Source organism: Phyllostomus discolor, chromosome 2 (assembly GCF_004126475.2).
Source record: "Phyllostomus discolor isolate MPI-MPIP mPhyDis1 chromosome 2, mPhyDis1.pri.v3, whole genome shotgun sequence".
Classification (NCBI taxonomy): Eukaryota; Metazoa; Chordata; class Mammalia; order Chiroptera; family Phyllostomidae; genus Phyllostomus; species Phyllostomus discolor.
Genome location: NC_040904.2, coordinates 5,260,660 through 5,403,170, shown reverse-complemented (window position 1 = coordinate 5,403,170; position 142,511 = coordinate 5,260,660). Strand labels below are relative to the sequence as shown.

The 142,511-nt window shown below is 52.2% G+C and overlaps 1 protein-coding gene and 1 long non-coding RNA gene across 4 annotated transcripts; one reads left to right on the top strand and one right to left on the bottom strand.

Annotated features, from left to right (window-relative positions):
* Positions 1-28,787: 28,787 nt before the first annotated feature.
* Positions 28,788-30,775, top strand: LOC118498765. The gene is made up of 2 exons (XR_004901221.1): positions 28,788-30,264; positions 30,297-30,775. It is a non-coding gene; the product is annotated as an uncharacterized LOC118498765 (long non-coding RNA).
* Positions 30,776-31,890: 1,115 nt separating this feature from the next.
* KCNJ15 (potassium inwardly rectifying channel subfamily J member 15) lies at positions 31,891-76,025 on the bottom strand. 3 transcript variants are annotated; one of them, XM_036017434.1, is made up of 3 exons: positions 75,798-76,025; positions 37,547-37,639; positions 31,891-34,861 (listed from the first exon to the last, which is right to left on the bottom strand). In XM_036017434.1, the coding sequence occupies exons 2-3, from the start codon at positions 37,617-37,619 to the stop codon at positions 33,714-33,716; spliced, it is 1,221 nt and encodes a 406-aa protein (XP_035873327.1). In that variant the 5' UTR covers positions 37,620-37,639; positions 75,798-76,025; the 3' UTR covers positions 31,891-33,713. The 3 variants fall into 3 exon arrangements, with proteins under 3 accessions (XP_035873327.1, XP_035873326.1, XP_035873328.1); XM_036017433.1 differs by having other exon boundaries at positions 37,547-37,635; XM_036017435.1 differs by lacking the exon at positions 75,798-76,025 and adding an exon at positions 45,413-45,530 and having other exon boundaries at positions 37,547-37,635.
* Positions 76,026-142,511: the final 66,486 nt, after the last annotated feature.

Sequence of the window (142,511 nt, the reverse complement as noted above, 5' to 3'; positions counted from 1 at the left end):
AGTCACGGGGCTGGGCCGAGGCAGAGACCCAGTGGGAAGGAGAGAGGGGGAGGTGGCGGCCCCCTTGCTGGGAGTCCCCACACTGTGGGGTGGGGCAGTGTTAGGGTTCCCAAGTCTGCAGCACCAAAGGCAGCCCCAGACGGCATGTGAATTTCTGGGCGTGGGCCCTGGGCTCTTGAGCCACCTCTTGACAAAGCCCCCAGGTCATTCTGAGGTACACCCACGCCTGAGAACCACCATCCCCAGGGGCACCTCCGGCTCTGAGTTCCTCTTCCCCAAACTGGTCCAGCCGTCCCCTGCAGTGGCCGTGTCCAGGACCTTTGATTCCGCCAGCCTGTCCCCTCACTCTCGAGGCCAGAGGGATCAAATCTGGGCCACACAGCTGCCAGCGTAGGACCAGGCCGAAGCCCAGAAGCTTGGTTCAACGCGCCTTCCTCAGAGCCCCTCTGCTCTCCGCCCCCCGACGAGCCCCCACGCTAGCACCCACGACTGCTCTCTCGGACTCCTGCGCCCGTCTGCTTCTCGGTCCCTTACCCCTGCCTGTCCGACCCGCCGCCTCGGTCCAGGCCCCATCCCAACCCCGGACTGAACTCTCTTCCAGGCCCCTTGTGTCTTCTGCCCCAACCACACGTTCTCTGTCTCCAGCTGCCATATATATATATATATATATATTAAAACCCAAACTCCCATCTCCCGAAGATTCTCCATGTCCTGCTTTTGACACGAATCACCCACCACTCCATTCTGCGTCTGGCAGACAACTGTCGTTGCAGCCACTCGGGTGTCCAGAATTCTTTTGTCCCCGGTTCACTCGTACTGGGACAGGCATCCACCCAGAGCTCCTCGGCCCTTCATTTCTTCCTGCCAAAGTCTCCCCCATCCTCCCAGGCCCCACATCTATTCCCTCCCTCTCCAGGGACCTTCGTCCGTGGGAACCATCCGCCCCCTCCTCCGGCTTCCCGTGGTGTTACAGATGCTGCTGCGTGGCCAGAGGGCTCTTTGTTCTCAGGGCTGGGGTCTGGCTCATCCCGGTGTGCCCGCGCCTGACCCAGCACCAGGCGTCCTGCAGCTACGGAGTAAAGGGCTGGGGAAGGCGGGAAGTGTGCAGGGCGTGACCGCGTATAGATGACCCGTCCTCGCTGTTGGAGCCTCATAACCTCCGCTGATTCATGAAAGTAGTTTGGCAGATTTTTGAGTCTAACCCAAAATCTAAAAGCAAACGTAACATGATCTCCCAAGACGATAGAGAGCGACAGACACATGACGCCACAGAGGGTTAACACAAAGATACATCAGAGAGAAAAAGATGAATTCTGATGGTCACACAGCTACGACGGTCTGCCTTTTAGCATCGTTCCTATTATTTATTTGGTCGATTCAGAGCTACGGAAACCAATTATGCTTTTATACCATGGACTTTAACCGCCTGAAACCCTCTTCAAGGTCAAGTGGAACCATTTAGACTTTGGTTGACACGTCCTTAAAAAAAGAGCACGAACATAAGTGCTTTGAGGTTCACTCTGGGTAGACGTCAGAGATGGGAATGGCGCTCTTCTCGGGGCGGGGGGGGAGTGTGGGTGACAGATCAGATAAAGTGGGCTCTCTGGTTTCACTGGGAAGTCCAGCCAGGCTCCGGAAACCAGAGCCTTCCCACCTGCCCCTGAAGCACCTATGTACCCGCCCGGGCGGTGGAGCTGCCCTGCTAACTGACATGGAGTGATGTTTACCAAGCCTTCTCCATGGCCGTGCACCCCGCCCGCGTCCCCAGGTACTCTGCAAACACTGCTGCACGTTGCCGCCCGTAACCGCAGCCAGAGACACGCGGGGCAGTGAAAAGACTCATTATTTCCATAGCTGTCCACGAGCAATTTTCTTGCTTAAACCACATCTCTCTGACCCTCCTCTCAGAAAACAACCCGAACGGAGACTATGTTTTCTTAACAAACCTCAGTCAAATATCTTGGCCGGTTTGCCATTTCCTTTTAGCAGATTCCAGGAAACAGGGACGTCGGGGTGCCTGACAGAGGAGCCCCAGCCCGGGAGGTTCCAGACATGTGAGACCCCTCCCATCTGCAGAGAGGGTAGCGCGGGGTCAGGTGCATGGCTGGTTTCTCTCTTTCCTCCCTCTCCCAGGACACCGAAAGTGTAAATTTAGTTTTTTTTTTTCTTTTCTTTTTAAAATACTTAAAAAAAAACTGCTCATGAATTTTTCCTCCCACTTATGTTCAGATAGTGACAATCCTGTGAAACGTAGCAACTTCTTCTCTTCCCTTTCTTTCTTTTTGAGATATGAGCCCGGTTTTTATTTATTTTTTTAGAGGATTGACACCCAACATGAAAGCACCCTTCATGCTGTTACCCTGTTAGAGCAGTCATCCAACACCGGCATTTTTACCCCAAGGGGAGCATACTGAAGCAATAGAAAGGACGTCCAGTTCTGGGACCCAGCGAGTGCTGTACGCAGGGAGGAAGCGGTTGGGTGCACGGACGCCCGGAAGGTCCAGACCAGTGTACTAGACGCCATTCACGCGCTGCCCCTCCGTCGGTCTGAGGCCTGTGTGGAGGGAGATCGGGAGGGCGACACATTCCAGGTCCATGGTGTGTGCTGCTGCCGGAACTGCCTGGGGTTTCACTCGGGGCAGCCCCCGGCAGGCGTGGGAGGCTTGGGACAAATTGACACGCACAGCAGCCTGTGCTTCACACACGCTGTTTACAAGCGCACACGCAGCTACAGCTGCTTGTTTCAAATGCGAACAGTGACAGCATCTTGGGGCGTCTCGGCAAGGACACGGTGCTCTTCCTTGAGGGTTGCTGGCAGCTGGGACAGCCCAGGCGGGGGAGCCCTGTCTGCAGGGGTCTTCCTCCCCCCCCCCCCCACAAAGGTCCTGTCCTCAGACCTTGTGCCTCCCAAGGTTTCATAAGCAGAGTTGGTTTCCCCTCCCAGGGTCCGGGGTCTCTAGGAATCCCTCTTCCCTTCAGGCCATCAGACCACGGTGTCAGGGTCTCAGCTGCCCCATTTCCTGTCCTACCCTCAAGTCCCTAGTGTTTCGGGGCGATAAAACGTGTGACCTGGCCGCCTGTCTCATCACCCCTTGAACGGCCACTGCACATGGGTCCCCCCACCTCTGAGACTGGTGGCAAAACCCCACAGAGCGGCTCCTTCCCCAGGAAAACTCAGGGGTCACGGACAGGCTGACCCTTCCCCCGGGAACCAGCGGTGAGGAAGGAGCGGGCCTCACAGCGGAGGGAATCGCTTCATTCATTAATCCCGTGAAAAAAAACGCCCGTTCACTGTCTGAGACTCCCTCCACGTCAACGCCTTTTCCTCTGCCCTGACCTCCTGCTCCCACCGCGCAGACTCCGTAGGCGGGGCTTCCTCTGAAGGAAGCCAGCGGAAAACACCGCGGTGGCAGCACATGGACAAAACATCTGTGGGACGCTGAGCATCCCTCTCGGGGCTGGTCACTCGGCACATCCTCAGGGCACATGGCCACTATTCGTGCCAGAGAGGCCACGGCATCAGGAGCGCAAAGCCAGGGGGAAATGGGAGTGGGGGCCCGATGATCCCAGGGATCTGAGTGCGAAGACAGATTATGCCCTGGCTGGCGTAGCTCAGTGGATTGAGCGCAGGTTGCGAACCAAAGCATCGTAGGTTCAATTCCCAGTCAGGGCACGTGCCTGGGTTGCAGGCCACGGCCCCCAGCAACCGCACATTGATGTTTCTCTCTCTCTCTCTTTCTCCTTCCCTTCCCTCTCTAAAAATAAGTAAATAAAATCTTTAAAAAGAGAGAGAGAGATTATGGGCTCTGATGGCCTCTAGACGGTAATTTCTACCATCACTTGGTGACTGCCTGTCCAGCTCTGGGCTTGTCTAGATCTCTCAGATATGATATCATTGCATCCTCTCAGTAACCACACTTTACAGGCAGAAAAACTGACATTTGGAAAGATGAATTGTGCAAGGATGGAATCTCACAACTCATAACGGACAGGGCTTGGCATCTGTTATGCAGTGAAACGTGTCAGCCCCTTCCAAATCCCCATGGGAAGTCCTGCGAATGTCCAGGTGAGGACCCGTAGAGAAGACAGCTGACTGCAAGCCAGAAAGAGAGTCCTTCCCGGAAACCAACCACAAGGCACCTTGATGTGAACTTCCAGCCTCCGTAACCATGTCAAAAGAAATTTCTGTTTTCGCAGCCTGAGAAAACTAATACAGACTGTCTCAGAATCTAACTCTTACCTACTACCCCCATCACACACTCCTGCATTTTCACTGCAGGGTAGACACTTTCGTGCTTGGTGGGTGGTTTGTTGCTGATTTCCAGCTGAGGAGGGGTGAGGGACTCACTTGCTTCCAGAAAGGACTTTCAGGGAGGTAGTGTCCCCTTCCCCTGTGTGCACACTAGCTAGATTATGGTAAATCAGTGAGTATGACAGATGGGTCAGAACCAAGCAGTGAGAGCATGTCTTTCTCCAAGGATCCAATACTACCAAATGTGCCACTAAGGCAGCTCAGTGCTCTGCAGGTCCGAGTGGACTCATGCTGTCCCCTGCCTCCTGTCTCAGCCCCCAAACACCACAACCCTGGCTCTCTTCTCGTGCCCCACATTTCCGTGAGTGGCACCCCTGACTTCCACCCCAGCACTGTCCATGAGACCATCTCCCCAACATCCCCACAACCAACCTGTACCTGAATTCTGTCTTATCGTTGGACCTCTTACATATCTTCAAAATGCATCCACTTCTCAGCCCCATGGCTAGCAACCAATTAAAATGACTGAAATCGCCATCCATCTGGTCTACCCATTGTCTCATTTTGTGTAGTTAAATGTGGAGTTTCACAGCCAGATAACTTGGTTGGAGTCCTAGTTACTTGTTCTCTCTGTGCTTTAATTTCTTCATAGTTAAAATGAGGGCCCTAATGGTTCCTGTTTCATTAGGTGCCTGCTTCATTTAAACACTGATAAGTGTGCCAGACACATGGTAAATCCACCAGTGCTGGTTGTCACTAACATAACCCACTCTGTCCTCCCTCCCACCTGTCCTTCCTTGTGTAACCAGGATGGTCACCTGATGCCTTACATGAAGCCAGCCTGTGGCTTCCCACTGCACTCAGGGTAACAATAACCATCTTTCACTCACCTGCCAGGAACTGCCCCATCTGGTCCTCACCCACCTCTCCAGCTAGGTCCCACAACCCACTCCCGGCTCCTCCAGCTTCCCCTCCCAGGCTCCTTGCTCACTGCTCCCCTCCACACAGGGAGAGGAAGTCCTCTGTGCACTCGCATTTTCTTAGCTTTAGGGATCACCCTCCCGCCCTCCTTTGTCGACATAACTCCTACCCGTCATTTATCTCTTGGTTCAAGAGCCACTTCCTCAGGGATGCCATCTGCGGCTCCTCTCACATAGCTCATTTCCTGTGGGAAGTTTTTATCTGTTTGTGGGTTTCTGTAGTTCATGTCCATGACCCCCACTGAGCTCCATGAGGGACTGGCATAGTCCCTGGCCTGTAGCAAGTACTCGGTGTGACCTCCGGCATGAGAGTTTAATGAGACCTCGTGTTCCCCTCTCCTGTTCATCTCAGCCCCTACTGTTCCCCGCCCTCTCCCTACCATCCTGGAAGGGCAGGGTGAAAACTCTTCCTTTCAGGCTATGGCCTTCAAGCTGCTGCTAGCTTTCTGAGCTCAGGTTGGAGGGGAGAGAAATGGTCACTAGCAGATGGAGTTTTATGGTTTCCCCTGCATATTCATGTCCATATTCACATCGTAATAGACCCTGACAACTCCCAGGTAAGAGCATTCCTCTCCCCATTCGCTAGTGGGTAAACAGAGGCTCTGAGAGGCCGATCAGCCCAAGGTCCCACTGCAGTGAGTGACAGCAAGGATGGAATCCCAACTCCTGTGTCCTTTCCACTGCGCTCCAGGGTCTGGCCACAGCAGAAACCCAGGCAAGGAACAGCGATGCCAGCTCAAAAGAAGGCAGGTGTGTCCCTTGCCCTTCTCATTTTCTGTCTTGGAGAATTCCACCTATTATATTTCCTCATTGTTACAGGTTCAGAGCAGGTTCAGAGGTGGGGTTTAGAGTATAGGGTGTTTACGAAGAGGCCAAAACTGGCGGAAGGAGGAGAAGGAAAGCATGAGTGGGAAGAGGGAGAAGGTCAATGTGATGCAGGCATGATGGCCTCAGCCGACACTCTGTGCAGCTTGGGAGCAAAAATGGCCAAAGGCTGGGCTTTTATGCTCCCTGCTGCTCTGGCGTTGCTTGGGGGCCACCCTGGCTGAGCACCTGCTGCACAGAGCTCACCTGAGAAGGGGCTGACAGCTCTGCCTGCCCCTGGGGCTGTGTGTCCTTCATCAGGTGGGGTCTGGGCTGGGCCTCGTCATGTCCACTATGCAAGTTCCAGCGTCCCACTCCCTCTGCCTGACTTACGGTTCCCCCTTGCCTTTTACAGCTGCCCTGTTGAGTCGGTCACTGGTCAGTCCAGGAAGGATTTTCCTGAGCAGGTCTCCAAGAACATGTATCCCGACGATGCAGGGATGGCTGTGTGTCCCAGCATATGGGGTTCTCAACCTGTGAAACCGACACTGGGTGATCGGGGGGCCTCTGTAATGAAAAACAGAGAATAAAGGAAAAGCAACTTTCCTGTCCTTTTCCACTTGACTTTACTTCCCCACCCCCCACCCCCCTCCGCCACTCCAGTTCCTGTTCCTCTAAGGATCTATGTCCTTAGAGGAACTCTGAATGATGACCATGTGTTTTCTTGCAAAAGACACAGCAGCAGCGTCCCACAAAGGTTGCTTCTGGGGGGCACTCTGTCTTTCTCAGAGGGTGTGAGCGTGGCCTTGGTGTCTCCCCTCAAGGTGGGCACAGCAGACAGCAGCCCCTTCCTGGACCCAAGGGGACACGAGAAGGTCAGGACCATGCTCAAGGTCATGGTGACGACTCACGGCATAGCCAGGAGGAAAACATGGGTTTCTCAACACTCAGAGCTTCTCACTCCCTTAGGTTTCAGGGAGAAGATCCATCAGAGAAAGACGGTCCTTTTGTGTGATGGTTGAACTTTTGTGTAAATGTCGACATTCCTATTATTGTCCCAGTGGATTATTCAGGCTATAAACCTGAAATAGTTTGCTTTCTTCTTGGTGTCAGAGGGGCGTGAATCTAGCATTTGCCACGAGGCTCCAGCAAACCATAAGGGAGACAGAACAGGTTGATACCTGCCTGAGTGAGCAAACAGCTCAGTGGAGGTGTCTTTAATGCCCTAGCATTATACTAGCAATACTTGTAATAGCAGTTACTATTGTTATTATTATTATTACTAATTTTGCCTCTCTGGGAAGATGGGCTCTGGTCTCTGTAGAGCTGGCTCTTCCTCTACCCCTTCACTGTCCGCTCTCCTGCACTCGCAATCTGACGAAAGCGTCCACACATCCAGGCTGCAGCCCATGGGTGCCAGACGGTCTGAAGATTATTTCGACTGGACTAGGGGCTGATTTGAATTTTCCACAAGCAGACAAGGCTCCTGTCAGCTCAGCAACCTGGCAACATCTGTGACTTGAGGCTGCTCTTGCTACATTATTTTCCCTTTTTGTTCCTTTCCTTTCCTGTCGGCAGCTCCTCATCTGCGTTGGCAACGGGACTCTGGCTGTGGGACCCACACCAGTTGGATGCCACTCAACCCGAGTGACCCTGAGCCGGGCTCCACATAAACACAGGCCCCGAGGGCCAGGCTTCTGGGCGGAGGGAGCAAACGCCGGGCGGAAAACCCAGAACCGGGTATTGTTCAAGGGCCATCACCTGCTCCTCGCTTCTCGCTGTCGCAGGGCCCAGAACCGCACCAAGGCCAACATTTTATCAACACTCAGCTGCCAAGTAAACACTCGATTCACTGACTTTCTGCTAGCTTCGCTCTATTTGATAACAGAGGAAGTGTTCTGGGCAGAGGGTGCTGGCAGCGTCAGCAGAAACGATGGCTTGGTCTCGGTTGTGGCAACTCTCCTGCTCCCTGGAGTTGGCACTCCCTGTGGGCCATTGTCGTGGAGGGAACAGCGTATTTCTCACCCAAGTCAACGGGGCCTTTTCCACCGTCTGAGGCTGTTGCCTTTGACCTGACTGAGGTCGAGGACGCGGTGGTTGATGGTTATGAAGTGGGGGAGTCTGCTGGGACTGTTTCACAGTCAGATGGAGGGCCTGACTCTTCAATGTTCACACGCTCCCGGCCGCGCTGGAAGGCCAGACCCTAGCCTGTAATGTCTGGGGGGGTGTTTACGAAGTCAGCATTTCTCAGGCGAGAGCGAAGCTGATAAGCTATGGTTGTGAATAGGATTACAAACGCACCGGTGACAACGTACTGTAGTGCACAGCCTGGGGGCCCCACAGAGACCTTTGAACCCTGAACTGTGCTTCTATTGGGTGGTCGTTTGGAGAAAATGGGGAGTTTGAAGTGGGGAAACTTAAAAAGGAATTTGAGAAGGTGGCTGTGGATGGGATGCTGACTCCCTGCCAGCCCGGTCCTACTTGGAGATGCACCAGGGGCTTCAGATGATAACAGAAGAGATGCAGCCCCTGCCGGAGAAGCAGGGAGGACCGAGGTGTCAGGGACTGGCATCTCTGTCGTAAGGAGCTGAAGTGTTCTTGAGGGCGAAAGGCCTGAAACACCTGCTCTTGGAGGCCTTCTGAGGCTGGCCTATCAGAAGGGGAGGAGGGAGTCGGGGTGGGGGATGGGTCTGAGGATGAATACCACTTTAGCCTCCCATGGTGTTAGTGTGGACACAGGCTCACCTAGCAGAGTGGACTGTCTCCAGTCCTTCTGGTCGACCCGACAGTGCTAAAAGGGTGTCTTCTGATGTCTGCTAGAAACGCCAGAGAACATGAGTGCGTGGGAGCAGAGGCAGTCCGGGTGAGTCTGTGAGGGTAATCTTCGTGTCTCGTTGGGGTGGCGATGAAGCCCTGCAAAGAAACCTTTGCAAACTCTGAAAAGTTAGAGCAAAAGGGGTAACAATTCATGGTTTCCTGTGTTTGCTGGAATGAAGAGCTCTATGAATGTCCTGTCAAATCAGAGGGATCATTCATTTTATCAGCACTTGTTTGGTACTTATTAGGGGCCAGAGCTAGGCATTGTAGATAAAATATGGAATGAATAAGGGGTATCCCCACCTCACAGAGCTAAATAAAGTGTGGTTGGATGACTAGCGAATCAGACATGGCTGCCACAGACCATAGCACGCATTTTCCTGGGACCCGACCAGGCATCAGACCTTGGAGTGGAAAACACGTGAGAGATCTGAGTATGAGACTCTGTAAGCTCCGCTGCCTGCATAACCTCAAGGGCCAAGGTACCAGGGTAAAGGCTCAACTCTGGAAAATGTCCATTTAAGCCTCCCAGCGTCTCCAATCTGCAACTCCTGACTCTGCTGTAATAAGGGAAGGGGAACCTCAGGCACTGCCAGGGGCCCACCTGGCTCTCCCAGGGGTGTGTTTGCAGCAGCTGCGGCTACTGACGACATCACATCTCTGCCCTCCCACGGGGCTCGCTGCCTTCGGCCCTCGGAGGCCCCGCCCACACGTGTCCTCTGGCTGGAGTTCTGATGAGCACGTGAGGCCCTTTTCCTCCGAGGCAAAAACAAGGTTGTTAGGTTAGCTAGCAGTGGGGGCTATTGGCCTGCGGCAAGGATGCTGGCTGTGATTCAGACTCGCCAGGAGTGCACAGAGGAAACCCTCCTTTAGGGGAACAGATCAGGGTCCTTGAGGAGAAAGAACAGTAACTGGTGGTGGGGAATCTGCAACTCCGGGCAAAAATAGACCTGGGAGGGAAGCACACGCAGAACTACCGGGAACCAGGCCTGCTGGGAACTGCTGGGAAAGGGCCACCGGGGACTCCTGCTCCGGAAGCCGGGACCCTGCGGCGTCTGTGCTCCCAGGAGCTGGCGGCCAGACGGTGCGCGCGAAGTCGTGAGCACTCGGTGTGCTCGCTCCCTCCCCCAGCGGGGACGAGGTATCAGCCAGATTGATGCGCCCTTCTAAGGAGAGCAGACCAGCATATTGCAAGTTAGAAACCACTTAGAAAATCCAGAATGTGTGGCTGTGATGGGGGAGTGAGGCGAGGCTTCTGCCCCCTCCCACACAGAGGGATGTTACGGGCTTTGGTCTCCTATTCGCCTTACTCTTTTCTCCTGTTTATTAATTTCTTGGGAACTTGGGTAGGTGTGAGTGGTGTCCTTTCTCCCCATTGGTATCTACACTTTGCATGGTTCACACACACCTTAAAAGGAGGAGGAAAACTCTGTCTACTGCTGTGTGTATTTGTAAGTCAACGACTAAATGTCTTCATCACGAGATGGAAAAAGTCGATGGCTTGGTCGTCGGTAAGACAATAGAGTATTCTGTAAGACGAAACAAGATGATGATTTGTGGCTGTTAGAACGAGTGTTATTTGACTCTGTAACATAGGTTTTAAGTGTTTTATTGACTAAAAGTCTAAAGGGGGTCTCATAAACATTGTATCTTCACACTTCACACAGTGCATCTGGAAGAATGCGATGGTCCCGCAAAGCACCGTGTGCGCGTTAGTAATGGCCGTGACCTGCCCTGCCTGGGCGGTCCCGCGTGCAGACCGTCACAAGGCACATCACCCAAAGGCACTGTTGCTGACACCAGGCTCCGCTGTCCTCAGAAACATCTACCAGATGGGGAAGTCAGGGCTTCCCGTGGCTCACTGGGCCTGCCAAATCAGAGAAGTGGCATTTTTGTGTAATGCCACAAGTGTGATTCAGGTGTGAGGGCCATGAGACACAGGAATGTCTGAAGTGGGGAAGGGACACTAGTGTCCACAATGGCGCAAGGACCCTGATGAAAGCAGGCTCACTCTGAGATCGGCTTCAGGAAGGGGTCCCGTCTTGGTGTGGGCCCTTCGAAAACAGACTCAGAGAGCTGTGCTGTCAGCCTCCCCAGTGTGTGGGGTCTGGCTTTGGGGGCCCGAGCAGACACACACAGAGCCCCCTCCCCAGTGGGCGCTCCCTGGAGCACGCTAACACGCCACACAAACATCCTCACCCGTGTACCCTCCATCAGTCTGCACTCCTCACCTCCTGATCATCTTAATTTTCCTCCTTGACCAGCAGCGAGGCCACTCCTCACTGCCCAGGGCTCTGTGTGAGTGCTAGCCACTTCTTCTGCATCAACAGGATGGCCAGCTACACCACCAGAGCCCAAGGGCTCTCCATCCACCCCGTGTCTCAGGGTTGTCCCCGTGCGGGGGTGCTGCCTCGCCCAGGGGCCAGGCAGCTTCTGTGACAGAGGAAGGTGGAGTGGACAGGCAAGCCCCAGCCACAGATGACAGCCGACTTTCACCTCCATGGAGCCTCAAACGCCCCGGGCCCCGCTAGAGCTTCCTAATCTCCAGACATTAATGTGAACTTGTTCGCTTTGTAAATGTTGGCTCGAGGCCTTTTAAGGAAACACGTGACCGCCACAGTCAGAGTAGGAAAAGGATCTCCCCAGGGTCCCGGTACTCTTAGGGACTCACACACGGCCATGGGTTTCTAGAAATCTCCAAAGGACACAGGGACCTGAGGAAGTGTGTGTTTCCAGGTGCCAGTGGTCTCCACAGGCTACAGCAGTGTCGGACAACCCCCAAACATTGGGGGTCACTGCCTAATAGCGAGGCGCTGGGGCTTTGTTCTCCCCCCACCCCAGAAGGCCTCTGGGACCTACATGCAAATATCTCCTGGAACTTTTGCCCTTTAGTTGGCTTCGCTTGTGTGTATGTTGCTTCAGTTCAAACCTCTGACTGCCTGTGGTTTTCCTAAGTGCAAGCCAGAGAAGGTTCTGGAAAAGTCAGTGAGGTTAATGGCTGATGTCTGTACTCTCGAACTGGGGCATTTTTACCCCCAGGACACAGCCTGCCCCCACAGGAAGCCAAGGGGGCATTGTGGGCACACATTCCTGGGGCATCCACTTTTCAAGCGTTTGGACAGTTGTTAATTTTATCTTTACTAGAAAATAGACATGAGCATGTTAGGGAGCAGACTGTAAAATTCTCATGAATTCTGGACATACATCCAGGGCTCCACAGACACTCCACGCTGGTCACGGGGCTGCTCCGGGTTCTGCCTCCTGCTCCTGGTGCCTGCCCATCCTCCTTTGCAGCCGAAGGTCCTAGTAGAAAACCCTGGAATATGCTGCCATCTATACACCAAGAGTCCTAAAACTTTGTCTATTCTCGGTGGCCCATGGTGTACCCAAGTCACAAGAAGCTGGCCTTAGGACAAGAAAGGTATTTGGGGCTCTGTGGGGAACTATGTCAAAGTGGGGGTACGGAGGCTCATGGATTGCAGGATTCCCGAAGCCACCTGGGGCTCCTGGGAGGGACCTTGGTCTCCAGACCTGCCTGTGTCATATGGAAGACACCCCAAGTGGAGCCTTGCCCCTGTAGGCGCTCCCCTGAGGCTGAGATGGGGCCTGGGCTGGCCTCCCTGTCTGCCCGGCCTCCGTTCAGGGGCGTCCGGCACAGGACGGGCACAGGTGTTAGGCCCTCACCTTTGGCAGGTGTGGTAATAGTATTGGAGTCCTGAGCTAGAAAGCACGTTCTGTGCTAAACAAATCATCTAGAAGAAATTCCCAATCACATCCAGAAAATACAGCCATGAACATATGGCCTAAGATTCACATACGCAGGTATCTCCAGGTGTGGCCCCTGGATGACTGAGCGCGGTCCGCCCAGCGTGTTTAAAGCCCCGGGGCTGTGCAAGGCCGGCGTCGCCTCCAGGGTCTTGCAGACCAAACCCACAGCCTGGTGGAGGGAGACGGAGCTCGGAGACTTCAGCAAGCCTCTGCCTTTGAACTGGGAATCGCCCCTTTCACACCACAGCTGTCACCAGGGGAAAGGAGGAGGCAGCGGAGAACCAGGTGTGGGCTGGTTTTTCCGTTACCTCTTTCTGGAAGCGAAGAGAGGCCGGCTCCTGGCTCCACTGCTTCCGCCCGTGCAGCCTGAGGCAATGTTGCCATGAGCCACGCTCAGACCTCGTTCCTGCTTCTGCGCAGCAGGGACCGTACAGATACCAGTAGCACCAAGAGCTATCATGGGACTCAATGAAACGGGTGGATGTAAATCCTTACTAGGGTGCCCAGCCCATTGGAAGTGAGCAGTAATCTGAGATTTTCTAAAAACTTGATCGCATCCCAGTGGCTGGCTACCTTGACAGAAGGTTGATGAAGGCAAGGATGAGTGAGTAAGGACAAACGCAGCAGGCAGGTGGATCCCGAGAGACCATGGCGTCCCCTCTGGGTCACATGTGTGCCCAGTGAAGCTGTGAGACCAGGCTCCAGCCAGGGGGACGGCTGAGTGGGGGGAGGATTCAAAGATGCACAGCAGCTCCTGCCTGCAAGGAGCGCAGTTCCTGGGAGGAAATGACGGGTTTAAAGGGAGCGGCAGCAGCATGCGGCACTTCTACACCAGAGGCCTGTAGCAGCGCCCACAGGGGCTGGGAGAGGAAGCGGACATCGTGGGAGGAACAAGGTGAACTTGAGTGCGTGCAGAGCAAACATGCAGGTTGGGGGAGCGGGACTGGGGGTGGGGGTGGGGGGAGCAGCTGGGGGGAGGGTAAAAGGGAAGGGAGCAGAGCCCTGGTTAAGCACCAGGCTTTTCCATGGGCCAGAGGGGTTGGAATGGGGTGTTGGCCCAGGCAGGCGACCTGCATCAGGGCAGGCTTTAAGCAGTGGCAGGGCTGGGGCACAGTGCTAGAACAAAAGGACTGATTGATTCCAGTCCCAAGGACTGGCGTCACTGAGATCAGAGTCCCCAGTCCCCAGACTGAGGACCGGTACTGGTCCGTGGCCTGTTAGGAAGCAAGCCGCACAGCGGGAGGTGGGCTGTGGGCATCGCCGCCTGAGCTCCCCCTCCCCTCATCCCCGCACTCCCTCCCAGCCACCCACTCTCGCAAGTCTGTGGAAAAACTTTCTTTCGTGAAACCCATCCCAGGTGCCAAAAAGGTTGGGGATTGCTGACTTAGATCATTCTGAGACCAAGGTCCTGCTGGGAGGCCCCAGGACACCCTGGGAACCTGAGGGTGCCTGAACCCCTGCACCTGACTTTCAGTGTAATCTCTGTAAAACCCCACGTTGCCTCTAAACACCTGTCTTACTGTAATTCAGGCGGTAATGATCAAATAGATAACACTCAAAGAACTCTGAGGGCCTATTTTGAATCCGGGTCAAATACCTAAAGGGCCATAAAACTTCGGGGAAACAAACTCATTTCATGTTTGGACCCTTATCATTTAAATTGAGGGTGTTAGCAAAGCAGGTTTCAGAGGATTTTATGCATTTTTTCTTAGGCCCGATCACCCTGGGGAACCCACCCTTTCCAGCATAGGACCACACCCACCTCCAGCATTGTTTTAGGCTTCGGTCAAGCAGGGGAAGTAAAGCAGCCAAGAGATTAGGAGACTTCTTGCAGAGCGTAGACTCAGGCTATGTCAAAGCCAAGGGGTGAGGGTCCATCACCCCCTTTCTCCATAGCCCCCCAAGTCCCTCCCTGAGGGCCCCCTTGTGACCATGCCTGTCTTAGGTCATCCCTCCCTTGAGGAATCTTACCCGTCATTGGCTAACTGGCCATGCACTTGGGGCCTGGCAGGGTGAAGTAAAGTGGGCAGAGGTGGTGCTCCTGCCAGGGGGATAAGCTTTGTCTCCTTAGTGGCTTAGGGTCTCAAGGTCTCTCACTCAGCCTTAGCCAGGGGGAGGGGCGGTTATAGCTTCTGAAACCAGGCAGGGCGGTTCCCAACAACCTGCTGCCTTGGGAAAGGTTGTGTAGGACTCCGAAAGGCAAACACAGAACAGAGAAAGAGATGGTGTTGGTTAACACTGAGGCTCCTGATTATGGGGGGAAGGGGAGGTTATATTCAAGAATCCCTTTTCATTCTTTCTCTTCTCTTCTGGTCCATCTCTAGGACAGACTGTCTCCTGTGCCTTGGAAGCAATGGCTTATGGGGTTGAGCTCTGGGATGAACAAACCCAGATCTGAAGGCCAGCTCAGCTACTGACCAGCGGGCCAACTCTGGACAATTTGCTAGCCTTTTAAATCTCGGGTCCACCCTCTGTAAAACAGTGCCATATTTCCTGGGACTTTCCGATGATGAAGCAACCCGATATGTGTGTGGGGTGAGGCCTGAAATGAGGGTTCAATATCATGTGCATCCTGACATCTGTTCAAATCAGGAGGGGCTCAAGTGGCCTAACCTGTAGTTCCCGTCCCACTCTGCTCCTGCAGACGGGGTCCTCTGACCCAGAACGCCCCCCTCGGCCCCGAACCCAGTGTGGTTCCAGCTTCTCCCGGAGCAGCGGGCATCATTCAGTTTCCTGCCAGAATTACTCAAGCAAGCCCAGCACAGCTTGGTGCCTGCAGGAACCAGGGGTCACCTTACTCCCCCCCTTTTTTTTTTACTGTAAACCTGCACCCGGTAGTCCCAGCTTTTACCCTCTGATCCCGAGAGCAACCCCTGTGTGGCCCTGCGTGGTGTGCACGTCCTCCCCCGCCGGGCTGTGAGGACACGTGACAGGTATACTGCCGTTCTCATCTGTCAAGAGTCAGATGCTGTGTGTTTGGTCATAACCCTCGGGTGGGAATCCCTCCCTCACCATCTGCGTGAGTGAGAGGCACTCAAAGCAGAGTGGGACAGGCTGTGCACCGTGGGACACAGCTGTTGGCCCTTGCTGCCACTGTCCTCGGTGTGGAGGAAGGTGACAGTCCGGTTTTCTTTCCATGAAGTTCGGTCGGTGTGTGTAGCCTGCAGCGTTAGTCTAGGCTCTTCCAGGGGACTTTTCTGGAACTTTCTTTCCTCCTTAGCTAGGACACATATTATTTATGCTTGTATTTCATTGGCCAGAACGACTCCCATGTTCCCAGCCTAGCTACAGAGGTGACTGGGAAACGCAAGGGAGTCCAGGGAATATTGACAATGGCTGTTGTCACTGCCGGGTGACCCTATGTGGTCTTCTCATTTCAAATCCAGAATAAAGGTGGTTTTAAAGAGATGTGTCATCTGTTTGCTCTTCGAACACCAGCCTGGAGATGAAAATGGAGGGGGGTAACTAACCATAATGACCCTTAGTCTCTGGATTCTTTCCATAGCTTTAGTTGCTCCCTGTATTCAGTCCCCACCACACACTGTTTTCCCAGGAGTCCTCAGGGGATGTCTCCGGGACACCTGAGACAAACCTCATCAGACGCCCAGGCAGCCCTCCTGGTCGTCCTGCCGGGCCTGGCCCACTCTGAGCAGAAGTGGGCCCATTAGCGTCCCTCACGGTCTGTGACCTGCGGTCTGGCCTGTGTCCCTGGGACAAAGACGGTGCCTGCTGTCCCCGGCCCCACTCCCGCCCACCTCCTGTGACACATTTCTTCCACCATCTCTGTTCATCCACCCACTCCTACGTGTTCCATAAGCAACTCCTTCATCACACGTCTTGTAAGAAGAAGGGTGACCAGAGAAGGTGGGGGCAATGTTGGGGGTAACATTAGGATGGTAGAGTCCGCTCCGCTCCAAGACACAAGCTCGGGGTGCCCTGCCTGACGATCAGAGGGGAAACCCAGCACCCCGTGAGCCTGTGCTGCCCCTCCCACGCTTCCCCAAGCCCGTCTCCTTTGCACGGACCCCTCTCTCCCCTTGCTTTCCGAGAGATTTCCAAACACACTCCTTCCCCGTGTTACGCCTGCACTGCTCCCTGAATCTGAGGGTGATTCTGGGCCCAACACCTGCCTGACAGTGTGAACTTTCACCCAGACAGACATCGTCTGGCTTACACCTTTTCCAACCTTCCCCTTGTTTTTTTTTTCCTTAAATAAAACTAGTTTCACAACAAAGTTATAAAATATATTGCTCAGCCCTCCAGAAAACGTCACGGAACATTTTGATGAGTGAGGTGTAAAGGAGTTGACATACGCAGGTCCAAGTCCCCTGGAAACGCGGGAAGCCTCCTACCGGCGAGGGGAGACGTGCTTTGCAAAACCATAGTTTCATGTTTTCTGAACCAAAAGCACTCGAAAAGAGCTGTTGGAGACATTCAGCAACTCTGCACTGGCTGGGCTCCCCGGCCCTAATTTCAGGGGAAATGAAATCCATGTGTTTCCCACTCATTGACACTCGGCTCACCGAACCACCGCTCAGTAAGAGCGCTGGGGCGACCAGGAGGCTGTCCAGGCCGTGCTTTATTTTTATTTAGTTTTGTTTTGCAGTTGTAGCTGACATTCCATACTGCATTAGCATCCGGGCTGTTTTTAAGCCGCGCTGTCCTCCGCTGGGAAGTGGGCTTGGCCCAGGGCCCCGCGGGTCAGCTTCTCCGGTGGCTGATTTTCCACGTGGAACCCACAAAGTCCTAACAGACCCGGAACTCCTGAGGTCGACGCAGACACGCGAGGGCTCTGGGAGGTCGACCAGCCCAGCGCTCCCCCACCCCAGCTCGGGGCAGACCGGCCCTCGGGGCTCCTGTTACACCAGCGTAGTTCTGTCTCCACTGCTAATCTTTTCCTGCCATCGGTGACCTTTCCCTCCAGGAAATCCGTCCTGCTAGTGGCCCTGGGAGGCTCGCCCAAGCAGTGGACACTGCTCCTGCGTCACTCGGATGTCCTTGGGCGCTCCTGGCCAGCCCTCTGTTCCCAGCTTCCCACTTGGACAAGCTTCGCTGCTAGGGCTCGCCCTGGGGCCCTGGAGCGAGCTCCTCCGCAGCCCGGAGAGGAAGCCTGTGTTAGAAGGAACAACTGTGTCACTCTGAATGTTGTTGTTGTTGTTGTTGGATGGGCAGTCTGGCGTGGACAAGGAATCACACCACAGAGGGGCCTATGGGAGTGAAAGAGACTTTTTACACTCCCTGGCTCTGGATGGGAGCACGCCGTGCCACGGACAGGGCCGTATGGGAGGAGCCGAGAGAGAGCGAGGACCCGTGGGCAGGTGTCTTTACTGGGGTCAGGTGAATACATGAGCCAAAGGCATGACGGGATTTCATCGTTGCATGTGAATGCAATTAGATCACAGTCAGGGGAGGGCAGGAGGGCCACCTGCTGGCAGGGCCAGCCTCGTCACTCGGGTATACCTGGTCACCTAGAGGGGTACACGCAGATTGTGGTTGTTGAAGCGACAGGAAACTAGGAAGTTTAGACATTGTATGCTACCACTCAGGGGTCTTCTTGGAGGATGGGTGCTGAGCCCAGGGTGCCCGCCCTCTCCCCGGAGACTGGCTGGGTGGGAACCTTTCACGGGTCTGTGGGAGGGGCCCCCGCAGTCACACCTGCCTTACGTCTCACTCACGGCCCTCGGGCCTTCGGCCCAAATGGGTTCCCCCCAGTTGCGGGATGTCTGAAAAACACTCCATTCCCGTGATATTCAGAGATCGAAACGGCCGCTCCAGTCCTCAGAAGATCCTAGCATGGCTCTCTTACCATGGGGCTGTCGCACCATGGGGTTCTCTTGCCGTGGGGCTCTCTCGCCGTGGGGCTCTCTGGTAGGGGGAGACACCGGGGACGAGCGTGGGGCTGGCTGTGCTCAAACACACTGTCGGTACTGGGAGGAGGGAGGTAAGGAACGCTAGGGGGCGCTCCTGGCAAACAGCTCAAAAGCAGGCGCTGCTCAGGACTCCGGGCCAGGGCACGGTGGTACCAGAGCGACCCTCTCGTGGATAAAGCCTGACACATGACAAGCGCTTAAAAAATATTTGACATTAAGCAACAAAGCCCTGCATTAAAAAAAAAAAAATGGCAATGTGGGAGGATTCTGGGATGTGGTCAGGAACTCTGACCTTTGGACCAGAGCCCGCCCCACCAGGGGGACGAGAACTCCTCTGAGGAGGTGAGCCATGCAGTTAGGTGTGAAATCTCAGGGTTCAACCTGCCTCTTCTGGGTGTCAGCTGGGTGGCCTTGGGCAAGTCCCTTCAATGTTCTGTGCTTTGGTTTTGACATTTGCCATTACGGGATAATAATAGCACTTGCTTTGCACTGAGGATTTAACGAGTAAACTCACGTGCAGCTGTGAGCGCAGCAGCCAACACGTAGTGCGTGCCTGATGAAGGCCGGGTGTGATTGTTACCGGCAGTCTCGCAGGCTGACAGCACTGTACGGGAGGAAGCTGTGGGACAGGACACAGCCCTGTAAGGATGAGAGAGGTGATGCCAACCACGCATGAGGTGGGGATTTATAAAATGCTTGTGAGTTACGTCTTGTCGAGCTCGGGGAGTCTTAGCCTCAGTCTCCTTTAAGAGGGAGATTTCAGTGCGGACTAGCAGCGTGGACGTCACCTGGGAGTTTGCCACACACGCAGGATCTCAGGACCCGTCCCAGACCTAACGAATCAGAATCTCCACTTTAACGAGCTCCCTAGTGATTGACACGCACATTAATTCTTTAATCTCATTTATTAGAGTAATATTCAGAGAGTAAAACGGCATTCACTTAAACTGTCCTGGTGTGCGTGCAAGTGTGTTAAGTTGATTGGGGTGTAATTGACATGATAAGTTGTATGTCTATATCTTGTTGAGTTTAGACGTTTGTATACACCCATGATACCATTACCACAAAGTGCTAAACTTATCCATCGCTTCCAAAAATGTGCTTATGTTTTATTTCATTTTTCTGTAAGACCACTTAACATGAGATCTATCATCTTATACTGTAAAGTGCACACAACGGCAATGTTAACTCTAAGTACTAAGTACTATGTCGTATAACCCACCTCTAGAACTTAGTTTTGAGCGACGTACAGACCTATTGCGTCACCACAAGTAAAATTCAGAACCTTTCTGTCACCCCCAAGAGCTTCCTCACACCCTTTTGTAGTCTTTCCACCCCGGACCCCAGGCGATCTCTGTTCAGCATCACTATAGATTGTTTGGAATATTCTAGAATTTTGTACAGGTGGAATCGTACAGTGAATCCTCTTTTGGCCTGGCTTGTTCGCCTGTGCTGTTGTCTTCGTCGGTAGATCATTAACTTTTATTCTGTTCCCTTGTGTGGGTAGATGGCATTTTATCCGTTCTCCTGTTGGTGAACATTCCGGCTGTGTTCAGACTTTTCTGACTATTAAACATAAAGCGCCACGAACACACACGTCTTTGAGTGGATACACGTTTCCATTTCACGTGGGTGTGTCTAAGAATCGGGCGACGGGGTCTCTGGTCGCCGGGACACTGGATGTCCAGCACGATCTCATGGGCTTTGTTCATTTTTTTTCCTCTTTTTCTCTCTTCTTTAGTTTGGAAAACCCTGTGGAGTTGTCTTCAATTTACCCACCCTTCGCTCCTTCACTTCCGTGCTGCTATTCAACCCACCTGGTACATTTTTTATTCCAGGTGCACATTTTCTCAGTTCCAAAATTTTTAACTTGGCTCTTATTTATATATTCTATGCCTCTGTTGAGGTTGAAACATCTTTTCATCCCTTGCCATTATCCTTTCCCTACCTTACTGAGCATAGTTTTGAAAACTATCCTCTGAGGGTTGACCCCTGTTGATTGTCTCTTCTCTTGAGACCAGGTCACATACTCCCGGTTCTTCATGTGTCCTTTAATTTCGACTGGAACCCTGAACATTGTTACCGACGCGCTGTGGAGACCCTGGGTTCTGTTCTCACAAAGCGTGCTGATGTTTCTCTTTCAGCAGGCGGCCTGCTGGGTCAGAGCTGCACTTCAGACTTGACCTGGTCATGCCGTAGCCTGTTCTCAATTTGGACTTTGCAGTCGCGCCCACGTGTGTACAGTTCAGTGGTCAGCCACAGGCCGGTCTAGAGCTCATGCGCAGAACTAGGCATTCCCGTCCCAGGCTCTCTCCTGTCTTGGCTGTCCCCAACCCTTCAGCGGCCCTGGTGGTGCCCGGGACACCGTCCCTGTGTTCCTGCACCAGACAAGTGGTGACTTGACATTGGAGTGTCCGCTGACCTGCAGCACGTCACAGCCGCCACTGTCCTTAGGGCAGGGCTGACAAGACGGGCCTTCCCCACGCCTGCGAGTGTCAACACACTCAGAAGTCTGCTCGCCTTTCTTCTTGCTACAGGGCCCTTGGGTGGTTGATTTTATGTATTTTTTTCCAGCACAGACTGCTCTCCTTGGTAAAGAAAGTTTTCTACCACAGCAGAACGATTGCGTGTGTATTTTTTCTATTTCATTGATTTTTGTCTTGTTTTCGTATTCCCTTCCTTCCATTTATTTTGGTTTAAATCTACTTTTATTTTTCTAACCTTCTGAAGCTGGAGTTTAAATCGCTGATTGTAGATCTTTCTTCTTCTCTAACATAAACACCTGAAACCATCATTTTTCTTTGGAACACTCTGGTTGATCCTCTATTTAAAGTTTTGCTAGTTTGTCTATGATGGATTTTTTGGGCATTAATTTTGATTTTAAAATATTGTTTCAACATATGGTCTCTATTCCTTATTTTTAGCACCCCTTCCACATGGCACCTGAGGCACAAGGGTCTCATCCCCTCGCCTTCTCTGACTCGGGCACCTGGCTCCGTGAGCCTGGGCCCCAAACAGCCCTGTGGTGAGGCCTGGCCCTGAAGCTGCAGCTGGGGGGCATTATCCAGAGGCTTGGTGAGCTCAGTAACACCATCGGGAGAGCCTTCCGGGAGGGCGGCACTGTGCACACCGGGAGTCTAGAAAGCAACCAGGAGTTTCTCGGGGAGGCTACAGGCGTCGTTGAGAAAGCCCTTCATCCCAGGTAGCCAGCAGACCCTGCAGGAGCTGGCCGGGGACTTCTCAGACAGAGGGAGAAGCAGAACCAAGGCCCAGAGGCTGGAGAGAGGAGGCGGCCTTCAGGGTCGAGAGAATAGGGCAGGACGGTTGCAGACAGACCACAAAGGCCAGGGGTGACAGGGGAGGAGGTTTTCAGGAGCCAGATCGAGAGGAGCCATGCAGCCCATGCTCGGGCAAAATGCGAAGAATCAATCGGCTTTTGGGAAACGGAGCAGTATGATCTGATTTCCGTGTGACCCGTTTTAGAATGGCCCCTCTGTGTACCGTGGGGCAGGCGGGTGCAAAGGGAGAAAGGCCAGAGGCGGTGTCGCCTGTGTTAAACTCAGAACAGCCAGATGGGAGACGGTGGTGGCCTGTGCCAGGAGCGCAGCCGCTGGGAGGGAAGAGAAGGAACGGACGTGAGAGCCATTGCGGGGGTGCTGTGCACAGGGGGCTAGGGCGGGTGCTGTGGTGAGGGAGCGGGCGAGACGAGGGGGGTTCTCGGGTTTGCAGCAGTGGGGGGGGGCAGTTTGGGGAAGAAGGCAATGTATGGGAGCGTTGTTCTTGGAATGACACGGTGCTACCTGGTTCGACAAAGTGGAGTCAGTGTGAGGACCCGCCAGGTGACATCAGCTGGTGGCCTGGTGACGGCTGCGCAGACACATCAGTGTGCCTGCCTTCGCTGAAGAGAGGGTTCCTTCCAGCCCTTGCAGTGGGAGACACGCATGCCAAGAAGTGACAGACACAGAACTATGACGTGCATCTAAACGTCAGGTGCTTTCGAGTCTTGGGAAGTCCACAAGCTCTGGCTCTCGGTGGTAGAAGCCGGGAGCTGAAGCCCCGCTCCCGACTCCCTTGCGGAGGCTCACACTGGCGCCCCGCCACTGGAGAACCGGGGTTCGACAGTCCCCCTGTGTACAAAACAGTGGGGACAATCTCTGAGGGAGAAAACTCCTTAGTCCCTGCCCTGAGAACCCGGCACCCTCTCAGGAGAGTGTCAAAGTGTGTCCACAGCATAGCTTCTGGGCAGCTGTGGTCAGACCAGGCGGGGACACCTGCTAGAGGGTGGCTTTGTGCGTGTGTCCTGCAGGACTGGGGAATCTGTGACAATGACCCTAACTGGGGCAGGAGGAGCCCTTACCTCTTCCAAGAAGAAGACTAGGCAGAGGGTTGAGCATTAACCATCTGTGATGACATGGAGAGAGAAGGAAAGTATCGTCCCTTGAACTGTGTCCCCTCAAGCAGGGGTGTGGAACTCCCAACCGCCAGCACCCCTGAATGTGGCCTGGCTTGGAAATAAGGTCTTGACGAAAGTAAACAAATGCAAGTGAACCCATGAAGGGGCTCCTAACGCAGTGTGACTGGTGACCTTATAAACGTGGGGGATCTGGACAGGGAGACGGACACGGAGGGAAGGCTGGTGAAGAGACGGAGAGACAGCCACCACGGGGAGACAGAGGCAGAGATCAGAGATGGCGCCACACGCCAAGGAACATCGGGGGCCACCAGATCCTGGAAGAGGCAGGAAGGACCCTCCCCCATGGGTTTCAGGAGGCCCACGGCCCTGCGACACTTGACGTGAGACGTCACGCCTCCAGAACTGTGGGACAACGCATTTCTGTCCTCCTACACCACCACTTGCAGTCACTTGTCACGGTGGTGCTGGAAAAAGACACAACTCTCTCGGCTCCTTCGGGAATCTGCGTTTATCTTCTCAGTACAGGGAAGGTTGCCAAGTCAATGTTAATGTGGAAACCACAGCGCTCTAAGGACCCGGTGCGGTGGTCAGGTGATCGTGCAGGAGTCTGTTTCGGCTGAGTAAACAGTACGTGATGCAAGGAGCCACTTCGCCCGACAAAGAACCACACGCCTCAGCCGTCCGGGCGTGCGTGCCTCCCAGCTTCTCCCCTTCGCCTTCGGGGGTGCAGGCTGACCCCCACGTGCAGTGGCTTCTGCTCCAGCTCCTGCTCAGGGGACGTGAGGATGCCGCTCCCTCACCGAGTTCCCCTTGCTCTTGTCCTGCTCTGGTCAAACCTCTCTTTCCAGTGAGGAAGCCCAGTCTCTCACCCAGCTCCACTCCTGTCTTGGCCGGTGTCCTTACGCTCCTGTTCCAGCCTTAGGTTGCGTCCCTGAAATAAGGCCTGCCCGGCTTTCCCTCTCCACGGCCCCCTCCCAGGGAGTGGTCCTGCCTTGAGGCGGAGCCCTGGGGCTGGGTCCCCTCTGGGTCTGGTCCTTGGTGTGCCTCCTCACTGGGCTTCCTCCCAGGTTCCCCTCCCTCCACCCACCTGCCCCTGCCCCTGCCCCGGAGAGATTTGTAGACTGGGCTTTCCCAGCATGAGACCCATCGTTGGAACCTCCCTCCGCAGTCAGCTTCCGAGGCCTCCCTCGGCCCCTGCCTGGTGCTGTTTCAAGCTTTGCCTGGTGTCTGGGACCTGTCCATTCCCACCCTGACCCTGGCCATCCTCACATCGGGGACTGAGAGTGTGAGGGCCACTCCCATGTCCCTGCGGGCCCCTGATGCTCAGTGTAGGATCCCGGCCAGCTCTGCTGACTCCGGAGTGTTTGCTTATCTCTATAAAGCTCCCTTGGTCTCTGGGCTCCATCAGCCAAGACCTTAAACTGATTACCTAACTTAGAGTTGCACTGAAGAGCCCAGTAGCAATCGTTACAAACCAGGGATCCAGAGCTCAGCCAGACATTCGCATGGGAAGGCCCCACTCCGTCCTCCGTAGCAAAGCCCCACCGCACGCGTCGCCGGTCTGCAGTGTTAAGTCCGCATCCGTGAGTCACGTCTGTGGCCGCATGGCGACTCCACCGAGGTTTGGTTTTCGGTTGATAAAAACACTGGAGGGCTAAGCAAATGCTTATTTACTCCAAGAACATCAACTACTATCCCCCCCAGGCTCCTGTGGGGGCCTCGTGGGATGCCCACCGGGAGGCCAGGGGGAGCTTGCAGGAAAAGATGGGCTTTTACTTCATTCAGTCCCGGGTTTTATGCCCGACTCGGTCACGCGCTAGCTCTGTCACTTAACTTCTCTGGACCTCAGTCTTCTTGTCTGTAAAATAGGGGTCCTGACAGTTTCTACACGTGTGGAGAAGATATGATCCGTTGTGGATGGGAAGAGGTCTGATGGAAGGTCGTCTCACAGAGGGATCCGATGGGAAATCCCTGACCGGGCAGGTGATGGTGGGTAGTCCGCCCCAGGTTTACCTTGGCCTTGAGCAAGTCCTGTCCATTGTTTCTGGGCATCTAGGTGAACACACCTTTGACATGAGCTACAAGCACCCTTGAGAGAACACATACAGTGAACTGTCCTGTAATCCCACCCCCCTCGCTCCTCCCCACACTCCTGTCGTCTTTCTCATGTTCCCTCCGCAGTTTCAAATGCATATACAAGAGGCTGAAAACTGTTATCCTTTGGAACATTTGAGCACTTGCCCCCTAGCATGTTGTTGGTTTGGCTCCAATAAACTCTCAGAAAAGATTCTCCACATGTCTGGACATTTCTTACGTCGACACAATCATAGTGAACATAAAGAATTTCGGGGCCAAACTAGGTGCATTTGCTTGGTCTCCCCGACCTTTTTCTGAGATTTTTTTAATCCTGCCCACTGCCGTGTCTGTCCTTTGGCCAACTGTTGCCCCCCACAAGCCTGTGAAAGGCTTTGGGCCCTTGTTTCCATCTCGGCGAGCAGCATCCACGCCCCTCGGCCCTTTTCTTCCAGGCTGGTTGTTCCCTGCCGTTTCTGCCTTCCGGCTGCTGGTTCCTTGCGCTCCGTTCCTGGATGACGGACCTCTGGCAGCTAAGCCTTCATTAATTCTTCCAGCCTCCCAGCTTTTCCTGGGCCATCTGTTCTGCACCACTTTCGCCCTGGCCTCGGGCCATCACACACAGAGATCAGCTCCACAGTGACAGTCCCGTGTTGGGAATTCAGGGGTCACGACATTCAGCCAGGAGGGAAAGACCCGGCTCACTTGCATTGACTCGCGGGGTCACACTGGGTGACACGCGGGACCTCAGTGAGCTTCCAGGTCTTCTGTGAGGTGTGTATTCGAGTTACAGCTCACGAAGGGAGAGGAAGGCAGAGCTGCGTGTCCTGCCTTCTTCACCGGGTCTGCAACGGACTGCTACATGTTGGAAGTTGTTTGAAGCCTTCAGAGCCCTGGAGAGGTGTGAGTGTCCTTGGCTCTCTGCAAATCCAAGATGTGATCAGAAGTCATGATGTGTGTGTGTGTGTGTGTGTGTGTGTGGCTTGTGTGATCAGAGAGGCAACAGGCTTCATAGGCGGCGGGTCAGCTGGTGGGGGCGGGGCAAGGAAAGCACACATTGTTCTGTGTGGACGGAGACAGCGAGCCTTGTTTGTGGCGGACTGGCAGACCTTGACCTCCCACGTACACAGAGTGCACGGAGGGTGGACTGCGGAGAGCCACGGTGTCTGCCTGATTCGATGGAGGCGAACCAGGAAGATGGAGAAGGTGGCCCGCGGGACAGGAGAAACCACGTCTGAGGCTCTCGAATGCACTGCACGCTGAGCATTATTATGGCTGTCTTACATTCCAATAAGGGGGTAGGAAACCTGGGGGAACTCAGAGTTTTGAGGAAGAAGATGGACTTCTGCATAAACAATTTAATCATTGAAATGGTTGGTTTGATGTTTTTGAAGACAGGTGCGCGAAGTCCAGCATGCCTGAGGAGTGGACTGTGGTCTGCCAGGATGCTGTGTCCCCAGCCCAGACCCAAATGCTGCCGCGACGAATTCCCATGTGTTCCTGGCCCCAAGGCCACGGTGTGGTGAACGCAAAGCTGTCTCATGTCTTGGATGTGGCTAGCTCAGTTCTCAGCCAAGGTCACCCCTTAAAGGTAAGCAAATGCTTGAGATAATAGAATAGACAATAATACATCTCAGAGGAATTTCGTGCAAATTACAATTAATAAAGTACGTCTTACTGATGAGCCTCATCACTGTGCACTTTCTGGAAAACATTTTGGAAAACCCTTTTTTTCCCCCAAACAACATCCTCAAATGTGACTTCCAACTAGATGACCAGGCTTTTTTTATTTCCAACTGTCACATTCTCTCTCACACAGTCTTGCCACCAAGATGTTGCAATCCATGAGCCAAGGTTCCAAAGAGCAGGTTCCCAAAGGGATGCTGGAAGAAAGTTTGGAGCTATGGCAGCCACATGTGCACATGTGGCTTCCCTAGAAAAGTGTGTCAAGGACAACGGCTGTCCCGGGTGCATATCTGCTGTGCGGATTTCAGGTGGCTGTGTTGTGTTAGTCACACTCACACGGGCGTCTTTAAGACTTATATAATGATGGGTTTTCTTTCTTTCAGTCCATCCAAGTAAAAGAGGAACAGTGTGTCAGGGACTTTGGTAGGACATGAGGTGCTGAAAGATTGCTGTTAAATAATTACTGGGTCTCTAATCATTGACTAAAATGAAATGACCAGTACAGCGCAAGATGAGGCAGGGATTTTATTTCTTTTCTTTGATTAGAAGGGAAGCAAAGTGCAGTCCTGCGGGCATTGACAGAAACGAACCTCCTAAGCCCTGGGGCCCGGCCGTCCCCAGGGAGGGCGGCTGGCCTGGCTGCAAACCGCCCTCCGGAATGAGTTTATCTCTGAGCTCTCTGAGGAAGTGCCGGCTTCCTCTCCGCAGGCTCCCGCACAGCACCTTGCCCGCCCCAGTGAAGGAAACACAGACCCGTGACTGTGGCATTGGCTTTATTGTGTTTGCATTTCTATTGTTTCACAGATTAGAGTGATCCCACATGTAAAATCAGAAAGGTGATGCAGTTGCACATGCAAAACGACATGGTGTAACACACAGAGGCAGGAATTTGTAAAACACGAAAGGACACCATTAAAGCTGGTCCGGAGTCAGCTGGGCTCACCGGCCACAGAGCATACACGCCAGTTAGTGTGAGATTTCCAACAGGCACCAAACAGTAGCTCAGCCTTGAGAAACACAAGTCACTGTTCCGCCAGGGCACAGTCAGGCACAGGGCGCGCATCAGTGTCACAGTACAGCCATCAGACGCAGAGGGACACGGGGCAGGAGCCCGAGGCACCACCCAGGCGCTGGCAAGGGCGCGCCGCCGGGATTTACAAGGAGTGGGACTGTTTGCTTGTAAAATCTGCATGTGATTTGGGATTTTAGACTTCTTAACCTTCCCTTGCATTTCATTAAGTGGTGTTTTGGAGTGGGTCCCTTTGGATTCGAGAAGTCTGTTTACCAAAGCAGCCGCTTTGCAACTTACAATTCCATGACACGGCACAGAAATAATTCTTCAAAAATGGATCCAAGTTGGCTGGTGTCCTGCCTTCCCCTCCCGACTGCTGTTTAGTACCCGTCAGCACACACACCAGCTTCCTCTTGCGATCTGGAAGTTTGTTTTTGTAAAAAGCCCCCGACATAGTCATACTTCCTGCGATGATTTGTTTTAATACAACATCCTCACTCTTAAGGTTTGATTGCCGATGGAAAAAATAATGTAGTTAAATCACGGAGATGAAAAAGAAAACACTGCCTTTCTTTGAACTCCCCTCTATTCGCCTTCTTGGAAACCCTTTTTAAATAATATTAAGGACATCTGCACCAGTAACAATAGTAGTGATAATAAGCTGAGAGGTCACATTTCTTAGCTCAGAGTCAACAACTTCTGACTTTTTCTCTTTCTTTTTCTTTCTTTTCTTTTCTCTCTCTCTTTTCTTTACTTTTTCTTTTTCTTTTCTTTCCTTTTTCTTTCTTTTCTTTCAGGAAATAGCTACACTATAATCAATCAGAGTGGCTAACTTAGAGTCTAATTTCGAGCACGTTCTGCCACTGACTTGAATGCTTTTGGCTCTCTTAAGAGGGTGGGAAGGTTTGGATACTAGATGGGATTTGGCCTCAAATAAAGACCACGGCTAAGTGCTACGTTATGAAGGGGGAGCAGCTACTCGAGAAGTTTGCTGACGGGCTTTTTAGACTGACCCCTTCCTCATTGGCTTTGCCCGTCCAGTGTCATCCAGGAACACAGGACCCTCGGCCTGATTCTCCGGCGAGGTCCGGGGCCGAGAACGAGAGCCCCCACGCGTGTGCACCAATGCTCTGAGCCCAGCGCTCGGGGCCTCTCCTGGAGGGACGGGCTCCCACGGATGGTGTCCTGCTCCACGCTGCACAGAGTGTGTCAAAGGGCCGCCTGTGTTTGCCTGCAATGTACTGGTACTAATGGAGCAAGTCAAGAAAATATCCTCTTGGATGACCCCCTTCCTCCACTACCAGGAACATGAAAACCGTCACTTCCAAAGGAAGGGATATTTACGTTCGGCTCTCCTGTGAGTAATTTTCTATAAGGCTGGCAGAGCTAGCAAATGAACATTCAAGACCAGTGAAATTGGAAAGATGTGTTTTTCTAACTGCCTATGCCATTTTGTTATTTATTGACAAGAATGACATTTAGAGCATCATCATGAAATCCGTACAGAATGCAGGACACAAGTCACTGAGCACAGGACAGGTGCTACATGCCCGGCATGGCTGGCGTTCCTCATTTTGGGGTCATGTTCAGGGTCATGGGGTCTCTACACACGCCTATGGCGACTTTGGCTTTTGTACACATGCAGCAATGATGTTCTTAACCTACACAGTCAACTCCCGTAGTTTTATTAGGAATTAACTATCAACTCGAATCAAGAGCCTTTTCTCCGTCTTCTATTTTTACACACCAGCAGCGTACTAATGGAAAAATAGAAACTCTTGCCCCAGTTTCGGATTGTCTATCTGAACGTGTACACATTGCTAATTTGAACTGAGGATTTTCAGCCCACAGAGTTGCCGGACCTGCTGCAGAGGGTAGCCGGGGTGAAAACCAGCCAGCCACGTGCGTCCCAAGCTGAGAGGGAGCCAAGTCCCCCAGGAGAGCCGAGAGAGGGTGAGAATGGAGGGGGAGGGCTGAAGCTTCAGTTCTGCCTCATGTTTCTTCCTCATGGAGCATTTCACAGAAGTAATTCTGAGGGGGGAAATGGGGCTGAAATCATCAGTGTTTCTTGGAGACTGGGAAAATGGGCTCTCCTGGGGCACCAGGGGGCTAGAATGACATCATCTGTCGTCATGTAAGACCGAGTGGCCAGTCTTTCCCTGCAAAGAAGTGAATTGATGTACAAGCTAGTCGACTGAACATTTTTACCTCCCTTATTCTGAAGACAAAGATTTTGTTTTAAGTTCTTAAAAAAAATTAAACCCACATAACAATACAAACAGTTTACTGACAAACACTAATCCCCGAGAAGATAACTCTTTCATTCTTTCAAGTCCCAGTTTAGCTCTAATCGCATCATTTCAGCGCACATTCTGACTCTGGAAACTCTCAACGCTGCTCTCAGACACTGGAGTCTGACAGCGGACACCTCGCCCTCACTGGGGTCCCGGGACCCCAGGTTTGGTGGGTTGGCAGGTCGCTGTGATTAAAGATAAACTGACATTCACAAAGGGCAAAATGTACATAGTTAATCCATTGGACATGAAATGTTGAGCTTTGGACCTTCAAGTGTAGATCTTCTTCTGGGGGTGGGGGTGGGGGCGGGGGCGGGGGGGGGGAGGGGGAGACTCAGAGCACCGTGGACCCATCCAGGGCCAAAAGCTGGATTTCAAGTGCAGGGTTGGAAGGCAATGTTTGAAATGCTAATACCTTTCGTTACAAAAACTCCCATCCCACCAAGCCGTGATAAGATAACTTGAATTCAAAACAAGGCATTGCAAATGTTTAAGAGGCAAAGGAAAGTCGAGCGAGAATAAAGCCAAAACTGAGGGACTGGAAGTCTCCCTGACACCACAGGTCAGGTGCCTGGCCCGCAGGCCACAGGGACAGCACACAGAACCAAGCCTGAGGGCAAGGGTGACCCTTCACTGAGCCACCGGTGCAAAGGCCCTGTGCCTTCTTCACGCCATTTCTCTCTTTTCTTCTTTCCCCAGACGACATGTCAGTGCTAAGGATCTAAGCCAGGGAGAAAGAACAGTGTTGTAGTAGAAGTGTTTCCACAGGTTTATGTACCTTAATTTACATTTCAATGGTATCGAATTCACAGTCAATGAAAATTGAAAATTAAATCCAAAGACTTGTTTAAATTCATTTAAATCTGCAGTCCACTCATTCCTGGCATTGTCCCCTCTTAACCAGTTAATTTTAGTTTCTGGAGCCGCTTCTCTGTGCTGCAATAGCCCCATGAATGGGAAAGGGGGCCGATGTGTGTTCCCCCCGAAAAGGTGGCTCTGCGCAAGGATCAGTGAGTGAACCTTTGCTACTACGTGTAGTTAGTGAAATGCTTCCGGGGCATTGGCTACTATGGACCATGTAAGTACAATACATTTATTACTGAAACAAGAAAGATACGGCTTTGTGGTTTCTCAAATGGAACACAGCATTTTTGAAGGATCTCTCTGAGAAGGCCTGGTGCTTCAAAATGCACAAGCTTTTTGGGGGCCAAAAGTGCTCCATAAGAATGACTTCTTCTCCATTGAGGGTAGAGCAGGAATCCATCTGTTTTCGTGAGAAGACCGTGTCCAGATAGAACCACTTTGCCTCCTGAGTCCTTCGTTAGCATGTAGACGTGTGAGTATTTTGTACAAAGTAACACTAAATGAGCGTGCCTGGGAAAGGCCAAGTTTCCAACCAGCCACAACTTGAGAGTCGTGTATTAAAAATTACGCTATATGATTTATTGACTTACACAGGTACTGGCTTTGAAGACACGGCATATTTATTTTGTGTGTTCTTTTGTTTGTGTTATTTTGTGTTTATTTTGTGTGTCGTGCAAAAGATCAGGTGCTCAAGCCTTCCAAATTGGGCTGAAATAGATATGCTAAGTGAACATAAAAAAGATTTCTCCATTTCGTGCCACACCATGGTACTATCTGCAACAGAAGCAGGTAAAATTCCTAATCTTGCTCACATTCGAATGAACACTGATGGCAGAACCGTGAGAAGAACTGGACAGTGTGACAGGAAATCAGTAAGCACACCCATGATGCTCTTCTTCTGTTGATTATACCATAGTATACAACCGAAAATCATGGAGAACTACAAGGAGCAATGTCTAATTCCACGTAATTTTTGAAGATCTAAAACAACCTTCCAGGAAATTGTCAGCAGAAAAAGAAAAGAACTTCCTGAATAATTAAAGGCAAAAACCTCTGGTGCACTGAGAACGCTCTCCAAGCCCCTCCAGCTGCAGACCCCTCTGTGCGATGGGCAGTCCCTCTCAGAGGCGTTGGCCACATTTTCTGTTTGTCGGTTTGATGAAGGACCTTTGAAAATGAGGCGGCACCAAGAGACGGCCAGACTGGCCAGTGGTTTACATTATCAATCACCGACAGTCTGAATCCAGACTGCCCCCCTGCGTCCTCCGAGTCCCGGTGTCCCCAAGCCTAGAGGAGTCCCACAATTTCCACAATTGTGCTTCAAGAGCCTGTGTGTGAGTCCCTGTGTGTATGTGCATGCCCGTGTGTACACATGTGGGCTCACATGCATGTCCATGTAGCACCTACACACAGTCCCATGCTTCTTGAGTGAACATACAAATCCATCCCATTTTGAATGAAATGAGAATTCACCTTTTGTACATTTAGCCAATCTTAGCCCATCTATCCTCTGCACCAAAGAAAGGCAGGGTGCCTGGTCCCTAAGTTCTGCCAAAGGCAAAGTGTTACTCCATAACACTGAGTTGCTCAAGATTTGTTTAGACACTGAGGACATCCTTGATGTGTTATCCGATGGTCAGGTTTTGTCTGTGCTTCCCGGACCCATCTGTGTATGAATTATCCCCGCCACTCCTGTTCTTGCGGGACCATTCAACTTTCTAGATTTCAGCCTCTGAGCAGATTTCTGGCCCTTACCCAGCTTAATTTTCCTTTCGTTCTCACTGCTCTCCACAACCCTGTACAATACTTAGCATGGATGAGACAGCCGTTACTTGCAAGAGTTTTATTTTGCTCCCAGAATGTCAGTGGCACTTCCTGTGGGGACAAGGCATTTTAACAGATAAGGAAAGAAGTGGCTGAAAGGAAGTGTGGTCCCTAAGAATGAACCGAAGGAAGGGCAGGTCTGGGGGCCGCGTGGACCTGGGACCCACACAGTCCCACGGATTCAGAAGGTTCCTTGAACCCACTGCCCACAGAGGAGCTTCCCAAACTCATTGGTGCACAAGTCACTTGGGGGTCTTATTAAGATACAAACTCTGATTCTCTAAGTTGGGTGGGGCCTGGGCATCTATGTTACTAATAAGCCCCCAGATGGGGCTTGACGCTGCTGGTCTGTGGTCCGCATTTTGGACAGAAGGGGCATGTTCCAACAGAAAACGAGTGAGCCAATAGCCTCAGGTCCATTTGCATCTGCCTCCATGCCCCTCAACTCCTGGTTGATGGATTTTACGCAACACAATTGAACCCACTGGAAAAAAGGTAACAATGGCATTGTTATATTTTGTGGTACAGAATCCCCCTGCTCCATTTTCTCTATTACCAGACAGCCTCCAGTCTATATAACATTTTCTCTGCCTGAGGGAAAACAAAGAGTGTTTTAAAGCAATGATATAAGTGAGTAGTGAACCCCATTTCAAGTCTCGGCCATAATGTCTTCGACAGTTGGGTTGAATAAATACCTTATATCACAGCTGCTATCCTCATGCAGAAAAGCATTGCCATTCACGATCAGCACTGCTGAATGTCTCTGGCCACCCAGCAGGACCCTTTTGCAATTGCCATACACCAAGGTCCTCGAAATGTAGCCCCATTTTAGAAAAGTGGGATTTTGGGAGTTCGTTTCAGACAAAAAGCATTTAAACAAGGAACCCTCTTAAAGGCGGAGACTCTTGCTTAGCCACCGGATCAAAGGAAAAGATAGATTTTGCACGTCTGCACGGTTGGGTGTTTTTTTAGAGTGCACCCACGCGTTTTTGTCGGAAGGGAGCTCGGGTGCGGAGCCCGCGGCAGGGCGAAACCCAGGCCGGGGCGCCCCACCCTTAGACATTGCTCTGTTGCAGCAAAAGCGTTCTCAGTTCTCTTTCCCGCTGATCCTCCTGCCTGTACTTCTCCTCCAGCTTCTGCTTCTCCGAGTCTGCGCAGTAGAACGTGCAATCGGCGCTCCTCCGGATCTGCTCGAACTGACTGAAGTCGGCCACGTACTTCCCGTTTTTGGACAGAGAGACCACGGGCACGAACTCGAAGCCCCAGAAGATCTCCTCGGGGACGTAGGACGTGCGGCTCTGGCAGACGGCGCTGGTGGACTCCACGGTGGCATTGAGGAGCACCACGAGCTCGAAGTCCTTTTCCTTCAGGTTCTGGGGGGTGAGGTCCCTCAGGGGGCTGGTCTCATCCAGCACGTGGTAGAACGTCAAGGGCAGAATGAGGAAGGGGCTCTCTGAGGAGGAGTCCACGTGGAACTTGACGGTGGCCTGGTTGAGGAGGATCCGCTCCCCCTCCTTGGTGACGTGGGTCTGCAGGAGCTTGCCCGAGAGCTGGCACTGAATGAGGAGGCTCTTCCGCATGTTGGCCACCTGGATCACCAAGCACAGCTTCCCATTCTGCTTGGTGATGACAGCGCAGTGGCTGAACTTGATGGTCTCGGCCCGCTTCTTGGGTCTGGCGATTTTGGCCAGGAAGGTGCCTGTGATGAAGATCTCTATCAGGGTCGTGATGACCAGCTGCGCCACCAGCAGGAAAATGGCATGAGGGCACTCCTCCGTGATGGAGCGGACGCCGTAGCCTATGGTCGTCTGTGACTCCAGGGAGAAGAGAAATGCCCCCGTGAGCGAGTCCACCTTCATGATGCAGGGGGTGCGGTTTGCGACGGGCTCCCTCGCCTCTAAGTCCCCATGAATGAACGCGATGGCGTAGTACACCACTCCAAAAAGGAACCAGGTCATCACAAACGTGGCAGCGAACAGGGTGAGCTTGTACCTCCACTTCATGTCGATCACGGTCGTCCACAGGTCCTGAAGGTAGAGCAAGTAGATGCCGTCCACTTTGTCGATGCGCACATTGCTGTGTCCGCTCTTGGACATGACCCGAGGTCTGTGGGACTTGAGTCCAGGTCCAGCCGTGTGCTTTACCAGGGCAGCACTGGACATGCTGAGGTGCATCGGGTCCATCGGCAGGCTCTTGGGACCACCTGAGGAAATGACAAAGAAGGACATATTATTACCACCTGTCACAGGTGGTAGAACACCCAGAAAACACGAGGCTATCCATGTGACGTAAGTATGAATGCATGTGGACACACACAGGAAAGGAGACTTCTAAAGGCAAGACCGATCGACTTGAACTTGAGGAACTGAGGAGCATAGACCCTGGAGACAAGCGAAACTGGCTTCCATGCTGACTGTGCGATGTGTTTGCTGTGTGAACCAGGAGAAGCTATTCAACCTCTCTGGTCTCTAATCTGTAACATGAGAAGGAAGCCTCTGTCTCAGGGGTTTTGCAGTAGTTAAAGGAGACGAGGGCCATAAAGTGCCAAACCAGAGCCTTGCAGTTAAACAGTGGTGCTCATCTTCCCTTGACGACATCACACTTGCACGCATCCACCCCACAGAGGATCGTGAATAGTTACGTACATTCAGGTACCACAGATTCCCAGTTTTAGAACATTTAAAAATAAGTTGATTGAGCATACAGTCAGTATGGATACAACTAAAATGTACCATCCATAAGATAGTTGTTTGTTTTTTAAGAAAGAGTGAGAAAGGGAGGGAGAAAGAGGGAGAGAAACACTGACGTGAGAAAGGAACATCGATCAGCTGCCACTCATACACACGACGACTGGGGACCGAACCCACAGCCTGGGCATGTGCCCTGACTGGGAGTCACACTGGTGACCTGTCACTTTCTGAGATGACGCCCCTCCCGACTGAGCCACACACCAGCAGCTGTAGCCATAAGGTACTTGCTGACCAGTGATGGAGACTGCTCACACACATTTTGTAGACTTGGACAGTATTAATAAAATTTTTCAACACTTACCCTTCTGCATGACCTCTCGCATAACAGCACTTTATTTTGCCCCGAATCCAATGCCTGACTTAGAATCCATGATCTCTCCTAGTCTTGATTGCATTGGAAAAGACTAAGTTATCAAAAACCTCCAACAAACACATAGTGAATGATTAAGCTTGATCAATGGCTTAATGGATACGCTGGTTATTCTTAGAGGTACCGTCCCCACACGCTGTTAGGCATGACATGTAGGCATCGCGTTTAGGCACGGCACGCACACCCCCTGCCTTCCTTCTGCAGAACTGCGTGGGGCCAGCAGAGGAATGCGTTTGAAAGAGTTAACGCACAAGCAAACACGGACGGGCTTCGGGGAGGGCAGACCTACCAGGAACCAGGGCCAGGCTCCCACGCTGCTTCCCAGACGGGGGCGAGCTGGGAGCGAGGCCACCCAGCAGCGTCTTATAGCACCTGCCCGGTGACCGAGATAAACGGCCCCTACATTCCTCGGAAAGATAATGGGAGTGATTAGGGGGAACTCTACCTGGTTGGCATGGGGTTTTTTTTGTTGTTGTTGTTCCACATCCCTGGCATTTAAAAATTTTTTTAAATTTCCCCTATAAAAAGGAACCGGTGTGCAGTGGTCTATGATTCATGCAATAAGCTCTGCTGCCCGAGTGGTGCTACCTCGATTAGGAGCTTGGAAAACAATCTCCTGGGCAAACCCCTTCAAGGAAAGTGAGACCGTGCCCTTCACAGGCCAGCACTTGAGGACACAGGACATCTGTTGGGCTCCTTAGTTTTCCTGTTACAGTATCAGGAGGGTGCCACTTACCGCATGTCCCCTGGAATTATCTTTTTTTTTTTCTTGGAAAGGCAAGTCACTTTTTAATTTTCATTACAAAGAAAGGCCAGAAGGTCCTCAGAATTTATTTTTCTCGTTGGAGCCTATTCCACTGAGTCTGGGATCATTTACAAGAAAAGCCCAGGGCCCTGGCTGGTTGGCTCCGTTGGTTGGAGCGCCGGCCTGTGCACCAAAAGGTGAGTCTGATTCCCAGTCAGAGGATACACCCAGGTTGCAGGTTCGATCCCTGGTCAGGGAGCATATGGGAGGCAACCGATCCATCTTTCTCTCTCACATTGATGTCTCTCTCTCTCTCTCTCTCTCACAAAAACAAATAAATAAACATATCCTTGGGTAAGGATTAAAAGATAAAAGAGAAGTACAGGGTATAATCGATAAGCATGAGTCTTATCAGACACTCAGCAGCACTTGTCAGTGGCCAAGAGGAGGGGGGCCAGGGTGACAGTTTGGAGGCCACGCCACGCTGGCACGCCCCGTGCAGAGTCAAGCTCAGGCCTCCAGCTGCCAAAGACAAGTAACTGCACGCACTTAAAAAAAAAAAACCTGCCAGGGAAAGGGCATGCCGTGCAATCCACCGAAGCAACAACAGAGGCTTAAGCGTTCGAGTGGGAGTGATGCACAGATGTCCTGCGGGTGCAAGCACCGCCCCAGGCTCCCCGGGCCACCCGCCTCTGCACAGTCGGCCCTGTTCACACGAAGCCAGTGCCGTGAGGCTCCTGTTCTAACCTCCCTGGGAGGGGCAGCGGGCCCGCTGGGGGTGCGCTGCCGTCCGGCCTCCCCCTGTGTTTCTGCACGGCTGGGGTTGGAGCTGACCACACCGCTAGTGTCTCCCCCAGGAGCCTGGTGAGCAGAGCGTGGGAAGAAGCCCCAGAGCTTCTGGGTGGGTCTTGGGCTTAGCATCTCTCCGTGGAAGAGAGCAGCTGGTGGACAGCGCTCCACGGGTGACACCTTCTCCCTCCCTGTCGACACCCTGTGCCCGCAGTTCGCCGCCTGGTCACTTACTCAGCAGGTCAGAAGCCGTCTTCTTCAAGGCAGGCAGACGGTCCCGGCTCCCCTTCAGCCACCTGGCTACCATGGGACTCTGCTGTCGCCTGCAAGAGAGAGGGACACGTGGGGGTCACAGGGGTTTACAAAGCAACTGGTCCAGTGGAACTGACCCTGAACAATTCCCCCCAGGCCCGGGGCCTTAGCATTTATTTCCAGGCCCTGGTGATCTGGCATGGTGCCAGATTAAAGGCTCAAAGAGTGTTTTAAGGACTAAACCGAAGCCCTCGCTGAGGAATCCCCACCCTCTGGAGGGAGTGAAGTCTCAAACCACGCTGGCAGGAGGGTGAACTCACCCCCATTGAGGCCCACGGTCCACCGGCCGGCAAACAGGAGGCAGGAAGGGGAAGTGCAGCGGAAGTAAACAGTGAGAATTGGAGGGGAAGAGTCTCGAATATTTTTACCGCCTGTGGAAGTGCATTATTATTCTTGAGTCACAGAGCGTTAGAGTTGAAAGGATTGTCAGAGCCGAGGCATCTGACAAGACGTTTTTCAGACTCGGTGACTGAGACCTGGGAGGTCGGAACGACCTCTGTTCGTCACAGGGACGGTGTGTGGCAGAAAGAAGGAGGCCCCGAGTCTGAGGAAGCCAGGCCAGGGCGCCCCCACCCCGGCCTCCCACGTCCAGCGTCCTCTGTGCACAGCCGGCAGGGTCTTGGGCCGCCTGCTCCCCTGAACGGCTTCTTCCCGAGCGACACACACACGCACCCCGACACACATTGTTGTCTGTCTGGCCCAAAGGGGCATGTGTCCACTTTGCTCTTCTGTTCCAATCCAGCGACAGTTGTACATCATTACGATAATTACGTTTATCAGTTCAGGAGTCCCAGTTATCACCCTACAGAGCCTCTCCTACACTCAACTCTCCCAGGGTGATCGTACGTTTGGCCAACGGCCTCTGTCTTCGCCATCGCTCCATTGGGAGACAGCATCGACCTTATTCGGTGCCTGCTTTCTCATGCACGCTTTGTCCCCTCTTACATAACAGTGCTCCGTTCCTCAGCAGACTTCTTGGATGACATGTGTTTCATTGTTGATAGACACCCTTATGCCACATAATCTTATGTTCCTGCCTTTCTCCCCCCGCGGCGAGCCTGCACTCGACCTTGGCTCCGGTTCCAACGTGTTAGGGGAACATCGGAGTCTCCCGAAGCTGAGGGTGGGGGAGTGATGCAAGGCATCCTCTGCTGTTTTCCCCTCTCCTGATCCCACGCATAAGCAAAATCCCATGCACACCCTTCGTAGTTCTCCTTAGGCCTTGTATTACTTTCTCCCGCTCGCATTCTATTGTTCCAACATGTGGGCTAGGATTGCAGTTCTTAGAATTGCAATATCATTGCTGAAGTCCTTGAAATTATTAAATGGAAAGATCAATATTACTCCCTGTTACTGCGAGCCAACAAAATGTACGTGGTGCAAATCATTTAAGGCTTATGTGGTGTAGCATTTGTTCTCTGGAGATAAAGGAAAGAAGGACGTGTTTTGGAAACAGAACTAAAGAGTAAGCATGCTGAAAAAGGTAATTAGCTGTAAGGAGAACTATACTCTTGGTGCTGGGGACAAAATGATGGGCATTGAAAAAAAAAAAAACAGAAAGCAAGTTACCATCACCGACCTCAGGAAGGAACAAAATTCTACCCAAGAAAGGGGCCCTTTTAAGAATGGCTGATCAAAGAAATCAGCTCCAGTGAGCTGGAAAACGCTGTCCTGGCAGGGAGAAACCAACCTGCACATGGCCCGAAAGCCACTGAGCAACTAGAAGAAATACAGGTGCAAGTAATAAGCATGAGCATCACCCAAAAGGGGCCAGAAGTGGTCCCAAGTGGGAATGGTCCAAAGTAGGATAGATGACGATGAATAACGACAACGGCACTGACAAAAGGATAGAATAAAGACTCAGATAAGTAATCCTAAAGCTCCAGATCAAAATAACCATCATCATCCTACAGAATGACACTGCGGGCCACGTGCCAGCTACTGTTGTAAGTGCTTTCCGTGTGTGAACTTAACCTTCACACCAACCTGGTGAGGCAAGCACCATCGTTATGCCCAGGAGGGGGGAACTAAGGCACGGACAGGTTCAGTAACTCACCCAAATTCTCAACAGCTGGCAGGTAACAGCAGAGCCCCCAGCGTGCTCCTGAGCCCCCGCTCGCCCTCACCCTGCCTCAGGCACTCACACGTGAGCGGCCTCAGAACCACCTGGAAGGCTCCGAGTTTCTCATTGAGTAAGCCTGGGGTGGAGCTCAAGAACTTGCATGTAACACAAGTTCCCAGGGGGTGCTGCAGCTCCAGGAACACACGGTGAGAATTGCCAGGCTGTGGCAGACACGTGGTCAGATGGGGTCCACAGAGTCTCCCCACCCCCCCGTTCCCCTTAGCATTCTGAAATGACACGGCCGCACACGGGCGTGGGAAACATCCACCTATGGGTTTTCAGGATGTCCCACCTGTATAGATGCACGCCAACCACCCGGGGGACCGACGCTCAGTATGAACTTTGTAAATAGTAAAGATTTCTTTTTTCCCAGGTAGTACACCACCGATACTTTCTAAAAATTAAAAGCTCTGTTGAGTCAAATTTTGGAAGTTTTCAGTTTTCCCGTTCTGGGAAAAACTTCATTCTGTGTGCTGTGGTGGGCTAACAAAGTATTTGTGATGGAAACTTGGGGAGGCAGGAGGTTCCCAAACCTGGAGCTTCTCAGGCCTCAAGCAAAGTCTTTCTCTGCACCTTCAGAGCGGGAGGTGAGGGGACGGAGGAATGAGATCGGGACCAAACCGTAACTTGGGATTTCTGGGCCAACATTACAATGTGTGAGGGCCTGGCTTTAAAGCTCTAGTGAGTCAGCTTCCTGTTTGTGAGAAAAGTTGCTTGAGGCCCTGGCTGGCGTAGCTCAGTGGATTGAGCTTGGGCTGCGAACCAAAGTGTTGCAGGTTCGATTCCCAGTCAGGGCACATGCCTGGGTTGCAGGCCATGACCCCCAGCAACTGCACATTGATGTTTCTCTCTCTCTGTCTTTTCTCCCTCTCTAAAAATAAAATAAAAAATAAAATCTTTAAAAAAAAAGTTGCTTGAAAAGCTTTCTTGGATGCCACGTATTCCTAACAAAACAATTTTTGGGGTGATTAAAAAAAATGTGTTATGAATCTAAAATACGTGGATTAAACTTCCCTTTAAGGATACACAGGTTTAAATACTAAGTCGAAACAGAAATGGTTGACAAGAGGCACTTGAGGTTCACTGAACTCAGAAGGCCTGAGAGTAACTGGAAAGAAACTCGGTGAGGCTTAGCTGGCCTCCCCGCGGACCCTGTGACTATGGCCGCACGAGCAGCAGGGACGCTAGCCGGTGGCCCGCTGCCCCTCCCCCCGCTCCTCGGACTAGTCCAGGACGCGCTTCAGTGGCTGCTCTGTCAGCTGAGGACACGGACGGTTTGCCCAGGTGGCCTCCGGAACGAGCACGCTCGCCGAAGCAGAACGAGGTGGCCGAAGCTGAGCGTCAGCAGATTCCAAAGGTGGCCCTTTGCTTCTTACCTGCCGGGGCAATGACTCTTTCCTTGGGCAGGAGTAATTCGTCCCTCGGGCCGTGGAGGGCTGGGGGTGGCTGGAAGGGGACAGCTTCTGGAGCCAGGGAATCAGTCATCGCTCCCCCAGGGAGAGAGGAAGCACCGTCTGAGAGGGTGGCACATTCCCGACCCGGTTCCTTCTGTCCCGATGACCCATGCTTTGCAGACATGAACTGGGGCCTGTGGGCACAGCTGTCATCATTGTGGGGTCGCGGCTGACGGCTTGTTGCTGCCAGTTACCGGCTGCCAGGCTCTGCGGGGTCCGTCCACAGACTCCCTCCCTGGGCTTGCTCCTGTGGGAGAGGGTGTCCTCACCCTTTTGAGTCCCATGTGGTCATGTGACCGCTCGGCCAACAGAGCGTGAGCCGCGGTGACTCACACCGCACCTGAACAGAGGCATCGGGGCGCTGTCTTGGGTGAGCTTCGGCTGGGCTGTTCCTTCTTCTGGGGGTTGGGGGAGGGGCCGCTTGGAGCTGAGCTACAGCCGAACCAAAGTGGACATGCACGTGGGTGAGAAAAAACTTTTGTTGCTGGTGTAAGCCATTGAATTCTTGGAATTGTTTGTCCCTGAGACAAAGCCTCGTAAAAGCCTGTCCGCAGACACACCCTTTCTGCATTTTTGTGTCTTAGGGTGATGATGACCTGACCTACCAGCTACTGGACTTAAAGGAAACACATAAAGCCTTCACATGCCCTTAACGTAAACTCTGAATGTTGGTCTATGACTAAATGTGGAATAGGAAAAGAAACCCAAATGAGCAAGATTCCAACAGGAAAGGAGAACATAGAAAAGACGTGGCGAGTTGAATAATGTTTCTCATTCAGTCCTTCTGAATCAATCTTTAACTTCATCTGGAGAAGACAGCTTTTCAGGGCAAGGTACAGACAGCACGACTCAACTGTGCTGGGGAGCGAGCAGCCCTCGGCTAAGGACGCGGTGGCCTCACGATCTACGATGCCAGACACACAGGGCAGTGCCGACGGTCATTCTCACGGGGTCCTCACGTCGTCGCCAGCTTTCAGTTGAGAAGGGGGTGCTTGGAAGGTGGCACCAGACACTCCCCAAGGCAGTGACAGACAGTGTTCCCTTGAACCCTTCCCTTTCCCTTTCCCTTGTGAAGAAAGTCTTTCTCCGATGTCCCCGACGCAAACACCACGCTTGGAGCGATTGGGGGATTCACACACGTTCACAAAGGTAATGGGTCACGGGAGACCACACCAGTGAATCATATCTGTCTGTGTCCCCACCAAGCACTGTCCTCACACGCACTCACGGGGGGTACCACTGCACGCGTGCTCTGCGACACAGCACGCGGCGTTCCTGCTCATTCCGTGTTGGCGTCCGCTGGGGAGATGTCGCTGCGGTGGAGGCCTGGCTGGTCCTGCGCCGGGCCTTCCAGAGGGGCCGTGTCGTAACTGAGTTCTTGCGTGGACCTACTGCTGTCGTACTCCAGGTTTGGAAACCGTGACGTAGCCCAGGGTCCAGGGTCCTCGCTTTTCACCTCGGAACCCACTCGTTCTCCCAAGTTCAGGGGGCATGTGCATTGCCTGGGGGCCGTGAAATGGGCACAGCTGGGAGCCACTGGGAGTTTCTGGTTCAGTAGGTCTAGAGGGGAGCCTGGGAATATGCATTTCTACTCAGCCCCCACGGGATGCTGATGCTGCCAGTCTGGAGACGGCCCTTCCAGAGTATGAGCCACACTCCTCACCTCCTCATGAGGTAGAGAGACTGCGTGGGAAGTGGACAAGCACACACACTGGGTTGCCTAACAGTTCAGGCTTGTTACCTGGCAACAGAGGAGGAGGAACAGAAGCCCACGGGGTTAAATACGGCGGCCGGTGGGCAGAGTTTCCAGGTAGCCAGGAGTCATGTCCCAGAGGACAGAAGGTCAGGCACACTGGCTTGGGGGAATAAATGCGGATTTCTGAGGAAAGGGAAGCAGTCGGCGGAAGACAGCTCCAAAGTTTCTACTGCGACGGTGGGCGCCACCATCCGAGAAAACACAGGAGGCCCAAGTGGGGAGCCTGGGTTCCGTGATGGGGAGAGCTAAAGCCGGGAGGACCTCAGCCGTCCTCTGGCTCGGCCTCCCCCGGGTGTGCGGCATCCACAGGTGCCCCCCAGGTAAAGAGACGTGTGGTCTGATGACTGTGCAGAGCTTTACCTACCAGACCTCTAAACACCCCGCCGTCTGCACCCACTGGAGGGTCACCCCCACGTTTGCACGCCACAGGCTCTGAGAAGCCCCACAGCACAGACACCTGCGTCGCCGTACCTGGCACTCATCGGACCTTTGAAGAGTACCTATCTGGTCTAAACGGAACTTTATATTTGGGGGAAGAGAGGATCCAAGAGAGCGATTTGGTCAAGGTCACTGAGCCCATGGCAAGGCTAACCCGTGTCACAGGCAGATACTGCTCTCGGTGGTCACGGCACACCCTGAGATGAGCCACCCCTCTCACCGGACACACAAGACAGGGCAGCGCAGGCGAGGGGGACCCCACCCCCCCGAAGTGCAGTATCAGCATCCCTGGGACTTCATGACAAATGCCAGTTCTCCCTGGCTGGCGTAGTTCAGTGGATTGAGCGCGGGCTATGAACCAAAGTGTCACAGGTTCAATTCCCACTCAGGGCACATGCCTGGGTTGCAGGCCATGACCCCCAGCAACCGCACATTGATGCTTCTCTCTCTTTCTCCCTCCCTTCCCTCTCTAAAAATAAATAAATAAAATCTTAAAACAAAAAAGAAATGCCGGTTCTCAGGCTCCACCCTCGAGCTGCTGAATAAAACCTCTTAGCGCCGCCCAAGAACCTGTGTCTTACAAAGACCCCAACTTCCCAGCGGCTGCCGTGGCTAGTCGGCCTGTGGCGGCCTGGGGGATCAGTGAGGTCTTTCTTCTGCCCCATGAGCCACTGGAAAAGCAGCAAGTCCTCCTCTTAAAACAAACTCCACATTTTTGCATCGCCTGGGAGCGTCTAATGATCCCATTTGCCTCTGCGGTCAAATATTTAGCCTTTTTGCCTATGTTTCCATTCTGTTATTATTGTTTTGAATTCCATAAGTACTAAAAAAAAAACCCCTTTCCGTGGCTAAATGCGGTCTGCATAGTTATACCCTTGACTCCTTAGTGCAGTCTTTTTTATTTTATTTTTTTTTTCATTCCATAGAACATCAACCTTTCTCCACTCGGCGAAGACAAGTTTAAACAGATCCTGGGTTCCACGGGAGACGCATTTTCCGTTTTCCATGGCAAAGAATCTGAGCCCAGGAATAAGTCAGAGGTATCATTTGCTGAATATTTTTGTAAGGACAGTTTAATTTCAGGCCCTTTATTTGCGAGTGAGTTGGCTAACCCAAATAAAACATTATACATCTGTCTGTTGTTACGAGTGACCAGCTTCAGCTGAACATTATTACTTAATAACAGCTAACTTTCCTATAGAGCAAGAATGTGTAGCAGCTGACGAGCACATGGAAATTTCCTTTGGTTTACCACCCTTGGCCTCTCCATGCTCCGACATGTGAAGGCCTGGGTAATAAGCATGTTCCCCCTCTAATCACAGCGTGGCTTGGACATGCATTGTTGTGAGATGACTGGCAAAACAGGAAAATTTATGTCTGAGGGGGGAGGAAAAACACAAGACGAACCGGATTGCGTTAGCCTCCCGAGTGCCCTTCCCCCAGCGCTCCCTCCAGCCAGGAGAGAGCTCTCTAACCAGCTCCTGAGATCTCGTCTGGATCAGTTCCCTGGCCTCCCGGAGACAATCGCTGGCCCCGGCTGGCCCGTCTAGATAAGGAGGAGGAAGCGCAGAGCGGTGGGGCTTTGGGGGTGCCACCTGGGAGAAGTCAGAAGGGGAGGCAGGCATCTGTGGTTGCAGACCGGCCTCCTAGACACACAAGGGTTTTACTTAGTGGATCCGACTTCACGAAACTCCAAACTGGCCTCAGCTGGCGCGTTCAGAAAGGACGGCAGAAACGGGAAGTCAGCAAGTGTGTTGTTTTTCTCCCCCCACCCCCACCCCCCGTCATCGCTGCCCTGACAAGTCGCTTGAGACAGACCTCTGACATTGCACCAGGCATTGTTCTATGATTTGCAGCGTCTCATACTGATTTTCCCCCCGAAACAAACCTCTCCCTCACAGAGACCGCAGAGGCACCACCTCTCACCACTCGCATTTTCTCTGTCTCGCACTTACACTGTCATTTATGAGAAGGAAGACACAGACATATAGACAGCAGCGCACGGTGGACATACATACCGACTTCAGGCTGGCTGGCTTTCCTGGCTTCGTTCTGCCTATTTTTCTTCGGTTTAAAATGCATTTGGAACTGTTGGCTCCTACTGGCCGATGATTAATGGGCTTTGGTGTGATTCACCTGGATGTGAGGGTGGAATTCTCCTTAGTGTTTCCTATGCTCTTTATTATCGTAATTGGACTCTCGTCCCAGGAAAAAAAAAGGAACTTGGGACTTTCGCTGGATTTGGAACCAAGTTATTGCACGACGGGACGAGTGTCAACAAGTTTTGAAACTCGGCTTGACTGTCAGTCTCGACTTGGACCACGTGGCTCTGATACAGAAACTGGATATCACGGGGTCCCAGGCGAGCGCAGTGAATACCAGAATTCTTGGACTGCGGTCAATTTGCTCTTAGGACTGGCGGGATTTCGGAGTCGCCTGCTTGTCCCGACGCTGAAAACGTAGACGCTTGTGATTGTGGGGTGATAATAAGAAATGTTCGAACTTCAAAATGCTTCCCTTCACGTCCAACCAAAGCCCGAGAGAGCTTTGGGAGCACTAACGTTCATCGGTAAACAGTGTAAGAAAACATGTTCTAACCATCTGCAGTTAATTAGCGAGAGGACTATTTCCCAATTTTGGTGTTTTTCGGGTTGCTAGGTAAACTACGAGATGCCCAGGGAAGGCTAGCTTTCGGATGGACAACAACTAATACTTAATACCAGTATGTCCCTCGCAGTAGTTGATATAAACTAACACTAGAAATTAAACTCATCTATAGATATAAAGAAGTACTATATTTTTTATTTACAAAATCTGCCATCCCTAGAGAAGAGCAAATTTATGCTCAAGAGTAGCTCAGAAGGTCAAAAAAACTGAGTGACCAAGTTGGACGTGCAGACAATATTCTTAGACCAGCAACCCGGATTTTCTCGGTGCTAGGAACCCCGACAGCAAATGCAGCCATTGCGGGGTGAGAGGGCAGCCTTCTCACGCACCCCGGTGTCGGGAAGCCTAGTAAGCTGGTCTTGTTTTAGTATTTGAGCTCGGGGCGTCTTAACCATTCTTGTGCCGTGGTTCCTTGTGGCAGACTGCTAAGGTGTCTGCCTGCCTGCCTTTTCAGACACTGTTTAAATAGGTAAAAATAAAACAACTGTGATTACAAAAGACACCAGTCATTTGAAAACGCACTCTTGAAAACATTCCTGAAAACCAGAATTGTGTTTTCCCCCGAGCATTCGTTGGTTAAGACCTAGCGGTCTGACGGCACGGTGAGCAGACACGGTCAAGGTCTCCGAAGCAGCTGGCATGTGGAAGCCCTGTGACCTCTACAAGGACGGAGTCACAGCGGGGGCCGCTGCGATGGCACTGCGTCGCACACTGTAGGGACCCACGCAGAAAGTTTACGCAGAGGTGGTTGGAGGAAACTCTGTTGTTTGCCGTGCAAGGTCACAGATCCTCCTGAAAAGCCAGCCCGACCTCTCCAGGCCCCGCGGATCTGGGTGTGAACCCTGCTGTGAAGGGAGCCTCCACACGCCATCCCCCGATGATGTCACAGAGGTCAGCTAAGCTGGGGAACCCTCATGCTGGACTCCCCACAGACACCCTCCTGACATTTGTAACGATCAGCCTTCCAGCTACCGTTTCCTGTGTGGCAGCAGCAGGCACGCGTCCCAGTGGGGAGCACAGTTAACTCCCCGTCTGTCCCCCGGGACATCGCCACGTGCACTGGAGCGCGCAGGGGCCATCACGCGGGGGCTTGCGGAGCTGCCCTGGGGAGATGTCACAATGGCCTGCTCGGAAATCATGGTGCAGTGTCTCCTGATGTGGAAGCAAAGGAGGAAACGACAGCTCAGACAGACACACGGAACCCCCTGTCTTTACAGCCTTACGTGCACATGTCTCAGAACCGGGAAGCCAGAATTTCACTGCCACCTTACTGCTCGGTCACGTGCAACTTTCAGTCGCCAAGGCTTCGTCACAGCCGTGACCAGGACACAGAACACTCGCCCATCTAGAGAGTGTCGGCGGACAACGCTCCCCTCCACCCACCATCCGGTGGCTCCCTCGGCAGGCAGGGTAGATCCCGAACACCTTTGCGAGGCAAGAGGCTCTCTCGAGCCCTGGCTCCTGCTCCCCTCCTGCCTGTTCACTTCGGGACTCAGCCTGCGTGGGGACTGGCCTTTTTCCGAACTGCCCCCTGCTTCCCCCAAGCGTCCCCTCTCCCCTTCTCCATTAACCTCAGCTGTCCTGCAGAAGTCAGGGGGAACGGGACCTCCTCTGTCCACCAAGAATCAACACCTCTTCAGAGGCAGCGTAGAGTCAAGGTTGAGAGTCCTGCTTCCATTCATAGCCATGAGGCTTCAAACAACTTAACCCCTCAGACTCGGTTTCCCCATTCGCAGAATAGCGATGATAATAATTCCTGTGCATGGCAGGTTCGTGCGAGGTTAAAATATATAAAGCGCCATAAAACTCTGCCTGCTCACACTCATTCTTATACGAGTTAGCTATCATCATTGTTTACAATAAACAACAACACACAACACAGAACTTACAAGAGGAAATTACATTCCCCACAGATGAGAGCAGAGGGGTCGCAAGGTGATTTAGAAACGTCCTTGTTCCCCCAAATGGCAATGTTTATAAATATACAATTCAAGAAAATGCATACATTGAAAAACAACTTGAAGACATTTTAACAACACTTATCCATACCTTTGTACATCAAGAGTTTGCTGAGCACCTGCTATGTGCTCAGACCGTGCAGGGCGCTGGAGCCCCGTGGCAAACAAGGCTGATGGGGCCCTCGCTTTTAGGTAGCTCGCAGTAGGGCAGGGGAGGGTGCGGTGAGGTAAACCATTAGATGAGTGACTTAAAGATGGTTGTGGAGAGAATTAGGGAGGGTGTCAAGGACGGACAAGAGGACCGAGTGTGGGGAGCATGCCAGGCCCTCGTCTGCAGGTCAAGGTGGCTTCCCCAGCAGGTGGCATTAGGGTGCACATGTACAGACTGACGTGGCTGGTTAGGAGGCCAGCGAGGAGAGAGAAAGATGCGTGTTCCGGGGAGAGGGACCCCTAGCATTTGCAAAGGTGTGGAGCTTAGGGGGTACTGGATATTGAGGAGGGGGGAGTGGTGGGGGTCAGGCAGGAGCACAGGGCACAGGCCCGCCCCGCAGAGCTCTGTGGGCTCCATGAGGACAGTGTCCCCGCATCCTAGGAAAACAGGCACCTCGGGCTTTGATCCCAGGAGAGACGGAGTCAGACTTGCTTGTCAAGGTCATTGTCTTTGGCCCAGCGGGAGAAGGGGTCAGAAAGCAGCAAGCCCAGACGCTGGAAGCCTGGCTGGCCACTGCTCCAGGCATCCAAGCCTGCAGGGCTGCAGCAGGACAAGGGGCGTACGGGCGGACTGCACTGCGTTCCCCATCCCAGCCGGAGTCGCGGGGCACCTCTGGCAGGTGGGTGCAGCAGCGAGGGTGGACAGGCAAAGTCTCAACGATGACCCCTGACATCCCTGCCTGGAAATGAGGTGCCTGGGGTGGGCCGTTGTTTACTGGTTTAGAGGACGCTGGCTCTTCCTCTGTAGTGTCAACATCACCCCTGTGTTATCAGACAGCCCCCTGCTTGGGTGTCTGGATAGTCTGTCGGTTTGGACCTCACTCAATACTTGATGTCAATGCAGAAGAGCCCAGCCTGGGGGGTCAGGTGTGAGGGGTGGCCCGGGACACCTGAGCAAAGACGGGCCCTGGGTCTGACGTGTCTGACATTTGGGACGGGGCTGGCCAGGAGGACTGCCTGTCCTGTTGGCCCGCAGATGGGATCTGAGGCATGTAAGCAGACACCGGGTAGGGGCAGCCCCTGGAGGGCTTGCAAAGGAGACCAAGAAGGAGCCGCAGGCCCAAGAAACAGCACTTGTCACCAGCCAGAGGTTCTGACAACCACGCCGGCGTTCCGTGCGCACAGGCACGCAGAGGACAACAGCTTCCCGCATGGTGTCTGACGGAGTCCCTTGGCGTAGCTCTTTCCGGTGGTAACTTGGCCAGCTCTGCCCAAAGTTCAAAACGATTTATACTCTTTGACCCAGTAAGTGTAGGTCTGAGAATGAATAAGAAACGTGTGTCAGGACTGTGTGTAAGCCTGTTCTCTGCATTAGTTATAACATTAAAACATTCAGAGTAACCCCATCACCAAAAACATAGCAAGGATTTTAAGTTCACAAAACATCTATAATCCGAAATATTATATGGTCTTTAAAAATCATGGTGAAGCTAAACATGTGAAGTTAAATAGAAAGTTATCCGATAAGGCTGAATATTCAGTCCCATACTCTGACTTTTCTCTCTAGGCAGGGATGAAATGAAATAAATGCCTCTAAAATGTGAGCAGCAGTTATCTCGTCGAAGAAAAACAAAATCAGGAAGGTTTTCCAATCAGATTTTCCATTTTTATGCAGTTAATCTGAAAATTCAACTTCCCTAGCCCGGACCAGCCCCACACATCCCAGATTTCACTGGAAACGAGAAGCACTCACTCTGCCCCACCAGCAACTTCCCACGTGCCGCCCCGGCTGGCCAGACCGTAGGGAAGAAGTCACCCTCCGGGACGTTTCAGCGGCTGCACATCCGAGCGCCGAGGGGTCCGAGCGTGTGCAGGGTGGTTCTTCTGGGTCAGCACGGGCTCCGTCTCATCGCCTGAGTCGGATGAGCTTGCGCTGCACCCAGGAGGAGCGCTGGGAAAGCAGGTTTCCTGCCCGGCGCTGCGCTCAGACACGCCCCTGCACCCCTGCACCCCGCAGCCCTTCTTGCCGCCCGGTGCCCCCCATGCTCCCACTCACCCCCCGAAGGCCCCATTTTGGTGTCGCCTCCTCCAGCTTCCAGGAAGACTGCCTCTCACCGCCCCCCCTTTCCGCCCGTGGCGCATCGTCCACACCTCCCAGGGACACTCCAGGTGTAGCCGTGATGAGGGTCTGTTTCGAAACTTCCCTTTCTCTCGAAACAAGGCTCTGTGGTCGGGCGCCCATTTCCTCTTTCCACACCGATGCCAGCACGGGCCCGAGACACGGTAGAGACCTGATGTTTGAGGGAGAAACGGGGTGCGTGGAGATGCCGTTCCAGCCAACACAGGGCCGCCCCGGTTTAATAGCTGGTGAAGCTCGTTGGACGATCATGGGCTGTGATGTTCCGGGTCTGAGAGGACGCCAGTTCAAAACTAGGCATGCAGGGGGGGGGGGGGGGGGACGGGGGGGATGGGGAGGGGTCCATATACGTCACTGACGTGAATGACTGACTGAGAAATAAAGATTTAGACTTCCTGTTTGGATTCACAGCATGACGAATATCCTCCAAAATTCTACCTCGAAGAGGAAATGGGCTTTACATTTCTCAAACTGACCAAACTGATCCAGCGCTCAGGGTATCATATACTCCACGTAGCCCAGCAAGCTGCTTTCTAAGTGTGTTTCGTGTTCCATGAGGCCTTCGGCTCCCTGTTTGCTTCCCCAGGCCGGGCACCTCTGCCGTGCTGGACCACAGTAACCCTAGAGGGCACAGCAAGAAAGTAATAGCAATAGAACCGTTCAAGTGCAGCTTCAACTGCAGCCTTTTCAATGTTTACATATTGTGCATATTTAAAAATGTACATGGGCCCTGGCTGGCGTAGCTCAGTGGATTGAGCGCGGGCTGGGAACCAAAGTGTCCCAGGTTCGATACCCAGCCAGGGTACATGCCTGGGTTGCAGGCCATAACCCCCAGCAACCGCACATTGATGTTTCTATCTCCCTCCCTTCCCTCTCTAAAAATAAATAAATAAATAAATCTTTTAAAAAAATGTACATAAGTGCAGCTCAAAAAATGTTTGTTGTACGTGTCTATCTCAACATGTGTGTGTGCAGGTGGGTGTTTGCCTAAGGGGGCTGTAGAAGTTTGAATCCGTTCCTTTAGGCCCACGCTTAGTCACGGCATCCATGGGGATCCTATTGAAATGCAAATTCTGATTCAGAGGGTCTGGGCTGAGTTCTGAGAACCTGGACCTCGAACAGGCTCCCAGGCGATGTGGAGCTGAGGCGGGGGAGCGGGCCACACTGCGAGTCATGATCAGCCTTCTGCAACCCTGGGTCCCCGTCTGGACTGCAGCACAGAACACGGACAGTCTCCGGGGTGGGTCTCATCTCTCCCACCATAGAACAGCCGTAGCCAGCTCCACTCAAGACTCCGGGAAAGGAGGGGACCCATTCCCAGGAAAAGAAGCCATGGTGGTCAGGAAGGCTGCTTTCTCCCCCAGAACTCGGTGGGGAAAAGGCCTCTGAGAAGATGGTGGGGCATATGGCTTTAACGATGGGAGGAAGGTCAAGGTCCCTAGCGGACTTCATTACTGTTTTTTAAAGCGCTGTGCATAAGCCACCTCCCCGGGTTACAGGCAGCCCTGCAGTCGGCAGTTCTTCTCCAGTGTTGAGCTTATATTCGGAAACTTCCTTTACGAGGAGCATAGCTGGCAACCGAGGTCTTTGCTACTCCTGATTGCCAAAGAGCCTGTGGTGCTGACATTCAGTGGAAGGGGGCAAGGCGGGAGTGTCTCACTAATACGAGCTGCCTCCATACTCCCTCACCCTGCTGGGACACAGGTGCTGGCAGTCAGTGGGTCACCAATGCTCCTTGGCCAAAGGAAGAGGAGAAAACGGAATACGCACACACAGTACTCAATGAGTATTTGTGAGAGCGTGCGCACACACATGTACATTATTGATGGATTCTTGATGAATAAAACGATTCTCCTAATTCGCAAGCTCACCCAGCAAGTCATGTTTGTACATCCTGGGACAACTTTCCAAAGATGACTTGGGTCGAATTTGAACCATATGCTTTGGCCTAATGTCTGAGTCAGTTTGTGCTACACACTAGTGGCTGCGAATACATCTTCAAATATCTACCTCTTCCAGGTTAGGTAACTGGCGTCAATGAATAGGGATATATGATTGAACCAGAAAGATTCTTCCCCTGAATCTAGGTCCACAGTCTACACACACATCATGCAGCCCCGCAGGACTCCACCTCTAGCCAAGTTGACATCTAAGCGAGATCACAAGTTCACGTTGAACAAACAACGGAGAGGGTGGAAGAGGAAATTCCAAGGGGCCCTGAATTGGCCACTTGAGGTGAGTTGGCCCCTGAATGAAACCTAGTTGGCCTATTCTTTATTTTTTAAAAATTTTTAAAGATTTTATTTATTTATTTTTAGAGAGGGAAGGGAAGGAGAAAGAGAGAGAGAGAGAAACATCAATGTGCAGTTGCTGGGGGCCGTGGCCTGCAACCCAGGCATGTGCCCTGGCTGGGAATTGAACCTGCGATGCTTTGGTTCGTAGCCCGCACTCAATCCACTGAGCTACGCCAGCCAGGGTTTTGGCCTATTCTTAATGTTCTATCTTGGATTTATCTTCATATCTATTTTTAGCCAAGAGCCCTGATTTTGTGGGGGGGGGGTGACATTGGGAAGGACACCCTGGTCCAGAGACCTCGGTAGTGTCCTCTTGTTTGTTCTATGTGTCACTTCCTGTCTCCTCTTGATCTTTAGTAAAGAAACTCATGAAATGACAAAGCCAAAACACCTGTTTGGGTTGTGGGAAGAGACAAGGAGTTCAGCTAAGAAGAGAATGCCTTGCACCACAAGCCAAGCTTTGGGGAACAGAACCAACAAGTGCAGAGAAGAATTTTGGGGAGGCAAGAAATGCCAGTGCGCCTCCACTCCCCCAGTGGTCGTGTGGTGGCTCCTCAGCCCACGGCATTCCACCGGAGTCGCTGACAGCTCAGCCGGTGGGCACGTTTTAGTTCTCCTCTCATTGGACCCTTCATAGCATTTCAGACTGTTGCTACGGTCTTCTCCAAAGTCTCCCTCCTCTTCCAGCTCCTCCTCATCGCCTTTTTAGACACCTCCTCTTCTTCCGGTCCTCTTGATGGTATTGTTTCCAAGTCCCCACACCCCGACGTGGTTTCTTCTCACTGAACACACACTCCTGTACCTTCCCGCACAGCCTCGGAGAACCTTCGGAAAGCCCAGGCCTTGGGTCTCCCCCCGCCAGGCCTCTCTCGTCCCTGCCAAACCAACAGTCAAGGAATGGCTTAGGGTCTCCCCTGGGACAGCCCACAGCCTCGATTCATTATCCGCTGCCCAACCCACCTCCCCTCCTCTGTAGGCCATCAGGCACTTAAAGATACTTTTAAAGATACTTAACCATCCTTTCTTCAGTGACCACGACAGCCCCGTCAGCAGGTCCGTCTCTCAAGTCACCCTCCCTCCGAGGCACTCCCCACCACACGGCCTTAGTGCTCCCCCCAAACCATTCCTCAGCTGCCCAGCCCAGCGGCCGCACTCTCTACAGGCCAAAGAGAGCCTCAGCTTCCGACCTTACAAACATGGCACATGAGACCCTTCAGGAGCTCGTCCCACCTGCCTTTTGACCTTGGCACCTGCCACCCGCGGCCCCACACACAGCCTACTACCTGCCGAATGGTTCGCAATGACTCAGATGGACCAGTGCTCCAGGGACTGACTCAGTGTCTTTCCACGTGCCCAGCCATCTGCTGCAGAGCCCTTCCCCTCTCTCCACCTGCCCCTGCTGTCTGTCTGTTGAGACACTGCCCATTCCAGTGGGTGCTCCTCGCCCTGTTCCTATGGGTTAGGTGTTCCCCCTGTCTGCCTCCCTGGGCTTCTGTTCCCCAGAGCACTTGTCTCCATGTAGGGGGATTTCTCGTTTACTTGTCCAGCTCGGATTGCAATAGTAGTTGTTGGATTCACAACCACCATTCGTTGGGAACGGACACCTAACCAACACTATGTTAGCAGTTCATATACTCAACACCCCACGTCCAAGGGACTGGCAAACCCTGGTGACAATAAATAAATGGAGACTCAGGTAAGTTGGCCTAAGGCTATATAACCAGTCAGTGGTGGTGACAATATTTAAATCCTGGTCTATCGGACTCAAAAGCCAGCTCTTTATCCATCAGGCCCCAGTGCCTCTCATTAGAATGGGAACTGGCATATTTTCTCTTGTACATGCCAATGGCTAGGTTCTAGCAGGGGTTTCATGCTTGTGAGTGAATGAATGAGTGAGTGAGTGAAGGAAAGCAGAGGGAGCTTGGGATCTTCCTGTTCTGGAAAGCAGCCCTGGGTCTCTAAAAGAATGCACCTGCATACGAAGTGTATCGATGAGCTATCAGAGCCCCACCACACACGTGACTCTTCACTGATGCGGACACGGGCGGCATCGTGCCCGAGAGCCAGGGTTCCTGGCAGCGAGACAGGACTGCGCCACCCGTTTGCAGCCCTCGCCCTGAACCTGCCCCGTCCCCGTGTTATTTATTTCTACGCGTGGTTCCTGGGTAGCCAAGCTGGATGCTGAAGTCGGCCTCTTGCCCTTCCCATTGTGACCACAGGTACACCATCTTTGGGGTTATCTCCTAGATCATTCTTGCTCCCATTCCCTGCTCCTCTGCCCTTTGGTGGCTACCGCTGACCGCATCCCTGGTTTGCTCTTGACCCCTCTCAATCTGACTTCCTTTAAAAGCCAATCTCTCTACATGCAGATATAACCTTTCAACAATGAGAACTTGTCTACATCCATTCCTTGCATCCTTCCTCAAACTATTCTTTATTTTTTGCATGATGCTGTCTAAGCCGTTTGCCCTGTGTCCCCGTCTTCCAAGCTCTGGCCCCTGGCTAGCACTCCGGTCCCGTCCCTGGAGGTTCCCCACTCCATCGTCCATGCTTCAGCGATGGGGGGCTGCTTCCAGGTCTGCACGCACTGCGTGCAGGTCCCCACCCTGCTACTCGCCTTTCCTCCCAACATCTCCCCTGCCTGGAGAGCCCACCCTGGTCCCGGAGTCCTCGGTGCCGCTGTGGTTCTTCCCACGGCCGACTCATCGCACAGCAGGTTCTTGTAAGACCCCAGCTCTCCCTTACTACTGAAGTATAACATCGCTACACTGAGCACGGCGTCATGACTTTCGGTGAGCGCTTCGGTTTCCCGTCCACAAGGCAAGTCCCTTGAGGGCAGGGGCAAGTCCCTTGAGGGCAAGTCCCTGTTCATTTCTGTACCCACAACAACATAACCCCTGGCACGCACTCCGTAGCGTGTGCTCAGAAGAGGCTTAATGACTCATACTCTTTACTCTATGAATGAGTCAACCAATGAATCAAAAGTGGATTAAGAATCCATCCATTAATTAAAAGCCGTGAGTGGTTTTAACACATCGTTACAGGTGACACTTTCAAAATTGCTTCTTTGAGGTGATTTACATGTGTGCATTGTTCCGCCTCTGTGGGAAATGAGTCTTCATGGTATGGACACCCTCCGGGCTAAGGAGCGCTCCCTCTCACTGGCTCGGATGCAGACACTCCGGGAAGCTGGACTGGCCCCCTCATCTCACTTGGTCACTGACTCTTCCGCTGTGGCTCACTCGTGTCCGCAAAGAACATGCGGATGTTCAGATACGGCTTTGCTTCCTAAGGATGGTTTCCTTCGTATGGAATGATTGATCATACCTGTAGTTACTGGGAAGATTAAAGGCTCCCACTGGAGAAGCACAATTATTTTCACATGGACGCTGGCTCATCGGTCCTATGTGTCTTCATTCATTTGGGCGCCATTTCAGCAGCTGTCTTGGCAACATCTGTAAGACGCTCACGGGCTTAACTTGAAGATCACGGCACGGTGCGGAGGGACAGAGGGAAGCCGGTGGCTCCGCTGGGTGGGCAGATGTTTCTCCTAATCCTCTGCCCCCCATTGTTCTTCCCATCAGACATCCCACCACCCCACTTGATGTCTAGCACTTGTTTGTTAAAACCAAAGGGGCTAAGTTGATTTTGAGCAGACCCGTTACCACCTTTCAATCATGAGACACTGGGCCTCGTTTCTCATAGGCTATTCTTATTACCATTTTAAAAATGTGGAATGATGATGGGGAGATTATGAAACTCACACAGAACTTGGAACTGCAAAGGATGGTGTGGGTCTTGGACCTCCGGTGAGATGCCCTCTGCTCTGGCCAGACACTGACCTAGGGCTCTATGTCCCCGGAGGGCCGCTCCCCCCCAATGACGGCGAATCTCCAACACGCCATCCATTCACTCACTCAGTCACTTGTCCAGCAAACATTTAATACTATCGTAAGAAAGACGTGGTCTTTGAAATACACAAAGGTGAGTGGTACGTGGTCCTGGCCCTCAAAAATATACCATCCAGTAGAAGAGATGACACATGCATGAACTGTTATTTACTAAACAGAATAGACTCCCTCGTATCTAAACACTATGTCATGGACACTTCCATACCTCTTAGCACAAAACTGAATGATAATCATTGCTTCATGCTTTCTCTCGTTCTACAAGAGTGTACGCTGGGTAAAGGCAGGGACCGTGTCTCATTCTACTCTATATTTCTGTATACGACAGACTTCTCAGCTCATGTGTATGAATGTGATATATGGAAACATATTAAGGAATTCCAGGAGGAGGGTCAGTTCTCTCCAGCTGGAAGAATCACAAAGGTCTTCAAGAATTTGGGAAGAAGAAATAGTGGGAGGACAATTGCCTGCAAGAGGAACTGCCCACACAAAAGTACGGGGTGGCAGATAACGTACTTCCCTGAGTACTCTCATTTGGTGGGGTCATAGCGTGCATCAATGATCCTCCCCCATGGCTGCTTGTCAGAAACCGGGGGACTTTAACATGCCCAAATGTTACGGCCCATTGAATCAGAATCGCCAGTGGGGCAAGGAGAGGTATATATGAGTAGGAACCTGAGTTTTGGTGCTTTTTTAAAGCTCCCCATTTGCTCCTAAGGTGTGTCCATGGTTGAGGGTCTCTGCAGTACCTCAAGAAAGTTAGTGTGAGGCTGCACTGAGAGCTAGACTGGCAATTGATATTAAACGGCCCTGGAAATAAAACTGAAAATTTGATCTTTCAACAGGAAGCAGCAGCCAGGCTCTGCTAGCCAGACAGATGGAGACAAGGAGAGTAGCTACAGAAAGATAACTTAGGAGGCTTCTGAATTCACCCAAGCAACACATGAACTTGGGGACATCTCCAGCTTGGGTTACCGCCAGGTGTGATCCGTGCCCCTATTGGAAGTGAAGTGGTAATGGGGGAACCGGAGCTGAGAGACCTCGAGGGTTTGGGGCCTCGATGAAGGGGAAGACTGGGATGAGAAGCAGAGGGTATTGAAGACATTGCAATGACATTGACTCTGAGCCCACCCACTTTGAGGTGCCTGTTTCTAGGAAGTAAATAGGGAGATGGCGATGGAGATTTGGAAGTCGCTGCACAGGAAGTAGAAGTTGACCAAAGATGAGTCAATGAGATTTATGTTAAAAAAAAAAAAAAAACAGGGCCCTGGCTGGCATAGCTCAGTGGATTGAGCGCGGGCTGGGAACCAAAGTATCCCAGGTTCGATTCCCAGCCAGGGCACATTCCTGGGTTGCAGGCCATAACCCCCAGCAACCACACATTGATGTTTCTCTCCCTCTCTCTCTCTCTCTCTCTTCCTCCCTCCCTCCCTTCCCTCTCTAAAAATAAGTAAAAAAAAATAAAATCTTTAAAAAAAATAGGAAGAGAAGAAAGCAGCTGAGAGCAGATATTTGGAGAGAAGGAGAAAAGATTCTCTAGCAAAGAAGCTCGCAAGAGAGCAGCCAGAGGGTTGAAAGGCATGTAAAGTCATCAGAGCAGAGAGCTAGGGAGGCAAGATTTAAAAAAAGGGGACAGGACGTAGAGGTCAAAGGTCTGAGGGTGGACCAGGAGGCACTGAGTCTCCCGGGGAGGTTAGGTCCGTGGAAGGAAAGCGACACCTGTTTGCATAAGGCGGGAGGGAAGGAGCAGGGGTGTGTTTACTGCACATGTGTCTGCTGAACACCTGCTCTCGCCCCGACTGGTCCAGTCCCCGGGGACTCAGCGGTGCAGTCCGAGCGCTCGCTGTCATGAAGCGTGTGTTCCTGTCGCGGGGAAGGAGAAGAAAGAGAAAAAAGGGCTGGGAAAACCGTGAGCCGCAGAGGGTGAAAATTCAGGAACCGCGCTGTGTCCGGGGGACGGGGGTCCTTGGGTGTAAGGGGAAGGGGCTGAAGGACGTGAAACGAACCCGAGTCAGCACTGGAGAAGCGTGTTAGGGAGGCAGTGGGGAAGGAAGATGGGAGCTCAGCCAGCTGCGAGGGCCCTGCACAGGCTCCCAGGCACGAACGGGCACCTTCAGGTACGCCCATCCTGACTTTGCCAAGGCGGGGCGGCCTGGGAACCCTGCCGGAGCAAGGAAGAGGTGGACCGCCCAGAGCTGGGGGTTGGCAAGGGCGCCGGGGGGGTAATAGGTTGCCGGGACCGGGGATCACAAATACCACCTTAGAAGCATCAACACTCGAAAACCACAGAATATAAACGCTCAAGGTCACAGCACACTCATCCGCTCATGGAGTCTATGCAGTCACCGAGCACGTTAAGAAGCCTGCTCACTCTGCCATCTAGTTTGAGAAGAGCTGTAATTTAGCATCGCTGGGTATCAATTAGTCCTGTTTTCCTCATCTGTGAAATGAGAGGGTTGGGCAACATGACCTCAAGGTTCTGTTCCAGCATGGTCCGCGGCGAACGTCAGAGAGCACGTGAAGTTCTGGGAATTAATTTATTCTTCAGCATTTACATCAAGTGTTTAACTGTCGGCGTTTGAAACTCGGCTGAGAGATAATGCCACTCGGTTAGGCTGGTGTGCACAGAGTCCTTCGTTGTATGAACCAGCCTGGTTTTAAAATGCATTGTCCCGTGGAAATGCACGGTATAAATTTTGGTAGCAGCAACCTCAGGTGTCATGGGTAATTGAATAGGGTAATTGACAGGTCATTGATAGAACGTTGAAACAGATCAGCTAGAATGATCAGAGATGAACAGGTTCTCATACTTACAAGCTGGGGAAATTGCTTTGTGACTTTTGGGAGAAAAGGGAGAGATATTGGTTAAAGCATATAAAGAAAGAAGAAGAAAAGGAAGGAAGGGAGGGAGGGAGGGAGGAAGAAAGGAAGAAGTTTTTCAAGTATTAAGGTGGTCGTAGATAGGAATATCAAATACTTAAGCAAATATGCCTCGCCTCACAGAGCCCACATTAATTTAGAGCGATATAAGTGGGATCTCTTTTATCACGCTCAAAAACTGTGAGGAAGAGTTAATGAGGCCTTGGGTAGATCCTGAAACCCTACGATAAAATGTGGTTGGCGGACAGTCAGGGAAGATGAACAGTTATCTGCTGTCCTTTAATCATTTAAGGATCGTATCACTTCTCGCATGCAACGAGATTTGTAACACTACACAAAATCTCGAAGGAAATAAACCGAAGTATCTCGGCTTTTTCAGAGAGTGAACTTGTCCTCAGCTTGTCATGGAGATCATGGTCTGTCAGACTCAAATCTCGGCTCTAATTCAACAGGTTAATTTATTTGTAAATTTAATCTGAATGAGCAAATAATGGCTATGTTTACAAGTTTGTTTGAGGCATTGTTATTAGTTTTCTACCCCAAGCTTTGCTTATGCAAATGAACTGAGGTTTCAGGCCTTACAGTCAGGGCACAGGTGCTAACCACTCTTCTCCTTACAAAGGCAGAACCCTATTTTATTTGCAGTCTCACTGAGTACTGCTTGGTGATTTTTAAGCAGTTTCACACGCAGGAGTTTTCTTCAAATCAGTACAATACCTACTCACTGAAAATAAAAAGAGTGAAGAGCAGGGAAGAGGTTGTGCCTGAGATTAAAATGAATCTCTTTGGCTGAACCTTCTAGAAAGCCCTGGCCCTTTGAGGTTTGGGTGTTTTGTGCTCCCTTTCCTAGTTGATCAGTGGCCAGCCCTCTGGGGGGGGGGGGGGTCTTACCTTAAATCCAGGTGTTGCAGCCCAGCCCAGCCTAAGAGCCCAGAGGTCTGGGGAAATGAGGGAGGGGCTTAGCTCTGAAGGAGGAAGCCTGGGCTGCTGGGAGGGCGTGTGTGCGGCCCACACCTATTGGCCAGTGCTTATGTGACTGACAGCTGAGAGAGAGAGTGGGCAAGATCAAGCCCTGCACCCCAGGAGGCAGAGCTGGGCATTCCAGCATCCCTCGCCCACCTCCAAGGACACAGCTCCCCGAGCCTCCGGGGCCTGCAGCACAGAACCTGGGTTTTTATGGGCGAAAGGCAGCCCCCTCGAGTCAAAAGGTATATCTGATGGAACCCCAGGTTTTTTAACAGCTCTTGGCAACAAACACTGCTATGCAGAACCACCACCTCTGGGCCACCAGGCCCAGAAGGCTACATAGCATATTGTCATCCTTCCAAGGTGCCTGGGGACCCCAGGAGCTCTTCCCTGCTCTCACATTCTCTCCAGAGGGGACGGTCTGATGGACCCCGCACTGCAGCAGTTCGTGGAGCTGCTGTGGTCCTCACACAGCGTGTCACGGCCCGGCTGGGTGCGGGGCCACAGGCTCCACGGCTTGTTTCTAAACCACCAGGCTCCGAAGCAGCCCCTTGCGGCGGGTAATCGTTACAAACACCTGGTTAGTGGAGCCTCATAGCATCATCACACTAAATGAACGAAGTCAGACAGAAAAGGCCAAGAACCATATGATTTCACTCATGTGAGACATAAAACAGAAAGCAACAAACAGACGCACAGACAGATTCATGGACACAGACAACAGTGCGGTGGTTGCCAGAGGGAAGAGGGATGAGAAGGATGATGAAGAGTGTAAAGGGGTCAAATATATGGCGATGGACGGAAACGAGATTTGGGTGGCGAGCCCCCAATGTTACCTACAGATGTTGTATTATAGAATTGTATACCCGAAACTCACATAATGGTATTAACTAATGTTTCACTTTAAACAATAAATTTCATTTAAAAAAAACTATAGCCCTGGCTGGCATAGCTCAGTGGATTGAGCTCGGGCTGCGAACCAAAGTATCGCAGGTTCGATTCCCAGCCAGGGTACACGCTTAGGTTGCAGGCCATAACCCCCAGCAACTGCACATTGATGTTTCTCTCTCTCTCTCTCTGTCTCCCTCCCTTCCCTCTCTAAAAGTGAATAAATAAAAAATCTTTAAAAAAATTTTTTTAAAACTATAGACCCCAAACCCTAACCCTAAAACCTAAACCCAAACCTATCCCTAACCCTAAACCTAACTCAATCCTAACTCTAAAAACAACACAAACCCTAATCTAGACCCCAAGTACTAACCCTGACCCTAACACTAACACTCAACTAGACCCCAAAATTTAACCCCTACTCTAACCCCTACCCCTGAAACTGCAACCCTTAACCTCAATCCTAACCCTCTGACTCTAACCCTAAAAAGTAAAAGCAAACAGACAAACAAATGGGAACAACCTAGAAACCTCTCAGGACATTGGGTGGATCTCGTGCACCTTGCTTTCAAGGACCTGCTGGTGCATTTCTGCAAACCTCTCTTCCCGCGGCCCCCGCCCAGGACTCGGGCCACCTGCACGGAATCGCAGTGACCCTGACCGGCCGGCAGGGCTCGGCGGATCATAGGGCGCCAGCAGTACAGCGAACAGGCTCACCGCTTTCGGTTAGAAAATTACTAAGATGCCACTCAGCTCCGCTCCCCGAGGATTTCCCTTGCACGACCGCCCCTCAGATGAGAGAGCTCAAGGAAGAAGTGCCAGTAGTTCAGGGGAAGTGCACACCTACGCCTTTCCTACACTTGCACGTGTTTAACCCAGAGTCTGTTTCTCCCCACTCACGCCTCTGTTTCCCAGCGATGAGACACTTCAGCTGTATCGCTTCCCCCTGAGTTTTGGTTCATCTTTTCCTCCTTCGATTCCACCTGGGCCCGGGGAGGAGCCCCCAAGGGCAGCTGCAGGACAAGCTCCTGCACGTGCTGTGAAATCTCAAGGGGGTCTCACGCTCCCTCCCGGTGGTTTTGCCACTAAGAGGACTGGGAAGGAAAAGGTTCCTTCGGCTAAGACCCCCGTGGCTTTCTGGCGCCCACGGGCCCGTCTCTGCGGCTGGGAGCAGGCTGCTGCGCAGAGATGCCTTTGGCTGTTGGGGAAACCGAGCCATAAACATACCCGCCACATTTAAAAAGTTTACGATGCGTGTGGCATATGTGGAATTATATGTGACCCGGGTGAAACAGGTAGTTACACACTTGGACACGAACGTGCATATAAACCTTTATGGCCTATTCCCATACAGCAGAGAAGCGGGGATGGAGGGCTGTCTCGGTCCTGCCGCAAGCACACGGGAGGAGCGAGCCGTCAAGTGTCGGAGAGACACGGAGGAGACACCCACGCCAGTCACTGGGCGGAAGAAGCCAAGTGACTGCAAGGGCTGCTCACTACACGATTCCAGCTGCACAACGTTCCGGAAAAGACAAGACTAGGGGGTGGGAAAAGACTCGTGGTTGCCAGGGGTGGAGGGAGGGATGCGTCAGGAAAGCACAGGGGGGCTTCGGGGCAACAGAACTACCCCGTGTGACATGGTATCAGTGGACACATGTCACTGCACGTTTGTCCAGACCTACAAAACGCGCAACACCAGGAGGGAACCCTAATGCAACCTATGGGCTCCGGGTGGTTATAATGTGTCAATGCAGATTCCTTCTTGGTAATAAAAAAAAAAAGTCCCCCTCTGGCGTGTGATGTTGAGAACGGAGGGGGCCGTACCTGTGGGCTGGAGGCTGTCCCTGTCTAACGCAAGGGGAGCTTTGTTACCTCCCTTCTCCAAAAGGAGGACACTGAACACCAGGGAGGTGAGATCACTTGTCGCAAGTCACCTGCCCGGTCACCTTCGGTGGATCTTGATCCCAGCTTTCCGGCGTTTCGGTAACTTGCCCCCTAGAGCTGCAACCAGGAGACCTGATTTCTCAATATTTTATGTTTACTTTTAGAGCAATTTTAGGCTTGCACCAAAATTGGTAGGAAAATACAGGAATTTCCGTGGATCCCCTGCCCTGCCCCACAGAGATCTGATCTGGGTTCAAATCTCAGGTCTCCTGGTTGCAGCTCTAGGGGGCAAGTTACTGAAGCATTAGAAAGCTGGTATCAGGATCCACCTAAGGTGACCAGGTCGGTGACTTGCGACAAGTGATTTCACCTCCCTGGCGTCCAGTGTCCTCCTTTTGGAGAAGGGAGGTAACAAAGCTCCCCTTGTATTAGACAGGGGATCTAAACAGTGAGCTGGAAGCACCCCGCTCAAAGTGCACAGCTGGACTCAGCCAAGGGTGGCCGGCTCTCACTCAGCCACAGGCCGCATGCTCTCAGCGGCCTAGGGGCTTGTCATGGGATCAGGGAGGGAGGTGGCAGCCGCACTGAACGCACGTTCACTTGGGGACATGGTAGATGAGTTCCTCGTGGCACGGACGTGTGAGGGGTTTGGTGCAGCCTGGAGACATGGAATTCAGGGAGCGAGGAAGTGGTCAGACTCCGGGAGGGAGAGAAAGCTGAGCCTGACAGGCCCCCAGGGGGCTTGAGGGCGGATAATGAGACTCTGAGAGGGAAAGGAAAGAAAGGAAGGCTTCCAGGAAAGAGACCACACAGGCAAAGGCAGCGAGGTGGGGACGAACCCAGAACAACGGAACAGGGGCCCTTGGCGGGGAGGAGGGAGAGGAGTGTGGGTAATTGAGGTCGAGCGATGGAGAGCCTTGGCCGCCAGCAGGTCCTCCAGCCCACAGCTCCAGGAAGCCCAGAGAGATGCTTATGCTAATGAGGTTCCCTAGATGCAGTTAAGCCTGCTACTAATTGTCAGCATCCCCGAGTCCCAGGACACCTGGTGCCAAATTGACCCTCTGTCCCTCTTCTCTGGTTTCAGAGAGCGCTGCGGTTTCTTGGTTTCTTTCCATACCAGCCTGCGCAGTGTGCACTCAGTTTATAGTTTACGGGGATCTCTCCCACACCCTTATATGTTTTCCAGTGGAGTCTGTACTTTTTCCTAGACCCACCCGAATTCCAGAGCATGGTTCACTTGTATGCCAAGTTCACGGTCTTTCTCTTTGTCACTCTCCTCGCCTTACAAAACCAGGGAGAAAGTTAGCATTGCAATGCTCCTATGTGTTTTTAACACGTAGGACCCCCCCCGCCCCCAAATAATTACCAGGTTAATGATGCCTGGTCCGGTTTCCAGGGAGGACAGCAGACATTTCTAGAAGCAAACCCAGGAAAGGAGCGCTCCCAGTCCAAACTGCTGTTCAAGTTTGAGGTGCTAGCTACAGGAGCATAATCCCTTTTATAAGTTAGAAAAAAATTAAGCCCTGGCTGGTGTAGCTCAGTGGATTGAGCATGCGCTGCGAACCAAAGTGTCGCAGGTTCGATTCCCAGTCAGGGTACATGCCTGGGTTGCAGGCCACGACCCCCCAGCAACTGCACATTGATGTTTATCTCTCTCTCTCTCTCTCTCTCTCTCTATCTCTCTCTCTATCTCCCTCCCTTCCCTCTCTAAAAATAAATAAATAAAATCTTTAAAAAAAAATTAAAAAGTTACTTCAACATTTTTGTAAAGGTGGTGACTTAGCCTGTGGAATTCTATATTTCTTTATAAAGTTTTTTTCTTAATGAAACCTTATACAAAGGGAAAGTTGAATCATGCTTGGTCCTTCTGAGAATGCTCGTTCCCTGCTGATCCGTAGAAGACAGAGGCAGCCTCCCCAACCCCGTCACAGAAGTTGTTTCATGTCACTCTCCTGGGGTCCCCGCCAGTGGAATTTCCCCAGGTTGACAGATGAGAAACTAAGACGCTGGGTGACTGGCAGGAGCAGCGCACAGCCTCTGAGCGAGCCTGACCCCCAACTTTCTCTCCTAAGTCTGACCTTTTGTGGTCCTCCCCAGCGGCCGCCTTAGGGAAAAGCCTGTGCGCCCCTCGGTGTGGGGCACACGGTGACACGGGTGGGAGCCTACAGCGGAGAACGAGAGGACCGACCTCTGCTGAGTTGTTCCCCACACGTCTCGCCGGGTGCTGAGACCCCGAGGCCCGGCACGTCACGGCACCTCACCCAAGGGTGCCGTGGCTGTGCAAGGTGCTCTGCAAGGAGTTTGCGCACCTGGAAATTGCATCCGGGAAGGTCCGATTGCAAAATTACCAGCCAGGGGATTTTTCTCACTGCCCTTTCATCCTTTTCCCGTTTTTCTGTAGGGCTTCAAGAATTCTTATCAGATATTTATAGTCTTTTATCCAGAAGTTTCCAAAATATTAATTATTTGATTTTCATTATTTTGCTAAGAAAATGAAGGCTGCAATTCTTATAACCCACCTCCATATTTTTCAGAAGGACTATACTGTAACACTTCGGTTTTGCTGAAGTTTAACTCCCTCACTGTGTAGCACCGAGACACCACAAGATCGTCTCAGCAAAACAAACTTTAATCTGTAAGCATGAAGCCAGCAGCGACACATGGGTCCGAGGGAGTTGGGTCGCCCGCTCATTCACCAACCCCCCCCCCCCGCCCCATCCTACGACGATCTTTGTTGGATCCTGTGTTTGTGTTCGAAAGGTTGCTGCACTTACGAAAGAATGGAGAGCCTTGCTTTAATCATTGCTGCAATTAGCAAATTTGGACACTGTGCTCTCTCCCCCCTTCTTATGGAAACACATTCAAGAATGCGCTTGTAGTTAATCCAGACCTACTCAGACCACGGAAGCACGCAGCTTGTAAAATCCAGGTATGTGCCCTGGCAATCCAGGAAGATTCCTGAGTTGCTGGAACCTTCCTTTGGAAACACAGGTACCCGCCCCTCCCTGTTGAGCACATCCTTGTAAAATCATGATACATGCTAATTTATTGAGTAACTTGATTGCTTTTAAGGGAGGAAGCGGTCAATTAGCCACACTCAGAATAGGAAATAGAGGAAAAGGGACATTGGTGGCAAGCAGGCTGAGAAGGAGACTTTCTCCAGACCTCTGGGACCCTGACTTGGAGGTCAAACACTAATTCTTGATCCTTCTGACTTTTCGTTGGAAGAGTAAGTTGGGAGGGGGCTCCCAGGCCCTCCTGCGCCATCTTTTCCTGTCGTCGCCTTCGGACTCTCCACAGCTCCTTTCCTCCAGCTCCCAAACACACCCTTTCCCTCCTCTGACGCAGGAGTGGAGGGTGGTCTCCTTGGTAACCACCTTTTGTTCAGAGAACTCCCACCGTCAGCTGCGGCTGGGTTAGAAGGCTCTTTGGCCTCTATCTGCTTCTCTGAGGATTCATTTTCTTTCTTCCTGGGGGGCGTGGTCTCTTCCCCCTCCCTTGTCCCCACAACTGCATCCCCCCCGGGTCTTCACTCATCCTTTCATTTCTCTTCACGCCCCCTCTCAGCATCCTCTGTCTGACCCTCACGGCTGTTCCTGGATAGGATGTGCGGGTCACCCCATCACTTCACAGTTCATCCATGTGTCAGCACCTCCCGGGCCTTCTCCCCTGCAGGACCACCCAGAACTGACTCGTCCAGAGCAGAGCTCAGATTATTCTCCTGAATCCGGTCCCTTCTCCGGAGCCTGGGCTCCAAACGCCGGCATCCCGGTTTCCCACCTGTCTATCTATCTTTAGCTCCTCCTCTCCCCACTAACCCGGGGCCAGCCCAGAGTGTCCGCCTCTTCGATGCTTCTCGCACAGTGTGTCCCTGTCCCTCCCTCGTGCCTCTGCGTTGCTGCCCCTCTTTGTCCCTCTGACCTGGCCTCTGAAAATACAGACCCCGCCAGTGCCTTGGCCCACCCTGTCTGGCTGATGTCTAAAGAGCAGCTCAGAACCCACAGTGCCCACAACCTTCCGTGAAGCCCAGACACTCCTTCCCAGGCAGCCTGTCCTTGCATCTCCCCTCCCAAGGCGCAACACAGCAGGCTGTGGCCTTTAGAGACCGGTGACCTCGCTTCAGAGCCCAGCTTCTCAGCCCTTTGGAAGCCTGAGACTGTAGCCCAGTTGACTGCCTCTAAACCGTGGCTGCTCAGAAAGCCTACGGGATAGGGGACTATCGTGCGGATCAAGGAGCAGCTAGAAAGACCTGGCCTGCGGTGAGCACGCCGCAGTGTGGGCCACAGGCCTCCTCGCAGCCAGCGCCCTCCCTCTGCCACTCTGTTCCTGCAGTGTGCTCAGCTCCTCTGTGCACCGCAGCTCCTGCGCTCGTCTCCACCGGGGCACCCTTGTGCCTGTGTCCTCCTGCCCACAGACGGCTCCTCCTTCCCAGGACAACTTCTGAAGTCCTGCCCATTTTTCCAGGTCCTCTCAGGTGCCCCTGGGCCTCTCCTGACTGTCCTGCAGGGGTCTGGTCTTTCCTTCTTGGCTGTCCCCAGCGCTCTGTGAAGACCTCACGTCCCCCTCCCCACGCTCCCCTGGCACCAGAGCCGTCCTTGTGCTGGAATATTTATTTTTACTATTTCTCCCGTTCTGCTTCCATCCACGCCTGGTCTTCTCTACCCGTTATCTTCTGGGCATTACTGAGGGTCAGAAGATGACCATCCAGATCGTCATGAGGGTTGATTAAAAAGCTCATTAAACAGACATTTCTGTCGACCGTGGGGCTAGTAAGTCATAGACTAGGGTTTTTTGGGTTTTTTTTTTCAGATCTTGAAAACTAAACAAAGCGCTGTGCAAAAAGCACAGTGTAGAGAACGTTCGCAGGATATTGGAGCAAACAAGTTAATATCCGTAATTATAAATCTTGTGTTTGGATATGCACACCCCGTGCCGCCTCCCACTCGGGAACACCCGGGAGTGGGGCTGGGCCGCTCCCGGGTGGAATGAGACGCATGTGATTGCAATCACAGGAAAGTGGCCCCTGTGAGCCTTAGCCCTATAATATTTCACCTTTAAAATGGGCAAATCTTAGAAAATCCTCAACTTAAAATGTAAAACACATTGAGAGCCAGACACATTTGCTGCCGCGGGTATGCTGATGCAGGCCGTGTCTGAGCAGGGCACCCGAGGGAGATGGAAGCGATGGGCCCCCCCCACTGCCCGCCCCCTGGAAGGGCCACACCGTGGGTCCCACCCCTCCCTGCACCCCACGGCTGCCACAGCTCCTCCTCTCTTTCCTTCCCCTTGGAGGGATTCCCTCCCCCTCTATTTTCTTCCCCGGGGTCAAACTTTGAGTGCACGCGCCCACACCGAACCCTGCCGGCTCAGCATTTACTTCTCTGTTTTATTTCGGTTTCCTTCTTTCCAGAATCCTCGGCGTGTTTCCTATTTTCCCTCTATGGGGCTTACACAGCCCCTCTATTGTCGCTACGTGGTCCCCTGTTTCTTCTCACTCATAAAAACATGTCTCCCTCCTCCATCACCTCATGTGAGCCGTTCCAGCGGCCGATCCATCACTCTGGAATGTTCACCACGGGAGAACATGCCCCCGTTAGGGGGTTTTTAGCTAGATGTAATTTTCAAAACACTTCAGATGGGAAGTTCTGTGTTGTGCGTTTGCAGGATAGGGTGGAATCAGGTCATGATTCAACGGAAGATGTAGCTATAAAAAAGTGTGCCTTCTTGTTCGTGCACATTGATTCAACGAGCATCGCCTGCGGGGTTGCTGGGGTCCGGCTTAGGGAATAAAGAGGTAGAGTCAGGTAGACTCTCTATGACCCTTGAGCTTGCAACCCAGTAGCACGCAGAGGGAAACAGGTCACTGGGAGGTAGAGCCAGGTGGGGTGAACCGGCTGCGTCCAGGCTGGCGAGGGAGTTCCAGGGAAGGCTCCCAGCCCGGGGCTGGAGGACATCGGTGTTCCCCCGGTGCTGGTGCTGGAGCCAACGGAGAAGTGTATAATCCCACGTATAGACGATGCAGTGATACACACAGAGACGGAAAGAAAACAAGCCGGTCCCGAGAGCAGAATGGGCCCTGTCTTCCACAGTGCCTGGCGCAGGTAGGAGGAGATTCGAGGCGCGCCTGAAACCCCAGGTCAGACAGGAAGCATATGGAAAACCTACACTCAATTCTGAAGTCACACATAAGATGCTGCTGCTGTGGGTCTGTGTGCCCTTCATGTGTGATTCTTGCACACAGGCAAAAATCATATAAGCCAGTGGTTTTTATCAAGTTGCCTCTTGGAGGCCTAACCTTATCTTTCTTTTAATTCACATTATGTTCGTGTGGCTTACAATGTGCATTCTATTTGCGTGACGGCACCTGGAGAGGTCTTTGGAAACTCACCTAACCTTTTCTTGGAATAAGGTAGAGTTAAAGGAAAAACAGACAAAACGTAAATAAATCTGGGGAGCTAACTGTTTGCAGCCTCTTCGCAATCCCAGGGGCTGGCCAGTCCCGTGCAGGGGTTGCTAGGGCACACAGGTGAGCTGACAGCCTAGTGGGGCAGGGACGTCAGAGCGTGTCCTCCCTCGGAGCACATGACATCTCGTCACCCGCACCAGCCATTGTCTACAAAAGCGTCCCCCGTGGGGCTGCATGACGTGCTGGCCAGAGGAGTGAGTGGCAGTTGCAAGGAGGTAGATAAGAGGGGGACACCGTTCTGTGGCCCAGCATGGTTGCATGGCTGAGAATTCAAAGCTAAAGGACGTCTTTGCCGCAGAACTTCTAATAAGGTGACGACGACCGTGAAGTTCCGAGAGGGAACCACAGATGATGATGGTGACGGGTTTCCCGAACCCATCTGAATACAGATCCCCCTGCTTCCTGCAGAGCAAGAATGGCACAAAACCCTCTCCAGGACTCCTGGCGTGCCGGCAGAGCCTCCCAGAAGAGAGGAGGCTTTACTGTCAGACGGGGTTGGGTGTCAGAACTCCCCTCCTGCCCTCCAGCTGGGGGGACTGCTCCTGCCCCCAGGCCCCGAGGCTGGAAGCATAGGGCCCTCCTCAAAGGGATTGTCCCGCATTCCCTAGGACACAGAGTCCCCAAGGCACTGGAACTGTCCCCTCCCCTCTCCTTCCCCAGGCAGCTTTGTCCTGCCCGGGGAAGCCAGCCGTGCATTAGCCCACAGGGGCCCTGTGGGGGGTGGGGCCAGAAGCTGGAACCCTGGGAATTTCTTAATCAGATTATCGTAGCCTGCCAGTTGCCAAGAATCGAGTCATGTGACTTAACGCTGAGGTCCTTTGCTCAAGAGCAGTAGTAACATCAGTGTCACTATGACAGCACTTTTTAAAAACACTGTCTAGAGAGCGATTTGGGGGGACCCTCGGTCTTTAATATGGCCCTGAGATGAAAATTGGAGAGTTCAAATTTCTTCACTAGGACAAAACATTCCAAATAAAGCACCATTGTGTTGTGACGTTGTTGACAATGGAATATTCTCTCTGTACCTGCACGGTCGGTTTCAGCATGAATGTTCTGGCTAAATGCACACCCGCACGCCCATTGTCACGTGTACGTATGTGTCTGTGGGCGATGAAGCTCACAGTCTGTTTACACACACATTTTTCCCCTGGATTTTTGAAAATACAAAGAAGTCAGGGTGGGCCCTTGTGCCTTGGTATTCAGACAATTCTAAACAAAGGAGTCAGGTGCTCCGGTGCTCTGGCATTTTCCGTGACTCCCAGCAGGTATGTGGGGGTGTGGTTGGTAGGAAGGGTGCAGGTGACGTCAAATTGCATGATGTTTCAAAGCAGAAGGCCAACTTCCCCTGGACTCTCAACGGGTAGGAGCAGACCCCCAGGGTAACTCAGGAAGTCAGAAAGCCAGCTTCGGGGAGCCGACCTTGTGTGCTTTGGCAAACAGGATCTGGACGGAGCCAGATAGCAATCTGCAAATATTTGAAGACGTAAACACCACTGAGTCAACAGGAGGCCCGGTAGGCCCGAAGTTAGCAAGCATTCTTACCGAGAAAGGACACTCTTCACTGCCCTGGGACCTGGAAGGGGCATTCGTGGGGACCAAGGACGAGGAGGCTATTTCTTGCCATCCACACAGACATTTCCCTGGGCCGAATCCCTGAGTTGCAGGAGAAGCATATTCCTCATGCATTTAATATCCTTTTTACTTCTAGATTCACAACAAACATAGTGTTCTTCAGGTTTTAACTTGGGGCTTTTCAAATGCTAAAAGTGTACCATTCATTTCAGTAACCCTCCTCCCAGCAGCAGAAAAAACAGATTTCATAGTATCTTATCCCGGGGTGTTGCATTGTTAGGAGGACCTAAAAGTTCAGCCTCGGGCAGGAAAAATCTACTTTTCACCCCAACATGCCAATGAAAGAAGAAACATTCTTGGTATTCCCAGATCAATTTTCCAGATATATCACTCACTGGTCATTCAATATGGGTAAGCATGATTATTCACTTATCATTTCTCAGAGTCACTCAGAGAGCAGTAAGCGGCTAGAATGTGTATACATTAATTCAATCGTTCCTTCAAGAAACAAGCGTGGGCCTTTATGGTGAACAGCACAGAATGGACTTAACCATGAAGGTAATGAACTCACACGACACGGGTCCCCATGTACACCAGCCTCCTCCAAAGCTTTTAAGCACAAAAAGCTTTGTACTTAATTTTACAGTCATAATGTTTCACTCATTTTCCTTTGAAGAGAGGCCCCAAATTGCATAACCTTCGAGCTCCATGAAACCTTGATCAGCCTCTGGTGCCAGTAACACACAAGGATGTCAGCCCGAGCCCGGGGCAACTTCTACTGAAACAGGATGTGGACTGACACCCACACCCAGCTCCCTGGAGCCTCAGCGCCCCCCGAGAATTGGATCCCTACCTGCCGTGTTCCTCCCCTGACCCACCCTTTTGTCCTCGGATGACCCCACTTAACTAATGGGATCTGTCATCCCAGGGACGTGGTCAGGCCCTGGATGTCACTTCCCTGAATGCGGAGCCCTGGGTGGGGGTGTAAGAGGCCACCTCAGCTCTGTGGCTGGTGCCCCTCCCCTGACGGGAGAGCGGCGGCTCGTCTGGTGCGGACCCTCCGCGTCTGGACTGCTCTGAACTTGACCTGCGGGGACGTGGGGAGGACGACACGGAACTTATTCTGTCGTTGATCCATCCCGGGGTTTCCTCCAGGCGCTCCGACCCGAGGTAGCACGGACATGCTCTTCCGTGCCATTGCTTCCTACAACACATGTTTCTGCCCCCCAAAACCATCAGCTTGTTCGTCTCCTGATGCCGTGAGCGTGACCACCAGGCTGCCCTGGGTCATCTCGGCTGGTGACTAAGATGCCTGGAATTTAGGGGCACGGACTTTCAGGTCTAGAAGCACAGGCTGCGCCCCGGAGCTGGGCTGCCTGCGGACGCCCAGGCCCGTTGGGTTGCAGCGGCCTCGGGTTCCTTAGCTGCTTGGCCTGTGACACCACGGTCCTCGGGGGAGCGAACCCAGGCCCGCAGACGCCACAGGAGGGGCCCTGACCTCATGAAACCAGCAGCACCGGTGGTTCCTTGGCTGCAACGCCCTGGGGATGCGGGAGAACGCCTGTGTGGACTCCAGCTGCGTCACCCCGAGTGCGGGTGAACCCCGAGACCATTTTGCAGAGCGGCTCCCATTTCTCAGACAACTGCTTTCTTGCCTTGCCTTTCATCGGGAATGTCTGTTTGCTCTTTTTTTTTTCATTCCATTTCAAGCAAGTAATACTTATTAAAAAAAAACTCTTTTCCAGAACTTTACTTTTAAGAGTATGTGTGGTTTTCTCTCCCCTGCGCCCTCTGATCTCCCCTCCAGGGTGGGGAGCAGCCTTCCTTTGTGCCTGTCCTGTGGGGGGGTGTGCCACCACCAGGACTGTCACGTCTGTCCTCAAGTCCTCTCCCTGTCTGCACACTGGCCCCCGGGGAAAGCTACCTGAGCAGCAGCAAAGAGCCAGGGGTGCTGGGTCAGTTCTGTCCCCTTCAATGGCACGGCATCCTTGAGGGGCACAGGGCAAGTGAACCGGCCTTGGTTCACGTGGCCCCTCTGCCGTCCAGGCACCCAGCCCTGCCACCCAGCCCAGCCCATGCCCCCCAACCCTTGCCATGGCGCCGGAAGCTGTCCGAGATGAAGGCGAAAGGCAGGCGACGGGGAAGGATGGCTAATGACCTCTGCCTGACCTACCCCCGCACTCACCCCTTAGGAAGTGCCACACTCCCCTTGGCAAGCACAGAGGCTAACACCCATCTTGCCACAGCTCCCTGACTGTTTCTGGAGCAGGGTTCTTTTTACTTCAAAGAAGGGTTAAAACAACACATTTGAAGATACCAGTTGACTCCGGTGGGAAGTGCTTGAACGGTTGTGGGGAAAACCGTAGCTGAATCACTTCTAAATGAAAGCCTGAAGGAAATGACTAGGGAGGGTTATACGCCTTCAACAGTCATGCCAGGGGCCCGTCCTCAGCCGCCGCACGGGGCCACGGCTCCTTCTGGGGGCGGCCCCGTTGGCTCCGAGGCCCTGATGGGCCCACCAGGCAATGTGCAAACGCCTCTGGCCTCCAACCCCATGTGTGCGAGGAAGTCGGCCACTCGTGTCTCTAGCCGATGAGAGGGGGTGCGGCAGGAAAGAATATTTCAAGTACTTGACATTTACTGATGAAGTCCCCAAACGTTTGCCTCTGCTCACTGCCTAAAGCCACATATCGGTGGCTTTGCTTGCACCAAGCACGTCATTGTCATTCAGGTGTGTAATTACACACACACACACACACACACACCCCAGGACAAGAGAGAGCAGCCCTTCCAGGTCCCTCCTTGCAGGCGTGTGCTGCGCTCTGCACGCAGCAGCCAGCAGACCTGCTGTTGTTGGCTGCCCGGGGCTGCTGGTGCGGGCAGGCTGGGGGCTCGCTCTCCCTCTGCCCCCCCCCCCCCACGCCCTGCACACAGGGCTGCCTGCGCTGCTCATAAGTGTGAAGGGAGGAAACTGGGGAAACAGCCCTTTCTATAAAATGACCACAACTGTTGAGGAAGGAAGGGCTGGTAAGAGGGAGGGAGGAACTTTTTCAAAACGTGTTTTCCTTAAGCAACCGGGATCGCAAAATCCAGCGAGGTCTATTTCTATAAAATCCCCAAACGACTCGTGTGTGTGTGTGCGCTGCACTCGGAGGAGAGAGGGCAGCTCCGTTGCTTCCCGAGCATGTCCACACCAGGACCCCCGGCCGTTTGCTCAAACTCGTCCACTTCCCCACCTCGTGGGAGGACTTGCCTGGGGACCTCTGGGTCACCGCTCCCCGTGCGGTCGCTTATTACATTCACAACGAGGGGAGGAAGAACCCCGATAAAAACCACGCCTAGGAAACAGCAGCCCCGGGGAGCTGTGTGTGAGGTGAGTGCTGTGCTGTTCGAGTGGAAGTCTTCCGATTCCCAGCTTTCCCGAAAGGATGGCATTTGGAAAAGGCATTATAGTGGCATTTGGCTCGCTTCTTTGGATACTTCAGGCAGTCTTAAATGGAGAGGTGTTTTCACCCGAGGCTGTTGTTGATCATTACATATTTGTTTAAACATTTACCAGAGTGGACAGATTGGGATAAGATCCGGGGTAAGAGCTGATTGTGCGAATATGATTTTCAGTTTCCAAAAAAAAAGAGCTTTAAGAATCACTTGTAATGTTTTCTTTTTGCAAAGTCTTTCCTTTAGGGCAATTAAAAAAATAAACATTAAGGTAGTTTCCGAAAAGAAGAAATAAATCTTAGCGTTTGGGTTGAGTGTGACAAACTTTGGTCTCTCATTTTCCTAGGTTAAAGATTGCATTGGTTCTGAGTTTCTGAACCTGTGACTTAAAGTAATTGTGAGGTCAAGAAACAACCATTGAACAACGCATTCTTATTTCCTACAGGCAGCTAGATGCGGAAGTGCAGAGAGGAGATAAAAAAAAAAAAACAACTGGTTTCACAGGAGCGATGTAGAAACTTCACCCGGCGTGACATTTATTAGCCGAGACTAGTCTGAGCCCACACGCAATTACACACAGATTATAAAGCGCATTACTCAGGGGTCGTGAGCAAGCTGCTAGCGTCCTCAGAGTCAAAGCTGTTTACATTCCTTATACCTAGTGCGGAAAACTTACATAACTTTTTCTCATGAGGATAGGTAGCAGATTTTTAAATACTCCAGTGAGCTCTCGCCCTGCGGCACCCTGAACCGACTTCTCTGCTGACCCAGGCAGGACAGAGCGGCGCGGGGGAAAGACCCAGAGAACCAGACCGGCACTGACAACCAGGATCACACTCTCCCCGACAGACAGCACGAGCGAGCCACGCAGGGACAGGGGAGCCGGAGCGGCTCTGCCCCCTTGATCTGGATCCCTTACCACCCTCCCCACACACTCACAAAAGGAGACAACATCTGGATAGTGTTTCACAGGCAAGAATAAAGCACTTCTTTTTTTTTTCTCCCTGCCCCATCATGAAGTAAAAAACCCGTTTCCCACATGCAAACAGCACTTGTAAATTCCCCCAGATAAGCTGGGACGTCCTGAATGATTTCAGGGAGTTTGGAAAGAATCACGCTTTCGCCTTTTACCTTGAGAAGGAAGCGTTTCAGAAATATCTCCCACACGCCCCACCAGCGCCGGCTCTGCTCTTACCTGCCTGGCGAGGAGGCTGGCTCCTGGCTGGAGGTGCGCTTCTGGCCGGGCAAAGGAAGGAGCCGTCCCTGCAGGTCGCCCTGGGAGAGATAGGTGTTTGGGTTCCCTCAGAAGGAAGGAGACGCTCTCACTGTTCCCTGTCAGTCAAAAACGAGTTGGTACAAGTTTGAGTAGGATTACCTGAAGGAACTGGAGAGAGAGAGAAGGAGGTTGGAAGGGACTGGGCGGAGGGAGGGAGGGCCGGGGAAGGAGGGAGGGAGGGTAGGAGAGAAAGTGAGAGGGAGGGGGGGAGAGAGAGAGACAGAGAGAGAGAGAGAGAGAGAGAGAGAAAAGAGTCCCTGGTGTCAGCAGTATGTCTTAAGGAAATCTACAGCCCGGCAGAGCATGCTCATGGACGGGAGGTTCAGAGTTTTTCAGACACCTGTATGAAAGAACACTGAAGCCTCTTTAAGGAATGCCAGTTAGTCCTTGAAGAAACTTCAGCCACTCTTCTCAAAGTCTTTTCAAGAGCTCTTTGCCTAAATCAACTACAAATAAATAACCAGATTATTTTTTTCTAATAAATTCTCCTTCACCCCAAGTTCTCTCCCCCTGTCTGCTCCCCAGGCTCCCAATGAAGAGTAACAAAAACCCCTGCCTCCAGGGAAAATCCGTGTCTCAGAGTTCCCTTCTCCTCTGAATGCCCCCGAGCCCGGCCTAAACCGTCCCAGCTCTTTATCGTGTCCCGTGTGCTCTGTCTCAGAGCTCCGCCGCACCTGTCTTGGTCACCTGGTGTCCCTCGAGGGACACTTGACATGTCATGGCCCCTCAAAAAAGTGCTGGTCAAGTAGGTTGATAAAAGATTATAAATGGAGGGTCTAATGTGTTGCTACGGTTGAACTGTAATTCTTATCTTCTTAGTTTTGATTAACAGATAACACAGGTGTCAGAACGTAAGTAAGAGCACAAGGTCGCAGGGGGCACTGGGTTTGTGGCTCAGTGCTCTCAAGGCCACGTTGATTTTTCCTGGAGGCTGTTTCCTGGATCAAAACGTGTGAAGAGGCTGGACAGCTGTGGGCAGAGCTGGGCTCTGCTGGGTCTTTGGAACCGGGATCCAGCACGTGCATGGGGACCTGGTTTTCAGCACTCACGCACAGAGCCTGGCGCTTTGACAAGAAACAGAATTCCATTCTGAAAGCAGGTGTCCAGGGGGGCGTCTCTCTCTGGCTCTGGAAACGGAGGCTGTAAGCCTCTCCCTTGGATGCAGTTTTGTGTCCTCTCCATGGAGGCCTGTCCGAGCCCACGCAGGTCACCAGCCTGCTGTAGCCAGAGTGCATGGAGACCATGCACCCAGTAAGTTCTAGAAGAGAGGATGACTTCCCTCAGACACTTTCTCCAAAGAGGTCCCCTGCCCTGGCGCAAAGTCAACACCGAGGGGAGCAAAGGAGCCAGCTGATGAGGCGCTCACCTGTCCCGGGCAAAGGTGCCTGCACCGGGTGCTGCAGCTGCTCTCAACTGGAGGGAAGAGCGGGCGGCGAGATTTACGGGAAGCACAGGGTGTGTCTCCTCCGCCAAGTTCTGGGCTCAGAGGAGGAAGGCCAGAGGCTGTCCCAGTTCTCCTCCCCTCTCCCTCGACTCAAAACCCTGACACGAGTCATTCCTTTTCCCTGCGTCCCCAGTGGGAATGGTGTGCCAGTGTCCTTCCCTCTTGTTCCTGGGAGAAGGTGGTGACCCCTCAGAGACACCGGCCCCCCAGAGGCTCAGGGCTTGAGAGTCTGCAGGAGCCACATGAAGGTCAGGTTTGCAAAGCCGGCGGCCTTGCTCCTAAGCCGTAGCACCAGACAGACCTCAAAGGAGGACATGCTAACGGTCCCACGGGACACCGATCAACACAAAGGGGGAGAAAAATAAAAAGGGAAAACCCAGAATTCAAAATCTGACCCTGTGCTCCCTCGGGCAGCGTGCCCATGCTGCTCCCTCTGCCTGGAGCATTCTCAGGTCTCCATCCACCTGCCTAGTTCATTGTCACTGCTCAGGCCTTCGCCCAAAGGGTACGCCCTGCGGGACGTTGTTTTTAAGGTCCCTATTGCATACGGTCCCAAGCCAACTGTGCATCTCGGTATTCCCTCCTGCTTTGAATGCCCCTGAGCACAGCTTCGCTCATCCCAGCTCTTCACCGTGTCCTGTGCGCTCTATCCCAGAGCTCCGCCGCACCTGTCTCGGTCACCTGGTGTCTCTCGGGCACACTTGACATGTCATGGCCTCTCAAAAAAGTACTGATCAAGCAGATTGATAAAAGATTATGCATGGAGGGTCTAATTTGTTGTTACGGTTGAACTTGAATTCTTATCTCCTTAGGTTTAATTAGTATTTGCGGCCTCCCCTTTCATGAGTGAACTGATCATTGAGTGCTCTCTCGCTATGTATAATGCTCTTTCGATAATGTATTCATTTGACACTCAGGCCCCCAAGCCATGATCAGCTGCATTTTGAGGGCGAGCAAGTGAGGACCAGAGAGGGCAAGGGGTGCACCGAGAGTTACAGGGCTGGAGAGAGGGGGGTGAGGCTCAGAGCCGGTCTTCTCACTCTCAGGCCATGCAGTTTTCATTAGGCTACATTTTTCTCCAATTAGTCTATTGTGTGAGCGTACATATGCATGTGTAGATTCCTCTGAGTATCGAGTCATGCACGACATGAATTCTAACCACGGCCTGATACTCTGGCAAGTTTTATTTCTTGCAGGGCCACGCACAGCGGAGCTCACATTCACTCATGCTCGCCTTAAAAGTGATGAGAGCGGAAAAGGAGTCCAAAGGACTGGTGTGAATACGCAAAATTACTGAAGTGTTAAGCCAGGATCCTTCATGTTGGGGTGTTTACCTGTTTTCCTTCTTTTTCACTTGAGATAGTCAATAGTTAGATATCTGACAGAAGTTATGTGGTTGTCGACCTGACAGAAGTCACAAAAGGAGGTGAGGCATGGTACACGTGTGGTTAAAGTGTGAGGTGAGTGGGAAGGTTCTAGAATAAGCATCTATATAGACATCTATGCGATTTCTGTCACTGAAGACAGACTCTATTTTACATGTTTTTAATAACTGAATGATCTAAGTATTTCTGGAAATTTCTGAGGCTAAGGACAATGGGAATAAGACAAACAGTTAAGCTTAATGGAAAATAGTGTGTCATTCAATCTCTAATTCACCCCATGAGTAAAATTTACTTCACAACCTGCCTCTAAGGAGTAGGGTCTGGAATTCACCATATAAGATTACTTCAAATAACAGTTAATCATTTTTTAACTGAAGGGCCCTATTCAATGTTATTAATCTTATAGCCTAAAAAACAAACATGAATATTTACCAAGTCACCTTTCTCTTTCTTTCTTTCCTTCTCTCCCTCCCTCCCTCCCTTCCTTCCTTCCTTCCTTCCTTCCTTCCTTCCTTCCTTCCTTCCTTCCTTCCTTCCTTTTTCTTTCTTTCTTCTTTCTCCCCAATTAATTAAAAGCAAAATCCTTACATGTGTCAAATTTAAACAGAATGTAAATCTAAAGTCTAGACTTTTACCCAAAGTTCTCAAAAGATGTCTGGAACTTGGGCAGAAAAGATTACAAGAACTAACTTTTTCAAGAGAGCCATTTCCCAAGAATAATTTCCAAAACACACACACACAAAAAAAATACTGTAGTACATCCAATTCTCATCTTGGCTTGAATCAAGACAAAAAACTTTGAAGTGTGATGAGAGGGAATAAAAATACACTTTTATCTTTGACTACATCTACTTAAGTGGAGTTCGATGTAGAACTATTTTGGGGGGGTATGTCAGTTTTTAAAATATCATCAAAGCCTCCTATGACCCCCACCAGCTTAAAGAGCTCTCCACGGGCCAGGTAGGATTTGGTCACTTGCCTCCAGTTCGCTCCCACCATCTCTGTCCCAGAGGCATGCGCAGTGTCTCCTTGGCATGCCTACGAGCCACGGAGAATGAAGGATGCCCATTTCAGTCCTCGTAAGACTCTGCAGGCCCCAGCTGGGGACTCACTTGCCTTTGGCCTGTCCAGAGAGAACCTTATCTTAGGAAGTCACAAAGCTGAAATCTTCTCTTGGAGTAGGGGTTCTAGAAGCAAATGTGGAGACAAAAATTCACACGTAATTAATGAAAGAAGTGTTCCTGGGAGGAAGTTGAAGGAAAATAAGGGCAGCTCATCCGGGGAAGGAGGGAGCCAAGCAAGGGTGTGATCTCAGGCAAAGGCCATCCCCTGCCTGGTTCTGGAGTGAACACAGCATCTTAGGTCAGGGGGCTGGGCCTTCATGCTCTCGGCCCAGTCAGCCTCAGCTAAGAGTAGCAGGGGTGATGGGCATGCCGTCTCCCAAGTGCTCTGGCTTTCTGCACCTGCAAAGCAGTGCAGTCTTAGGCAGTGTTCAGGGTCTGCTAGCAGGGGCTTCAGGTGATCAGCAGTAATCCACATGGAAGCACAGAAGTGGGTACCCAGAAGCAGTGAAGGGGACCCAAGGGAATCTGAGTGGGTCACCAATAGCTGTGGCTACAGTTGCTAATCCCAGGAGCACTGGAATGATTCCTTTCCACTGGCACAAGGACGCCCCCTCACTGTGGCCCCTCACTCCCTCAGTGTCCCCCACCCTCCTCCTCCATGCCAGCAGGTTCCCAATCAAAATAAAACTGGGGATTTCAGCACTAATATTTGGAATTCGATTTAGGGTGCACATGCACGATCTGATGGAGCACAGGGTCAGTCACCCATAGTGCCGGGGGGTGCCTTCCAGCACTCACAGAAGGACCCTTTGCTATTGACCTCATGAGGGTGGAATTCAGTGAGTAACTACATTGGGTGCCTTTTCTTCACTGGTCAGAAAGACCGCCTAGTCCATGCACTGGAGTGAGTTACAGTTCAGCAGAAATGCGGGTGATGAGCGGACCATAATTCAGTATAAGTGGTACCTGATCAAAACATTCTAGAAGTCAACAGGAAGGTCAACGACCTTGACCTTGACCTTGAAGGTGGACTTCTAGGGGAGGGATCAAGGCCTCCACAGAGGAAGACAAAGAAGGACTGTAGACATTCCAGGAAAGGGCCACCTAACAAACGCTAGTGAAGATTGGAAGAACCAAGTGATTTGACCTCTGGGACAGTTAAACACTGTAGCTCTAACCTCCGCCTCACAGGGTTTACGTAGCAAAAATCACAAGAAAGAAAATGGACTCAGTTATAGACTCTTTAAGAGTATTCCACTAAGTATGAAAGGACATCTGTCCCATTTGCCTTCCTGTGACCTCATGAGACAGAAAGTCATCCTTCTCTCTTTTTTATAAAGATTTTATTTATTTATTTTCAGAGAGGGAAGGGAGGGAGAGAGATAGAGAGAGAGAGAGAGAGAGAGAAACATCGATGTGCAGTTGCTGGGGGCCATGGCCCACAACCCAGGCATGTGCCCTGACTGGGAATCGAACCTGAGACACTTTGGTTCGCAGCCTGCGCTCACGCCACTGAGCTACGCCAGCCAGGGCATAAAGTCACCCTTCTCTCAATAACATCACAAGGACAAAGGCCACATTTATTAGCACCAACATTTTGTTAATATTATTCATATTTAAACTAAGAAATCTGAGCTCATATTTGTTCTCTACCATTTTTACCCTCAAGTCGGATGTGTGAATGAATGAGTGTGTGATGCGTGAGTCAGAAATGAGCGTGCCCAGGACGAACCCCACCGATCCCACGTTGCGAAGGAAACTGCCCGCCCTTCACGCCATCCCCACCCATTCGCATGGCTCCTCCCTCCCCTGTGCTCTCACTTCTCCCGCCCGGCATCTTCCTCCCTCTCCGCCTCCCTCTCCGTGCGTGGCCCGGCTCCGGGAGAGAGGGAGACTCCTGCTAATGGTGACATTCAGAAAGAGAACAAGGAGGCGAGTCCCAGAGGCGTAGTTAGGGTGGGGAGGAACCACTGGAGACCCTCCTGTCCCGGTGCCCACAGAGCCAGGGACGCAGGGCCTCCACCAGCGCCTCATCAAAGTCTCATGCACTGGGCTCCGCTCTGTCAACCCCCGAGTTTATCTGTTCGCACGCATCTAAGCTAGGCAAGTGGCAGAAGCCTTCGTTAAAATTGTCCCTGGTGTAAGAAGAGCTGTGAGCATCCGTTTGGGGCCGTCAGAGTCGCTCTCTTCCCTGGACTTGGCTGATGGGCTTGGAGACTTAAGCCAATGAAGGTTTCGTAGGATGGTAAGAATAATTGTTCCGAAGGTTCAAGCGTGAGGAGCCCCCCTGGTGGGCACCGCCCCGGACCGGGCAGGAGACGGAGGAGTGTCTTCAGGCCTGTTTGGGGGCTGTGACAGCTATTGGACAGACGCTGCCCTCCCAGTCCCCAAAGCTGCTGGCGCTTCAGAGGCTGATGGCTGAACTCTCTTGGGACAGCTCTGAAGGACACAAGGTCTCGCCCCCAAACAGTTTCGCTAGGATGGTGACCGGGTCTAGCATTCTCTCCCTCTTTGTCCCTTCCCGTGCTGTGCCCTATGGCCAAACGACCGCAGTAACTTCTTCCTGCTCTGCATTTGCCTCGACCCAGAACTCACAAGCCACTCAATATTTCCTCCTCACTAAAGGTGCAGACAGGTGGTGGAGAAGATCAATACGTGTGTGGTGAGTGTGGGGCCCCCCTTCTGTTGCCCAGAGTCATGGCCACAGGCCACGTTTTAGGGCACGATCTAGAGTGAGGAGTGTGGCTGTTTTGTGTTCTGCCAAAGACCCGAGACATTTTGAAATGATCAACAACAATAAGAATTTTTGAAAAAGGAGCTTCAGAAGCCAACTATACAAGTCACAGGGATACGGCCAAGGGAAGGTGTCCCCGGAGACCTGACGGAAGAGCTGGCTCTTAGAAGTGTCCTAGACCTTGTGACAGGCCATCAGCTCCTCTTGGGCTCACAGGAGACCTCTCTCGAAGGAAAGGTGAAGAATAGCTCCCAAGGAATTCTTTAAAAGTTTTCTATGTTCTTCAACGTTGTTTCATCCCTTGGTTTATAAACCGGGTCCCATCCGACAAGCCCTCCTCGCTGCTGATCAGCCGGCTGGGATCCCCTCCGGCCGATCCCCAGCTACCCGGCTCCTCTCGTCCCATGTGGCTCTCGAGGGGGACGCACAGGGGAGTGAGAGCCACCTCCAGGGTCCCACTGGAGGCGTCTCCATCTTCCCACCACGATGCCCAACAAAAATAGCTCACCCCCGGCAGAGCCCTGGAGCCGGGCTAGGGCTTTCTCACAGTCTCCAGTGGGAAGCCACAACAATTGTCCTGGGTGCAAATGTTGCCTCCAAGATGTGCCTCTTTGGGGTGACCAGCTGTCCTGGCTCTCCCACGACTGTCCCGGGTTTAGTCCGGAGAACCTGACGTCCCCGAGTCCCACACAAACCACGAGCACGGGCCACCTCTTCCCCGGTGTGTCCCCAGCTCTCCCACAGTCAGGCATCAAATTCTAACACACCTAAAAACCGTGTTGGTACTGGCACATAACCTAATGGGTTAGTGCCAACTGGACACTTGCTAGGGCAGATGTCAAATCCAATGTTCTCAAGTGAGAAAATGTCCACGTAAAAAATCAGATGCAGGAAATGCCCAACGCTCCATGCAGCAGCTGGCTGCCTTCCTTCAGGCTTCCACTGGGGTTTGTTGGTGATCCTGGGTCCCCACCCAAGAGTGGCTTGGGTGCTGGTGACCGCTGACCGCCTGACAGTGAGGCGATTTCCTCTTGCTTTATTGGAGTGGGACTCAGTCACGTGTGCAACCGCACGCTCTGTGTGAAGTACACGCATGTTGTCCCGGTCCACTTCAGGCTCACGCTCACTAAGCGAGCCGCTCCGCAGTGACCCCCGACCCTGAAAGGTGCACGGTAATGCCTGTGCTTCGCCGTTGACAGCGTTGACAGCATGGGGCTAGTTAGCAGCAACGCAACCTCAAACGGGAAGCGTTGCCATCTCAGGCCACGGCCACCAGAACGAGTCCACCTCCCTTCCCGGGCCCGACTGCACCAACCCTCTGGCTACAGTCCGGTCTCAGCACTGTGACCTATGAATCGAGGGCGTAGGGACCCTCGAGGCCGGACAGTGAGGCACCTGTGGCCATGGACCCTGCCGCCTCCAGATGCAGATGCACCCCTGCACGCACAGCGCACTGGCATGGGGTCCAAACTCCAAAAGTGACGTTTGTTTTTTTATTTTGAAGCGCCTCAGTGATTATCTGAGTTACGTCCTTACTTTTGTATTTTGTATTATTTATGTAATCACAGTAATCCAATGTATGTAATTGGATTAATTATGTAATCCAATTTTTCCAGTTTTATTGAGAAATAATTGACATACACCACGGGGTAAGCTGAAGGTGCACACTGTGATAGTTTGATGGACGTGTTCCGTGAGGTGTGATGCCCACGGTATCCGCCCTCTCCTCCCACGGACCCAAGAAAAGGGGAGAAGGAAAAGAATCTGTTTGTCATGGGAATTCTCAGAATCTACTTTCTCAACAATCTCCCTGCGTGTCTGACAAGAGCCGCATTTAGAATACTGAAAACAAACCAGTACAGCAATGCTACCATCACCCTGGATGACCCCAGACATCGAGGGGGTGGACAGCGGGAGGGAAGGGTTCTACAATCTCCCCTGTCTTCACGCTTCAGCAATTGGGTCTCGGTTCGTGACAAAGCACACATTTCAGCTTTGGAAAACCAGCCAGCAGGGCAGGTGTTGTCAGCGGACCAGTGATGTGTCCCATTCTAGCTGCGGGGGGCAGGCTCGGTCCTTCGTCACCAGGTCCCATCAAACTGCCACCTCCCTGCAGGTCTCCCTTGCTCTGACACGTCTTGCATGATATTTGGGTCTCGGAGCACAGAGAGGGCCTCTTCCCCACGTTTCCCGAGATCAGAAGCTGGCCTCTGGCGTGGCGCACTGGTGGCAGGGTGTATGTTTCCCGGGCTTTTGCTTCGTTTTGCATTCAGTGATGGTTTTAAGCTGTGAATCCCTCGTTTGCAATGTTCTGAACCCCTTCCCTGTGGCTCCATGTAATTTCGACCTCTGCTAATGACCAAAAAAAAATCATTAAAACCCTGATTCTGCTTTAGCACCCCTATTTCTACATGGAAGGGGAGTCTTGGAGAATTCTTGGGACTCATCTTAAGTGCTGATGACTAGCAGAACAGGGTAAACAATGAGGTTTTTTTTTTTTCACTTTGGGATCTTTTCCATGACAAAGTCGTTCCTTTTTGCCAAATATTCTGTTAGTGTGGAAAAACTGAGCAATCCAAATTGGCCGGACTGTGTAGAGCGAGCGATCTCAGCCGAGTTGTGATACACTCGAGGGGGCTGCGCACCGAGGTGGTGTAACGAAGGAGCAGGGGGCGGGGCACACGCACTCTCGCTCCGCACCCCATCTGCTCCTCATCGTCTTGTAGCCAAGGGTGGGTGCCCATCGGGCCGCCCTGCCTGGAGACGCAGCAGAAACGGTCACCTGTGTACGTACCTGCTGATTTACCAGACAGCCAAGGGACTCAAAGGGAGAGCCGCCCACGGTCACTTTGGCCCTATCGTCACTCGTCGCCTACCTTATCGCGTCCGCACGCACGTCCAGACTGCTGAGTCACCGGCAGAACACAGAGCCGATCAAGGAGGATGTTTTTTTCCTATTGTTCTCCTCTTCCGTGGTCCAACCTAAAGAACAGAAGCTGGAGAATGACGAGGCAAATGTGGCCTCCCGAAAGCCAAGTCACACAAGCCTGGATGTCCTTGACGTTCGCTAGACGGCACCCAGACTGGAGAGGGAGGCGCTGGGTTCTCTTGATTCTCTCTTGAGAAGCCACCCCCACCCCCGGGGAGACCCCCTTCATGCATGTATTCTCCACCACAGGCCGGAGGACATTTTCGGTCTCGCGTGTGCTCTGGCCCGTCGGCTTTGGTTTGCCGCGGCGGTCCCCCCGACTCACCGTGAGTGCGGACTCGAGATGTGCTCTTTCTGCTTCCAACGGCTTTCCCTGGGAACTGCTGCTAACCACGGACAGCTTGCCTCAACGCACTCCCTCCGGCAGTCCGCGTGCACTTCCCAGACAGCCCTGGGTCCGAAGGGACTCCACGGGGGTTGAGCAGCCCGTAATGAACAATTCTCACGCAGGGGAGCGTGCACACCAGCCGGAGCATTGGCATTATCACGGTGACATTTTGTTTTCCAAGTTGCCTATAGGTACATCTTATCTCAGTGAGCCCACTCGCACAGTGTGGAGACCCACAGGAAAGCTGAGCCCGAAATGTAACCCTTGTCTCAGAACACCGAATCTTTTTATTATTTCTTTCTGGTAAGAAGGGCAGACGTGGATTCCGTTCTAGAATGTCTATGTACCAACTGCAGGCCCAGGACAAATCGTCATCTTCTGAGAGCTGGCTTTTGCCCTAGTGAACTGGGAGGCGAAGACACGCACCCCCCAGGGCCCCCTTGTGGTTCAGACGAGGAAGGGCACGGGACGCATCCAGCCCCACAAGGGTGAAGAGGGCAGTAGGAAGGAGAGTTCCACAGTAAAGGTGGCCGGCGTCAGGACACTCTACCTGCCCATTGCGCTTAGCCACTGGGGCAGAATCCTTCCTTGTTCGGCCTAAACTCACGCCCAGGGCGCTGTGCCGCTCTCGGTCCCAACACCCAGGCTCTCCTTTCTCCCCTGCATTTGAATTGTGGGACAGGTACGCTGGCCACTCGGTGCCTTGCAGACGTACAGTGTCTGCGCTGCTTCTCCTACGGAGACCCTGAGCCGGCCGAAAAGGCTGTGAATCGCTGGAAGTCCCGCTGCTCCTTCCAAGGACAGCAGTGTGGGCGCTGGGCTTCTCTGAGTCTCCCTCTATTTCTTTTACTGTGGATCGCTTGAGTGGTCAAATAGTTTAGATGACGAGAACAAACAGACCTTAATGGAAGTGCCAGGCACTGCAGCGATCGGCTGCAAGGGTAATGCCACTTTGTTAAGCGTTGTTTGTTTCCTGAGCTTTACAGGGCGTTCATATTCCCAGCAATCAGGCGGGAGAATCTAGCGCCTACCTTGGTTGTAGAACCTAAAAAAAAACTTTGCTCAGACGCCGCTTCTGTTCTTTTGCTGATCAAGGGCTGACCCCACCCCACGCTGACTCAGAGGCTGGCAGCACTGATTGCTGGTGTGTGCAAGTGTGCAAAGGCAGAGGTGGGGAGGGCGTGCTGTTTGCTGTTCCTTGTGAAGGGATGTGCTCTGGCGAACAGTGAAAACTCCCACCTGAATTGTAGAACCCGTCTGGGCTGTGTCACCAGGGGCCCAGCTTAGAAGCAGTGACGTTTGTCAGTTCGCTGAGCCCTAGAGATAACATTTTAGTTGAGAAGGAAGCCTGCGTCAGCAAGGTTCTTCCCAGTGTGTCATGGGTGTTGGGTTTCTCTCTCTGAAGTCGGTGAGGGGGTGGCAGGTAGTGGAAAGTGTCTGTCCACAGCTATACATGGTAAAGCCCATGCGTGTTTATGAGGAACATGGGAAATCATGGGCCGTGACCATGCTGACGCCACCCTCCCACTGGAAGGCCGGCTTTCCACGTGACCGCGAAGACCATGTGATTACCCAGAGGAACAGTGTTTTCTTTGCCCTCCAGCGTTTTCTCAGATCGGTCCGTCCATCCACCCACCCATTCATCCTTCATTTTCTGGTTTTGTCCTGTAACTTTGCCTTGTTCCTTCAAATTGGGGCTCGGGATCATTTCCAACTTGAAAAGCCTCCAGTCAGAGGTTCCAGTTTGGTTCTCAGACATGCTATTTGTGAACAGCAAGTCCCAGAGGTTAAATGTGCAGAGTGTGACTGGGACCCCCAGCCTGGCAGACCACGAGGTGAACACACGTCCCTCTAACACAAACACAGATGCACCGCACCGGCCAGAGAGCAAGCCCCGTGGTCACAATGCAGGGCAACGTAAAACACACCTTACCTCCTAATGATCACGTTGGATTCTGCTTGTTTTGTAATGTTTCCTCTTTATTTTTTTTTAATGGAAACGGAGCATTGGAGAGAGTCATACTTCGCCTAAATGCTTCACCCTGATTTGAACCGAGATTCCGAAGACACTCCCTCGGGGTCACAGGGCTGCTCTCTTGACCCCCAGCAGACAGCGAGGCCCACGGAACTGCCCCCGGCCCTCCCGAGAGCCGCCGGGAGTCCAAAGGGACTCAAAGGCAGCCCCGGAATTTTTATTTTTGGCCGGCGTTCTGCGGAAAGAGGCCTCCAAATGTTTGTCTCCGTTGTTCACCGACAGTAACCAATACTCCTGGGTCTGAACTTGGCAACACAAGAAGACTCTAGTGAGCTCACTGCTTCAAGAAAAATCAGGACTTTATTAGTGGGCCCGGTTCTTATTCTTGAAGCGTACAAGGAAACGGCACGCTGGCCCAGACACGCGGTTTATTTGAGTTCTATTAATAACCACTGCTGTGTGTTGGAGGCTTACCGTGGGTCAGGAGTTTGATGTAGGTGTTTCCTTCCCACCACCTTGTTTAATTATTAGCCGTTATTCAATTTACTATCCTATGAACAGATCAGCACCTGTGGGATAGGGGTGATTTTCCCCACTTTGTAAGTGAGAAGGCTAACTTTCAGATTAAGTCCAAGTTCAAACGGCTAGTGCTTTGAAGTGCAGAGGTTCTGATCGTGGTCTCACCCGCCAGTCCCCACACTGAGTCACAGTACTTTGCAGCCACCCCTGAATTCACAACCCATGCGGGTCACCTCGGGCCTAAGGGAGGTGCCTTAGAGGACCACACCGTAAAGAAGGCTGGAAGGGCCCAAACTGAACACGTGCATCGGAACCAAGTCCTGTCTGATTCCCGGCTGCAGACACCTGTCATCATCTTTAAAAATATGAACGGAATCAGGTGCTTCCCAGCCTGGTGTCAGACGCAGCCTTCTGAGAAGGTTCCCAGGTGCAGGTTCCCAGGCAGCTGGTGGCCTTCCTTAGTTCTTTTCCGGAGTATTTCTTAGCCTCGCAACGATAACACAGCAGAGCTGTGTGGGCGCCAGCCCTGACTACAGAGTCTCCCAGGGAGACTTCCAGATGGTCAAGTGATTCTGCTGTATTTGGTCTGGGGGAGGCTCGGACCTCAATATTGTGTTTAAGTCCTGAGACGATTTCTTCTTTGTTTGTTTATTCGGTTTTTGTTCAATGTGTTGGGGGGACATTAGTTCATACAGTTACATAGGTTTCACGTGTACATTTCCAGGATGCGTCATCTGTGGACTGCGTTGCGTGCCCACCACCCAAAGTCGAGTCTCCTTCTTTCACCATATGCTCCACCTCCTCTACCCTTTAGAATCCTCCTCGCCCCCTTCTCCTCTGGTAACCGCCATACTGCTGCCTTTGTCTCTGAGCTTTTGTTTGCTTGCCTTCTTCGTTCTACCCAGCTCATTTGGAAACATTTATTTGCAAGCCATACACACCCCTATGTTCACTGCAGCCTTATTCACAGAAACACCGCAGTGCCCTTCCATGTGCAATCAGATAAGGACGCTGGGGTACATACGCACAATGGAACCCTACTCAGCCATCAGAAAGGATGGAATAGTGCCACTGGCGACCACATGGATTGACCAGCCTTGAGAACATCATGCCGAGGGAAATGAGTCAGACAGAAACCATCCTGAGACGATCGGGCTGGAGGCAGGGCTGACAACCACAGAGGCGGCCGTGGAGCAAGGGCGGCAGGAACAAAGTGAGGACGAGGGAAGCTTGGACTCCGAGCCAGGCCTCCGGTCCCTCGCCTCTTCCCACTGGGCCTTCCTTCTGACCTCCTGTTTTCAGACCCCGGGATGCCAGGGCCTGTAGAAACCTCCCAAGACCACAGGGGGGCCGTGCCTTTCTCTGCGCATCACGGATGAGTCACCAGCCCCACGGGGAGAATCTTAGACCCACAACGTCCATGTGGTCATCTGCCCCAGGATGCGTCCGACCCTCTCCGCTGGCCCTTTGGTCTGCTCCCCGGGCACAACTCTGGCTGCTTCGATGGCCTCTTTTTAAGAAGAAAAGAGGCTGTTCTTAGTCCCGAGTACCCACTGCTGCCCATTAGTTCTGCGGAATAAATAACTTAGAAGTTACAACAGGACGAACCCCTGCTGTCTCACTAGCTCCAGCGCTTTGCCCCAGGGCCTGGGAAGAGACAGAGTTTTCCAGGGGGTCAGAGGGAAATGCCCTGCTCTCCCCCACTTCATCCTGAACCTCAGCGTGTGCAGAGACTGGGCTGGAATCAGAGACAAAGGTCTTTCTGGCTGGGGCTTAGCTCTGCCCACAGGAGGCGGCGGGAGACCAGAGCGTGCTGGGCGGAGCTCCTGCCGGGGGAACCAGGCGTTCCCTTAGAGACGACCTCCTGGCACTCCGGGTCATACACGCAGGGTTTGGGGAAGACGGGAGGCACACCTATGCGGAAGCTGGTTTGGTAACCGCCAGCCGGGGAAAGGCGATAGCTCCAGATGCAGGCCCTAAGGCCCTGCTCGGGTCGGGTTCCCTGCTGAGCCCAAGCCTCGGGCTCCTCTCTGCTTCCATCCCCTAGGGGTTTCAGCGTCTCAACTAAGGGAGCGAAGTCCACCCTTTGTCCTCACTTGTGTACGACTGTGTACTTGGGACAATGAAAGGGGTACACTCTGGTTTATGTCACGTATTGACCCGCCCCCACAAAACACATCTAATCTGGTACAGTCCTTTCTTTCCTTCTTTCTTCCAGTCTAGTGAGTGAGAAGCTAGTTTAACCACAAAGAACAGAGTGAGGCAACGCGAGCAGCTTTGTCTCAGGTTCGGTTTACATACACACGGTGGTCACGTAGACGGGGTGTTATTGTTTGAAAAGGAAGAAAGTAGAAAAGGCAGTGTGTCTCAGGACCTGCTTTACGTGGGTTAAGCTTTTTATATAGAATCTAAAAATGAAACAAACAAGGACTCAAGCTTGGGTGACACTTAGCAAGTCTTTATGTAAGTAACAAACGGCTAACAATAGAATTGAAACGAAAACTAGTTTAATGCCAGACATAGGTTATGTCTAATTCTGAAGTGCAATTGAACTGAACAATTTTGTTTTTACTTTATGTCAGTAACAGCCTAGCACAGGGACTGGCAAACTACAGCCCATGGGTAGATTCGGCCCACCACCTGTTTTTGTAAATAAAACTTTATTGTAACACAGCCATGCCCATTTGCTTACAAATTGCTTATTGCTGTTTTCATGTTAAAATGGTACAGTCGTATAGTTGTGATGACGAAGGATGGCCTGCAAAGATGGAAATATTTACCATCTGGTTTTTGTCAGGTACAACCCTTGACCCAGCAGATCAAATGGTATAAAATGGATCATTTGAAACAACCCTCCTAGTCTCTGAGAGTAGAGGAGACACCCTGGGGTGGAGGGTGGAGGGTTGGGGGGGAGTTCTTTCCTGCAAGCAGTAATTGAGCACCAAGGGCAAGACTCATCCAGTGACTATCAGAGGCTGAAAAGATGCGTATTTTATAATCCTGCCCTTAAGAGAATTTTAGTCTAGTAGGAAAAGTCAGAAAGAAGAAAAATAACTCCAAAAATGTATATCTTGGAAAACCATCAGAATGTTAACTTCCTGAGACGTTAGCCCAAATCTCAATAATGGTATGGGGCACAGTTCAAGGACATGGGCGAGGTTCCCGAGCCAGGGGAGGAGGCACAGAAGTGAATCCCTGCCCTTCGTTCCCTCCCAGGCCCCTCGCCCTCTGGCTCTACCCCCTGTAGCGTGCTCAGCACTCGCCAGGTCTCAGCAAGCATCTCCCGTGGGCCACTCTCCTAGAGGTTACGGAGGCAGCAGTGGGCAAAGACACCCTCCCCCTGACCCAGGCGAGCTTCTCGCTTCCTCTCTCTTTGACTTGAGCTTCTAAGTCAGCACATAGACGTGCAGTTTGTCGGGTGGGGGTGAGTGCTGGAGAAGAGAAAGCAGGGGGCTTAATGAGGTGGGCCGGAGGCCAGGAAGGGGTCACTGAGGAGGCGACTTCTGGACAGAGCCCTGTAGGACAAGGGAGTCAGCCAAGGTGACAGGAAGAGTGTCGGAGGGGAAGGCCTGGAGAAGAGAAGGCGCTGGGCACGTGGTAGGAAAGGTGTGGGGGTGAGGATCTGGGGAGAACTCTTGTAGGGCTTCACAGACCAGCGTAAGAACTTGAAGCTACTCGGGGCACTTACAATGGTTCCGATGTTGGATGCGACACTTTTGGGACATCTTGCCCTGGCTTGTTGTCTGGCTTGACCTGCCAAGATGTTCAAGCGTGGGTGTGGGGAGAGCAGCAAAGGGGGTCTTTTCCACTGACACCCTCTGTGACATCCTGGTGCCCACTTTCAAGGTGGCAGAAACAGAGGCCAGAGAAAGCAGCCTCGGGAGCAACAGGTATTTGGGAGCTGCTTTGGATCCATCTGGGATGGATCGCTGCCTCCCTGATCACATTTTCTGTGTGAGTAAATGGCCACGAGAGGGTGAAGAACATGCCATCCCAGTCTTGGCTGCATAAAACAAGTGACCGTGGGGCAGCAGTGACAAGCCCAGAAGGACAGACATGGCCCAAGGTGCTCCTGCTCTTCCTCAGGACAACCCCCTCTGGCAGAAGAAAGAGGTGTTTCCCACACCAGCCCCGGGTCCGTGTGAACTACAGGACACAGCAGAGTAAAGGCGCTCTTAACAAGTCCAGACTGCAGAACAAGGTAATTCAGGAAGGGTGGAAATCCCGTATTGCACCCATGGAATGTTTTGCCACAATTTACTTAAGGAGTTGCCTCAACTCTGCACACAAGCAGCCAATTTGCTGCTTGTGGCAGAGAACCTGCATCTGGAAGCTCAAGCACGTCTGTCCAAGATGAAAATTCCTCCGAGTGGCCCAGTCCCCCGGCACTCGCCAGGTGACAGGAGACATCCGGCTGGCTTCACCGCCACCGCGGAGGCCGTGGGTTCGCGCACGCCGCCCACCAGTATTTTGAACTCTAGTACCCCATCCTTCGGGGAGACATCTGGAACAAAAGCTGCGCCCCACTGTGTGGCCAGGTGACCTGGCCGCCTTGCCCTTGGGGAGACGGCAAACCTGCAAATTCCCAGCAAGAACAACATGTCTTACCAGAGCGCAAACCAGACGCTTGGCACGCACGCCGCGTGACGCAGGGCTCCCCGACCGGCAGGAAAACCACAGTCAAGCACTGATTATGCTGCTAGAACACATTCCGCGGGCTGTCCAAGGCTATTTTTATTTTACAATAAGGTACAACGTGTTCCCCGATGCCTGGACTTCTCGAAAATTAGATTTGCATATTCACTAATCCCAGTAAATCCCAGAGAATCTGTCAACAATTTGAGCAAATGAACTACATGGGGGTGTGCTCATTGAATTCGATTCGATTCAGCAGTAACACACACACACAAAATGTCATTGTCATTATGCCACTGATGGTTGGTACCACCTGTTGGCTCTGGAAGCCTTTCATGGGAGATGAGCCTTTTGAGAAACTGAGCCCCGGGAAACCAGTTTTACACACCAAACACCTGCGGGGTTTTTTTTAGATTTTCTTTTCTCTTTCAAGAGAAGTCTGTCGTGAAAGCCACGTTTGGTCAAGTTCTTCTGGTCAAGAAATGCCCTCAATCCTCGTCATCGGGCATTCCAAGAACTTTATGCATAAGAAAACAAATGCTCCTGTTTTAACTTAGATGCCATAAAATTTAAAGTTGTTTTGGAAGGAGGAACGGCTTCCCTGAAACATCATCTCATCAACAACCCAGATGCCTTCTGAGAATGCCTTTCCATTCTGCTCTGGAAGGAGAACAGACAACCGGTGTGTGAGACTCCTCGAGAAGCCCAGACAGTGCCTGGAGACTCACACGCCAGAAAAACTTCCTTGCTGATGCTTCCCTTGTTGTCACAACCGCTTTTGCTTTTCCAGAACTTCCTAGCTACTTTTTAACCAGCTCCGGTCAGGAGAAGCAGCCAGAGTGCATCAGATCTGGCCATTTGGCCCTCCAAGGAAGGTCTGGACTCGATGGACTTTGAGAGTTCCCCACTGTGTTGATTGTTTATGGACTTTGAAACATCTAGAGGTCAAGGCGGGGTTAGCCACCTGCAGGGCCACGGTGGGAGTCGACATGTCTCGATGGCCGTAAGGAAGGTACACTGGATGACTGCGGTCCTCGGAGGACGGACGGTGCGGGCGGGGGCCGTGCCCTCCCCCAGGAGATGGAGGTAATACATCTGGCTGTCCCTAGCCCAGAGCAGGAATGGGGACCAGAGCTCCGTCGGGGACTGCAGCGAAAATCCCGCTCCCGTATGCAAATTTACACCTCATAAGGAAACAAATAAACCGAGGTTCTCGTTCTCCTTTTTTACGGTCCATTCTGCTGACAAGATTGCGAGACTTGAGCCAAACATCTGCATCGGATGATAAAGTCACGGCAAAAATGTCCTTTTTCCACTGCAGGGCGGTCGCACCGAGGCAGACGCACGGCGAGGCTGTCGGCTTTCACGCAGAGCGGGGAGGGGAGCCCCGGCCGGGTCCCCAGAGCGGCAGCGGCTGCATTTCCCCGGTAACCCCAGTGTGTACCTCAGGCCAGGCTGGAGAAGCCGGCCCATTTGCCATGTCTTGGGCTTGCTCCTTGGCCTGAAAGGTCCCCGCACCTCTGCCGGACCTCGTGCGTTGTTTAACTATTATTTTTATTTAGCTTTTATAGGGTACCAAAAATGTGGTTGGCGTTAACTACATTTTCTGCCTTTCCAGCACGAATGGAAATTATTTTTTTAAGCTCTTCAAAAGAAAAACGGGGGGAAAGGGAAAAATAGAAAGAAATCAGGACCCCAGAAGAGGTTTTTTCCAGACTCATGTGCCAATGAAGTCTGGGGAGGGGGGTTCTCCCCGGGGGTTCTCTGGGGGAGCAGGGTGCTTCTCAGAGCACCCTTGGAGGCTAGGACATTTGCGGGGCTTTCTGACTTGGTGCCTCTGTGGTGTGGGGCTCACTGAGCCACGGTTACAAAAAGTCAACCTTATAAAGTGCGTGTCTGGCCAAAGAGATCTCCGGTTGCACCCTGTGTAGTGAGTGTGGGCGTGCCTCCAGAAACCTCTGGTTCCCTGAAAAACAGAAAACGAACCCCCAAACGCTAGCTGTTAACCCTCCTCCATCAGCTCCAGGGAGACCTGCCTGCTCCTGCTCCCGAGCCGGCCACCCGGGAAGCGCAGCTCGCCCCGGCCAGCGGGCAGTGGCCCGTCTCTGCCAGCTGCCCTTCACCCGGGAACCTGCAGATGAGTTCACCGTTGCCCTCGCCGACCCCCTGGTAAGGCTGTGACGTGCACGCCTTCCTAAATGGCCTGCCTCTCCCGACGGCGGGGTCAGTTTTAAGCAGGGAGCGACCTCTGAGCACAACAACAAGGCTTCGTGAGGGAAGGGCAGGTAGAAGGAATGGAGAGAGTTAACAGGGGGAAGCATTTCCTCCTAGAGTCCTGTCGTTCCCCACCTAGCCCTGGGCCATCCTATCGGACCCCACTTCTGTCTACTCGTTCTGCCTCTCCCCCATTTCCCTTCCACCGGGGAAGGGCTCTACTGCTTGTGGAGAATCTTTCCGGGGGCTCTCCTCCTAGGGCTTGAACTGCTCCAGCCCCCAGCCCTCAAGTTAGAATTAGGCTGGTTTTTTAAAAAAGGCACGTGTTGCCCTGGCTGGCATAGCTCAGTGGATTGAGCTCGGGCTGGGAACCAAAGTGTCACAGGTTCGATTCCCAGCCAGGGCACATGCCTGGGTTGCAGGCCATGACCCCCAGCAACCGCACATTGATGTTTCTCTCTCTCTCTCTCTCTTTCTCCCTCCCTTCCCTCTCTAAAAATGAATAAATAAAATCTAAAAAAAAAAAGGCACATGTTATCTTGTTTTTGCTATTAACACCAGGGTGTGCGTATCGCTGTGGCCAAACTTGGGGAGGCCTGTCTCCACCAGCTCGTGTTCATGAGTGAACACGCACTCTGGGTCCTGCGACCGCCCCAAGCGGAGCTCTCGGCTCTCCTCTCACCGTCCTCCCGTTGCTCCTCTGAGCCTTGCAAAAGGCCACGGGACAGCAGCACACTGGCCCCGGCCATCGGCAGTGATGAGCAAAGGGTCTGAGCACCCGGGATCCTGACGGACAGCCCAGCTCCGCTCTGCCGTCCAGATGAGACACAGCCCAGGGAAGAGCCCGCTGCCGGCCCAGCTCCCCGCCGCCCTCCATGCCTTCCGCACGGACAGTCCATCACCAGAGCAGCTAACGCACCACGTTTCTCAGCTGTCTGTGACGTGTAAGCCGATGGCTGAGGCCACAGAGAGTCTGACTCTATTTTTGATGTCTGAATGCTTTAAGCCCCGCCTTCCCCTTCCGTCCTACACCCAGGAAGCTGGTGGGAAACCCGGGGAGCCTGGGTAGGAAGGGCAAACCGCACAAGCCCCTGCCCACATGCAGGAACCCTCGCCCCAACCTCATCCCCTCCCCAGAGTAAAGGCCAAGGCTGTCTCCCTTCTCCACCGCCTTGAGCTGCTTAGGATCACCTGAAGAGTCTGCCCTGCTCTTGCCATAAGGCCTCGGTACGGGAGTGATGCGCTTTCCTGTGCTCTCCTGGACAGTGCCTGTGGAGTATCACCAGCCTCAGCATCTGAACCCGATTTTATGTGAGCGGGCCCACCCCACATCCGACATGTCTTGGCAAATGGAAGAGGGAGGAAACTCTTGCCCAACTGCACAAGGGCCCCCATAAGAGAGATTCTGTGTCCAAAAAGCTAGTAAATCCACTGAGACCGTTCATTGACCGCACTGATTTTCCTTGATCTCGGGGGAACTCTCAAACTCCCGGCACATCTTGATTTTTGCAGGAAGCGCCCTTGGGTGGGTGAGGAGACCCCACACTGTGTCTGAGCAAGGAGGCGGGACCCCGCAGCCCCGGTCCATGATCGACTGCTGCTCCCTCGGCCTGGATGGCTCGTCTGTGAGTCAGCAGACCCCTGGGGCCAGCTTCCTGTTTCACTTCATTCTGAGACTTGTCTGACTCAGGATGCTGAATACATTTTAAAAATCCAGGAACAGAAAACAGTGCAAAAAGCGTTTTGCTCATTACGTAGCTTCCCCAAAGAGCAGATGTCTTTATGCAATCAACTCGTATTTATTGAAGTGTTTCTACCGGCAAACAGGAGCCCCAGAATGATGCCAGTGAGAACGCCCACGCTGGGTCTGTCACCCCAGGAACATCCGGTGGATGTGGGAGCGGTTGTGGGAGTGTCTGAGCATCACTGGCCTGTTCAGGGAAGGCTCCCAGACGCAGAGCTCTCTTTCGTGATGTGGAGGGCCTCTTCAGGCCCAGCACGGCCTAACGCTTCAGACCCAGGGTCACCAGGTCCCTTAATCGCCATCGCTACATCTTGCTAGAAAGACATTGTTTCGCTTTGGATGTTTCTCTTTGGTCCGTGAGAAACCCAGGGCTGCAGCAATGAATGACTTTAGTATAATGTGTGGGACTTTTATTCAAAACATGATTCAGGGTTTATGACATTTTTACAAATTTAATCTATCTGACAATCAGAGCACGAAGGAGGCGGGAGGGAACAAAGCCGTGTTGGAGTGAGAAAAGGATGCCAGATGGTGACACGAATCCACGGGGCAAATGAAGAGAACAAAAATGAAAAACAACGTTGATACAGTCTTTAGATATATACTATTTCTCCTTTCTTCTCTCAGCTTCCCTAACATTTATAAAATGATATAAAGTACTGATCACAGCAACGTATTGTTGGGTTTGTAACATAAATAGAGGTCACACATATACCATAATATCAGGAAAAAGAAGGAAGGGCGTCTAGAGCTATTAAGGGTAGTGTCTTCTGTGTGTCACTGGAGGTGCCAGCAGAAATCTGAAGTCAATTCTCATCAATCAAGATGTATACTATATGCTGCCCCGGCTGGCATAGCTCAGTGGATTGAGCACGGGCTGCGAACCAAAGTGTCGCAGGTTCGATGCCCAGTCAGGGTACATGCCTGGGTTGCAGGCCATGACCCCCAGCAACTGCACATTGATGTTTCTCTCTCTCTCTCTATCTCCCTCTCTTTCCTCTCTAAAAATAAATAAATAAAATCTTTAAAAAATATTTTTTAAAAAAAGATGTATACTAAATGCCCCAGAAAAAAGCTTATGATATGCCACTAAGAATATAACTCAGAAATATAGTCAAAATCATTGGGGGAATTACAATATTACACTAAACATACTTACTTAATTCAAAAGAAAGTAGTAAAGGAGGGGCAGAGGAACAAAATGTGCCCTGAGATGTATTCAAAGGAAAAATGGAAAATGGAAATCCAATAACACCAATAATAATTTTCAATGTGATGGATTAAGCCATCCAATCAAAAGGCAGAAACTGTTAGATTGGATACGAAAACATTATCAACTATACGATGTCCACAGGCACAGACTAAAATGCTAAAGATACAAATAGGTTGAAAATAAAAGGATGGAAAAAGGTACGCCATGCAGCGCTGGCCAGGTGGCACACTTGGTTGGAGCATCGTTCCGTACACCGACAGGCTGAGGGTTCGATCCCAGGTCAGAGCACATACCTAGGCTGAGGGTTTGATACCCAGTTGGGGTGCGTGTGGGAGGGACCTGATAGATGTTTCTCTTTCACATTGATGTCTTTCTCTCTCATATCAATCCATGTGCATCCGCGGTGAGGAGACAGAAGATGCACCGTCAAACAACAGCCATAACTGAGTTACTGATACCTGGCAACATAGACTCTAAGACCAAAAAGTATGTTACTGAGGACAAGCAGGACACTTTTAAGGATGAAGGGTCAATCTATTAGAAAAAATAATAATTAAAAACGTAGAAGCCCCTGACAAGCAGAAACTGACACAAAGGAAGGAACTGACAATCTAACAATGACAGCTGAAGGCCTCTATATCCCAGTTTCAATCATGTACAGAACAGCTAGGAAGGTCAAAAGAACATGAGACTTGGAAACCACTATAAATAAACAGGAACACACCAGGCTTTTACAGACTGCTCCACCCAACGAGAGTGAAACATATATTCTCCTCCAAGGCACATGGAGCGTTTTCCTGGCTAGACTGTATGCTAGGGCATAAAACCAGCCTCAGTAAATTTAAAAAGTATGAAATCATGCAAAGTACTTTCTCTGAACCACAATGAAACTAAATTAGAAATTCATAATAGAAGGAAATTTGGGAAATTAATGAATATATAGAAATTAAACAACACACTCCTAAATAACCAATGAGTCAGAATAGAAATCACAAGTGAACTTAGAAAACACTTCGAGACAAATAAAAATCAAACACGACATACCAAAACTTACAGAATGCATGTTCTGTACATCGGTGCACATGAGGAAACATGTACTTGTAAACACCAACCTTGAAAAAGAAGAAAGATCTCAATCAATAACCCAAACTTCTACCTTAAGATGTGGGAAAAATAAGAGAAAAACTAAAGGTAAAATGAGCATAGGGAATAAATATTAAAAATGAGAACAGAAATAAATGAAATTGATATTTTTAAAAAGCATGTAGAAAATTAATTAGATCTAAAGTTGGTTCAGTGAAAGGGTCAACAAAACTGACAAAATGTGGGGCAGACTAAGAAAAAAGAGGGAAGACTCAAATTATTGAAGTTGAGAATGTAAGAGCGGTCCTTGTAGTCAGGTTCGTAGAAATCAGGAGGGCTAATAGGGAGCAGTACGAACCACCAGATGCCACGGGCGAGTCCTTCGGTTCTTAGCAAGACACAGCCACTGCAGCCAACTCAAAAAGAAACAAAATCTGAACAGACCAGTCACAAGTCAAAGGATTAAATTGCTGATTGAACTGCTAATGTCCCACAAAGAAAAGCCCAGGTGACGTCATTTGTACATTTTACCAGACATTTAAACAAAATGAACAGCAACTATTCAAAAATTATTTGAAAACATAGAAGAGGAGGGAACCACTTCCAACTCATTCCATGAGGCCAACATTACCCGAACGCAAAAACCAAACAAATGCATTACGAGACAATTCTCCAAACCACAAACCAATGTATTTTATGAATATGGACACAAAAAAAATTCTTGGCAAGACCCTGGCAAACTGAATTCAGTCACATATAAAAAGGATTATCCATCATGACCAAGTGGAATCTATCCCAAGAATATGAGGCTGGTGTAACATGCAACAGTCAATCAGTGTAATACAACATAGTGATAGAATAAAGGACAAAAACCACAGGATCACTTCAACAGAACAGAAAAAGCACTTAACAAAATCCAACACCCATTCACAATTTTTAAAAAAAACTCAAAAACTAGGAATAGAAGGAAATTTCTTCAAATTTAGAAAGGACCACCATAAAAATTCCACAGACAACATTGTATTTAATAATGAAACACTGAGTGCTTCTTCCTCAAAGTTAGGAGCAATACAAACATGCCCACTCTCGTCACTTCTATTTGACAGCATCCTAGCGGGTCTAACCTGGGAAATTAAGCAAAAAATAAAATAAAATAAAATAATAAAATAAAAGCCTTCTAGATCATAAAGAAAGAAGGAAAATGATTTCGATTCACATATGGCATGATCTAGAACACCCTAAGGAATCCACTAAAAATATTAGGTTACAGGATACTAGATACAATATCAATTCACAAACATCCACTGTACTGGTGTATGCTAGAAATGAACAATCTAGAAATGAAAGTAAGAAAACAATTCCATGTATAATAGTATCTAAGAAGAATAAAATATTTAAGAATAAATTGAACATGGGGTGGGCTGGGATGGGAATAAAAGACAGAAAACTGGACTTGAACAACAATTAAAATTTAAAAAATAAAATTAAAATTAAAAAAATAAATTTAACAAAGTAAGTTAAGATTTGTACACTGAAAACTACAAAACATTGTTGAAAAGAATGAAAAAGACCAAAAACAAATGAGAAGACATTCCTTGTTCATGCATCAAAAGACTTAATGTTGTTAAAATAGAGACACTTCTCAAACTGATCTACAGGCTCAACGCAATGCCTGTGAAAATCCCACCTGGTTATTTCTCAGAAATTCACAAGGTGATCCTAAAATGTATATGGAAGCTCAAAGGACCAGCGGAGCCAAAACAGTGTTGACAAAGAACAAATTGGAAGAACTCAGTCTTCTTGACTCAAAACTTATAAACCACAATAAAGACAGCGCGGTGCTGGCATAAGGATGCACCTGGAGCAGGGGTGTCAGACTCCTTCTCACCGGGGGCCACATCAGCCTCGCGGTGGCCTTCAAAGGGCCGAATGCAAGTTTAGGACTGTATAATGTAACTACCCCTTAACAGTTAAGCGGGAGCTCGGCGCTGCCACGAGGTAGAAACAAGGTGCCGGGCCAGACAAAACAAGGTGGAGGGCCAGATTCTGTCCAAGGGCCTTGTGTTTGCCACCTGTGACAAAGATCAATTGAACAGAATGGAAGGGTCCCAAAATAAACCCTCATATTTATGATCAATTAGTTTCAGCGAGGGTGCTGAGACGGTTCAGTGGGGACAGAAATGTCTTTTTAACAAATGGAGCTGGAACAATTGGCAACCCATGAGCTAATGAGTGATGGATGCCTTCCTTACACTCTAGAAAAAAATTAACTCGAAACAGATCATAGATCTCAATGCAAGAGCTAAAACTATAAAACTACTTGGAGGAAGCACGAAAGTAAACCTTTGTGAGCTAAGATTAGGCAAAGCCTTTGATAGGACATGAAAAACACAAGTGACAAAAGAAAAAAATTGATGACATGGAACTTATCAGAATTAAAAACATTTATGATGCAAATGATACCACCAAGAAAGTGAGAAGACAACTCACAGAATGAAAGAAAATATTTGCAAATCATTTATCTGACCACTCAATAATAAAAGATTTAAAAAAATTTTTAAAATAGGTGATGGGTCTGAAGAGATATTGCTTCAAAGATGAGGAACGAGACTGATCAATACGAACATGAAAAGATGCTCAGCATCACTGGCCAGGAGGGAAGTGCATCAGGGAGTTACATCCCACACCCGCTTAGGGAATTACAACAAAAAAGACAGGTGATGAGGACATGGAAAATGGGGACATTCGTACATCATTGGTGGTCATTTAAAGTGGTTGAGCAACTTTGGAAAACAGGTTGCCAGTTCCTCAAAATGTGGAACATGAAACTACATGACATGGCAACCCGGTTCCTGGATATGTGCTCAAGAGGAATGAAAATATACAGCCGCACGGAAATGTGCACATGAATGGCCGTAGCAGTGCAATCCAAAATAGCAAAAAAGTGAAGACAGCTCAAATGCCCATTAACTGATGAACGCATAAATACAATAGCTTTTTTTATATACCCTGTTATTCATCAATAAAAGGGAATGAAGTACTTGTAACAGAGTGCAGCCAAGGGAGGGGGCAAACAGGGATTTGTAATGGGGTCCAGAACTCGGTGTCCAGGAAATATTAGAAATATATACATTTATAGGATATCCTCACCTCCCCCAGTCTGAGCTGGGGGATGGGACACATGGAGCAGGGCCATTGAGAGTTGTTTTGCATAGCAACAGGTTTGCAGATAACCTCAAGAACGGTCATTTAACAACATATCTATAACCTTTAACTGGTTTCATAAATATGTTAAACAGCTGTGGCCATGCTTTGAGCCTGGGGTATGGGAGTGACTTCAACCCAGGATGTAACTGGGAGGGAACTCCCCCTGGTTACAGAGCCTGCAGAAGAGCTTGGAGATGATTGGCTCCACACCACAGAGCCACGCCTGCCCAGACTTACTATGGCAGCCCAGGAAAGGTGGAGAAATACAGGAATGCTGGCAGCTGTGGCCAGCTGTGTGAGTTGTTGGAAATGGTGCGGCAGAGGAAGACTGGCACTGGGATTTAAATCCAGGCTTGGCAGCAGCCATGCAGAGTCTTTTGGGATCATATGCCTTTTTGAGGCCATGTGTCTTTTTGGGATCGCTCAGCTTGGGCAGAGAAGAACCACAGACTTCTCTTTCTTTTCCTGAGATACGGTGCCCTGGACTGGGCAGAGGGGGAAGGAAGGACTGTGTGTTTGTGGGTATTCTAAAGGACTTTGGGATCTCAATGAAGATATTACATCATTACTCTTAAGTCTGTATCACTCTTTAAATAAATAATCCCTTTCCTTTTCACCAGTCTCTGACATTGAGAGACATCTTTCCCTGGTGGCGGGCAAGGTGGACCTAGTACAGGGTGGGGGACCCCCGGAACACAGGGGTGGGTCCATTCGGTAATAGTATATCATTTACCGCCCCCTGGGGTCTGTTCTATAACATACTAATGTATGCCATAGCATGAATGAACCCTGAAAACATTATGCTAAGTCAAAGAAGCCACACACAAAAGGTCACATATTATATAATTCCATTTATGTGAAATACACAGAATAGGCGAGTCTATGGAGACAGCAAGTGGATTAGTGGTTGCCTAGGGCTTGGGGGAAGCAGGCAGAGGGTGGGGAAATGATGACTAGGCACATGGACTTTTTTTCAGAGTGATAAAACCATAAAATTCATTGTGATGGTTGCACAATTCTGAACAAACTCAAAACCATTGAACTGTACACTCCAAATGTGTGACTTGTTTTTTATGTGACTTACATTTCCATCAAGGTAGTAAATCTCGAGTCCACACAAATCGGTGATGTAGTATACATTTTAGTCCCTTTAGGAAAATACTTATAGTAGCATCTTTAAACCCTTGTCCTTCATGTCTCACAACAAAACTAAAGAATAGGTTGTTTTCCTTACTTTCAGCTTATAACCCAGAGCTCAAGGGGAACCCAAGTAGGAAAGGGGTCCAGGTGCAATGACAGTTTTCCAAAGATTAGGGCCTGACTGGGTCTCTATTTAACTACCGTACTGGGTATTGGAACATTAGTGCGTGTCCAGTAAAATATTGAATTTGCTCGCCATGCATTTCATAGAGCCCCCTTTAAGCAAAAAAATATTTATAAAAGTAAAAGTTCATCTTTTGCCAATGTTTGATTCATAATAGAATGAATATTATTAATACCTACACAAAGTAAGGAAAAAAACAAGATTCCATGAGCACTGAAATGAAAATGTTTCACCTGAATTCAATTGTTTTTCATAACTTAGCCACCAAACTTCTCAGTCTGTGTACGAGCAGTTTGACAAAAACTCCAGGGACTGGAAAACACAGAAGTTGATTTTCCGAGTAAATCAAGAAGGCGTGTAATGTATTCTGCCATTATTTGTCACAAAAGCTAAAAAGGAACAAATGACAAAAATTAACCAGGAGTAACCAGAACCAGAACTGTGCGTACCGGAGAAAAGAATGAGAAAAATGTGGCAAGTGTGACAAGAGATGTGATTAAGCTGCCGATAGAGGGGGGATATCCTTGCCTCTCGCAGAGACTTGCAGCCCTGGGAAAGGACAGGGGAAGCTGCAGCCCACTGTGATGGGAAAACGCCTGGGTTTTACACACACACACTCTCACCGACACGTGACTCATCGCTGAGTGGGAATGCTCATCATCATGCACTTATTTCCTCTGATGAAAGCTGGGTGTCTCACTTTCCCTCCACAACTGAAAAACCCAGTCTTTCCATGAGTGAGCTCGCAGCTGATGCACCACCCCACCGTGTCTCCTAGAACATCTACAAAGGACAGCAGGGCCACGGCGGTGGGTGGGTGGGTGCCAGGCGGTCTCAGGATTTGCCTTCTGCCCCTACGTGGTGCCCCATCAGCCCAGACCATGCCCAGCATCTCTCAGCCCCTTTGTGTCCAAAGCGTTTTGGGGCCTCACCCAATGCCGATTTCTCTTGTCCAGTCCATCAAGGTCACCTTCCTATCCGTCCCCCGACACTCACACCCTAACCAAAATGTGCTGCATCCCTTTTTTTTCACTTTCTTGGGACTGATTCCTACCCTGGAATTTTTTGTCTTAAAGGACTGCTCCATGACATTGAGCCGGGGTTCAGAACCCTGGTGACCGTGGCCCTGTGTGAAGAGCAGGAGGTCTGCAGCCGCAGAGCTGGGAGAAGCCATGGTTCTGTGCCCCTCTTGGCTCTCGCACTTAGCGCTCGGACTCGCCTATGGTTTCTCCTCCTCCGGGAGCCCCGACTCCAGTGTTGATGGAAGGAGAGGTGAGGAGGCTCCCCCTGGAGGGAGCCAGCGGCACTGCTCTGCTCGCTCACCCGCGTGTGTCTCCCGTGCTACACGCGGAGCACAAGGTGGAGTCGACACTTTGATTCATCCGAGCTGTGGATTTAAAGACTGCCTTTCTCTGCAGTGTTCCTGGCCTCACCAGGAATTCCTTCCATGTCCTTGGAGTCCACAGGATTGGACAACGCTTTGTCTTACCACAACCCAGCGCGTGGGGCAATCCAAGGGCAGGGCTCTCTTGCTCCCTCCACGTCGGGGTCGCCCCTTCAGGAGGGCCTGCGGCTCCCTCTTGGACGAGGAAAGTCTATGTGCAGCAAAACTCACCAGGGTTATTTATTTATGTTTGGGAGGGGGCATGGGGGGATGGCCGTTCGTAATCAGGCTGGGTAAGCAAAGGATGGTGTTTTGCCATCTAAGACAGAAGCACCTGGTGGAAATGTCCCATGAGATGCAGACTTTCCCCTGCCTTTGGAAACTTTTTCCCCTTCTGCCCTCCTGCTCTGCTGTGGGGAAACCACTTTTTTTTTTTTTCTTTTGAGGAAGTTGAACACACTAGAGTTGTGTTGGCAAAATATACTTATTTTCCTGTGTTATCTGGGGCATATGAAGGTACATCAGATTCCCTAACTGCCTCAGCCCTCACACACCTTCAGCCCTGCATCAAAACTCTCCTTTAGATCATAAATGATTCTCCTTTGTTTCTTACTCCTGATTCCACAGCACTCAGGCCCTTCCCTGAGGCTGGTAATACGTGTGCCATCTGCTGGGCGATGGTGGAACTGCACTTTCTGGTGTAAGGCCCTGTATTCTTGCTCGAGGCCCAAGGCTTCCAAGAAAACAGAGACCTCAGCCTTGACGGATTTAAGAAACACAAACATGTATCCGTCATGTAAAACATTGACATGGACAGTGGAGATGTTAATTTTATTTTAAAAGTATTTTTTAAAACAAGTCTCTCCCACAGTTTAACTCTCCAGCTCCTCTTTATGTTGAACCTAAGGACACCTCCTTAGATCCTAAGGTCAGCAGGAGTAATAATAGCCTAAGTCCGGTTATAAACACGGGTCTTCAAAAGTAAGGGTGTGTGGCAGCACTGTGGTAGCTTGGGTAACTTGAAAAGCCTCCTGCTGCAAGCGTTTGAAAATGTTGCAGAGCATTTTTTAAAAAGCATTGCTGAACTTCCAATAGAGACACCAGAAACATGACCTGATGCTAAAGCGGAAGGAAGTGGAGTGGCTTTGGGTTTGGAAATGCAGGAGCCTACCTTTCCGAGGCCCGTACAGGGGCGGGAGTTGAGGCCCCAGAGCCAGGCAAGGCCAGCGTGGAAACTGAGCTTCCCCCCTTAGGTCAGGCAGTGAAGCTGGACCAGGAAAGGCCCACCTGTTGGTGCAGGGAAACATCTCTTTTTATCTACACGCATGTGCAAAGGTAGGGGTCCGCTTAAGAATCCACTAGCAGCCCTGGCTGGTGTAGCTCAGTGGATTGAGCGCGGGCTGAGAACCAAAGTGTCGTAGCTTCGATTCCCAGTCAAGGCACATGCCTGGGTTGCAGGCCATGGCCCCCAGCAACCGCACATTGATGTTTCTCTCTCTCTCTCTATCTCCCTCCCTTCCCTCTCTATAAATAAATTTTTAAAATCTTTTAAAAAAGAACCCACTAGAATAGCTCTTTCCAGCCACAGAGTTGGGGTTCAAATTTACATTCCCCACTTTGCCCAGGAACTCCCTAGTTAGGAAATTAGCATAAAAGTTGTTTCAGACCAATGCGTCCCTTGGATTCTTAGCAGAAGCAAAGATACAAACCTTCTTGGGGACGCTCTGATAACTACATCGGAAACAAGCCAACCCCGATAAAGATTAGCGCTCATTTGAAAAGATTAAAATGTGCAAGGGCTCCATAAACCCCACAGAGGAATGAGCAGGCACACGAAGGCAGAACTAACACTCCAGCCCCTGGGATATAAGAACAAATGAAAGAGAATATAACATAAGCATGTTTAAAAGGATTAAAGATACAGGTTTGGAAAAGATTCTAGTAAAAAGCATAGATTGGGAAAGAACATCTTGAGGAATAAGATACAATCACTGAAATTAAAATCTCCTTTGGCAGGCTAAGTAACAGCAGCACTCTGGCTGAAGAGGGTATCAGTGGACTGGAAGAAAGATACGGAAAAATTATTGGCAATGCTTCACAGAGAGATGCAGTGATAGAAGATATGAGAGGACCAATAACTTTAACATATGTATTAAAAGTGTTCCAGGAAAAAAAAACACATTTAAAAACTAGGAAAGAAGCAAAAGTCAGGGAGTAAATTACCGAGAATTTTCCAGACTCTCAGATTCTGAAAGTATCCTGAGTCCTGAGCAGGACAATGTGAATTTAAATCCACACCTGCACATGTTGTCAGGAATCCAAAAAGATGAAATACTAAAATCTACCAGAGAGGAAAAGAAGCAAAAATGCATGCTGAGTATGAAACTCAATGACAAGGTAGAAATTCATTCTTAAATAACTAATTGCAGTGGGCCGAGTTCATTGATTAAAAGACAGGAGTTCGAGGCTTGTATTTTCAAAACCCCAGCTACATGCTCTCTAAACAAACAAACAAAAAGTAAAGCTATAATAAAAACAGAAGAAAACTGATGTAGCTATTATTAATGTTCAACCAAATAGGCCACTTGCTCTGGGGGAAACTACCCCCCCTATAATGAGGACACTCAACAAACCGTGTGAGATTATCCAGGTCTGAAGACCTGAGGCCTCCAGCCAATAGCCCTTTGAGTGGCAGGCATTGGGACCAATCAGACTTTCAGATGGCTGCAGCCCCCGCCCATTCCACCTGCAGCTCTCGGCCAGCCCCACACGGCTAAACTACTCTGCAGTACCTGACACACAGAACTTGCAAAGTAATCGAGGTTTGCTGCTTTAAGCGCCTCTGGTTCAGGGTAATTTGTCATGTAGCAATAGAAAACTAATACCATAGGCCACACTTTTAAATGAACCAAAGACAATGTTTATGCTAGATTGACAATCGTTGCTGATAAGATCATCACTAAGAGCTTTATACAAACACTCATAGAGGCACTGAGACTTGAACAGAAAAATAAAGAGTACATGACTAATTCGGAAGGAGAAGTGCCAATTACCAAGATATGCACAGAGTCAACTTTCTTAAAGCTCAAGGAAATGTAAATTTAAAAGCCATGTCACAGTTTTTAAATGTCAAATCAGCAAAGATGAAGAGGTAATAAAAACGGGACTCCACCAGGCTGGCAGCAGGGTGACGAAGTGGCACAATATTTCTAACGAGAGTGTGGAGCTACAGCCCGAGGACTGAAATCCATCCTCGAAATTAATAACATCTCTGGGCAACTCCCCTGAGGAAACAAATGAATGAGTGAACGATTAAATATAAATGAAAAGGAACCACATCTCAACGCACATGGTGATTTTCATGATACACAAGATTGGGGCAATGTTTTTGTAGAAGGTTCTGTGTCTTCCCCGTTTTCCTATAATATTATTCTTATAAACAGAAGAAATACGCGAGCATTTGTTCTCTATGGAAAGAGGACATTGCCTGTGTACAGTACAAAAGGTGGGATTGCCGGGCGTTACCAAGTCAGGAAATGTTTACAACACTCCCGAGGGCCCAGCGCCCACCCTCTGGCTTAAGGGGCATCTTTCTAGGGCACTTCGAAGCTCAACACAAGAAAGCTAAACTCACTTAAGGGAAAATGAATCACATGCTTATAATATGTACAAGGCACTGTCCCCTGCCTGTGGGGGGCATTTTATTACCCCAGGTTTCAGATTTAAAAAGGGGAAACTCAGCAAAGTTGTGCGATTGTCTCAGGATTACACAGGCTGAGAGCAGCTGAGCGGAGTTGACCTTGGGCCCCTTTCAAGACCCAGGGACCCTCTGAGGCCCTGATGCTGCAGGAAGGACTTCTGCTCATCAGCGATGGTGGCTGAGGGCGGGACAAAGGCGGAGCTCGGGCCCACCAGGCAGGAGGCTCATTCCCAGTAGCTCCTCCTGGAGGTCCTCTCCTGTCACCATCCCTCCAGCGCCCGCCTCCAACACCAGGGCTTCTCATGCTGCTCAGGGCAGAGTCCCCGCTCCTGACCCCAACGTTGCTGCCTGGATGTGGAGACGTATGTTGCCACGCTGTCTTCACTTGGAGCATGTCCCGGAGCAGCGCCAGCACACACAGCCATTCTTACAGCCCGGGCCCTTTGGGCCACCGGCCGAACTCTGGTCCCTTCTCCCCTAGCTGTGACGCGAGAGGGCTTCATCTTAGTTATTGTCTAATTATCACCAAGGCTGTGATTGTTTCCAAGACTTGGGTGGTCTGGAGGAACCACACAGCTAAACCTTGTCTGCGAATGAATTCAGGATGGACCCAGGGCTGCCTCCTTCCCTCTGCACAAGCGCACATGTGTGCCCCTGTGCACACAGACACACACCACTGGGACAAGATGCCCCACACCACGTGGTGGGCAGAATACATGGGCATGCCTTCCTGGGAGTGAGTCCTCCCAGGAACCCTAAGGGTCTGTCGTGTGGAGAGAGCTCACCAGGAGTGGAGAGAATCAAATCCTGCCCCTGTCATGTGGGGTGGCATCTCCTAATGTTGAGACACTGGTAAGCACGCTGTTGCACGTTACACTCCTAAGCCTAATGTCTGTTGCTCGGTCTTGCAGCCAAGCATGCTCCAGCGATGCCCTGGGGCAGTGGGTACACCCGCCTCCCTCCCCAGCTCCAGGTGTTGGGTTGTGGCCCTGCAGCGCCAGAGGATGGCCATCCTGGCACCAGGAAAACACGTGACTGGAGGAGCCAATGGCTCGACTCACTGGTCTCGCCGGGAGAGAATTGGAATGAAGAGCGTCCGGTAATCCTGGACAGGGAGAGCCCTGACCGTGAGAAGCCTAACACACCAGTGACCTTATGACAGGTGGGGAACGCCCCCTCCGAGGGAAGGGCCAATAGTCATGTTCCTTTCCATGTCCTCTGGGGTGACTAGTAGATAACTCATTTTGGGGGGTGTAAATTCTGTTTCAGTTTGAGCCGTGGCGTTGTAAGAATGCTTGTTGTTGATGCTCGCATCCTCTTGGATGAAGGCAGTTGTACCGGACAAGCGTACCCTTCAGTCGTTCGGCATTTGAACATTGACCCTTTGGAGGCAAGACCTGGAGGCGAGCCCTGGGTGGCCCTCCAGAGACACGGGTGCAATTTATTCCAAAGCTCAGACACAATAATGCAACTTATTAAGAAGCATAATTAAAACAAGCCACACTAAGAGGAAATGGGGTGAAATTGATTCTGAAAACCCATCCGGGGCCCGCCCGTCAGTCTCCTCCCTGTGCTGGTGCAGACATCCGGTTGAGTTTTGATTTTGCTGCACCCTGCTGCCTTTCCTGACCCCCCGTAACTCCATGAGCGGGTGCCTGGACCCAGGGTTCTGCAAAGCACAGAGCCAGGTGCAGGAGCAGGCGTGCTGGCCCCAGGCCACAGAGCAGCACGAGTGTGACAAATCCAGGGGGGAACGAGGAGGCGTTATGGGCTGAACTGTGTCCTCCCAAAGACGCTGAAGTCCCCAGACCTGCGAATGTGACCTTATCTGGGCACAGGGTTCTTCCAGGTGATCAAGCCAAGGTGCAGTCATTAGGGGGGGGGCCTGATTCAACAGGACGGGTGTCCTTACAAAAGGGGGAGTTTGCACCCAGAGACAGACACGCACAGAGGGAGAAGGATGTGGAGACGCAGGAAGGACAAAGAACTCCCGAGGCCACACGGAGCTCGGAGAGAAGCCTGGTACCGGGCCACTCTGCGGGGGCCGGGGCCTGGATGAAGGACAGGACTTCAGGGTGGGCGGGAGGGTTAGCCTGTGCCGTGTGAACCCCGTGTTGGTGACCAGAAGGGGACACGAAGGCCGTGTATTTATACCCAGTACAATGGTGTCTTCATAAGAAGTACACAATTAAGCCCTGGCTGGCGTAGCTCAGTGGATTGAGCGCGGGCTGTGAACCAAAGTGTCGCAGGTTCGATTCCCAGTCAGGGCACATGCCTGGGTTGCAGGCCTCGACCCCCAGCAACCACACATTGATGTTTCTCTCTCTCTCTCTCTCTCCCTCCCTTCCCTCTCTAAAAATAAATAAATAAAATCTTAAAAAACAAAAGAAGTACACAATTATCATACCCTCTCTGAGAAGGCACCTCCCCAGTGACTACTCCGGGAAAGCAGGGCGGTTCCAGTGCCGTGTCCAGACAACCCTTTGCCTCCTTGGGAGCTGATCCCTAACTTACACCCAGGGATAATTACATCCTCTGCACTCAAGAAAGGTTCATAAGCCCTGGCTGGCGTAGCTCAGTGGACTGAGCGTGGGCTGCAAACCAGGCATCACAGGTTCGATTCCCAGTCAGGGTACATGCCTGGGTTGCAGGCCATGGCCCCCAGCAACTGCACATTGACGTTTCTCTCACTCTCCCTTTCTTTCTCCCTCCCTTCCCTCTCTAAAAATAAATAAATAAAATCTTTTAAAAAAAAAGAAAGATTCATAAATGCATTCCCTTGAGGGTATAAGTTATTGGTTCTCAAATCCTAATTCTCACAGGCATCTCCTGGAGGGCCTGCTAAAATTCACAGTCCCAGAGCCCTTCACGGATCTGTAGAACCAGACTCTCTTGGGGGGGGACTTAGAAATCTCCAGTTAATCCATGCCCCCTCCCCGCCTCACCCTGGGACACCGATAAGGCAAGTTGATGACTGTCTCTGAGAAACATGCTGCAAATGAGCGATTCGAGTGAGTGATTCTGTTGGCTTTCCCTGGGTGATTGGTGCTTTTTGGGGGTGCACACAGCCCCTGAAGACCAGAGCCAGCGGAATGCAGATCTAACTGCGGAATGGCAGGCTCTGCTGAGCTGCGTGGTGGACAGATTTCCCCAGATGGCTTCTCCACTGTGCTGGGCCCTTCCTCCAGTACATTGTGAGTTAGCAGGTAGAGAAGTTTCATCTCCATGTTTCTGCCCAGGTGCCTTTCTGATGCCCCAGTGTGGACGCTGGTCCCCTGCAATGGTGACGGTTAGTCTAGGTCCTGTGGGACGAAGGGAGTGTGACATTCAGTGAAGGGTGTTGTGAAATATTGATGTGGTTCCATTTACAGATGCCACACCTGTGCCCAGATTAAATGTGACTTTATCACATGCAGTGTGAAGTCACGACTAGGAAAATATGTGAGCGCATGTGGCCTCATCAAACCCGAGGGACCATTTCCCAACAATTCTGTGGGAATTTGGCCACCCTTTGGCCACAGGGTGGTTAATTTTCTCCCAGGCCAGCAAGTAGTCACAAACTATGCGTAAAATACAGAGGAGAAAACATTCAAGGGAACCATTGCGACGCCTTGAATTCTGTTTTTTCTGTAAACAGATAAACCGACATCTAGTTGAAGGTACACCTCAAACCAACTCAGACTTGGACTGGGGATTCCTTTTTCTCAGGGAAATTCACTTCCTCCAAGCCTTAAAATGATGTTCAAGGAATCCCTGAAAGAATGTCAATTCTCCTCCGTGTGTTGGGGGGTGTTGCATATAAAAAATCACCCCTGTGAGTTTCCTAGCGACACAGAGCATTTTAAAGACACTATGGAAAACTAAGCAAAACAAGTCTTAAGCATGTGGCAAGTAAAAGTGTTTAAATGGCATAAAACTAAAATTTCAAAAAGCATTGGGGAGTAGCAACTTTCATTCATGTGGCGCTAAGAATATTTGATTCATTTTATTTTTATATTCTTTATATGTTTTATAATTTTTTTAAAGATTTTATTTATTTTTAGGGAGGGAAGGGAGGGAGAAACAGAGAGAGAGAGAAACACCAATGTGAGGTTGCCGGGGGCTGTGGCCTGCAACCCAGGCATGTACCCTGACTGGGAACCGAACCTGCGACACTTTGGTTTGCAGCCCGTGCTCAATCCACTGAGCTACGCCAGCCAGGGCTTATATTTTATAATTTTATATTTTGTCATTTGCTATGTATATTATATTTATTTACCTATAATAAAAGTTACATTTTCTGGTTATATACACATAGTTTGTATCAAAACAAATTTGGATATGTTTTAGAGTGCACTGCCAAATTCAATGAAGTGTTTTAGAAGAAACTGTATTTGAAGTGGATATTGCAATTGTCTTGGGTACCCTGGGGAGGCAGCCACTCGGGATCTACAATATAAAAGTAAGATTACATTACATGAAGAAGCATAGGACCAATACGAATAGAGCAGAAGCGCAATTTGTGGAAAAGGAAAACAGTATGTCTTCACCATGTACTATTTCCATCAGACCGTGGTTGCCTTCGATGGCAGACTTTGGTGACCCTTATTTTCTTCGACGTGCCGTATTCTCACTCCTCGCGTTTTCCACAAAGAACACGTGTATTACTTACTCAATCAGAAATATATATAACTCCTCGCCAAGTTTTCCACGCAGTCTCCTGTTCGCTTGATGACATTTGCAAATCTGTCCTCTGCGTGAAGTTACGAATTCACATTCCCAGAGCCCTTCACGGATCTACAGAATCAGACTCTCTTGGGGTGGGACTTAGAAATCTCCAGTTAATCACACTCCCTCCCCTCCTGGGAGGTCCACTCACAGAGCATCTCGGGACTCGGCAGCTCCTGTGTGCCCAGCCCGGCCGGCATCCCCACCCCAGCTCTGCCACGGTGCCAGCACCCTCCTCCTCGAGGCCCGGCACTTGGGTTCCACCTGCGTTATTCCCAGCAGACCCTCCTCTGGCCCGAGAGCACATCCGTGTGAGCTCGGCTGTTTCATCTCACAGCGAGTGATCGCTGTGAATTCCAAGGAGCGTTTCAGACCGGCCCGGAAATATTTGCTCTCCTGTTTGGAAATCGCTGAGTCTGTGGTCCCTTTTGCGCTGTCCCGACGGTGGGGCAGGACTGTGGAGTTCCAGGGCCTGTCGCTCCCAGTGAGGTGTAAAGCAGGCGCAGCCCCAGAGAGCAAAGAGTCCCTTGGAACCCAACGGGTTCTGGCACTGGTTCCTCAGACAGGGGCCAGGCCCTGATGCTCGGCACCAGGGAACTTGCTAGAAGTAGTGGCAGTGGCCACATGCGACGGAGGCCTCACAAACAAGGTGCCACCAGGGACAGCCCCTGCATATTAGGAACGATGGTTCAAAGCAACTGGAAAAACAAACTCCTTCCTGCCTCCTCTTGAGACCTGCACTCAGAGTGTTTGTTCTCGGGGGACCAGCCCTAAGTGAAGAGGCACTTGAGGCGCTGGTCGGGGCCAGAAGCTGAGAGGCTGGCTCCCGGCCTGTGAGACGCGCTGTGCTCGTGCAAGAGCTGGGTAAGCCCTCCCAGCTAGGGCTCGTGCTAAGTAAAGGCAGGCTTCCCCGGTGCTGCTGGTGAGTAAGGCTTTGGTGGCCTTTGCTTACTGTTGCTTTGCCCGGGATTCTTTTAGGACAACTGCTCTCGACCATTCTTTACAGCGGTGGATGAGAGCACAGAGGAGCGTTGTGCACATTCTCGGGGAGGGAGTGCATCCACGCACCAGAGGGGAGGGGAGTGTCCAGGAGGCAAAGCGTGGGTGAACTTGACATCTGAGAGGACAGACCAGCCTTTCTCTCTCCAGACACTGATTTGTGCCACCACCCTCCCGCCCGCCCGCCTGCCTCTCCAGGTGTGGCCAGACTGGGGGCTGGCACGCCGGCCTGAGGTTTCCTGTAACGTCACCACAGCTGTAGTAATCTGTCCCCACATCCAAGCCCCCCGAGTGGGGAGGAGCAGCCAGCCTGCACTGAATGCGTGTTCTGGGAGAGGCCCCACACGTGGTCTTTGCTCGCCTGCAGGCTGGCGTCCCGGGTGAGCGCGCTGAGGCTCCGAGGGTGTGAAGGGAAACCCGAGGTCGAGTTGGTAGGTGGTGGGAGCGAACGCAGTCTGGGTCCGTCCGAGGCCTGAGGCACTCTCTTCGCACCCTGCTGCCTCGTTGGCTGACGTGCCTCTCAACCGGAACCAGCAGGAACCCAAGAGAAGGATAAGCAGAAACGAGAGAGAAGCTAATCGCCAGGGCAGTTGGTTTTCTTTCGTGTGAAGATTAAACTCTGAAGGCCGCCCTTTGCCTTATCAGAGTTACGAACCTTAGACGAGGGGTGAATGGGTGGGTATGACCTGTGCCAAGCCACGGGCACACGGGACCAGGGCCGGAATCGGAGCGGGAGGGCTGTTTTGTCATCTGGACCGAGGATGGCCCCATCCACACCTGGCGGTGCAGAGCTCCCCGAGACAAGCCTGAAAGGGATCCGCGGATGACCACGGGCCAGAGTGGTTGTTGTCCTCACCACTCGGAGCCTGGCCTTTGCGTGGGCGCAAGGAGAAAGGCAGCCAGAAGTTCCTTCTGCGCGGCCTGAACGTGAAGGAAATCACGGCTCTGGCTCCTCTAGGCACGTAGTCCTCACTGATCAAGTCTCGAAATACACAGTCGGGACTTTCTCAGTTGATCGAATATGCAAGTAATTAACTTCTCTTTATCTTAGAGCCAAAACTACCAGAGTGAGGTTGAACAGAAAAGTTCTGAGTTACTGGACACAGCGTAATCCTTCGTGAGGAGCAGAGAACGCGGGAGCAGGCACCCGGCTGCCCCTCTGCGGCCGCGCCGCAGCCGGACACACAGACCACGGGAACGGGTTTGACAAGCGTGGGTCTGGGCGCCCGGGTTTGGCATGGGAGGGCCTTGCCTGGCTCTGTGGGCTGCGGAATAAAGAAAAGGGAGTTGAAAGAGGGGTGCTCTGAGAGGTGGGTGGAGGAAGAGAGCCCCATGCAAAGGTAAAATTTAGAATCAAAAAGAAAAGACAAAGCCTGGGGATTTCAAATCACCCAGAGGCTCCACAGGAACCGAGGCAGCAATACCCTGTGTAACGGGCTGAACAGCTTCCCCTCCAAAGGACACGCCCATCTGGAACCAGAGAAGTAAGCGACCTGATTGGAAAACAGGGCACCCACAGAGGTGCTTCATTAAGGACTGAGACGCGCTCACACTGCACAGATGAGCCTGGACGAGCATCAGCCCCGGCCCAGTCACAGGCCTCCCTGAAGGGGACACAAGGAGAGACGCGGAGGAGAAGGCCCTGCGAGGGTGGGGGCAGAGACGGAGTGAGGCGGCCGCAAGCCAAGGAACCCCAGGACAGCTGGTGATGATGCTTGCTTGCTGTGCAAAGGTTTCTGAAATTTCCTGTTGAAGTAAAAGTTTTCCCTTGGTGGAAAGCGCGCACGTGCACACATGCACGCACACACACACACACACACACACACGGGTGGCAGGGGTGGAGGGGGGGCCACAGGTGTCACGGCAGCAGGGAGGCCAACGGCTCTGCGTGGGAAGGGCACCCAGGAGCACCCTGGAGCTGGGTTGGCCCCGAGCGCCCGGAGGAAGTCCAGCCTGCCCCCGGAGAGCTGGGAGCAGGAGGCGGAGGCTGTCGGGGCCGCACAGCCTCTGTGTGGGGGGGGGGCAGGGGCAGCGAGGAGGAGCAGCTCACACCCAGGGGACTGTCGGGGACAGGCCTCAGGGGACCCTGTAGGATCTGGGTGAACAAGCCCCATGTAGATGCATGTAAAAATGTTAAGAGTTACAAATCATATATGCTCTGTTAACAATATCAAATTAATATATATATACATATATACACTTTACAGGAAAACACACACGCGAGAAAAGAAAGGCCACAAAAACAGAGAGGAGAGGTGGGGGAAAGAAGGGGGTGATTGGTGGCCTGGTGACCCTCCTAGGAGCAGCCGTGGGGGTGTGGGATGAGGAGAACAGAGGTACCCTAGGGGAGGAGCTCGGGTCATCTTGACACTCAGGAGCAGAGCCACCTGCTTCAAGGAAACTTGAGCGGGACACGCGGGCTCCACAGACTCGGTGACCGTAAGACTCTCCGGGTCCTACTGGCTTCTCCCGAGGAGGCAGGTGTGAGTCCAGGTCCGTTAGTTAATAGCTGTGGGGAGGCCCGTCCGTCCTGGTCCCCGGCCAGCCCACAGTGACCACGGGGGGGCAAGAGGGCACCTGGGGGAAGGGGCGGCACTGGCACCTCGGTAGACACGGCAGGTGCCCCGCAGCAGAAGGAAGCTGAATCGGACGGGGGGCCCTCACCCAGCACATCCCCACAGCATGCCCTCCCCGACAGGCTAGCGCTCTGCCCTTCGTTTGTGTGTTTGTGTGTGTTTGTGTGTGTGTGTGTTTCTGAGGCAGAGGGGGGAGGAAGGGAGAAGAAGAGAGAGACAAACATCAATATGAGGGAGAAACATTGACCAGTTGCCTTTTGTACTCATTCTGAACAGGGACCAAGCCCACAACCCAGGCATATGCCCTAACTGCGAATCCACCCAGTGCCATTTGGTTGATGATATGACGCCCAACCAACTGAGCCACACCGTCCAGGGCCGTGACTGGCTCCTGTGCAGAGAAAGGGACTCAGCCCGGCCCCGCTCTGACCCCCTGGCTGTGCTGTAGAGCCGGGTGGGCCTGGAGGGACCCATCTCCTGCTGCCCTCAGCACTGTCCTCGGCCCAGGGCCCCTAGAAGGCCACCACTTCCTGTTTCAGAGCAAAGGGAGGGACTGTTTTCCAGACCTACTGGCCGCCCCTCCCCCCACCCACTGACCAGCCCTGGTTGCTAGGCACCCGATCACCATAGAGACAGAACACACCTCGGGGTTCTGAGCAGTTACTTGTGCCCACAGGACACTGGCAGTCAGTGGCAGAGCTGTGAGCCCTGCTAGCCATGGAGGGCCCAATGCCTGCCATGGCCACAGCCACCCCGTCCACCTTCCAGCTGATCCTGGAGCACCTGTGCGCCATTCTGCTGCTGATTTCTGAGGACTTGAGACACGTCCCAGCTCTCCCTGCGGTCCTCTCTGTGATCCTGGTGGGCGCTCTGGTGGCGGTGGTGTCTCTGACGGTGAACAGACGACTCACGTCCAGAAGTGTGAAGGCGCTGGACAAAAGGAGTCCTGCCCGTGACGAAGTCTGTGCAGGACGAGGTGAGAATACCGGACCGATGACAGAAGCTGACGACACCCCCAAGCCACCTGGGGTGGAAGCCAGTCCTCTCTGGTTACAGATCTTGTGCGTGACGGCCCTGAACGAACACCTGAGCAGGATGTCACTCCAGGACCTGGCCGACTTAGTGACAATGATGCACAGGATCCAGCCTCCTAGACGTGCCCACGTGACCGATAAGAAGCCCGTCACCAAAGCACCGGGGACTGACCGAGAACAACTTCAGGAGAACGTGCCGGGTGACTTGAACAAAAACACTCGTCATTCTGAAAGCCCAGAGCTGCGCCAAGACGAAACCAGGGGACAGAAGCAGGACGTCGGAGACAAGGAGGAGGAGAAACAAGGGCTGGAGCCATCGGCGGCACCCATGGAGCAGGACCTGCAAGGTACAGCCAGCCAGTCCCTGACTGTGGGGGGAGCCCCCCGGCAGACCAGCCCCAGGCCCAAGGTCCTCAGAGGTCCCTTGGCTCATGTCAAGTCCCAGGTTGAGCGACAGACTGAAGCAGAAATTGGGGATCCCTTCGTCCATGGGTCGGAAGGCGATCTCAAGGGTGTCCCTCGTGACGCTGACCTCAACGTGCCCCTTCCACGTGCTGACGAGGAAAATCAGGCAACAGCCAGACAACTGTGGGAGCAAAAGCAAGTAAATGACGGGCTGGCAGCAGAAATAAGGAGCCTGCGAACCGAGAAAGCGTCTCTGAGCTGTGAAAACTTAAACCTCAAAGCCGAGGTCCAGCAGCTGAAGCTGAAGCTCCAAGTTCGGCCTGACACACAGGAGGACCGTCTGACGCGGCTCCACCGGCAGGTGCTGGAGGCGGAAATGCGCTGCCTAGCGATGGAGAAGGAGCACTTCAACAACTGGAGAGCCGTGAACGCCACCCGCCAGATGCTGAACACGTACAGGAAGATGACCCAGGACATGAGCCAGGACCTACGAGGGAGCACGTGCTGCTACGAAAACGAGATCCGACACCAGCAGGAGAGAGCTCGAGGGGCCCAGACGGCAGCCGCGCACATGGAGAGGAAGGTCCAGGAGCTACGGAGAGAGATCGATCACAGCAGGCAGGTGCTGGCCAAGGCCAAGTCCACCTTCCGGCCTTTCCCAGGTGGCCCTGCCGCTCCTGCTGCTGCTCCTGCTGCTGCTCCTGCTGCTCCACCCGCAGCCCACAGAGGCCCAGAAGGGCCAGGCCGTCCCCTGGGCCATGTCACCAGGTCCCAGGAAGGAGCCGGGTCCCGCGGGAAGAGCTCAGGAATGCAGGCGCACCTGCAGATCTGACTGGGCTCCCGCAGCAGCGGGGCCCTGAACCCCCACACCCAGGACACGACACCCGCCTGGGTTTCTGTTCCAGTGACTCTGACCCATGTCTCGTTAGTGAGGCTGCTCTCACCACAGTGATGCCACCATTGCCCTTAGCAGTGCAAGCTCTGTTCCCCGACAGCGACGCCACCTCTACACGGACCCACTAGTGGGATCCTCCTGAGTGCACAGTCCCCAGGGGCCCTTTAGGGTTACCTGCTGGTTCTCAGTGCTGAGTTCAGAGTTAGCGACCCCTCACTGGGGCCTACACTGTCACCTCAGTGTGATGTGGTTGTTTCAGCCAAGCCCACGGTGGTGCTCGGGCTGTTGTCCCAGGCCCTTAGACGTAACTTCCTGTGTGCCCCAAAAATTTCGGTTGGTTTTAAAAACAATGCAAAAAAAAGCAGAACTTGAACAAAGCAACAACCACATCAAACTACATAGTATGTTCATTACTTTAGTCCTAAGTGCCTAGTTTAGTCTTTAGTTTTATTTAAATTGTTGTTGCAGCACAATTTTCCATCTTTTACTCCCATCCCAACCCACCCACCCAGCCTAGTTTAGCCTTAATCATAGGATAGTTTAGCCTAAATTCATAGATTAGTTTAAGCTCTAAACTTATCGATTAGAAATGTTCAGATTTCTTTCCTGCTTTATATAGTTTTTTCTTATTCTCTATTTAAGATAGTATTTCTCATCTAGCACCTCTACATTCTGTGCACTCAAAGGAAAAGGTTTCTCCGGATGGCATCACACACACACACTCACGTTCTTTCACACACGCACTCACACCCATAACATGAAGATACAAGTTCCTCTTAGTTGTTTTCACTCTGAGTAAAATTTAGAGATACTGTAGCAAATTGAGTAAGGATCGTCAATAAACCAGTCTGTAGACGGACACAGTGGCCTGCCTGTTGTTTGTGCACAGAGAGACAACCCACACTCTCACACTCACACAGGAGCGGAGCTGCCCGTGCACCTGACAAGGTCCCACTGGGAACAGCTCATGATGGTGGCCGGAGAAGACACTGGGACGAAGGCCATTCCCCGGAGTGACAAGGCTGAGGGAGGGACCAAGGTGGGGACAGGGGCCCGCAAGAGGGAACCATTCCCCAGCCCTGGGCCTGGGGAGCGCAGGCTGGGGTCAGCCTCAGCACAGGGCAGGCCCAAAAAGGGCCTGAAGCCCTTGACAATGACCCCGGACTCTGCTTGATCCGAAGTGTGCGTGGGTTCTGTGGCCTCGCCCAGACCCGTTCATTCATTCAGTCACTGCATCCGGAGCTTCCCCACTGACCCCCGGCCTCCCCTGGGTGATCGAGACCCAGGGATGGAGGGAACCACCCAGGGAGCCCGGCGACCCAGTGCCTATGATCTAGTCCTCTCTGGAGGTGGGGAGAGGGCATTTCCTCTAGGGACACTGGGAGTCCCTTGAGTGAGAACGCGGCAACCCCACAGCTGGGCAGGACAGAGGGACGAGCATGGGGCTCCCCTGGACCCCTTTCTGAACCAGTTCGAGGAGGCCCACAGAGTGGAGGTGCAAAAGCTGGAAAGGAGAAAACTGACGCTGAGTGTGATCCAGGCAAAGAGAACTAAGATGCTGGGACTGGTGGGGGGAAGAGGTCGGAAGGCCACGTGTGGGTCACAGCGCTGAGTCCCAACTGCCCCCTGAGCTCTCTGGGCCAAGAGGGAAGGGAAACCAGACCAGGGTGAAGCGCTCCTCCTAGAAGGAGCAGGGGCTGGCTCTGGGCTGGGCTGCCACAGAGCCTTCCCTGGGCGTCCACATGGGGACCCTGAGCTATGTCCTGGGGTGCCTTCCTCTGACTCTCCCTCACCCTGTCTGACAGCTGCTTGCGTGTCCAGAGCCTCCCGGGACAGCTCTCTGAGGGGGCTTAGGCCTCCATCACCCCCACACTGGGCCCTACCCCTGAGGGCACTGGGTCCCTCTGTCCCACACCCTGGGGTCTGGAGTCTGGAGTCCGGACCAGGACCTGGTCCCCTGCCCTGTGCAGCCCGACCAGGACACAGAGCCAGCACACAGGTGGCCCCCATCAACCCTGCAGGGAGCAATTCGGCTTCTCCTTGGGCAGAAAGGGTGCAGACGGCCCAGTACAGCTCCAGCCTCTCTGCCCACCTTGGGGGAGGATGAGGGTCCCTGGAGAAGCTGCCAGGTGACCAGGTCAGATTCTCCCTGGGAGTCATGACCTCTGCCTCTCCAGCTCCCCCTTCTCGGCTGATCAGAGTCACAAAGCGTCAAAAAAGCAGGCCATGTCCAGGCTGCAGTCACAGGTCTACAGGTCGCCTCTGAGGAGCCTCCTGATCCACGTCCCCACCGAGGCTACATCAGAGCATCGACCCTGCGCCATGCCCGAGTGAAGACCCCCCTGCTGGACCCTCCCCGCCCCCTTCCTAGCTTGTGCAGAGCCATGAGAATCTGGGTGAGTCGCCCAGGAAGGATCCCCTGCCGGGCCCTGGAAGACCACATGCCTTCCCTCCTGACCCTGTGGTGCTGGGTTCCCCTTCACTCACACACACACACGCAGTCACACACAGACCAGCCAGCATGGGAATCAGAGGACAGTCGCACACCGGGGCAGGGGTGTGTGTCCAGCCCAGCAGCTGGTTTTGAGAACAGGGACCGAGGACATAGCCCCCAGAGACACTTCGCCTGGAAGACGCACGGCCCTGTTTTCAGGTCTCCCCCCCACACTCCCCGCTGATACCCCTCCATGTGATCTCCATTTCTGTGATTCTGTTCCTGTCCTAGTAGCTTGCTTAGATTGTTTTGGTTTTTGGTTTTGTTTTTAAGTTTGGTTGTTGATAGTTGTGAGTTTGTTGTCATTTCACTGTTCATAGTTTTGATCTTCTTTTTCTTAAGTCCCTTTAACATTTCATATAATAAGGGCTTGGTGATGGGGAACCTCTTTTACTTGACCTTATCTGGGAAGCACTTTATCTGCCCTGCCTTTCTAAATGAAAGCTCTGCTGGATAGAGTAATCTCGAATGTAGGTCCTTGCCTTTCATGACTTGGAATACTTCTTTCCAGCCCCTTCTTGCCTGTAAGGTCTCTTTGAGAAACCAGCTGACAGTCTGATGGGCACTCCTTTGTAGGTAACTGTTTCCTTTTCTCTTGCTGCTTTGAGGATTCTCTCCTTCATTTTGACCTTGGCTAAGGTAATTATGATGTGCCTTGGTGTGTTCCTCCTTGGATCCAACTTCTTTGGGACTCTCTGAGCTTCCTGGACTTCCTGGAAGTCTATTTCCTTTGCCAGAATAGGGAAGTTCTCCTTTATTATTTGTTCAAATAAGTTTCCAATTTCTTATGTCAGCCAGCCACCACCTTGCCCACCCTGGTCCTCCAGCCACCACCTTGACACAAGTCCTCTCCACCCTGGCTACCCTTCTCCGCTCCTCCTACCAGTCTGGATGAATGTTTCTTCTGTAACTCCTTGGTTGTCAGAGTTCCATACAGTTCAATTTTCTGGCAGTCCTGGTTGTTTTTTGTGATTAAATTTATTGTTGTCCTTCTTTTGGTTGTGCGAGGAGACACAGTGTGTCCACCCACGCCTCCATCTTGGCTGGAAGTCCACCCACGTTTTCCTTGTTCAACAGTGTTTTGCTTCATTATTTTATTATCATTTGGCTTCGGGAAAAACTGTCCATACTTAAAATTTAAGGCAACTTCTCTGTCTATTCAGAAATACAAGAATGTATTCAAAACAATTTAACTATAATGTTCTAATAATTTTCTCATGGTTTGTTTGATTCAGCCATCCAACAGTCAAGGAGGTTATAGTTTTTAAAGGGGTCATGTCATCCTCATGTCAAAGTATAACTTTGGTCTATTAACTAAATGGCCTACACACTGATTAGTGCTTTCTGTTTTGTCTATTAATAATATAATAAATGGTAACTTTTGTAAAAGAAAATAGTATTTGAATGAGTCCCCACTAATAATACAAAAGTTGTCGTTGAATGGAAACAAAGAGATCCGTGCCTGATCATGTCATGTGAGGAGACTAATTACAATATTAGTAGTTATTATTTAATGAGCGTGTATCATGTATCTATCTGCACAGTGCTCAATACTTTGCAGGTATTTTTTTGTTTTTTAAAACTTTATTCCGCGCAGCTACCCTATCACATGGCTGGTGTGTGAAACTGTTAAGGATTTCTAGGTAAGAGATGTGAGGCCTACAACGTTTAAGAAACTTGCCTGGACTTCCGGCAAGATGGAGGAATAGGTGGACGCACCGTATCTCCTAGCACAACCAAGATTAGAACAACAATGATTTGCAGACAGAATATCACTCAGAACTGACAGAGGATTTATCTGAATGGAAGTCAGACATCCAAGAAGTTGAAGTGGACCCGTACATCCAGACTGGTAGGGGACGATGACCCGGGCGGGCGTAGGTCGGCGGTGCGCAGAGGTCAGGGAAAATTTGGCGGGAAATCATCGCAACAGCCATCCAGGGCGCAAGAACGCAGCGGTGATCCCAGAGTATGCAAGCTGCGGCTGGCGGACCCAGTGGGGCAGCGATTGTGGACCAGGTCAGAGCTCGCAGCCCAGGAGCCCAGAGAAGGGTCTGAGCCCAGGAGAACGGAACTATCGCCATTGTTCCCTCCTGCCCCCGCCCCCACATATAACGTCACAATCTAGCAACTGGGGTGCCCAGCCCTGGTGAACACCTAAGGCTCCGCCCCCCACCATAACAAGAGCAACCAGACCGGAAAAAAAAAAAAGGAGAGACAGGGAAAGACATAAGATATGTTTCCAACAGAACAGATCAGTCCCCCAGGACTCATCCTTTTGAGTGACCAAGAAATAGCCAATCTATCAGATGCACAGTTCAATACACTGGTGATCAGAAAGCTCATGGAATTGGTTGATTTTAGGCGCAAATTAGATGAAAGGATGCAGGTTACCATAAAAGAGATGCAGGAAGATACGCGGAGGAGAGCCAATAGTGAAAGGAAGGAATCTGAGTCTCAAAACAATACAGTGGACCAGAAGGAAGATAGAATCAACCAAGTAGAAGAGCATGATGAAATAAGAATTCAAATAAACGAGGAAAAGCTTAAGAGCATCCAGGACACCTTTAAACGTTCCAACATCCGAATTATAGGGGTACCAGAATGGGAAGGGGAAAAGCAACAAATTGAGCACGTATTTGAACAAATAATAAAGGAGAACTTCCCTAATCTGGCAAAGGGAACAGTCTTCCAAGAAATCCAAGAAGCTCAGAGAGCCCCAAAGAAGTTGGACCCAAGAAGAAACACACCAAGGCACATCATAATTACATTAGCCAAGGTAAAAAACGAAGGAGAGAATGCTAGAAGCAGCAAGAGATAAGGCGACAGTAACCTACAAAGGAGTTCCCATCAGACTGTCAGCTGATTTCTCCAAAGACACCTTACAGGCAAGAAGGGGCTGGAAAGAAATATTCCAAGTCATGAAAGGCAAAGACCTACATCCCAGATTGCTCTATCCAGCAAAGCTCTCATTTAGAATCGAAGGGAAGATAAAGTGCTTTTCAGATAAGGTCAAGTTAAAGGAGTTCATCATCACCAAGCCCTTATTTTATGAAATGCTAAAGGGACTTATCTAAGAAAAGAAGATAAAGAAAAGACATGTATAGTAAAAGGACAGCAAACTCACAATTATTAACAACCACGCCTAAAGCAAAACCAAAAGAAACTTAAGTAAACAACTGGAACAGGAACAGAACCACAGAAATGGAGGGCACATGGAGGGCTAGCAGCAGGGGGGTGGGAGGAGGAGAGGGAGAAAAGGTATAGAGAATAAGTAGCATAGAATGTAGGATGAAAATAGATAGGGGGAGGGCAAGAAGAGTACAGGAAATGTAGAAGCTAAAGAACTTATAAGTATGACACATGGACATGAACTAAAGGGGGGAATGTGGGTGGGAGAGGGGGTACAGGGTGGAAGGGAGAGAACGGGGGAAATGGGACAACTGTCATAGCATAATAAATAAAATATATTAAAAAAAGTTAACTTAGATGGTGAGCAAGCAGTAAATTACTAACCCTTGAAATAAAAGTCAAAGATTAAATGAAAGATTAATTAAAAAAAAGAAAATTCATAGTAAAAAAAAAAGAAACTTGCCAAAAATCACTGGTAAAAAGAAATCAAAGTGGAATGCCCGTGTGATGTGCTAGTTGCTGTGTCCGACATTGCACTTTCTTCCTGCCTCCCTGCACTCACCCCTCCCTCCTGTTCCTTCCTCCCTCCGCCCCTCCTCCCCTTCCCTGTAACAACACTTAACTGAGTGACTGCTATGGGCCCCGCGTGTTTTCACACACGGGACGCTAGTGTGATGAACGAGGGAGAAAGGCTCTCATGGTATTTATTCTTTCACAGAATATAATTCATTTAATGAAATGAATATGAATGAAGCAAGTGCCGAGAGCCGAGCTCCCGCAACAGAGTCGTGGGGCGGCTACTCCATGCTGACCGGTCCGGGCCAGGCTCTCTAGAGCAGGGACACGCGCACGGCAGGGAGGCTCCACTGGAGGCTTCGTGGATGCTGGGGAGCAAGATGCCTAATAAGAAGGGCTTGCGCGGCGAACCGGGCTCAAAGTAGAGCAAAAATAAAAACAAAGCCTAGCAGCCATTTGTACAAAGGTTCCTCCCATGCAAACTGCACTTCAAGGGGAGGCCAGTGGAAGCTGCCTCACGCCCACTCACGACCGCCTGCTGTTTCTGCCCGCAGGGCCAGCCCTAGCAGAGGAGCTCCTGAGTCCTATTTCAACCAATAGGACTGGGGCTTTCCCCGCCCAATCAGAGCAGGGCACCTGTACCCCGCCCCCCAAACCCAGCAACATCTTTACCAACCAATCACAGTAGCTCCATTCTGACCAATTAGGACAGTGCCTTTAGGGCCAATCAATCTGTGATGACGTGAGGATTCTTATTTGCATGACGGTGGACCAATCAGGGACCACGGTTGGGACCTCTGTCTATGTGTCAGCTGCTTCCGCGTTCTGGGAGGTCACTTTTCCTTCCCACCATAAACCCTGCAGTGCGTTATCCAGGCTGGAGCTGAAATGCCGAAGCTCTCTGCCCTGAGCATTGCAGAGCGCGGAGGAGTGGAGAGGAGCTGTCGGGACAGAGGGGCTTCGCCCCAGGGCCACGTCACCCCAGGGCCTGACAGCTGTGCTGTTGTCACAGCTGTGCCGTGTCAGGGTTCCCTCCTCACTGCAGCCCAAGTTGGGCCTTGATGTTGTTGAGTTGATGCCAATGCTCACTGATGAACAAAGGCCAGGGGAAAAGGAATTTTAGGCGGGGAAAGCCACATTGAATCCTCTTAATCACTCACTAAAGTAGCAGTTAGTATTCTCATTGAAGAGAAGAGTGGGTACTGAAATAAATTATCCAAAATCACAATCATGAAACCAGCATGCTGCAATGTAGGCTTCAGTTTTTATTATTTTTATTTTTTTTTCCCTTAACACAAAACTCCTGCTCACTTCATTGGTTTGAGGGTCACCCACAGGCTCTCACATGCACACCCTACGTGTGCAGGAAGGGGCGAGGCCAGGGCATGTAGGGTGTGCCCATGCGTGGGCGAGAGTTTCCCGTGTCTGTAGCAGTGCCGATAGATGCTCAGGTCTGTACTCCACTACTTGTAAAACTGTAAAGTATGTTTACCTCACACAGATCCAAAGTCCTGGCAGCTTTTACAGTCGGTCTCTTAGAGAAAATAACGGGTGTAGATGAAGTTCATCAGTGTCTATGTGGCGCGAACTACTAAGGAAAATAGGACTCGTAAAGGGGCAGCAAGTCAGCAATGAGAGAATTTGTTTACAAATATCTGTCTCAAATTCCTTTGCAAATAATAACTTAAATCACAACTGAAAATGGTGCAGTGCAGGATCACTTGCTTAACTACAGAAGTGAGGAAAATGCTTAAATCATTTAAAATGGAAGTGGAGTTTGCTTTCGTTGGAGAAAACAACGCAAAAGACCGACGATAAGCCCCTGCCGTTCGGGGCAGGGAGACAGCTAGACGGGGTCCAGACCTGTGTAGGCCAGGTCTCCCAGTGAAACGGTGCTGAACTGGGAAGGTCACGTAGCTTTTTGTATCCAAGCCTGATCTTTGCATTTGTCATTCAGAAATGCTGTAGTGAAACGAAAGGGAGCAGGGAGGAGAGACAGGTGGTCGCTGGCTTTGCACGTCAGTTCTGTGCTCGGCCAGGGAGTCCCCGGCCTGAGAAGGCAGGGCAGCCCCGGAGACTCAGCAGCCCCTTTCCCTCTTTCTGGGCAACTGCTCTTGGGGTTCAGGGGTAAAATCAGAGTAAGCGGAACAACAAACCAATGTATCTCTCTCTCTCAAATCAATTTAAATGATTTAAGATATGTGCGATATAAAAATAGTGACAATCGAGCGAAACAAACCCGTAGCTGCAGAGAACAGAAGGGTGGCTACCAGACAGGAAGGGCGGGGTGGGTGGGACAGAGGGGTCAGGGGTCACATTTGTATCAATGCAAGGAGACTGGTCTTTGGGTGGGGATCACGCAATGGAGGATAGAGATGTCATATCATACAGTTGAACATGTGAGACTTATATGATGTTATTGATCAATGTTACTCCAGTAAATTTGATTTAAAAGTGTTTTTAAAAAGAATTACCCCTGGAAGAGGTCATCTGTCCTCAATCTATAAAACCCCCGATGCCAGAGCATCAAGAATACAGACAATGTGGCATCAAGTAGAATGAAGTTGTATTCGTTTTCTGTTGCTGTGCAACAAATTACTGGAGACTTAGCGACTTAACAGTAAACTTTTTTTTTCCTGTGGCCAAGGACCAGGACCCGGGCAGAGGGGCTGGCTCTCCCTCTCGGCCTCCCCGGTTAAAGCCACCGGCAGCAGCGCTGGGCCCCTGCCCCGCCCACTGCTGTTGGCAGAGTTCAGGTCCCACGGTTGTGAACTCAGCCCCCGCTTCCTGCCCGCCGGCCGGCCTGGGTTTCTCTCAGCAGCTGCAGACCACTCCCGGGTCCTGGCTGTGTGGACCCCGCCCGCAACAGGCGACTGAACCTCAGCCACTGGCTCCCTCAAGGCCAGCAGACACAGTCTGTCCCCGATTCCTGCCTCAGACCTCCAGACCCTGGAACTCAGCTGATCAGTTCAAATCCACCCAACACAGTAGCCTTTCTTTTTTTTTAAAAGATTTTATTTATTTATGTTTAGAGAGGGAAGGGAGGGAGAAAGAGAGAGAGAGAGAAACATCAATGTGCGGTTGCTGGGGGCCGTGGCCCACAACCCAGGCATGTGTACTGACTGGGAATCGAACCTGCGATGCTTTGGTTTGCAGCCTAAGCTCAATCCACTGAGCTACGCCAGCCAGGGCAGAGCCTTTCTAATAACTCACGGGATTAGAGACCTTAACTGCATCTGCAAACATTCCTTTGTCATCTGTTGGGACACGGTCACAGAAATGACATCTTCTCCTGCCCACATGCTTACTCCCACTCCCAGGAGGGGATTAGCATAGATGGGGGTCGTGGAGGGTCACCTCAGAATTCTGCCCGCCCCAGGAGGAAATTGCTCCTTCGGATAGGAAATGAGGAAGAAGCTGTCAGAAAGATGCCCCCCTGTGCCTGTGGGAGGCCTTCTGTGTTTGATCTGGATGGCGTGTGGGAAACCAGCATCAACTCACAAAGGGCCTCCCAGCAGAGGGAAGGGGCACTCCCTTTGGGAACCTGACTGTGCTTATGCCTCACCCAGGGTCAGGTCTCGGGACCCCCAACAACGCCCCTGCCCCAGGGGGTCGCTGGAGGCCCCCTGGGAAGTGTGCCCGATGGCTTTGGTGCGTGTGAGCACCAGCTGACATGTTCTCCCATTTGGGATGTGGGTGCTGCCAAGGACTGAATGTTGGTGCCCCGGCCCATGTTTATATGCTGAAGCCTAAATCTCCAATAGGACGACGGTATTGGATGTGGGGCCTGTGGCAGGGTGGTGATGAGGTCATGCAGGGGGAGCCCTCCTGAATGGAATGAGTGGACCACGAGCAGAAACGGGAGAGATCTCTCTCAGCTTTTTGATGCCACAATGATGAGAAGGCCGTCTGCAGACCCGTAAGCGAGGCCCCAGCAGGCCCTGGGTCTGCTGGACCCTTGATAGGGGACCTCCCTGCCTCCAGAGCTGTGAGAAATCAATGGTTGCTGCTGAGGCCGCCAGCTCTCCGTTCCAGCAGCCCGGGGAAAGACAGGAGCTCAGGGTGCACGGAACGGAACAGACATTAGAGGGAACGTGAAGGCGGGAGTCTGAGCTGGGCGGCCCTTCCCCCTGCCCTTGGGGTTCCCACACATGCATTCCAGACTCCATAGGTCACCTCAAGGATCACGGTGGTCAGTCGTCACGAGATCTCGAGCTGGCTCCTGCTGAGAGAGGCAGGAATGTGGTAGAGGAGGAAGGATGGGAGGAATGGGGAGTGTGCGGTCCCGGCCCACATGTGTGATGGGGAAGATGTGGAATCTTAATCCTTCTCATCTTTGCTTCCAGAACACCAGGGACTCGCTGCAAGTGTTGCATTTAATGTGTGGAATGTTATTTCAGGCTGTGTCTGAAATCTCCTGTAGAGAACGTCAGCGAGCTAGAGAAAAGCTGTGTTCCTTTATCAGACATGTCTGAGTGGTCCTTCCCCAGTGGCCCTGTCTCCCTCCCTCCAGCCTTGAGCCAACCCGAGAGGCCTTTTTTTTTTTTTGATTCATCGCAAGTACTTGGTGGAAATTAGGACAATGCTGGGCCAATTCCAGCAGTCCTGGGGCAGGGGGAGGAATTCATTTCAAAAGTCCTTATTGATTAGGAGTCATCAGACCAAACCAGTGGTTCTCAATGGGGAGTGATTTAGCTCCTAAGGGGACACCAGATGATGTCTGGAGACATTTTTGGGTGTCTCGACTAGGGAGGTGCTCCTGGCAATGATGGCGGACGCCAGGAATGCTGCTGACATTGTACCATGCACAGGGCAGCCCCCAAGACAAAGAATTTTCTAGTCAAAAATACAAAAAGGGCCGAGGCTGGGAAACATGGGAGTCAGCCAGACCCTGGGACCCACCCGGTACCGGGTTGCATCCATCAGGGCAGAGCTTGTCCTGTGGGGTCCAGACGTGGGTGGCTGCCTTTCAGGAGTGTGGGTGCTTCTGTTCCTCCCGACGCCTCCTCCCCAAGTAGGCACAGCTGCCCCCGCTCCCCAGTGTCCGCGGCCTGAGGGCTTGCCCTCTGGAAGGCTCAGGACACCTGACTGAGAATGCAGCCCTCCCTAGGTGCCCCTGGCCAGGATGGGGGCTGACAAGGAGGAGCTGGGGACCAGGGCCGCCCTGGCTTCCTTCGTCCCCTGGGTCTGCTGCCCTCTAGGGGTCGCTGGGGGGAAGCACCAGCCCAGGGGCTCCGCTGGACACCTTCCCGCTCAGGACTGAGGTCCTGCCATGGAGGAAATCCTGGGAAACGTGGTGTGTGTTCCTAATTTTCACTTTCGGGAGAACAAGGTCCAGATCAGCCAAACGAACTGAGGTCAGGCACTCTGTGACCGAAAAGACCATACCCTCACAGGCTGTGACAGGAGACGTCAGTGCAGATGGCCTGAGCTCGGGTCTGGGGGGCCTCGCTCACCAACCCCCTGTCCTGCGTCTGCGTCAGGTGAGCCCCAGAATGGGGACAAGGAGTAGAGAACGTTTGGTCTGGAGGGAGGGTGGGAGGTGGTGGGAGGGGACACCACAAACCCCAGTGCTTCTGGTCACTCGCATCTCGGGGTGAGGGCGATGCACCCGAACTCCTTGCACTGTGACCTTGGCCGTGGGCAGTGGCCTTGGGCCAGAGCTCGTGGGTGTGATGCCCTTCTCGGCGGTGTTTCCTGGGCACGTTCCCAACATTTCTGTCCTCTGAGGTTACTGTGGTGCGCCTGAGTAGGGCAGTGAGCACGAAGGAGCACGTTTCTCTAAGGTGTTTAGGGCAGGCCCGGCCCCGAGCCACAGCTCCATGGATGTCTGGTGATCGACTCTGTGGTCATTTTTCAGCTGCAGCATCCCTACCTGTCGCTATCTCCAATGTCACGTCCCACAGTTGGAGGCCCCAGAGGCTGTCCCAGGAGGCAGAGCCCCACTGAGAGCCCGGAGGCTCAGCACCACCGTGTCCACTTTGCGTGGCTTTTTACACAGCGCACACCTTCACGGGACTGTGGTCCAGAGGGAAACCCAGGAGCCTGCAGTTCGCTGAGCCTCGCCAGAAATGCTGTTCCCTGTACTCTGGGCTGGACGTTCTTCTGGTCCTTTTCCCTTTAAGGTTTCCCTGTTCCCACTTGGTGGATGTCACTTTTGTCACTTGCGTTTTTACTTGCTCCTGCTTCTCTCGGGTACGACCCAATGCTGTTGTCTTGCCGTAGGTAAGGGGGAGAGGTAGGGCTGGAGGAGTTCCCCACTGGCCCTGCGGGGACAGAGGCTTGGGGCAGAGCGGGACCGGACACTCGGAATGGCACCAACGGCCCCCTTCACTCCCAGGCCACTTAAACTCTGGACCGCACTGAAGTGACAGGCCGGAGGTGACCCACCATCGGCCCCAATCCCTCGGCAGTGGGAAGAAGAGTGGCCCGCGGTCAGCCCGAGGGCACTAGGGGCAGCGGGAGGGAAGTACAGGCTCGTCCCTCCCCTCGTGGCATTTCCAGTGGGAGGCGCTGCCACACTGCACCTCCCCCACCACGCCGAACCGGGCCGACCGATTCCGAGAAATCCTGGTGCCTGGCCCTTCCCTCCGTGCCCTCTGACCCCACTGCCGCCCTGCTGGTGGGAGGGGACAGCATGCGGCACACAGAGGGATGCTGTCCGTCCTCTCCGCGCCCGGTGTCCTGGCACAACTGTTACACTAGCTGTGCCTCTCTCCCCTCGAGTGCTCTCCTTCGGAGGCCGGGTTTTACAATTCGTTCCACACTCAGCATCTCCTGCAAGTTCCGCTGGGAGGCGTGTTTGTGCATCCTCGAGTGTGGCCACTAGGGGCCTCAGGTGGGCGTGGCCTCCATCCTTCCCGCCCACTGAAGACTCCCCCAGGGCAGCCAGCGTTGGGCACATAAGCAGGGACACTCTCGTCCCAGGGCTGGCATCACAGCGGGTGTGGGATGGCAGGTGGGGCTAGGCATGACCTGTGGCTCAGGATATGGTGGCCAATGTCCCACACAAGGCAGAGACTTATGTGAGCTCAGCACCAGATGGACGTGGGGGAGGGGCCCGGAAGAGCTCCGCAGTGTTGGAGGGAGACATCGGACAGGTCCGTGCCTACGAGTTCCGTGGCTCAGCACCCCGCAGCAGCATGACTGGGGGGCAGCCTGTGTTCATGTCACACGCCCTTGGTGCCACTGGACCCGGCATGTGACTGCACTGGGGTCCTGTGGCTGCACCGGGCTCTAAAGCTCCAGAGCTTGGTGGGGCTCTTGGGGGCCCCTCCTTGGGGAGCAGCGTAAACCAGTTCCTGCAGCAGTCTTCTGTCCGGCTCGAGGGGAGCCCAAGTGGGGGTTTGGGGTGGTCTCTGTCCAAACGGAGCCTCCAACTGCATGTGCAGGGAGCGAGTGCCTACGAACACGGACTGTTTTCCCGGGACTGATGGGGCTCCGTGGTGAATAGCTTGAAGCGTGTGAACGCAGAACATTTGTGAGGTGTCCTGTGCTGTACTGTCTTGCAGCATGCTATCTCACGGGACAATTTTATGGGGCAATAGTGTTAACTCGATTTCACTCTTTCTAGAGCTCCCTTGTTATTTAGGAGATACTGTCATTTCTTCGACACCGTTTTATCCTGTTTTAAACACCAACCGTGTGTAGTTGCAGAGTTGGCTCCTGCTGTCCCCAGAGGGTCCGACCTCCGCTCAGAGGGAGGCCTGTCCCCATTCTGTCCCCAGCAGCCCTAACCCTGGCACCTGTCAGGACCCCGGACTGGCCTCGGGGGACTGCTGTTACCTTTCCCTCTCAGATAGCCACGCAAGAAGAAGGGGCAGCCTGTCCAGGCAGAGCCCCAGGGGACAGACTAGACAACTGTGACCCAGGTCCGCCACAGAGATGCAGGGAGAACCAGATGTGGTTTAATGACATGGAAGGTGGTAAACGGGGACACAGGAAGGCCATGCCCTCCAGGCAGCCACTTGTGATGCTCCCTTGGTAGACAGGAGACCCTCCCCAGGGATCCTTGGGGGTGTGGGGTGATGAGCGCAGGGGTCATTAGGGGAGGAGCTGGGTCACTGCGTCCCCAAGAGCACAGTGACACCATCAAGGAAACTTGGAGCAGGACACAGGCCTGGCCCACAGACTCTGTGACTGTGAGACTCTCCCGGGCCTACTGACTTCTGCAGGGTTGGGAGGACTGCAGACCAGGTCCTTACGTAATAGCTGTGGGGACGCCTGTAGAGAGAGGGGAACAGAGAGAGAGGGAGAAATACTGATGTGAGAGAGAAGCAGTGATCGGTCGCCTTCCATAGCAACTCAGACGGGGACCGACCCACACACAACCCCGGCATGTCCCTGGCCCAGAATCGAGCTGACAGCGTTGGGTTTGCAGGATGACACCCAGGAGCTGAGCCACACCGGCCAGGGCCGTGACTGGCTCCTGTGCACAGAAAGGGACGTGGCCTGGCCCCGCTCTGACCCCCTGGCTGTGCTGTGGAGCCGGGTGGGCCTGGAGGGACCCATCTCCCGCTGCCCTCAGCACTGTCCTCGGCCCAGGGCCCCTAGAAGGCCACCACTTCCTGTTTCAGAGCAAAGGGAGGGACTGTTTTCCAGACCTACTGGCCGCCCCTCCCCCCACCCACTGACCAGCCCTGGTTGCTAGGCACCCGATCACCATAGAGACAGAACACACCTCGGGGTTCTGAGCAGTTACTTGTGCCCACAGGACACTGGCAGTCGGTGGCAGAGCTGTGAGCCCTGCTAGCCATGGAGGGCCTGGTGCCTGCCACGGCCACAGCCACCCCGTCCACCTTCCAGCTGATCCTGGAGCACCTGTGCGCCATTCTGCTGCTGATTTCTGAGGACTTGAGACAGGACCCAGCTCTCCCTGCAGTCCTCTCTGTGATCCTCCTGGGCGCTCTGGTGGCGGTGGTGTCTCTGACGGTGAACAGACGACTCACGTCAGGAAGTGTGAAGGCGCCGGACAAAAGGAGTCCTGCCCATGATGAAATCTGTGCAAGACGAGGTGAGAATACCGGACCGATGACAGAAGCTGACGACACCCCCAAGCCACCTGGGGTGGAGGCCAGTCCTCTCTGGTTACAGACCTTGTGTGTGAAGGCCCTGAATGAGCACCTGAGCAGGATGTCGTCACTCCAGGACCTGGCCGACTTAGTGAGAACAGTGCGCAGGACCCAGGCTCCTAGAGGTACCCACGTGACCAATGACAAGCCCGTCACCAAAGCACCGGGGACTGACCGAGAACAAGTTCAGGAGAACGTGCCAGGTGGCTTGAACAAAAACGCTCGTCATTCTGAAAGCCCAGAACTACGCCAAGACGAAACCAGGGGACAGAAGCAGGACGTCGGAGACAAGGAGGAGGAGAAACAAGGGCTGCAGCCGTCGGCGGCACCCATGGAGCGGGACCTGCAAGGTACAGCCAGCCAGTCCCTGACTGTGGGGGGAGCCCCCCCGAAGACCAGCCCCGGGCCCGAGGTCCTCAGAGGTCCCTTGGCTCATGTCAAGTCCCAGGCCGAGCTACAGAGCGAAGCAGAAATTGGGGATCCGTTTGTCCATGGGTCGGAAGGCGATCTCAAGGGTGCCCCTGGTTACGCTGACCTCAACGTGCCCCTTCCACGTGCTGAGGAGGACAATCGGGCAACAGTCAGACAACTGTGGGAGCAAAAGCAAGTAAATGACAGGCTGGCAGCAGAAATAAGGAGCCTGCGAACCGAGAAAGCGTCTCTGAGCTGTGAAAACTTAAACCTCAAAGCCGAGGTCCAGCAGCTGAAGCTGAAGCTCCGAGCTCGGGCTGACGCACAGGAGGACTGTCTGACGCGGCTCCACCAGCAGGTGCTGGAGGCGGAAATGCGCTGCCTAGCGATGGAGAAGGAACACTTCAACAACTGGAGAGCCGTGAACGCCACCCGCCAGATGCTGAACACGTACAGGAAGATGACCCAGGACATGAGCCAGGACCTACGAAGGAGCACGTGCTGCTACGAAAACGAGATCCGACACCAGCAGGAGAGAGCTCGAGGGGCCCAGACGGCAGCCGCGCACATGGAGAGGAAGGTCCAGGAGCTACGGAGAGAGATCGATCACAGCAGGCAGGTGCTGGCCAAGGCCAGGGCCAGGGCCACCTTCCGGCCTTTCCCAGGTGGCCCTGCCGCTCCTGCTGCTGCTCCTGCTGCTGCTCCTGCTGCTCCACCCGAGGCCCACAGAGGCCTAGAAGGGCCAGGCCGTCCCCTGGGCCATGTCACCAGGCCCCAGGAAGGAGCCGGGTCCCGCGGGAAGAGCTCAGGAATGCAGGCGCACCTGCAGATCTGACTGGGCTCCCGCAGCAGCAGGGCCCTGAGCCCCCACACCCAGGACAGGACACCCACCTGGGTTTCTGTTCCAGTGACTCTGACCCATGTCTCGTTAGTGAGGCCGCTCTCACCACAGTGATGCCACCGTTGCCCTTAGCAGTGCAAGCTCTGTTCCCTGACAACGACGCCACCTCCACAGGGACCCACTAGTGGGATCCTCCTGAGGGCAGAGTCCCCAGGGGCCCTTTAGTGTTATCCGTTGGTTTTAAAAACAATGCAAAAAAAAGCAGAACTTGAACAAAGCAACAGCACATCAAACTGCATAATATGTTCATTACTTTAGTTCTAAGTGCCTAGTTTAGTCTTTAGTTTTATTTAAATTGTTGTTGCAGCACAATTTTCCATCTTTTACTCCCATCCCAACCCACCCACCCAGCCCAGTTTAGTCTTAATCATAGGATAGTTTAGCCTAAATTCATAGACTAGTTTAAGCTCTAAACTTATCGATTAGAAATGTTCAGATTTCTTTCCTGCTTTATAGTTTTTTCTTATTCCCTATTTAAGACAGTATTTCTCATCTAGCACCTCTACATTCTGTGCACTCAAAGGAAAAGGTTTCTCCGGATGGCATCACACACACACACTCACGTTCTTTCACACACGCACTCACACCCATAACATGAAGATACAAGTTCCTCTTAGTTGTTTTCACTCTGAGTAAAATTTAGAGATACTGTAGCAAATTGAGTAAGGATCGTCAATAAACCAGTCTGTAGACGGACACAGCGGCCTGCCTGTCGTTTGTGCACAGAGAGACCACCCGCACTCTCACACTCACACAGGAGCGGAGCTGCCCCGGCACCTGACAAGGTCCCACTGGGAACAGCTCATGATGGTGGCCGGAGAAGACACTGGGATGAAGGCCATGACCCAGAGTGACAGGGCTCAGGGAGGGACCAAGGTGGGGACAGGTGCCCGGGAGAGGGAACCACTCCCCAGCCCTGGGCCTGGGGAGCGCAGGCTGGGGTCAGCCTCAGCACAGGGCAGGCCCGAAAAGCCCTTGACAATGACCCCAGACTCTGCTTGATCCGAAGTGTGTGTGGGCTCTGTGGCCTCACCCAGACCCGTTTCATTCATTCATTCAGTCACTGCTTCCGGAGCTGCCCCACTGACCCCAGGCCTCCCCTGGGTGATCGAGACCCAGGGATGGAGGGAACCACCCAGGGAGCCCGGGGACCCAGCGCCTATGATCTAGTCCCCTCTGGAGGAGGGGAGAGGACGTTTCCTCTGGGGACACTGGAAGTCCCTTGAGTGAGGACGCGGCAACCCCGCAGCTGGGCAGGACAGAGGGACGAGCATGGGGCTCCCCTGGACCCCTTTCTGAACCAGTCCAAGGAGGCCCACAGAGCTGAGGTGCAAAAGCTGGAAAGGAGAAAATTGATGCTGAGTGTGATCCAGGCAAACAGAACTAAGATGTGGGGGGTTGGGGGGGAAGAGGTTGGAAGGCCACGTGTGGGTCACGGGGCTTCATGGGGTCACGGCACTGAGTCCCAATTGCCCCCTGAGCTCTCTGGGCCAAGAGGGAAGGGAAACCAGACCAGGGATGAAGCGATCCTCCTAGAAGGGGCAGGGGCTGGCTCCGGGCTGGGCTGCCACAGAGCCTTCCCTGGGCGTCCACATGGGGACCCTGAGCTATGTCCTGGGGTACCTTCCTCTGACTCTCCCTCACCAAGTCTGAGAGTCACCTGGGCCTCCCGGGACAGCTCTCTGAGGGGGCTTAGGCCTCCATCACCCCCACACCGGGCCCCACCCCTGAGGGCACTGGGTCCCCTCTGTCCCACACCCTGGGCTCTGGGGTCTGGGGTCTGGGCCAGGACCTGGTCCCCTGCCCTGTGCAGCCCGACCAGGACACATAGCCAGCACAAAGGTGGCCCCCGTCAACCCTGCAGGGAGCAATTCGGCTTCTCCTTGGGCAGAAGGGACGCAGATGCCCCAGTGCAGCTCCGGCCTCTCTGCCCACCTTGGGGGAGGATGAGGGTCCCTAGAGAAGCTGCCAGGTGACCAGGTCAGATTCTCCCTGGGAGGCATGACCTCTGCCTCTCCAGCTCCCCCTTCTGGGCTGATCAGAGTCATAAAACATCGAAAAAGCAGGCCAGGTCCAGGCTGCAGTCACAGGTCTACAGGTCACCTCTGAGGAGCCTCCTGACCCACGTCCCCACTGAGGCTGCATCAGAGTGTCGACCTTGAGCCGTGCCCAAGTGAAGACCCCCTGCTGGACCCTCCCCGCCCCCTTCCTAGCCTGTGCGGAGCCAAGAGAATCTGGGTGAGTCACCCAGGAAAGATCCCCTGCCGGGCCCCTGGTCTGGGGTCACGTGCCTTCCCTCCTGACCCTGTGGTGCTGGGTCTCCCTTCACACACACACTCACATGCATGTGCGCACTCACACACAGACCACAGGCACTGGGACTGTGGGGGAGTCTCTGGCTACGGCAGCTTTGTTTTACACTCTCAGGTGTTGAATCGAAGGCCTTCTACTCTGCAAACCTGGGAAAGAGGGGGGAGGAGAGGAAGAGGGAGGAAAGCTTAGGGGTTGAGAAGCGCGTGCCAGGAAGGCCCCACCAAAGGCTGTGTGACCCCGGGGAGCAAGACGCCTACTAATAGGACGTATGGTGGCTAACCAGCCACACCCTCCTGGATTGTAAGTCTTTTTGTTGAAGTCTTGCCTCTACCCACCTCTGCATCTCAGCCCAAGCTCCGTGAGGACTGGGACCCTCTCTTCATTGCACAGTCTCCCTCACCTAGCAGCGTGGCCGGTGCCTCATAGGTGGTGATGCACTGGATGGGCCCTGTGTGTGAGCGAGAACTGATACTTTTCACCAGGCTTTTTGTGGGCCAGGTGTGTGGGCTCCAGGGCAACTTTGAATTCCAAGGAGCAAGTTACTGCTGGGTGGGCACCAAGGGCCTGCCCGGGGAAGGTCAGTGGGCTGGGGTGAAGAGGCAGCGACTCCCCAGACAGCCGAGGGGCCCTGTGCAGGCCATGGCAGGAGCTGCCCATCAGCAACTGTCAGCTTGTGCAACCAGCTTTGTGCAACCAGATTTGTCTAGACCAACAGCAGGACTACAGATGACCAGGATCCGGGGGCATGCGGAGTTCAAAAAAGATGTGGTTTCTCTAGCCAGGCATCAAGATGTCCGTATCAATGTAATACGGTAACTATAGTAACGTAGTACGTAATGAGTTGACCATGTAATATGGAGGGTTATAAATACTATGTGCTAATGTAAAGGGTGCCATGTTATAAATGTAATGTGTAATGTCATAGTGTAATGTATAATGTGTGTAAATGCAATGTAACCCATTAACCATGTAATACAGAGGGTGTTTCTTGTGTAGCATGCAATGTGCATCACAGAGACAGGCAAGGTGTGTTAGGATGATGACTGATGTGCTGCTGACGCGATGTGTGACGGAGGTTCACGTCCCGTGTGAGGCGTTCACGATGGGATGTGGGACATGCACTAATGCACGTGGACAGTGTGACGACGCCGTGCAAGCTGCGCACTGAGGGGGAGGGGTGCGCTGCGAACGGGCTGTGTCGTGGGAGCCGGACGTACGGCCTTAGAACTGGGAGTAGGCGGCCTGTGAGGACGTGCCCAGAGGGCCCAGCCTGACCCAGGTCTTTTCTCGGGCCGAGTGGGGACAGTCACAGGTGCCAGGGCTCAGGGGATGGACCAACTTTCCCCAGCCAAAGGGGAGGTCCACAGGAACTAAAGCAGGAAGCAGCCACACGCACCCCGCTGTGTATTCAAGGAACAGTGGCCTGTAACTCACTTTGCTCCCCAACTCTCTAACAAAAATTATTTTTTAGTAACTGTTTGGTAGTTATTTGCTACATTTTTTAAAAGATTTTATTTATTTATTTATTTTTAGAGAGGGAAGGGAGGGAGATAGAGAGAGAGAGAAACATCAATGTGCGGTTGCTGGGGGATATGGCCTGTAACCCAGGCATGTGCCCTGACTGGGAATTGAACCTGCAACACTTTGGTTCGCAGCCCAAGCTCAATCCACTGAGCTATGCCAGCCAGGGCAAAAATTATTTTTAAAAGCTTTCAAAGTGATGGCGTCCTTATCGGACCATTTGAAAAATGTCTAGACCTTCCAGCTGTGTTCTAAGAGCAGAGGCAGGTGGTATAGATGGACGGATGACTGGGGATAGGCAGGTTTACTATCCACAAGTCTGTGGCATCGCGTGTGTCCTGCACTTTCTGCGCGCTGGGTCTCAACCTCAGCTCCACTGACGCTTGCAGAGGCCCAGGCTGGGCTGCGGGAGCTGCCCTGTGCACTGCAGGCTATGTAGCAGCCTCTCTGGTCTCCACCCAGTAGATGCCAGTGGTGCCAAAAACGTCTCTAGACAGAGCCATGCGTCCCCTGTCCAATGCAAAGTCACGTATGGCCAGCTGAGAAGCCCCCCTCTGGCTTCTCGGGGAGAGCACAGCAGCACGTGTAGGGGGACAGACCCCAGAGCCAGGTGGCATTGGCTTGAATCTTAACTGGGGGCAGATGCACCTCTCTGGGCCTCGATGTCCCCATCCACACAGTGGGGACGACGCACTCAGGCCCAACACCACACCTTCGCTCTGGGGACTTGCTGAGTTAAAACAGGTGCAGCGTTTGCCACAGGCCCCAGCACAAAGGGAGGGCTTAGCTCGTCATTCTGATTCCCCGGGGAAGCAGAGCGGAGCAGAAAGCAGAGAGTTCTGCGTCCATACACAACCAAGAATGAAGAACGTGAGAATGAGAAAATCCGGACTTGTACTTTGATTCTTCTCCAGAAACCCCTCGTGTCCGTAATCTGACCACGTCCACTCGACAGGACCCCTTCCTCAAACGAGAGCTGGATTCATGCAAACACCGGGTGCAGCAGTCACCCGCGGGCGCCTATCAGACGGCAGACGTGCGGTGCTTGGACGCAGCTGCTCGGGCTTGTGTTCCATCTCTTGGTCACTCTTCGTGGTGACTGGCGTGAGGTTGAGCCCAGAGTCCCTCTGCACCCAGACCCTCCAGGCCCCTGCGCTGATGCCTCTTGCAGAGCCAACCAGTGGGGAAGAACCCCGCCCAGCCCCAGGATGGCTGCAGCATTTCGTTTTCACTGGGAAATTGGAAAATGCTGAGAATGTAAGAATGTGAGTTCAGGGTCAGGGTCACAGCTTTCTTCTTCTAATTGTCTCATTTTCGTGGCTTTGCAAGGGGCTGGCGCAGCACTCGCTGGACCCCGAGTGGCAAGGAAAGTGTGCGCAAGCCTCAGAGGGTGGCTGGGGAGTCTCAGCGTCCTCTGCGACATGCTCAAGTTCCCCTCGGCGCAGCTGTGATTTAACCGGCTCCGCCCCAGCGACCGCCTGAAGAGGACAGGGCTGCGCTGGGGTGGCCCGTGGGGCGGGCGAGGTGACAAGGTAAAGGATGGCTTTTCCGAGGTGGGGCCTTACTATTCAGCAGGTACAAAATTACAAGCCTCTAATGACACGAGGAGGCAGGATGCTACAGGCTGTGTGTGTGTGTGTGATTTTTAAAAAATCCAAGTTGCCTAATGAGTGGTAAGAGGTTTGACTTTTCCTCGAAAATATGCAATTCCTGGGAAGAACGGAGAGCTCACTCATCAAAGGTCAAAGTCACCATCTGGACGCCAAGTGACTTGGCAAGTGAAACCTACGAAGAATGCTGGTCTTTTGTGCAACCGATGGCTTTTGGTGCGCAGATGAGAATGAATGAAAAGGAGCCCAGTTGTATAATTGCTGGTAGATCTGTCGATGATCCACTTTGAAACCTGTGGGACTCCTTTCTTCCCCTCTATCACTACTTGTCACATCCTGCTCTCCACGTTTCTGGGAAGATGACCAGATGGAAAGCGGGCTGCGGCCGTGGCCGTGAGGCAGGTGAGGACCAGATGGCCCGGGAGGGAAGGGAACCAGAGAGCTGGCCAGTGGGGAGCCCCGGCCTGCAGAGCGGCCCACCCGCTCAGGCGCCAGGACCCAGCCGGGCTTGGGGGACTGTCCCAACACTTTGTCCCTGTCACTGTTACCGAGAATGAGGCACGTGTCACCGCTGGCTGAGAAGTGTGATGCCAGCAGGGGGAAGGGAAGTATGGGAGGCAGAGCAGGCTTCTGGCTCCTGGTGCGGCCCCAGGTGCAGCAGGTGACTGGCTGTGCCTGTCCTTCTGACACCTTTGGGCCCGTAAGACAGTAAGTCCCTGGTATTCCCTTTCCATCTGTGCTCATTGTCTTTGTCCCTGTTAAAAAAAAAGAAGTGGGGTCCTCTGTATCCCCCCTCTTTCCCACTTGCAGATCCAGAGACTACACATCCATCTGGCAGCACATGCACAGTCAGAGCAGGGCCCGACTGTGTGCCGATCGGGCTTCCGAGTGTCGTGAGCTAACTAACCCTGGTGTGATGGCACTCTGGAAGGAGAAGCCACGGCCCGGATGCCGTGCGGTGTGAGCTCGTGGGTCCTTGACAGCGGGCAGTGATTTGGTGTCATCGCCCATTAACGCCCATCAGGAGGGACTGGCTCTGACGAAACCACCGTCCCCCAGGAGCCGTGTCTGTGCAACGCGAGACAGAGCCTCACCTCCTCCTCCTG

Excerpts from the sequence above, each read along its gene's own strand:
- KCNJ15 (XM_036017434.1), bottom strand. The coding sequence starts at position 37,619 with ATGGTAGCCAGGTGGCTGAAGGGGAGCCGGGACCGTCTGCCTGCCTTG. Across the intron at positions 34,862-37,546 it reads GACGGCTTCTGACCTGCTGA|GTGGTCCCAAGAGCCTGCCG; the intron begins GTAAGTGACCAG and ends TCATTTCCTCAG.